Source organism: Dunckerocampus dactyliophorus, chromosome 1, assembly GCF_027744805.1.
Source record: "Dunckerocampus dactyliophorus isolate RoL2022-P2 chromosome 1, RoL_Ddac_1.1, whole genome shotgun sequence".
NCBI lineage: Eukaryota > Metazoa > Chordata > Actinopteri > Syngnathiformes > Syngnathidae > Dunckerocampus > Dunckerocampus dactyliophorus.
Genome location: NC_072819.1, coordinates 12,128,245 through 12,272,423, shown reverse-complemented (window position 1 = coordinate 12,272,423; position 144,179 = coordinate 12,128,245). Strand labels below are relative to the sequence as shown.

The 144,179-nt window shown below is 42.2% G+C and overlaps 3 protein-coding genes and 1 long non-coding RNA gene across 12 annotated transcripts in view; 3 read left to right on the top strand and 1 right to left on the bottom strand.

The window, feature by feature from the left end:
• Positions 1–22,434, top strand: part of LOC129177557 (diacylglycerol kinase zeta-like) — a 174,013-nt gene extending 151,579 nt beyond the window's left edge. For 3 of the 7 annotated variants that reach the window (XM_054768830.1, XM_054768848.1, XM_054768858.1), the window contains 8 exons: positions 1,019–1,090; positions 1,164–1,214; positions 2,290–2,342; positions 14,011–14,051; positions 14,188–14,308; positions 14,390–14,426; positions 15,926–16,025; positions 18,602–22,425. In XM_054768830.1, the coding sequence (XP_054624805.1) occupies positions 1,019–1,090; positions 1,164–1,214; positions 2,290–2,342; positions 14,011–14,051; positions 14,188–14,308; positions 14,390–14,426; positions 15,926–16,025; positions 18,602–18,718 (592 nt within the window). In that variant the 3' untranslated portion in view covers positions 18,719–22,425. The other 4 variants (XM_054768814.1, XM_054768805.1, XM_054768838.1 and 1 more) reach the window with 4 other exon arrangements.
• Positions 22,435–26,518: 4,084 nt separating this feature from the next.
• Positions 26,519–41,211, top strand: LOC129177642 (midkine-B-like). Its single transcript, XM_054768994.1, has 5 exons — positions 26,519–26,609; positions 37,579–37,655; positions 37,841–38,008; positions 38,083–38,244; positions 40,768–41,211. The coding sequence occupies exons 2-5, from the start codon at positions 37,580–37,582 to the stop codon at positions 40,794–40,796; spliced, it is 435 nt and encodes a 144-aa protein (XP_054624969.1). The 5' UTR covers positions 26,519–26,609; position 37,579; the 3' UTR covers positions 40,797–41,211.
• An 18,504-nt stretch (positions 41,212–59,715) lies between these two features.
• On the bottom strand, positions 59,716–135,768 carry chrm4a (cholinergic receptor, muscarinic 4a). Of its 2 annotated transcripts, none has more exons than XM_054773807.1 (8): positions 135,396–135,768; positions 134,038–134,489; positions 75,671–76,269; positions 72,383–72,534; positions 72,093–72,294; positions 70,590–70,673; positions 69,478–69,765; positions 59,716–60,155 (listed from the first exon to the last, which is right to left on the bottom strand). In XM_054773807.1, exons 2-8 carry the CDS (start codon positions 134,090–134,092, stop codon positions 59,910–59,912), a joined length of 1,626 nt encoding a protein of 541 aa, XP_054629782.1. In that variant the 5' UTR covers positions 134,093–134,489; positions 135,396–135,768; the 3' UTR covers positions 59,716–59,909. The 2 variants fall into 2 exon arrangements, with proteins under 2 accessions (XP_054629782.1, XP_054629793.1); XM_054773818.1 differs by having other exon boundaries at positions 69,496–69,765; positions 135,396–135,765.
• Positions 128,869–129,870, top strand: LOC129179947 (uncharacterized). Of its 2 annotated transcripts, none has more exons than XR_008570076.1 (4): positions 128,869–128,940; positions 129,033–129,095; positions 129,207–129,252; positions 129,583–129,870. It is a non-coding gene; the product is annotated as an uncharacterized LOC129179947 (long non-coding RNA). The 2 variants fall into 2 exon arrangements; XR_008570075.1 differs by having other exon boundaries at positions 129,401–129,870.
• Positions 135,769–144,179: the final 8,411 nt, after the last annotated feature.

Here is a 144,179-nt window from a genome sequence, read left to right as displayed (position 1 = left end):
CTGAACACAACAAAACAGACCATGTCTTCTCTTGTCTCTGTAAAATCCTGTGGATATTTGTAGGCTTTGTCAGTGGAGTGATCCTGTTGAGCTTTCATGTGATGTGATGACGTCTTCCGTTGTTCTAATAACGCCTTCATCAGTAATTACTGGAACTATTGTTTTACTGAAGAAAGTGCCAGTGATGAACAAAATACGCATAATACTATAAGTATTACATGTCATCATGAATGTACCTGTTAATACATGGTCACAGCATATAAAACCATAAAACCTTGTTGGAGGTTTTTGTTTTAATGGCGGTCTTTGTAGGCGACATACTGTAGGTGGGTCCCGTTACGAACAGTAAAAGAGAGTTCCAGCTGTCTCTTTGTATCTGTTTTTATATCTTTAGAACAAACAGAAAAGATAAAGACATATGTGTTTATGTCTCAGGTAAGGATTGTGGATGATGGGCAAAATTCCCAAAAAAGTGCAGTTTTCCTTTTACTATCTGCGTCCTGGGACTCCTGGATGGGAGCTTGTCTTGTTTTGGAATGGTTATCAGTTAGCCTGACTTGCTAGCGACAGCCTTACGGCAGTCGTTTCCCAGCTCATGATTTCAAGCTGAGAGTGTCAGCAGGCAATCCTATGAGCATGGTAAAGATCTGTCATTAGAAAAAGTGCCATAATAGTCCCCAACTCCAATAACAGTGTTAGTCATCAACAGGAAGTGATGTCAACTATAGTTAGCTTTGCTGTAGACCAAAGCTAACATGGTCTTCAGTCACACTAGGAAGAAAAAGACCACCCTGGAATTCAGTTGTTCATCTTACAGAGGATTGGTCGGGCATTGATAATTTATAGCATAGGACTAACAACTTCTCATTGAATGGGAAAATAATTAGCAGGAAGGTATTACAGAAACGCTGTTCTTTATTATTTCTTCTATTTTCACTTCCTGTGATGGCCTTGTGTCACAACACCTTATAGTGTATGTAAACCTGGGCTACTTAACCAGTCCGTGTTACCATTGTAGGATGAACAGTGACAGCTCTGCAGCTGAAGCCTTCGGTTTCAGCTCAACACCTGAGGCCCGAAAACTCAGAAGGTTGGTCACAAAATTGCCTATTGTCTATCGCCTTGTTTTTTTCTCATGCTGTTACCACTTTGTGTTTTTTCAGAAAAGGCTGCATCCAGCGCTCTGTCACTGATGAGGTCAAGCCAATCATGAGGTAGTGTACAAATGAAAAAGGGCTTGATTGTTGGTTAAATTGTGAGGATATATATAACCATTTTGTTCTTTCAAAACATAAACTGAATGAGAAAATCAAAGTAAGCATATACTGTAATGTAATGCTGCTCTAGTCTGGAGGGATGGTTTGGGATCCAAGTACTTATCCTCTGAGGTAGAAGCAACCGCAATAATTTCACTCTTTTGGGATGCAAAAGACCACAGTTTTTGTCCACTGAGTTAATGTACGCGGTGAAAGCGTGCACTTCTTTTTTTCTGATTTTAACCCATGTGTTATCCACATGTCTGTATCACTGACTCGGTGCCGTTCTCTCAAAGGAGTTCAGAGCCCTCCTTCCAGCACTCTTTTGAGGATAAAAATATACATATTCTGGACAGAAAAGGCCGATGGTTGGGAAGAAGAGTGAGGGAGGCCATCTACATCAAAGTTGAGGGGGAGATCTGCGGTACCGCTTATCTCCCACATACAATGCTGTCCCTTCCTAAAAAATCCATCATCCATCATCCAACAAATGGCACGACACAGCCACCTTTGGTTTCAGGTGCGTCCATGACCAATATTAAAATGAATGGAATACTAACGAGGGTGATGACACCACACTCCACTGTATCTTAATGACTGTCATTTTGCATCCCAAAGGAGTAAAACCGTTAGGGATTGGTTAGGGGATTGCCTCAACCTTAGAGGATAAATACTTGGCTCTATACCATCCACTCAGACAACAGCTGACCTACTTAGTCTTGAGCATAAACTGATGAAGCTTGCTTGCATGAGAGGCAAAACGTCTTCTAAGATAGCCTGGACAGTCTAGTTGCAATCGATTCAATGCCCTGAGAATACGATGACCTGGATGAATGAGAATATTCACAGACAAAATGGAATTACGAGTTGCATGTTTCTTTTTGACACTCAACTTTCAGTTAATTTCATTCAGCTTTCAGGACCAGTGTTTCATAGTTACAACAAGATCCCTATTGCTTTTAATGCTGCACACATGGAACAAGCAGAAACTGTGACAAAACATGCGTATATGTGTGTGCTGGTCTCCCTCCAGACATGAAAAGGGTCAAAAGGCAAGTGATGCAGGATGTGAAGGAGAAGAAAAAGGTACTGCACACACACTGACTAATACACAATTGTAATTCATTCATGTTGCACATGACACACAACTCTAACTCTTTGGTGAGCTTGTGTGTCTCTGAGCGGCTCAGAAATAATGCAGCTTTTGTGTCGAAACTCTCCTGCCATACAGTATCTCTTCCCCACTCTTGTTTCTCACTTTGCATACAGCTTGCACACAGATTGCCTTGCTGGTGCTTTTTTGTTTCATAATGTTCTGACTGAACTGACACAGTTGCTCAGTCTTAGTGTTCGTTCTATTGGTAGTTAGTCGCTGAACTTGAGCTTGACTTTTGCTGCAATGTGTGTCTATGTAGTGAATGAATAATGTGCTCAGTGTAAAGCGCCAACAGTGCCTAAAGCACTATATACCTGTAAATACAATCCATTATTATTGTTATTATTAATTTCTTTCTAAAACTGTGTCTTACTATTTTATTTTTTAACCTGTCCTGTCCAGTCAATAGGGCAATCAATAGTATTGTTGATCTAGATGCCCTTACATGCTAAACAGATTTCCAAGGTGGGCCCAAAAAATAGGTCATTACTAATAAAATTAGTAATTAATTCACAAGGTGGGGGGGAGTAATTAATTCATTGGGGGGGGAGCGCAACGTGAATTTTTTTTTCATGGGACCCAGAATTCCTGGCTGCACCCCTGCTGCTGGCTATATGACATGGAAAAAGGAACCATAAAATCACCTTAATTTAGACAAAAACATATTTTACTTACTTTTTGAAGACAACTTGCGAAACTCCCAGAGGATGAGATGCCTTCTTAAAGGAGACTTCGGCGAACCCGGTGTCTTCCATTGCTGAGAAAGGCTGCTCTCGTCCCATGAATTCAATTATTTGTTTGGTGATTAGCTTAACTGTCTGACTGTCACACAGATACGGGTGAGTGTTAGCCTTAGCTGCTGTTTGACATGAGCTGCCGTGAGCATCCAAAACTCTCTATACGCTGTCAAGTGTTGTTCTTCAAATGTAGTATGAAAGCTTTTTACAAGATTTTTGTGACATGTGTTAGCAGTTAGGTTCCACACGGCAGACATGATTGCTTTTGTTTTGAAGGCAAGTTGGAGGACGTCGCTGCCCAAGACGTTAGTTATGGCGGGACACTACACTGCACGAAAGGGTCGCTGCAGTCTGCAATAGTGCTCGCCACAGATCGGCTTTTGTGATTGGTGTTCAAAGGCATTTATCGGCATTTGCCGATCACACAATTTTTCACCGAAATCTGTCAGAGCATCCCTAGTATACATGCATATATGTGCGTGCATGTGTGTATCCGTGTATTTGTTGCTGAGAATGTGTGAAAGGTGAAAGAATGCTTCCCACCACCAAGCAAGCCCTGCCCCACACAGCCCGCACAGGCCCCCATCACCAGAGAGCCACCGGCCCCGCGGGGACGAGCAGAGCTAGGACAGGCCACCCAAGAGCCAGCCCGCAAAGCCCCTCACCGGACAGACCAGCAAAGGGCCGCAGAGAGGCAACCCCAGCCAAAGGGCCGGAGGACAACCAGCCCCTGAGACCGGCGAGAGACCACAGCCCACAAGGGCAGATGGGCACCTGGGGCCACATACCAGCGGGCCCAGAGTCACCGCTGCCAATGGGAAGGAAACCCGCTTGCGACCGAGAGGGCCCCCACACCCCCAGGGAGCAGGGCCCGGCTCGGCTCGCCCAGGGCCACCCCACAACCGTCCCCAACACGGGACCACCCAGCACAAGGCCAAAGGAGATATCACTCTGCAAACGCTGAACTAAACATAAACAGCATGCAATAGCGTCACCATTTATCAAGAGATTCAAACTCAGTCAAAATTTTTCTCATTCCAAACACGTTTGGCAATATTATCCTCGTTCTATAAAACTACATTGCAACATTTTTTTTTCTTTGTTAATCAAACCGTAATCAAAACCAGCCAATATATCCCCCAATTAACCATATAATTGCAACGACTAAAAATATATGCACGACTTTGTGAAGTTGGTTTTACTGCTCTACAAGCAACAGTGAAACCCAGCACACCCCGCAACCCTAGTGAGGACAAGTGGTATAGAAAATGGATGGATGGATGGATGGATGAATGTGAAAGCCAAAATAAAGAGGTAAATTAGCCTTTTATTTCTTATCAAAGTTAGTTGTTGGAACTTCTTATCAAAGTTGCACACTTTCACCTAATGCTAATGCTGGACCTAAAGTTATGCCCATGATTTTGGTGCCAGTGTCTCAGCATTCATATTCAATTAAATACAAAGTGAAGAATTTCAGTTCAGCAGAATATTGTTTCCAAGGAACATCTAAAACTGTTGAACTATAAATTAATATTCAGCACATATTGTTTCTCTTCCTTAACCTTCTGTTTGCTAGTTGCTTTGACACACTGACAGATCCCAAAAGGTCAGGCAGGTTGCATCAAACTGAAGGGCTCAGTGGAGCAAGTGACATGTATGTCTTGTGGTGAGTGAGTGTGTGCTTTGACAAGGATCTTTCCTGTTGAAATTGCAGTGTTTCTGAATTAATTTCTGAATGTTATGCCTTTGATGCGCCTTCAATTTTCTTTTCATTTCTATCAGAAAGTTCTCCATAGCTCATCCGCGCTCTTGACACCGATGGTTCTAAGTACTTCTTCTACTGGGTTGAACGGGCAGCATGAAGCTTAGTTTGAGCACTGCTGACACCTAGCTGGAGGCTTGTGTATTGTTCAAGCATGAATACCATGCATGCAGGCCATGCATAAAGACACTAATACCGAACCCCCACCTCCCCCAGGGGTGTGCCCCACTGTTTGAGAAGCACTGATATATTGCATCAGGAAAGAGCTAAACTAAATCTAATCTAATTCATGATGACAAGGTGATTGAATCAAATGTGCTGCTCTTTGTATAAGTTTAATCGAGAGGAGGCCTTAGTTAAATCAGATAATCTCACTATCTCAATGCAAGGTTGTAGTGGGGAAAGTGAAGTGAAAAGTAACTTAATTTTTCTCTTCGATGCACTTACCTAGCCTTCAGTGCACTTACTCACTGGCCGTTCTATCTGATCTGATGAAGCAGAAGAAGCAGTGAAGGTTTTCCCTCCAAGTACAGTATGTTAGTGCTCTAGGAAAGGTCTGAGTATACATTTTCTTCTGTACATTTACTCACTCAGCATGGAAACCAGTTTCGATATGTGCTTGAGTTCATCGTCCTGTAAGAATTCTCCATTGTGTGGATCTGAGGTGAATTTGGAGGTAGCCCTCCTTCTCCATTAGTCCATACTTTTCACAGTGCACAAGAACTTATTTGGCTTGTTTAGTGGATATACTGAAACACTGGTAAACAAAATTTTACATGTGTATTGTAACCGGACAGCGTTCCTTTTTCACAGATAGGTTGCAATTTGACCATGAGTAGAAATTTCAGTAGTCCTTTCATACAAATCCCCACATTATTCATTATCTAAGCACCAGTAGTTAATCTAAGCCAATTGTTCCTCACAACGTTTACATGAAGTTTTGCATGACTTTGGTTTAAACCAGCTTTTTAAAATGCATGTAAATATCAAAATCAGAAATTCAACTTTTTAAATGTTGGTTTAACACACGTCGTGTATTCGACCGGCAACCATATCCCTCTTGCATGCATGTGGGCGACAGTGGCTCAGGACGTAGAGCAGGTTGTTCAGAAACCGGAAGATTGGTGGTTCGATTTCAGCTTCCTCCATCCCAGGCACTGTTGTTGTGTCCCTGGGTAAGATACTTTACTCACCTTGCCTCCAGTGTGCTGCCCACACTGAATGTGATTGGTGATCGGAGAGCCCGTAGGCGCAAATTGGTAGCTATATAAATCAAATCCATTATTATTTTTATTATTATTATTGGACCGGGATTTCTGCTAATGTGAGTCTCCATGGAGGACTAACAACACACAATTCAGAAGAAGATGAAGCTTCGGGACGACATGTTTATGCCAACAGAGGCAGATATTCATGCTACAGAAACAAAAACACTCAATATTTTCAACGTGTTTTAATAAAATAAAAGCCAACCTTCTCATAAGTGGCAGAACATTCTAGAAGAAGCCAGTTTTAATATAAGATTACCATGATGCCTGAGCACATCCCCGTTGGGTAGGAATGTATACCTCTCATTTCCCTAAATACATTTGTTTTAATATTAACATCCACACTGGTCTGCAGATCCCAAGTCCTTCCCAGGCCAGTTGAGAGACATAGTCTCTCCAACGTGTCCTGGGTCTTCCCTGAGGCCTCCTCAGGGAGGTGTGGAAGTGCTGATTCTTATCCCAGCCTCTTCATGCAAACCAATTCTGACACCAGTCATGCAGGGAACAAGCAGCCTGAATTAGGTGGTCCGATAACCCATATGCCTGGAGTACTCCCCACAGTATTCCTCGAGGAACATGGTCGAATGCCTTCTCCAAGTCCACAAAACACATGTACACTGGTTGGGCAAACTCCCATGCACTCTCAAGGACCCTGCCGAGAGTATAGAGCTGATCCTCCACTTCAGAACCCCTGATTATACCTTACCAGGAAGGCTGAGAAGTGTGATCCCACGTCAGTTGGAAAACACCCTCCGGTCCCTCTTCTTAAAAAGCAGGACCACCACCCCGGTCTGCCAATCAATCCAGGGGCTCCTCCCCCGTGATGCTGCACAGTCGTGTCAACCAAGAGAAACCCACAGCATCTAGGTCCTTTAAGAACTCCAGGCAGATCTCATCCACCCCCGGGGCCCTGCCACCGAGGAGCTTGTTGACCAGCTCGGCAACCTCAGCCCCAGAGATAGGAGAACCCACCGTGGAGTCCCCAGGCACTACTTCCCCATTGGAAGAGTGGGACTGAAGTCTTCAAAGTATTCCTTCCATCGGTCCACAACATCTAAAGTCGAGGTCAGCAGCACACCATCCCCACCATACACTGTGTTGACTGTGCACTGCTTCCCCCTCCTGCGGATGGTGGTCCACAATCTCTTTGAAGGCATCCGGACGTCATTCTCCATGGCTTCTCCGAACTCCTCCCAAGTCTGAGTTTTTGCCTCAGTGACCGCCAGAGCTGCAGACCGCTTGGCCTGCCCGTACCCGTCAGCTGCCTCTGGAGTCCCATGGGCCAAAAAGGCCCAATTTCTTTATTTTATTATTTTATTCCATCTGTTGTTCTTGGACAGGTTGATGTTAAGCACATTACATTACACAGTTAAAACAGTTTAAACGTATTGAGACACTATAAACATAATAAAACACATAATAAGAAACCTAAAACTGAATTACATTACACATGACCCTCCCAACACAACACCCAACACAAGACAATTACAGTACACACACCTCCAGTTAAACTGACTGAGGAAAAGTGCTGAAATGCATAGTCCAGAATACATTGGCTGTTGTCATGGACAGTACCCCACACCTGGCCAGTATCATGATAACATACCTGCTTGGACATAAGCCACTTCTTTAATTGATGTTTGAAGGCAGCAAAACTAGAGGAATCTCTTAAGCTAACTGGCAGAGTGTTCCAAAAGTTACTGCCTTTGAAGGAGAGGACATTTTTTCCAAAAGTAGTTTTTTCCTGTGGTACGTGACAATCACGTCTGGATATGGCCCTTGTGGCGCTGCATAGTGAGGACCTGTTTTGATTAACTCAGTGAGTGGGGGAGGAGCCATTTGTAAATCAAGCAGCCATTTCTAAATTTCACAAGATTTTCAAAGCCAAGTAGTTTGTATTTAGACAAGATTTTACAATGATGGTAAGATCTGGGCTTTTTGTCTAATGCTTTCAGGGCTCTCTCATATAGTGACTCCGTCTCTTTCAGCGTTGTAACACCGGCCAAGGACCAGCTAGTCATAGAATACCTTACTGTCTATGTGAAAAAATCATACTGTGGAGAAACATCATAGCAGCTTCGTCAAAGATCTCCTTATTTGCACAAAATTGTGTAGATTATATTTAACAATCTTAGACACCATGTGTCTATATATATATATATATATATATAATGTGTGTGTGTGTGTGTGTGTGTGTGTACCAGTTTCATGTGAAATTCATTGAATTTCTTTGTGTACTGCGTCTTGTTGATGCGTGCATGTGTGTTGTTTTTGATTTGTCTTCCAGCCACAAAAGCTCTTAAAGATTTTTTATGTCTGGTCTCCCTCCCTCCCTCACTCTGAACGCGCCTCCCCCCCAGTGAAGGCTCACATAACTGGATTATAGGTCTCTTCTTTTTAGAGTGAGGGGCGGAGGGAGCAAGAATTGAGGTCAATCTTATAAACATTCATCTCAGGGTCTTACTTCAGTTGTGCACGCTTTGTTTCAAACATGCCACAGTGGACAGTGGGGGGAAATAAGTATTTGAGCACCTGCTGACTTTGTAAAGTTTTTCCCCTAACAAAGAGATGAACAGTCCATTTTTATGGTATGTTTGTTTGAACAGAGAGAATATTAAAAACAGTCCCCATAAAACATTCAAATAGAATAGAATAGAATGCCTTTTATTGTCACGATGCACATGGCAATGAAATTTAAAGCAGCTCTTTGTCCATGCAGACACGTGTGTAAATATATAAAATGTTGAAAAATATATACACAGTACACAAAATGTATGCATTTACAGCATACAATAAAAACAGTTAAAGAAAGATGAAGACTTAAGTAATATGTTAATGAGTGAGTAGAGAAATGATCTTGCACGGTATGCAAATATTGCACAGTATTTCTTTCATATTAATATTGAACATTTGTGGACATAGGGAAATGGGGGGTTGCTAGTTGGGTTTGGTGATGTGCCTCCTGAAGTCAACAACGATCTCCTCATTTCATTCCCAAGTTGTTTAGCTGAACACCAGGCTGCCAACTGCAGCACCGCCTTTGTGTAGGCTCGTCACCCTTTGAGATAAGTGCGAGCACTGTGGGGTTGTCAGCAAACATGACTATGGGGTTGATATCGTGGGTTGGACTGCAGTTGTGGGTATAGAGACAGGAGAGGAGAGAGCTCAGCACAAAGCCCTGTGGAGGAGAGGTAGGGGGAGAGTGTCACAGTCTTGGGGCGGTTGGTGAGGAAGTCCTTTATCAGAACATGTGAAAGGAGGGAGGCCGAGAGTGTCCTGTTTGGTGGCGAGGATATTAAAGATGAGTGTATTAAAGGCTGAGCTGTAATCCAGAAGCAGCATCCGGGCGCAGCTCTGCTGCTGCTTCAAGTGGCTCAACATGGAGTGGATCTGTTTGTGCGGTAAGCGAACTAGTAGAAGTCAAAGTCTAGGGGGACATACCAGAGTGAGGGCCACGGGACAATAATCAGTGAGAATGCAATGATGGTGGCTGATTTTAGGCCGGGATGATTGCCTGGGCGAGAGAGAGGTTGAATATATTGGTGTAGATGAATGCAAGCTGGTGGGCACACGCTTTGAGCGCCTCTAGTGTCCATCGGGTTCAGGGGTTGCCGCCACGACTGGCACTTACCACCTTCCAAACACAGCACCAACCAGCCGCCTCAGCAATGGAGACATGGACCTATTCGGTCTCAATATCCCTGGCCTCCCCAGAGATGCAGGTGAAGCTCTGTCAGGGGTGTGAGTTGAAAACTCGATGAATGGGAGACTCTTCCAAACATTCCCAGCACATCCTCACTATGTGCTTGGGTCTGCCATGTCTGTCCGTCATCCTCCCCCACCATCTAATCCAACTCTGTCTTGTTTTCCATTATTGTTATTTGACTGAAGGAAACTGGGATCATTTCACAAGTGAAATACGGTAGATGTCAAATATACTGTATTTAGCAACTCTAAGCCATGGGACATCCATTTCTCGTGAAGAGAATAAGTACATTTTTCAACAATGGCTTTGATGCCAGAGGCTGTATCGCGGCATGTCAGATCCAGCAAGTATTCCTCCTCTTAGCATACTGAAACTCCATGAGGACATCTCCTCAAGTTCCCTTAATTGAGTGAGATCCTTTTCATGAATTTTAGGGAAACTGTCAAATTTTGTAAATAGGGCACTTTATATTATTTCAGATGAAACATAGGAGTTGTAAAATGTTTCCCATGTATTTCTAATGCAGCTTCTGGCTGTTTTACATGGGTAGAAATCCTGGCAGATTGACAGATACATCATGAGGATTAGGAGGCCTCCTAGTTCCATTTCAATGGTGGTGTGAATCATCACCCTCAGGAGGATCCCCTGTGATGAAGCTTTCACCATATGCATGAGGAACTGGGTAGAGGTAGTGAGAAGGTGTGAGCCAACATGAGATCAGTACAGTTTATTTTGATCCTCCACGTAATCACTTGTGTGCTAACATCCCTTTTTGACACCAGCTTCCTGATACTTGTATATACACTCCTGATCAAAATCTTAAAACCAGTTGAAAAATTGTTAGAATTTGCATTTTGCACATTTGGATCTTAATTAGGTTTTAAGTAGAGCTACAATATGGAAAAACATGAAGGGGGAGTGAGACAAAAAACATTTTGAAAAAGTAATTTATTGAACACAACAATTAAACTGAAATAGGCTGTTTATCAGCTGATCAAAAGTTTAAGACCATCGCTCAAAAAATAACAAAATCTCCAAACCAGAACAAAAACTGTTCTCAGTAGGACTCAGTAATGAGGAGCTCCACCGTTCTTGTTAATCACTTCAAATATTGCTTTGGGCATGCTTGATGGGAGTGTTTCCAGGAGGCGAGTGGGAACATTGCTCCAAGTGGTGAAGATGGCTTCACCAAGGGCATCAACTGTCTGGAACTGATGGCCATTTTTATAAACTTCCCTTGCCATCCATCCCCAAATGTTCTCTATGGGAGTTAAATGAGGGCAACATGCAGGATGGTCCAAAAGAGTGATGTTATTCTCCCTGAAGAAGTCCTTGGTCAAGCCAGCATTGTGAACTGCAGCGTTGTCCTGTTGAAAAACCCAGCTGGTACCACACAGACGAGGGCCCTCAGTCATGAGGGATGCCCGCTGCAACATCTGCACGTAAGCAACCGCCGTTTGACGACCCTGCACCACCTGAAGCTCCAGTGTTTCCCTGAATGAAAAAGCACCCGAGACCATGATGGACCCCCCTCCGCTGTGCCGGGTAGAAAACATCTCAGGTGGGCTCTCCTTGTCATGCCAGTAACGTTGGAAGCCATCTGGACCATCAAGGTTACATTTTTTTCTCATCAAAGAATAAACCTTTTTTCCACCTTTCAATGTCCCATGTTTGATGCTCCCTGGCAAAGTCTATATGGGCAGTTTTGTGGCGTTGAAGGAGACAAGGTCTTTGAATTTGTTTTTGAAACCCTTTTCCACAGATGCCGTCTGATGATTATTGCGCTGCAGTCGGCACCAGTAAAGGCCTTAATTTGGGTGGAAGACCGCCCTGTGTCATGATGGACAGCCAATCGGATCTTCGGGCTCTCAAATTTTTTTGGGTCTACCACTTGACTTTTTTGTTCCATAATGCTCAGGATCTTTCAAAAAATGTAGAATGACTGTCTTACTGCGCACAACCTCAGCAGCAATGCCACGCTGGGAGAGGCCTTGCTTACGCAGCTCGACAATACGACCGTTAAAAAAGAGAAAGCTTCTTAGCTTTAGCCATCAGGAGGGCATGACAGTGTGAATGCCTGACAGAAATGTACAATTTTGAGCAGATTTTGGCTTTTATAGCCTGTGGTTTTAAACTTTTGATCATGTGATAAACAACCTATTAAATTACAATTTCCAAATGTTTTTGTCTCACTCCCCATTCTTGCTTTTGTATATGGTAGCTCTCCTTAAAACCTCATTAAGATCCAAATGTGCAAAATGCAAATTCTAGCAATTTTTCAACTGGTCTTAAGATTTTGATCAGGAATGCATCTGCTTCTTCAGCTTTTTCCAAAGCTTTAACTTTGTTCCAAGTTCCACTTCCAACTAAACTTTTCCTCGTTGAAATTTCACTGCCCTTTGAGCTTGTTCAAGTCTGAGACGTGCTTCCTTCTCAACGAATGCAGAGCATGCTGTTGCAGCTTTAGTGTGGTGCAGCTACAGCTCCACCACTTTCAGATGAGGACAGCTGCACACTGTAAAATTCACTTCTCATACTTGATAATGAAACATTGTTGCTGCATTCCTTTTCCATTTAGATAGTTTTTTGTTGAAATGGCCACACGTGCGTTCATTAGTTCTCGCATCAATTACTGTAATGCCTTGTATGTTGGTATCAACCAGTCTTTACTCTACTCTACTTACTTTAATGTTTGTTTTTAAGGCAATTCATGGTGCTGCACCAACTTACTTATGTGAGCTTTTAAACATTCATCACCCTAGCAGAGCTCTGCGGTCTGCCAACCAACAGCTGCTTGAGGTCCCTCGGTCCAATTACAAACAGTGGGGTCCTTTTCTGTAGCTGGTCCCAGGCTTTGGAACGTCGTACTGTTGAATTGCAGACCATCACAGACTGACATTTGTTTAAGGCAAAACTTAAGATTCATTTGTTCCAAAGTGCATTTGGCACACAAGATCATCGTGACACTTTTATTTTATTTATTTGTAGTCTTTTAATACATTTTATTTATTGTTGGATTATATTGTTCTTGTGTTATTTTTTGCACTGTTGTCCAGCACTTTAGTTCAGCTACTGCTGATGTAAGGGGATATATAAATAAAGTTTGATTGACTGATTGATTTAGTGTGTCACAGATGTACTCCAGATGTACTCCACATAGCCTATGTTTTTCTCGCTCTTTCACTACCTTACCAACTAGCAAGAATTCTGACCCCCACAGACCACTTAAGTGCCCAAGAAGCATACAAATTAGTCCTGTCCCTTCGGCAAGAAGCTTGGTAAGATAGAAATCACCACTGGCGCGGGAATTTGAAAATGGAAGAAATACAAAATCACAGTCAGTCACCCTCCTTCTGCGCTCCTTGCAAAATCTCATCACATGATGAAAGGATGATCCTAAGAAGGGTGAGGGATCAGCCCAGAACTGCATGAGCTCTGCTGGTATTGGGCAGCTGCAGTTCATTAAGGGTAACATGAATTTTGACATTTTGAAGGAGAGCATGATCCCGTCCCTTGGGAAACTCGGTGCTGTTTTCCATGATAAGGACCCCAAACACATCTCTATGCCTAAGAGAATGAATGAAATGCTAGATAACAATGGTGCTCACACAAAATATGTATACTTTGAGCAAAATGTGGACACTAATGTTGCCAGCCATCCATCCATTTTCCATGCTGTTTGTCCTCTTAGGGTCACGGGTATGTTGGAGCCCAACCCAGCTGACTTCTGTCATATTAGTATCACCTCTTGTGATGTGTTTACAGAATGAGCAACACAGTACTAAAAGCAAGGTCATTAAAACATGTTGTGTTTTTTTGTTTTGTTTTCTGGCCTGTCCACTCTTCCAACAGAACTGTTGGAAGAGTGGACAGGCCAAGGGATGTCTAGAAGAAACCCAACATGTCAACCACACCTTAAGCCAACCAACATGTCATAAACCAAAACCATAACTCACATAACCAATTGTATGAGCGATCAAATGATATTCATTGTACGGTAGGTTTCTGAATTACCACTTAGGACAGAATGCAGGAATATCAGTGTTAGCATCTGTGATCATTTTGCATTCAATTTCCAAAGGAATTGAAATTTCTTCTTATGTGATTCTCTGGTGTCTTTTATAGAGCTGCTGATCCAGTGTGTAAAGAATAACAATGTGAAGAAGGTGAATGGATGTTCCAAATTCCACCTCCGGTTAACTTGAATCTCTATTCATTCATACTTTTGTTATTCAACCATTTTTGCACAAATTGTTGCTTTCTATTTTAATGTTGAATTCAATGTTGTTTTGTGGGGAAAAGCTGCAGGAGCTGCATGAGAAGGGGTGTGACCTCACTTGTGTTGACCAATCTGGTTGTAGCCTGCTGCACCATGCCGTCAATGCGGGAAGCAAGGAGATGGTCCGCTTCATTCTTGACAATGGTATGTGTGGTGACACACCTCAGTCACATGTCAATATCATGTATTTGTATAGAATTTCTCATCATCTGTTTAATTTTCCAGCACCAAGTGACATAGTTGATGTGACAGAACACATACAGTGAGTCCATGTTTGCTTTTATTCTTATAAGAACTTGATGTACAGCGGAACCTCAGTTTTCATCATTTATCCATTCCAAAAGGTCAAACAAAAACTTAATACATTTTTCCCATAAGAAATAATGTAAACTCAATAATCCAGACAGCCAAAAATATTACAACAAAACACATTTTACAGACAATAATTATAGTTGTGGCCTAGTGGTTAGCATGTTGGCCACACAGTCGGAAGATCTGGGTTCAAACCCCTGTTGAACATACAGTAGACGCCCCTACAACGTAAATAATCCGTTCCGAGAACCTTTATGTTATAGAGTTTTTATGTTATACGAAGCATAAAATGCATGTAAATAGCCTAATCCGTTCCAAGATCTTCCCAAACTCACCCCTTTGGCCCTTCAAAATATTCAAAGTCCACCAAATATGGTGGGAAAATATAAGAAAACAGCATAAACATAGTAGAGTAACATTCCAATATAACATAAGGTAATAAATAAGATTACTGTAAATGAATAAAACTGAAAAACAAAAACAATCTTACCGTTAACGAGATGTCTTGATCAGGAGCACGCAAGTGGAGGCAGGTAGGAGGACGAGGAGGAGGAGGACTAATCTGAGTCGAAACACGACTCAGAATCTAAGAGTCAGCTGGTCTGACACACAAACGCACACGCACTACACGATAATGCTGTGTGCAAAATTTTAATTTATAACTTAACTTTTACTTTAATTGCTTACCTGAATGTTATTGTAAAGTTCAGCAGCAGGTACAATCATCATTACACTGGCCCGGGTCACTTTCTGTAATGTGTTTCCTTTAACCGTTCTCTTTGCAACCTGTCTCAAAGGTTCCTACTTTTACATTAAAATCGTATTGGAAAAGACGCTACCTTTGTACTTTGCTATGGTGTCTTCCTTGATTTCATTAGTGTTTCTCACTTTTTTATTTTTTTTTATCAAAGTCCTGGCACTCACAACTTTTTTTGCTGCCATACATAATTTTTTAAAAAGCATACATTCCTCTAACACTCAGAAATACGCAGTGCTCTTGAATGCCTCATTAGCCGACACCACACTGTGCTTATTAGAGAAAGGAGGGAGACGGAGTTGTTCATCATTCTGTGTGCGTTCTATGAACAAATAAACCACACACGTCCACACACATAATAAATATAATTAAAGGATTACCTGACCAGAATCTTGTCTATAATGTCCCAACTCTAAAAGAACCACTATCCATTCTTCTCTTTGCGAAAATCAAGACATATTTTTAGCAATAATTTTAATCGAAAGCAGAATCACATGAAAACCGGGGCATATGAAAACCATGGTTCCACTGTATAAATATATCAAATATATGTTCTGTCTGTAGAACCTCTCTGATGTGTTTCTAATTGGCCTGAAACTGTATTATAGCATGCTAAAAATGCATATAGACAAAACACGAAGATAATAGCAGTTGGGTTCTGTGGCTCTCATGCTACCTCTGTTCTGCTACAGCGGGGAAACGGTTCTCCATCAGGCTGCGTCATTGTGTCACAGGACCATCTGCCATTATCTGGTGGAAGCGGGAGCCTCGCTGATGAAAACTGATATGCAGGTTGGTTAAAAATGCAATACCATAATATCTTCTGAACCGATCTTTCACCCTGGCTGCCTGAGCCATCTCTGAAAGTTTGAAGAAGATTGTGATTGGGAGAGCAGTGATTTGGCACATACTCAGCTATGCTGCTCTTCCCACAAATGCATGATCCTGACAAATGGGGCATCATTTTAACAATTAAAATCAAACATATATGACATTTCTTGCATAGAAGAATTGTTACATTCATCCATCTATATTCTATACATTTGCTGTACATACATACTGTATCATTGTCTTTGGGCAAAAGGTGGGGTACACCCTGGACTGTTGGCTCGTCAACCATAGGCCACATGTTTGTTTATCTCTCGTTTATCGTGGTTAATTGCTTGATAAGTGATAAGTGAATTTCCGCAAAGTTGGATTCCTTATTTTTAAATCGGATATTTTTGTAGTTAGAGCAAAGAAAACCTGTTTACAACCTCCTAAATACGGTTTTCAACATGATCAGAATCATTATCTTTGTAGACCATTCACATTCACACCTACAGTTATCCTAACATGCATGTTTTGGGGGTGTGGGCGGAAGCTGGAGTACCTGGAGACAACAGTCAAATAATCTACCAAATAAAAATGACCAAACGTTCATGTTTATGCAAAGTGTTTTTGAGTAAGTAGATGGTGATTTAAGAAAGGAGAGATACGGTAGGGGACATAATTTCACTCAACAAAAATACAAACGCAACACTAATGGCCACGATAACGAGGAGTGGCTCAAGAAGAAACACGTTAAGATGCTGGAGTGGCCCAGCCAACCTCAGGACCTTAATCCCATAGATAATCTGTGGAGTGTGCTTTAGCTTGGCCACAATAAAAGGCCACTCCAAAATGTGCAGTTTAACTGCATTGGAGGTGGTCTCGGGGCTTTGCAAACCAGTCAGTGTCTGGGGTGACTACCAAATACTCGTATACGCCAGTCCAGAGCAGGCACAGGCACACCTGGGCAATCATCATGCTGTCTCATCAGCATCTCGATATGCCACACCTGTGAGGTGCATCGATTATGAATCATCAATGATGAATGCTCATTAGCACAGATTTACTGTAGAAAGATTTGTGAACAATATTTGAGAGAGATAGGCTTTTTGTGTGCATCCAAAAAGTTTTAGATCTTTTCAGTTCAGCTCATGAAAAAAGAGTAAAAAAAAGTATTGCGGTTTTATTTTTCATCTTCTTCCGCTTGTCTGAGGTCGGGTCGCGGGGGTGTAACGGATGCCAGCCTGTGAGGCTGTGCAAGTGTACGTTGGTAAACCTCACTCCCTCTGCCTTAAGAGCTGCGCTGAACACGCGGTCAACAGTCCGGGCTTTTAGCCGTGTGGTCAGCGCTCTCGCCTCCCATTACGAAGGTCCTGTGTCCAAGCCCCGGTGCGGGCAGTGCAAAACAGGGCGGGTTACAGGGGCAGTAGCCTAAGTAGCCCAGACTTCCCTCTCCCCGGATACTTCGTCCAGCGCCTCTCGGCGGATCCTACGGCGTTCCTAGCCTAGTTGAGGCATCCTGAGCAGATGCCTGACCTATGGAGAAAACTAATTTTGGCCGCTTATACCCGCTGTCCATGTTACCTCTTCGGGCTATGGGTGCAGTCCCGGCCATGAGACACTCGCCATCGTGCCCCACCTCCAAGCCTGGCTGCAGAGGGGGGCCCCGGTGATCCACGTCCAGGCGAGGGAAAGTTAGGTCCACTATATTTACTCTTCTACAACCTGTTTGTCATGGGTGACCCTACCAAGGGCATGAAAGCCCCTGACAATTTAGCTCCTAGGATCACTGGGACACACAAACTCCTCCACCACGATAACACACAGTCACATTCCAAAGTCATGAACAGTACAGATTTTTTTTGGTAAATTTATTTACCAATTATTTTGGTAAATTTTTTTAACAAAAAATCCAGGATTAAAAAAAAATCCAAATTGCAAATTAATTTGCATTTGATTGTATGAAATATTTGATCCTCAAGCAAAATGTGACTTCTTACTTACTTGGTGGAAAAGAACAGATGTCAAATATCTTGTTTGTTTCTTGTAGTCACCAGGGTTGCTAAGAAGGAATTATGGCCCACTCCTCTTTTACAGGATATCCTTCAAATCCTGAAGGTTTTGAGGTTATCGCTTGGCAACTCAATGTTTCAAAAAACCTGTTATGCTTTTTTTAAAATTGGACATGGCCTCGAAGCACTCATACGACATGTGTCATGGCCATGTCTCTAAGGGAAAGCCCAGCCACCATATGGAGAAAACTCATTTCCGGAGAGCGGTGCTTTGTTATTGTTCTTCTGTGCTCGTCACAGATTGTCAATAATGAACACAATTTTCAAGCATAAGGGTGTCCACATGTGTACTCGGCACCAGAACACTCTGGGCTGCAGTTCGATGATCAACTTTGTGGTCGTAACGTCAGACTTGTGGCCACAGGTTTTGGACGCTCGGTGGCGCTGTCAACTGATCTGACAGGCAGAACAAAAATTAGAGGTGGAAATAATTATTTCTTTACTGTATAAAAATAAATAAAAATGAAAACGTATGTCTCTCATCAGGGTGACACTCCAAGGAACCGGGCTGAAAAAGCTAAGGACGCTGAGCTGGCAGCCTATCTGGAGAACCGGCAACACTATCAGATGATTCAGAGGGAGGACCAAGAAACAGCTGTCTAAGCATCTTTAGAACCAAATTGCAAGAGGCTGCTAGTTGCGATTTAACCAAAAGTTATGAAGATGACGACTTTAAAATGTCAAGAAAGCAGCTCAGGACATTTTATTTGCTCCAGCCTCAGCAAATATTGCATTAATGTGTGCGTGTGTGTGTCTGCGTGTGTGTGTGAGCATGTGCGTGTACATGCAATCTACTGTATGTTCTCATGAGACGCTCTAGGTCAATAGATGGATTGTCTTAAAAACGCAATTTGTTGTCTCGGGACTGGGGAAAGTCTGAAAACAGATTTCTGATATTATCAACATTCTGTGTGGGGCATTATTTTGCTATGTAAGACATTCACATTCATATTTGATTACAATCTTTAAGCTTGGACCAAAAGTTTCCCCCCATGTGGCAAAGCAGACTTTGACAAACTTCAAACTGCCTTCAGCACGTGTTGCTATTGTAGTATACTGCATTGTATCAGTGCTGAGGGCTTTTGTTGCCTTTTTGACGAAAATGTATATCGCATATTAACGCCCTATCCACCTATGAACTAAGATATTTTCAATATATTCCAATGCGTGCTATAAGTCACACACACACACACACACACACACACACACACACACACACACACACACACACACACGTCTACCACTTCAAGAAATGAAATCAGCACCCGTCAATAACGTCATTACTCATGTTCGGTTGTTAACACATGAGGTAATGTTGCACATTTCTTATAACACAAGCCAAAAAGCTGTTTTACCTGTCCATACACAAACACTGAAACCAGAGTTTTTGAAAATCTTTTCTAAAAAGCTCAGTTTTAAGGACAAAAGCTACATTTGCATGTGGTCGAAAAGGCCATTTCTGAAAGTATGCCTTTTAAAAATATCCGTGTTCGTGTGGACATGGCCTAAGGTTAAGTTGCTTGCACAGCAGCTGGCCAAATATTCCCATAACAAAAGTAAAGCTGTTTTTGTTTTATTTGCAACTTGCATGTGCTTTCCAACAGAAACTGACCAGATACTTTTTTTTTTTTTTTATACCCATTGCCAATTATTCTTTCACTTACTGTAAGTAGATACACTGGTTGTGAAATAATTATTTACAGTAGATAAAATTACTTGTAAAAGCATTTCTTTAATAACATTGTTATTGTGATTAAAAAGCAATTCCTGTGGTTTTAGTTCCAGCTCACATACCTTTCAGAAAGTCCAACACATCACAATTCCCAATAGAACATTTTAACGGCCAGTGCTATATTGTTCTAAACCAAGTACTCACGTTCACGTTCATCTCAGCTTTGTTAAGATGGGCAGCAAGATAAAACGAAACATGAAGCCCACAATCATCAAAACAAAGCACTGATATTTTATTTACACTGAAGTATGCTTAATTTAGTCATCCGATTTTGACCTGCATGTAACAGACTCGGTTTATTAAAAAAAAAATGTCTGTCACTCATCTGTTGAAAACCTTACGATCATTACCCAAGATTGTTTTGATTATTAAGACAAATTGGCTTTTGTCTTCATGATGTTGAGAGAGTCTGGGCTTGTCTTCAAAACAACGTGAATGGCAGACATGCTGTCCTGTGTAGAACTTCGTGATTGACGGGCATTTTTGCCAGCCAATGGAGAAACTTGTTATACGATATGCTTTCATTTGTCAATAAGCTAAAGTCTTCATGGCTTTCGACTGCAAGTTGCTTTTATTTAGAATTACTCGAAAGGGTCGACTGTAATTCTTTTTCCAATTCACTCTCGTAGACTCATTATCAGAGGTGTAGTATTTTTTTTAAATAGTACCGTACAATATGGAGAAGGGGAAGTTGCTTGGCCTCACAAAGCTTCAGCTCCTCCTCTAACTTTGTTATATTATGTGCAATGGGGTTGGAGCATCTCCAACAAGGTCTCTTGCAAGTAGAAATAGTCAGTTAACAAAATGGGGGTCTTAACGATATGGGAATCAAGGCTCATGGTGACATGGCAAAGTCGTTTTTCAGAAATCAGAAGCAATGGAAGTGTAGTTATTATCATGTCTGTGCAGATTACTGTACACATATCACACTTGATAGGGACGTCTAACTGACTTAGTTGAGCTGATCATTTTAATCAGCGACCTACAACAGCTACGAGGATTAGCTTCACTGACAGAATGTCAGACTTCCCCATAGCAGCCTTTCTTGAGTGTCTGGACTTGCTTAACTACTCTGTCTCTGCTGTTTTTGTTAAGTCGCTCCTAATCCCTTTATTGAACTACTTGGTGCCTTGGCTGGGGCGCTATGTGGGGTGTAAGGACAAACGGCCTGGTTTTGCTTTATGGAATAGGGTGTGTCAAATATGACCTCACAGTCTTGTCCATCTAGCCTCTGTCCATTTCCGCTTGTGAACTTTTGCACTGACACCTGGCTGTACTTTCACTCCTGGATCATCAATTCATTTTGAGTGAACAGAGACTTCCACACTTCCATTAAGATCCGCACAGTCTTTCAGTTCAACAGTGACCTGGGTAAAACTGTCTTGGTGGGCCCGTCAGGTGCCTCCCTGTGAGTATTTCTATGCGTGTCGTTTTTCTGTTTCCGTATTCCAAAATAGCCTTTAGGGCTGTTGGGAGGACGCTGACCCAAGTAAGTTGTGTTGAGCGCATGATTTCAGCTATTTTACTTTTCAAAGTTTTGATTAGCTCTTTCCACAACGCCTTGGGATGCTGAATAGTACACGCCTTCATAACAGTGTCTATGCAGCCATTGTTGCCAACTCCTCGGTAAGAAAAGTAGCTATTGGCTGTCCTAGAAGTCGCTAGATGACGTCTTTGGTGAAGTTGCATATTATCTGCATAAGTTGTATGAGATGCTGTAGGAAAAAAGCATGACCTCGTAGGAGAGACAAAAAAGCTATTAAAACCACCTTAATTATGTTTAGAACTACAAATAAATTGATTGTTAGTTTGTTCATTTAAAATTTGTTCAAATAAAATAGTTTTAATATTTTATTTCAGCCAGCGGCTCTCAAAATCTAGATAGTGTAAGAATTATATCCAGACTCCACCTTTTATCTTGCAGTCAGGACTACCGTAAATTCCGGTGTATAATCCACACCCACTAAGAGGAAAAAAACAGATTTGTACTTCTATAAGCCGCACCGGTGAATAAGCCGTAGGTGTGCACATCATAAAAAAAAAAAAACACAGAACGACGTTATACAGAAAGACTTTTTAAAGTTTTAGTAAAATAAATGCTTTTTTCCCCAAACAGTGGTGCAACACTGCTAATTAACAGTGCAGAACAGTACACAGATAGTTAAAAACAACACGACAAAAAGTCGCAAAGTTGGCAACACTGTATATGGCAGAAGTCACATTAGCTGCCATTTCTAAAGGATGAGAAATCTCAAGATTGCTTGGTGTTGAAATCAGTCAAATTCCCAGATTAAACATTAAGTCCCAACCTGAGTGGTTGATCGGACAAGAAGAGACCACTAAAATTAGAATTTAAAGGGTCAACTTTGCTCAAATACTGTATAATGCACTCGTGCTCTTCCACTTGACGCTGCTCTTGCAGCATCAGAACCCGGAGTCTCTGCGGTGGACTGGGCGGCATCTAGAGGCAGCAACAGCAGGGACTTCTGGAGTCCTATACTGTATATACACCCCCAGCATCACATTTCTCCCTTAAAAATAAAGTTTCATTTAAAAAATGAATTTTGTGTTCAGTTGTGTTGTCATTGACATTGATTGTGATTGTCATTTAAATTTGTTTGATGATCCTAAACATTTAAGTATGACAAACATGCAGAAAACTTAAAAAAAATCAGGAAGGGGGCGAACACTTTTTCACACCACTGTATATCTCTCACTAATTGAGTTTGCCTTTCCTTTTTTCCCCATTTTCTTTCTTCCATTTTCTCTCGTGCACGGCACCCATCCCTGACAGGTGTACTTTTTCTACTTTGAATTTTTTTCTTTTTGTTTCATTTATAAACTTCATAAAAACTAATGAAGTTATAAGTTAATAATAATAACTAAGTTATTGTGTCTGAGAGATGCCAAGCCTCTGATCACCTCCTGCTGAGCTTGGATGTACTGTACAATCCTCGATCTTGGCAGTCAAATTCATTCACTCATGGAGTATGGCAGAAAAATATATTTAAAAAATATTTATCACAGTTAATTGGTTCCAAAACTAACCGCGATAAGTGAATTTCCGCAAAGTAGGATTCAATATGTAATATTTTTGTAGTTCGAGCATACAAAACCTGTTGAAATAACACCCCAGTAGTACTTTTACACCCCTGTTATTCTGTGTTTATATCACACTGCGCAGGCTACAGGATCACGACTGGATCACTCCAATTGACTTTTTCTAAACTTAGAAAGTGTTTCAAACGGGGTGGTGAAGAAGGACAAAGTAGCCAAAAACTTGCCACTTCCACACGGAATGAGAGGAGAATTTCTTTCACTCCAATGTAATGTAATCTAACGTCATGTCTCATAACATTACTGATGGCTAGTGACCAGAAGCAGACCATACAGTATAACTTCCATTCCATTCCATTGCATTTTCTCCCGCTTATTCAGGTCCGGGTCGCAAAGGCAGCAGTCTCAGTAGGGAAGCCCAGACTTGGTCCTCGGCCACCTCCTCCAGTGCCAACGGTGGAACACCAAAAGGCGTCCCCAGGCCAGCCGTGAGACATAATCCGTCCAACATGTAGGTCTGCCCCGGGGGCCTCCCAGCTGGGCATGCCCATAACACCTCAGCAGGAGTCCAGGAGGCAGCTGGACTAGATGCCCGAGCCACCTCAATTGGCTCCTCTCGATGTAAAGGAGCAGTGGCTCTACTCTGAGTCCCTCGCAGATAACAGATCTCCTCACCCTGTCTCTTAGGGGGAGTCCAGCCACCCTATGGAGGAAACTCATTTCGGCCGCTTGTTTTGTTCTTTCCATCATGATCATCGGTGAGGGTGGGAACATAGATTGACCTGTACATTGAGAGCTTTGCCTTCTGGCGCAGATCTCTCGTCACCATGATGGTCTGGTACAGTGACCTCAGTACTGGCCTCGGATTTGGAAACCATCCATGCTTGACGGCAGCCCTAACCTCCGATGTCCACCATCGGGTTCAGGGTTTGCCACCACGACTGGCACAGACTACCTTGCAGCCGCAGCTCCAACCAGCCTCAGCAATGGAGGCAAAGAATAAGGCCCATTTGGACTTGATATCCTCATGCTCCCCCAGGATGCAGGCGAAGCTCTGCGGAGGTTACAGTTGAAGACTCGACAAACAGCAGATTCTGCCAGACATTTCCAGCACACCCCCACTACATGTTTGGGTCCCCTAGGTCTGTCCGGCATCCTCCTCCGCCATCTAATCCAACACACCACCAGGCGGTGATCAGTTGAGAGCTCAGCCCCTCTCTTCACCCGGGTGTCCAGAACATGTGGGCCTACATAGAAGTTGTCTTTCAATATGTTCTTACTAATAGGCCGCAGTCAACCATTTATTTTTTGAAAAAAATTGTGAGGGAGCGATAGTCAAACAGCAATACAGTAATCCCTCGCCACTTCACGCTTCACGTTTTGCGGCTTCAGTCCTTCGCAGGTTTTTCCAAAATATTCATAAAAAAAAACAAAAAATAAAAATGAAAAAATACAGCCATATCGGCAGCCATATTGTGGAAAAAGGCGTTGTTTCATGTTGCTGTGTGAGAGAGAAGGTTTCCCTTCGTGCCAAACAAAGAGATGAGTTGACTCAGAGCCTTTGTACATTCCTGTACTGTACTGTACTGTACTGTACTGTACATTCCTGTACTGTACTGTACTGTACTGTACTGTACATGCCTGTACTGTACTGCACTGTACTGTACTATACATGCCTGTACTGTACTGTACTGTACTATACATGCCTGTACTGTACTGTACTGTACTGTACTATACATGCCTGTACTGTACTGTACTGTACTATACATGCCTGTACTGGACTGTACTGTACTGTACTATACATGCCTGTACTGTACTGTACTGTACTATACATGCCTGTACTGCACTGTACTGTACTGTACTATACATGCCTGTAGTGTACTGTACTGTACATGTCACAGGCACTCAGACAAGGTGCGTGATTGGTTTCCGGCGTGACATCGACCAATGAGAGCACAAGTGAGCTAATTGACTGCGTGCCATCACAGCATCACCTAGCATCTTCCCTTGTTGTGTCTCGCCAGTCTCATCCACGCTGTTGACTGTCTAGCATACTGTATCTTGGTGTTGTGTTCACAATAACTTTTTTTGTTTAAGCGATAACTTTTTTGGATTAGTTAGGCCCTTACAATGCCGCCTAAATGCTGTGCCCCTGCGAAAGCTTCCTCCGGGGAGCCCAAGAGGAAGAAGATGATGACCATCAGGGAAAGAGGAAGCAAACATCCGCAAAACTGCTTCAATAACCTTCAATACGGAAGCGAAACGTGTGGTAACTCCGCCTAATAAGAGAATTGTGAAAATGGAAGCTGCATTGGTATTGTGGATTGCTGATTGCAGGAAAAAGACAGGGAGTTTGGACACTACTATGATCAGGACAAAGGCGAAAGCTCTCTACGACCAAATCCTGCCCAATGACGACAATAAAGAGGCTGACAAACCTGGCGAACCTCAAGCCAGTATTAGCGCTGCCAGGAGTGATTCGCCTCCTCGAGTCTCCGAGCGAACCTAATGCCTCTACGAGTAAGGTGAGAGCTTCTCCTCTGCCACCAACACAAGCCTGTTCACCTCTCTCAGAAGGAAATGTTGATTCATGTTAATTACTGTATAAGGTTTTTAGTTAAATATTTAAGTAAATACGTGTATTGTTGTAATCTTTGTCTCAAATATGTAAAGTATAAATACTGTTTACATATTTGAAACATTCTGGTACCCATATACACATACATGAAAATTCCTGGGGGGGGAATCCTACTTCGCGGTTTTTAATCTTTTGCGGGAGGTTCTGGTCTCCATTAACCGCGAAAAACGAGGCATTACTGTATAGCGAAGGACGACTGTATTGCAGTACTCTGTATTACTCTCCAACTGTCCAAAAAAATGCTGCTTTTCATTTCTATAAAGACAGGCACCTTGCAGGTCACACATGCCCCCACTTCAGGATGACCCAAGTACTGCAAGTGCCTCCCATATTTAGTTGTTTATAGTCCAATTAGAAAGAACAAAGACACCCGCTTACATTAAAGACATTACACAAGCGTCACGTCTCATGACACCCCTACAAACTTACAAACTACTACCATTTTGGGGTTTTCTAGCGTCAACACAACGAGTAGACTGCAGACTGGTTCACCGACATTATAAACCATAAGTAATTGATCCATAGTTACCATGGTAACAACAGGGATGCTATTCTCATAAGGCAGTGTGGCATGCAAATTACTTCTAGTCTAAAATGATTCTATGCTGTCGTTTTCATCATGTCATCTTTATGCAGATGGAAATGAAACAATCTTGAACCAAATCAAACATTTGCTAATCACATAAGATGTTCAGAAATCAAATACATTTCCTCAGCCCTTTACATAAAGTCAGTTTAGCAAAAAAATTCTTCTCATTAAAGCCGTGGGACCGACACACACACACACACGCACACACACACCCCAAAAGTAAAGTTGCATTTTATGGCCTCTTGTTGCCTCTGTTGGTCTGTAGAGTAGCACAGGTCTTTGTGTGCTTGTGTGTGGAGTGGGGTGATGGGGATCTGAATTGAGCTAATGCAACCAGAATGAACTGGTTTTGTAGACAAAAGCAAATGGGGGTGCCTCAGGAGGGGGGGGGGGTTAGTGGCTGATGCTCACAGAGAGAAAGTACGCGGAGAGAAAGTTTACATCCTCGACTACCACTCAAGTCCAAACTGCTCCACAAGTAAGTGCTCTTTTAACTTCTATCAAGTTGTTTATTGCCTTTTAAAAGGGGATGTTGCATGAGTAGAAAATGAAAATTCATTTGCTTTAATGCGCTTGGTTTGCGAGGTTTGAGCAAATATTGCAAATAAGAGCCAATAGAGGTAAAGGGAGCTGAGTTGAGATGGATTGTGATTTCTTTGCTGCCATTCTGTGGTGCTAACATCATCAACACAATGGTGGGTATGTCAGGAATGGAGGGGTGTAAGTTAAAATTCAGCCTGTATAACTAAGATGTTATTGGCCCTTAAATTAGATATCTATGACACCAGCAATGCCAAAAAGAAAAAGCAGCTAATAGGTTTAGTTTTCAATAGATCACTTTGTGTTATTATTTTGAAAATGTCCAAACTTCCAATAGTAGCACAATTTTTTCAAGATCTTTTTCAAGTTGAGGCTAGTGGCCAACACCAAAGCAGACCCTGCTGGTTTTTGTAAGTGTATGACACATTATTGTTGACGTCAAAGGCCATGCCACTGCTATATATTCCGTCATCTTCAGACTGTCAGGGACTACAATGGAACCTCGGTTAGCGGTTATTTTGCAGCTGTGATCAATGAGAACAGCAGAGACTCGTAGTAACAAACATAAACCGTGTTAGTTAGCAAAGAACCACAGTCATCTGCTGATGATGTCATAGATGGGCGACGGGCTGGGACAATGACTTGTGCTTCCGGTTTCCATAGTAACGTGGTGCTAACAGGGTGCGTTTTGTGATTCAAATATGTTTCAAACGACTTTGAAACATATTCTAATGTCTCTTCACCAGCAGGATTTATTCTTCCTCTCAGAAAAATAACAACACTTCAGGTATCACGAAACTATGATACCTTCCTAACTTCAGCAATATCCATCCATTTTCTATGCCGGCGCACTTCAGCAACATGAGTTTAACATTCACCAGTCTTAATATCAGTTCACAACATTCATTTGAACCCTGTATTCATTAAACAGTATTACATATAATATCATTTATGATGTAAAGGCATTTTCTTCACGTCAATCTAGTGACAATTTCCACCAGAAAATGTATAATTTTACAACATATCTTTAACACAACAATATCACTAACACAGTTCATTCACCTATTTCAGTTAGCCTGCTTAGTGCTGTTCACCATACACCAAAGCCCGCTAGCATTTGCCACTTCACATGTGCTCAAATGCTCTACAATACATTTTGCAAGAGACCACTTTACATGCAGCTGTTTACTTTTGACTTTCTCCACTCTTTACAGCTGTTTGTGTAAGCTATTTCTACTTTATACTAACCTGTGGTATAGATTACGGAAGTGTTTGTCGCTTCACCAGCATGATTTATTCTTCCTCTGTCGTTATATCACCTACTCGAAACCACCATCGCTACCAGCACCCCCAGTGGACTTGCGGTATTACACACAAACACCAACAATAGAGAGTTGGATTGTTTTCAACACAAACATATTTTTTAAAAAGTGAGGTGTCTGTTTTTCTTAACTGAATTTTATATATCAAACATCTTTATGAATTATTACCACTTTTAACCACTTTAGGCATATTTATGCCTTTTAAACTGTTTTTAACCAAGCTAACTAATTGTATCCTTTTTTCTGAGCCTTACAGTTTCAGTGAATAAAATGGAGCAGTAAAATGGAGACGGAGTAATGAGGGAAAAGTGACTAAAGTAAAAAATAAATAAACTAGACTAAACTAAACAAAAAAAATTGTGTAAATGTAAGAACAATAATGTGCAGAAATAGATGATGTAGTGTTCGCAATATACACATACAGGGAATAAAAACCTGCATTTGAAAACCTGTAAAACAAAAATGTAAACAACACTATATACGTATATATATATATATATATATATATATATATATATATATATATACTGCTCAAAAAAATTAGAGGAACACGTCAAAAACACATCAGATTTAAACTGGGGGAAAAATGATCTTGAATATCTTTCCTGATAATAAGTGGGTGATGTATTAGTAACAAAATGATGATGTCACATAATTTGATAGAAATGAAAATGATCACCCTATAGAGGGGGGAAATCAAAGACACCCCAAAAATGAAAGTGAAAAAATGATGCAGCAGACTGGTTCATTTTGCCAAAATGTCATTGTAGCAACTCAAAATGATTCTCTCTAGTTTGTGTGGCCCCCACGTGCTTGTACGCATGCCTGACAACGTCGGGGCATGCTCCTGATGAGACTACGGATGGTGTCATGGGGGATCTCCTCCCAGATCTGGACCAGGGCATCCATGAGCTCCTGGACAGTCTGAGGAGCAACCTGGCGGCGCCGGATGGACCTAAACATAATGTCCCAGAGGTGTTCTATTGGGTTTAGGTCAGGTGAACGTGGGGGCCAGTCAATGGTATCAATTCCTTCATCCTCCAGGAACTACCTGCATACATTAGCCACATGAAGTTGGGCATTGTCATGGACCAGGAGGAACCCAGGTCCCACTGCACCAGCGTAGGTTCTGACAATGGGTTCAAGGATTTCATCCCGGTACCTAATAGCAGTCAGGGTGCCGTTATCTAACCTGTAGAGGTCTGTGAGTCCTTCCAGGGATATGCCTCCCCAGACCATCACTGACCCACCACCAAACCGGTCATGCTGAATGATGTTGCAGGCAGCATAACGTTCTCCACGGCATCTCCAGACCCTTTCACGTCTGTCGCATGTGCTCAGGTTGAACTTGCTCTCATCAGGGAAGAGCACAGGGCACCAGTGGTGTAGTTGCCAATTCTGGTGGTCTATGGCAAATGCCAATTGAGCTCTACGGTGCTGGGCAGTGAGCACAGGGCCCACTGCAGGACGTCGGGCCCTCAGGCCACCCTCATGGAGCCTGTTTCTGATTGTTTGGTCAGAAACATTCACACCAGTGGCCTGCTGGAGGTCATTTTGTAGGGCTCTGGCAGTGCTCATCCTGTTCCTCCTTGCACAAAGGAGCAGATATCAATCTTGCTAAGGATTGAAGGACCTTCTACAGCCCTGTCCAGCTCTCCTGGAGTAACTACCTGTCTCCTGGAATCTCCTCCATGCGTCCAGGTACCGCAGTGATGCCCTGGTCCAGATCTGGGAGGAGATCCCCCAGGACACCATCCGTAGTCTCATCAGGAGCATGCCCTGACATTGTCAGGCATGCGTACAAGCACGTGGGGGCCACACAAACTACTGAGAATCATTTTGAGTTGCTACAATGACATTTTGGCAAAATGGACCAGTGTGCTGCATCATTTTTTCACTTTCATTTTTGGGGTGTCTTTGATTTCCCCCCTCTATAGGGTGATCATTTTCATTTCTATCAAATTATGTGGCATCATTTGTTACTAATACATCACCCACTTATTATCAGGAAAGATATTCAAGATCATTTTTCCCCCAGTTTAGATCTGATGTGTTTTCGAAGTGTTCCTCTAATTTTTTTGAGCAGTGTATATATACAGTATGATGTAAACACCACTATATACAGTATATATATATATATGCATGTTTGTCAGACTTAAATGTTTCAGATCATCAAACAAAATTAAATATTAGTCAATGACAACATAAAATGCAGTTTTTAAACTTTTTATTACTAAGGGAGAAAAAAAATCCAAACCTACATGGCCCTGTGTGATAAAGTGATTGCCCCCTAAACCTAATAAGTGGTTGGGCCACCCTTAGCAGCAACAACTGCAATCAAGCGTTTGTGATAACTTGCAATGAGTCTCTTACAGCGCTGTGGAGGAATTTTGATCCACTAATCTTAGCAGAATTGTTGTAATTCAGCCACACTGGAGTGTTTTCGAGCACAAACCACCTTTTCAAGGTCATGCCACAGCATCTCAATAGGATTGGACTTGCTGGTGTGTTTTGGACCAAAGTCCTGCTACAGAACCCATGTTCGTTTCAGCTTGAGGTCACGAACAGATGGCCAGACATTCTCCTTCAGGATTTTTTGATATACAGCAGAATTCATGTTTCCATTTGTCACAGCAAGTCTGTGACAAATGTAATGTTTTTTTTTCTGAAATGCGGTGTGACTTTTTATGCCAAATGTAATGGGACACACACCTTCCAAAAACTTTTGTCTCGTCAAACCACTTTGTATTTTCCCAAAGCTCTTAGGGATTATCCAAATGTTTTCTGGCAAAATTGAGATGAGCCTAAATGTTCTTTTTGTTCAACAGTGGTTTTCATCTTGGAACTCTGCCATGCAAGCCGTTTTTGCCCAGTGTCTTTCTTATGGTGGAGTCATGAACACTGACCTTAACTGAGGCAAGCGAGGCCTGTAGTTCTTTGGAAGGTTCATCACTGTTTTCGCCATTTGTGGATAATGGCTCTCACTGTGATTTGCTGGAGTCCCAAAGCTTTAGAAATGGTTTTATAACCTTTTCCAGACTAATAGATCAGACAAGCCCATGTAGGTTTGGATTTTTTCTCCCTTAATAATAAAAAAGTTTCATTTAAAAACTCCATTTTGTGTTCAGTTGTGTTGTCATTGACTAATATTTACATTTGTGATCTGAAACATGTGTGACAAACATGTAAATAAATAAACTAGGAAGAAACTTTCACACCACTGTATGTATGAATGTGGGGACACATGCAGACGTGCGGTCAGGGGAGCAGGTGACACAGAGCTTTTCATAATGAAAAATTTATAAATATTAATATTTGTTAATTGAACTGTGCTATAACTGTATGAATTAAATAATTTAGCATTTTAAGTAAAAATCACTGAATTTGTACATTTTCACAGAAAATATTGAATTAGGGAAAATGTGAGAATTTTTAGAGAAGTCCTAATGCTTCCACGTCCTGAGAGCTGAACATTTTGATGTTGGAATGATTTGAAGCAGTTGAGAAATGTGGGCGTACTGAGCGGACAAAAAAACCCAGCGGAATTTCAAATTTTGGAATGTAAACATGGAGAATGATTGTTGAAATGTATAAACATATTGTACGATTACACAAGGATCGAATCAGCAATGGTGCAAAAGCATGTTTGGAAAAAAAGATTAAATTAAATTAAATTAAATTAAATTAAATTAAATTAAATTAAATTAAATTAAATTAAATTAAATTAAAAAATACACAATGGTCGACTGCCCAATACCCGGAAGCCTCGCTGACAGACGTCCCCCGCTGGGGTCCCAGGGCGCAGCGGAGTAGGGGACACCGGGGTCCCAGACACACAACCCAGAACCCGAGGCACGGAGAATGTGGACCACCAGGGAGCAGGAAGACCCCAGGCCACCCCACCGCAAAGGCATGACGCTACCAGCAATGCAGACAGAGGAGCTGGCGAGGAGAAAAGCCAGGAAATGAGCAAGCGGGCAGGCAAACAGCCGAGCAGCTGGCGAACCACCACACAACGTCAAACGACACCCGCGGGGCAGCAAATCCAGGAGAGTGTGTGGGAGTGCTGCACCCCCAAGCCCCAGGGCACAGGGCAGGGCGATCCGTAGTACCAGCACCGCCCCCAGACTGCTGAATCTGCCCCAAGAGAGCAGAGGTGCCCACGGCCCAGGTCAGTCCAAGGGAAGCACCGCAAGCTGCCCCCCCGGCGCAAGCCCTGGCATCAACAGGCCCCAACGGGCCACCCCAGGGAAGGGCAGGCGAACCAGACAAAAGCATCCCACAAGCCAGGCGAGCCACCGCGCCGCAACGGCCAGTGGACAGGTCCACGGCCACACCCCTGGCCCTGGCAGACAGGCGCCGCGTGATAGGCAGGAGGTACCCCAATCCAGCCTGCTCCTCCCGTGTATGTGATAATGTCTGATTGTGTCTATTATGCAATTAAAAATAGAAATAAATAATAAAAGAGGACAGCTCTGAAGAGCTGGTCTCTGTGTCCCTGAGGGGTGTATCTGTGTGCATGATAGGGGTGTATGTGGACGATAGCTAACGATGCAATTAAAATTGGGGGACTGCCGCACGGTGAGCCCCTTGCCCAGACCCCCAAAACCCTAAGTGTCTACTATTAAAATTGAGGGGCGCACTGACCTGTCGCCGAGGCATGGCAGGGGCAAAGGAGCCTCCGCAAGGCAACTTCAGTCCCCCACCACACCCGACTGTAGTCCACCCCCCAAAGTCCTGTATGTATGTGAGGTGGTGCAGTGGAACAGGAAGGACGAGGGCACCACAAGCCCACACCCCAACACCGCCCAAACCGAGGGGGGGACCAAGGACACATGACCGACAGACCACCCACCACAGCATAGGCTCGGGCAAGCGCCACCCCCAAACCGCCAAACACCACGGACCAGCCACACACCCCAAGGCAGACCCGACCGCCACCAGAGCAGTAGGAACCGCGCCCACGCAGCACACACACACACACACACACACACACACACACAACCATGGCTAGCAAGGGAGCCACACCACAACGACTACAAGAGAAACGGGCCCCACACAGAGCGGAGCACAGCCACACCCATGAAGTACGCAAACCAGAAGCGCCAAGGAGGGACAGAGAAGCAAGCACTGCACAACAGGACCCACAAGAGGAGCGACCCCCCGCCGGGCGCCGAAACACATCGTTAGTCAAACTTCAGCTACAGGAGGTGGCTTTCATCCTGGTCTCCAAAACCTCAGCTACAGGTGGTGGCTTTCATCCTGGTCTCCAACACCGGATCAGCTGTATACTGATCCATACGTACTGTATGTTCCGGAGGGTACATGGGAGCTTGCCCAGTTGGTCTATGTGCTTTCTTGACTTGGAAAAGGCATTCGACCATGTCCCCCGTGGTCTCCAGCGGATGGTGCTTCAGGAGTACGGGGTTGGTGGCACGGTACTACATGCCATTCAGTCCTTGTACAACCGAAGCAGGAGCCTGGTTCGCATTGCCAGAAGTAAGTCGAGCCTAGCAGGGCTGCCTTTTGCCACCGATATTGTTCATAATTTTTTGGACAGAATTTCTTGGCGCATTAAGGGGGTCCAGTTTGCGGGCTTTAGGATCTTGTCTCTGCTATGCAGATGATGTGGTCCTGATGGCCTCGTCAGGCTGTGACCTTCAGCATTTACTGGGGAGTTTTGCAGCTGAGTGTGAAGCTTCTGGATGAGACTCAGTACCTCCAAATATGAGGCCATGCTCGTCAGTCGAAAAAGGGTGTATTGCACCCTTCGGGTTGGGAGTGAGGTCTTGCACCAGGTGGAGGAGTTCAAGTATCTCCGGGTCTTCTTCACAAGTGAGAGAAAGTTGGAGTGTGAGATCAACAGGCGGCTCAGAGCAGCATCTGCAGTAATGCGGTCATTGCACCAGATTGTCATGTTGAATAGAGAGCTGAGCCAGAAAGCAAAGCACAAACATTTACCAGTTCATCTATGTTCCCACCGTCACCAATGGTCATGATCTTTAGATTGTGACCGAAGGAACGAGATTGCAGATTCAAGCGGCCAAAATGAGTTTCCTCCGTAGCGTGACTGGACTCATTCTAAGAGATATGGTAAGGAGCTTGATCATCCAGGAGGAGCTCGAAGTAGAGCCCCTGTGCCTTCAAATCGAGAGGAGCCAGTTGAGGTGGCTCGGGCATCTAGTCCAGCTGCTTCCTGGACGTCTCCCTGGTGCGGTGTTCCGAGCATGCCCAGCCCCACACAGCTGGCCTGGGAACGCTTTAGTGTCCTCTTGGTGGAACTAAAAGAGGTGGCCGGAGACCGGAAAGTATGCACTTCCCCATTGAGACTCCTACGACCCGGCTCCATATAAGTGGAGGAAAATGCATGGATGGGATGACACAGACCTTGTTGAACCTGGCGATGTTATTTATTGGATTATTCATCTCAGGTATTGGCGTGTTGCTTAAAGGGCATGCCTAAGAGGAGCCACCTGGGTATTACCATTGTATGGTAAAAATCATGTATCATTCAGTCTGCCCTGCATGGGACAATCTGCCCTTATGGATTATTTTGTACTATGTGTGTGCACGTGTGCTGGTGAAAAGCCCTCCGACGATGTAATGTCTTGTACGTATTCCAAGTGAAGGACAGTCTGCCTACAAGCGACGAAATGGCAAGGCATTCGGTGACAGAATATAGGACAGAGTATATATTGGATAACATAGGCGACAATAGCTGCTCGGCTATTGTTGGTAATGCGCTGAGTCCTCGTGGCCCCCGACATTGGGGTATGGTTCCCCTGTTTTTGAACATTTCACCTGTGTAACCAGACAAAGATGAGTACAGAAGATGAAAGTAGCGTGCTGCCAATTTTCAGTATGAGAACGGTGCTGCATGCTGCAACTATTAACAGTGCACTTCAGGTAAGAAACTTTACTAAAAAATAAAATAATCATCACATTGTTCAAACTCTTACTTGCACTTACACCTTCCTAAAAAAACACCAGGGGTGTCCAAAGTGCGGCCCTCAGCTTGTTCTTTGCTCTTTCTAATGAGACATACGTATATCACATATATATTAGATCTATTATTATGTAGATATTACATTAATTTACTTTGTCACCTACTGTATAACACAAAGCTTATATACAGTAGTTCATAGTACTGGCTGTACTGTTTTTTAGCATCTTTAATGTACACATCAAAGTTGAATTTTCCTGTATGATATATTAAAATTTAATATTTTTATTTTCAAATTGTATTAGCTAGAGAATTACCTGACAGTAGATTGCAATTTAATGTTCATGCTTCATTTTAAAAACTATTGAATAATAATAATAATAATAATAATAATAATAATCAAAAACAATAAAGAGCCAATTTGGGGATTTAAAATTTGTTCTCTTTAAGCACAAAAACATACCAAAACCGTCCTGAAATCGTAGCCCAAATACCATGAGTTACCCATACCGTTGCACCCCTGATATATACCATACAGTACCATATTTATACCAAGGTTTGGGCTCTGGCTGAGCCATTGCAAAATGTTACTCTTCTTCTGTTGTTGGTTTGGATGCCTGCTTTAGGTTGTTGGTCATGCTGGTGAAATTTCTTTCCTTTCGGGTAGAAGACTGAAGGTTTTGAGCCAAAATTGTTCATAACTCCCCTCTGACTAAGAGCTGAAGAAAAACACCCCCAAAGCATGAGCCTACCAGCACTATGTTTCACTGTGGTGATGTTTCGCGCAGGGTTGATTTTGTGCCAAACATACTTTGGCCAAATAGTTCAACCTTGGTTTCATCAGACCATAAAACAGATTTTTGGTTGAAATGTTTCCTGCAAAAATAGGTAGTTTTTTCCGCTGAAAACACATCTCATTCACCACACGTCTGTAATAATTTATAAATACGTGATAATAAAGGTAAAATCTACAGAATACATGTACCACTTTTAGAGAGCCCACAGTTTTGGTTATTATGCTTTAATAATGTTTTTTTCATCAAGTACTGAGATGTCGCATTATGTTTGGAGGTCCTTGAATGCATTGAACGGATGGTCAGGCTATGACTCCTCCAGTTCCAAACCTTCAGCTGGCGGTGTAAAAGGGGATCCTCGTGATGTGCAACAGCAAACATCCAATCCAGATGTTCACATGCACCCTGGATGGTCGGGCTATGACTCCAGTTCCAAACCTTCAAATGGTTCAAAAGGGGATCCTTGTGATGTGCAACAGCAAACTTCCATTCCAGATATCCACTTGTGTATAGTATAAATAGTTTTGTGCTGTGAAACTCAAAAGTTTGTTTGGCTATGCACTTGCTTTGACAGTCAATCCAGCCTTAAAAAAACTTACGTAAAGACAGTAAAGTGAACACGAGTAATATATGATGGTTAATTGTTACTGGAATTACAACAGGCAAGCAGTGTGGATTATTTAGACGTGGCTTCTGTTCAAAATAAAACTTTGGAGGTAAAACAATTAGCATCACATACAGTATATACTGTATAGTATATAGTGTATACAGTATACCAAACCAAACCATTATATTCAAGTAAATTATATTATTATATATTAAACTGAGTTCTGGTCTGGTCTTCAGCTTGTGACCATGTGCCCACATTGGCCTTTAACCTTGAAGGATCGCTCCCATTCATTTGTCAGTGCTGACTGAACCCAAAGCAATTGACCTCTGACTTCCACCAGCAACTTAATGAGACTCACATGTTTCTGTCTGTGAGGGAGCGAGAAAATGTTCCGTGTTTAATCACAGTGTTGCACTGCAAGAGCTGCAAATGACCAACCGATTCGTGGCAATTGCAGCAATCCTTAATTTTTTTTTTTTCGTCTGTTTCCTGCTCTTGGAATAGACAGCTCTTTTCCTCATGGGAGGCTCCATAGATGCCTTCACCTCCTTCCCTGGACAGCCTATTAGAGCAGCAGAGTTCTAATTGCTGTCCTCCATTCTCCAACTGCTTTGTTTATACCGGAATGGACACAGCTCAGCAAAATATTCACAAGTAAACGACCATATTTTATTGAGAAGCAAGTGCTGAATTATACAGCTTGCAATCAGTAAACAATATCTGCAGGACAAAATAATGTTTTCTTAATTAAGCATATTAAGTGTCAGGGGTCATTTTCGGCTTGCAGCTTGTTTTTTGATTGGCCCTCTGCATATTCTAAAAATATATATATTGTAAATGTTAGTCCTTATCAGACATTTATCAAACTGAATAATATTATTTTATATATTTTCATATTCTATCAGCTTTAAAATGCCATTAATTTAAAGTTCGACCTCTTCTGATTTTGAATATCATATCCAAATTGCTGGTTACAAAAACTATTTATGAGCATCCGCTGAGCTTCCAAAAGTTTCAGTTTTTTTTGCAAGCGGATCAAATGGAAGATCATAGGTTGATGGAAGGTTGGAAGGATGATTTTTATATTATTTACTATTTATTTATTATATTCAGCCACCTCAGTTGGCCGATTCTGGTGGGTTGCACTGAGTGAGCAGAAAAGATAATGTTCTTGAACACATAACACATGCTAGTGTTTTTGTAATGTGGATTTTCTTTACTCTTGTGCACTTCAACAGGATGAAGGCTACGCTGCTGCTGCTCCTAGTCACTCTCATCACAATAAAAATGGTAGCTGGAGGGAAAAACAACAAAGGTGGGAGATGTCCTTCCCACACTTACTGCTCATATACTGTAAATACTCTCTCTGTATTTGCTTAAGAAATTCTCTACTTATGCACAAATACAAATTTAAGTTACGCTTAGGATATTTTGTTGTGTGTTTTTAATTACCACCACATACTGTAGAAGCATGTCTCTAAACCTTTACTAAATCCACAGAGAAAATCAAACCTTCCCATTCCGGGTCAGACTGCACTGACTGGCGCTATGGAAACTGTGTCCCTAGCAACGGCGACTGCGGCACCGGATTTAGGGAGGGGTCATGTGACCAGCAGACAAAGAGAATGAAATGCAAAGTACCCTGCAACTGGAAAAAAAACTTTGGAGGTAACACCCTTCACTAGGACAAACTAGAGATTTGTTTTCCAATTAAAACAAATCCATGTGTTTTTCATGTCTAGCTGACTGTAAGTATCGGTTCGGAAGTTGGAGCGAGTGTGACCCAAGCGCTGGTATCCAGACCAGAAACGGGACACTGAAGAAGGCGCTGTACAATGCTGAATGCCAACAGACTATTTCTGTCTCCAAACCCTGCCTTGGCAAAACAAAGACAAAAAGCAAAGGTTAGACTGACTGCTGTGTAAAACAGCATACATGTTTATTTTATTGTGTTGCCTGCAATAAACAGGCAAAATGTTTTAAAACACAAGCATACCAATCTCATCACACTACACTACTTTTTCCAAACAATTTGTGTATTTCATGTCCAAGCAGTAATTCTAAAAAATAAAAGTCAAATTTTGCCAATCATATCCCAAAGGATTCACATTAGCAGCTGAATCAGCATCTTTAGAAGGATAGGACTGTATGTACACTGCTCAATATTAATAAATAAAGGGAACACATTGAAGGGTACCTAAAAGCCAGGTATACTAACCAGGATATCAAGCTGTCCAGTGTTGAAAGCAATAAAAATCGGGGTGCATTCAAAACTTTAACAAGTTAACATGGACTAGAGTTTGCTTGCTTTGCTAGTACAGTGTGAACATAGTCCAGGACCAAAAGGACCAGACAAAATGGGGACATGTGTTGGTCCGCCTGCCATGGGATTCTAGGCCGAAGTGGGCAAGTGTGAATGAAGACGACACCATGGTGGCACTGTAAACAGGCGATTACAAAGCAACACTCAACAGAAAGCTGAATGAAAACCATCAAAAAATATGAGTTCAACATACTTGGCTCTTTTTAAGAAAATCTGCCATAGAAATTGTTTCGTGTGCATGATGTCATCGATCAATGTGTATGTCACATACGCTGTCCAATTGACGTGCGACTTTATCGTATGCTTTACTGAGGTTCATTCCAGAAGGTCTGACTCTAACCGAAACGGACAGTATTTTTTCCCATTAGAAATAATGTAAATCCAAGTAATCCATTGCAGAAAGTCAAAAATGTTAACACAAAACACATTTTTATAGTCTTACATGCAGAAAACAATTCGAAATGCATGTAAATGCATACAAATGATGACTGAAAGAGATAAATGAAATGAACCGTTTACTTTTACCTTCATTGAAGATGTGATTCTTGATGACTGTTCCCAAAGACACCATGTGGCAGCGAGATCAACCACCACCATATTTCTGTTTTGTTATTTCTTGAATGCAATAGTGTTTGTCACCTAAATAACCCAAAATAGCACCAAAGAAAGTTGCAAGTGCCTGCAACTACTGAATTTAAAAAATAACTTATGGGAAAACATGAAGGTGGTGGTGGTGCTGATCTCGCTGCCACAATGTGTCTTTGGGAACAGCCACGTCTGAGACCTGGCACTGAACCAAGTATCAGTTTGGGGTGGCTGTCTGCCTCAACTGGTCGGGTTGGAACTGAGACAGAAGTGGGAAACAGCATATAGAAAGAGCTAGGAATCAAATGATGGACTATGACTCACTCACTTTTGGGAAAAAAATATCTGGTTAGAGTGGAAACCTCTGGAACAAATTAATGACGCTAACTAAAATCCCACTGTATAAGATATGATAACAGGACTGCTTCAAATTTGATACTTTTTAGCTTTTGACAGACATTACACACACAATAGGCAGAAATGTCATGCATTTTGAACATCTGACAGACCACCCACTAACATTTTGGTCCAGTCTTGTCTCACATGTCTTGTCACGTTTTAGTCATCGAAGAGCCATGTTTAGCTCATCACCGTCACCGTCACCGTCACAAAAAAGAGGCGTCAACGAAATCAATTTACCATCGTCAATCTATCCCACAATTCCTCACTCTGTTGACTTCGGTTTAGCGAAAAAACTGATCACGAAACTATTTAACAAATTAAAAAAAATAAATTAAACAAAAATATTTTAGTTAAATTATTAATTAAAGTAAGCAATATTAAACATAGTTTCCAGTTTTACAGCAAAATTAACCTCAGGCCCTACGCCGGATACCGGAACTACTTAACCAGCCTTCAAAGTAAGAGCCCAGACACGCTTAACTTAAAATTGATGAAATTGTATTCTGCAACAAATGAAGCTAAACGTTTTACAAATTAAAACAAGCGAGCAATTTATGAACAACACAATTAAATCAAAATGTTGGTTAAAAGTATTTTGCTCCGCACAAACTGTTATAGTTTGGAAAAATACTGAAATTCGGCTCACCTTCAAAGTAAGACTCTTCGGGTTCAAAGTTCAAGCGAGCACAAACTGGGGTAATGTTTACTTCAGTAAACACATGGCAATGTGCGTGACGTCATGTTTTGTGCATGCCAGTCGCTTCCTGGACACATTGCGTTCCCATTTACAAGTTTCCTTTTTTTGTGAACGATCACATCAAACAAAAAATCTGAATCGGGCATCGTACCCTGCAGTGTGAACATAGCCAATGTAAAGATAAATGAACTGCATTGAGATGTGTTCCCTTTTGTTTTTGAGCAGTTGCATATTAAATGACACTCGAACATGGGTGTCAGTCAGTCAGTCACCAATCATAATATGTTCTTGAAGCATCATGCTCGCATAAATATTGTAATTTGTATTCTTAACTGTTATTGTGTTGTTGGACACCGTTAACTGTGGTTTTGTTGGTATTCAGCGAAATTACATTCTTCGTATATCATTTTTGGTTTTCAGGAAAGAAGAAAAAAGGCAACAGACAGTAGATACAAGAGAAGACATGGAACAGGGGATCTTTTGAAATGAAATGACCAATTCATCTCTGACATTTGGACAGTAGGGCTGACATTGATAGAATTAAACTAGATGTGATTTCAGAATTCCTCAGACGATGACTTGTAGCAAAATACCCACTGTAAATCTCTCAGAGACAATCTGATGTTGTCAATTTGATGATCTTCAAGAAGTGTTTTGGATCAACCTGCTCTTTACTCATGCATAGAGGTTAGTAATTAGCATTATTATGTCAACTGTCATCAGGTATTATGTGATAACAGCAATTAGCAATAGCCGATGAGAAGTACAAGATGTATAATACTCCTAATAAAATGATGCTGGGGATTTTTAAAACAACTGATACTACTAAAAGACATCTAATAAATAAGATCATGTCCCAACAAACAGGGTTTTATTTTAATCTCATCTACACACAATTATTATTCAGAGTGTCTGCAGGTTTCAACAGATCAAATTTAGCACTTAAAAAAAAAATTTAAAGACCATAATGAATACAATTTAAGACCCATTTCACATCCATACCGGCAAAAAAGGACAAAAGACATGAAGGAAAATTGGAGGCCCATGCACAAACACAGCACACTAGCTGGTTGTGTTGGGTAATTTCTGACTGGACTGCACAGATACTTTCATTCTGTTTTGTAGTTATGTTACAGCATCCTCAAAAATCAAAAGAGTTAAAAGTGTGACTGAAGTTTATGCACTTGTTTAAAATAAAAGCAATGTTAATTCGTTTTTAAGACCTTTCAAAACTGTATTTAGGACATTTTATGAACTTTTAAGACAATTTTAGACATTTTAAGGCCTTAAATTCATTTTATTATTGCATTTTTGGCTTATTAAGACCTTCTAAGACCCCGTGGACACCCTGTTATTATTATCATAACCTGTTTGACTGTGACTGTAAAACAGTATAATCCATTCATCCATTTTCTATGCCGCTTATCCTAATTAGTGTCACGGTGGTATGCTGGAGCCTATCCCAGCTGACTTCGGGCGAGAGGCGGGGTACACCTGGACTGGTCGCCAGCCAATCGCAGGGCATAAAACAATACAATGTACACTTAAACTAATCTTATTCATCATAAGCCAAAACAAGTGTGGGTGGGCTAGTGTTTAGCATTTCGGGCTGAAGGGTTCGAATCTGTGTTGCTGAGAGGAGTTAGCATGTTGTCCTTGTGCTTGTGTGGGTTTTCTCTGGGTAGTACATCTTCCTCTGACATCACTAAAACATGCGGGTTGGGCTAATTGGCAGCTCAAAATTTTCCATAGGTTGTTTGTATAATTGACTGGTGACCTGCCCAGGATGTAACCTGCCTCTCGCCCGAAATCAGCTGGAATTGGTTCTAGGTCACCCATGGCCCTAATGAGCACAAGTGGTATAGACAATGGATGGATGGATAGATGGATGGATGAGGAGTGTGTCACGGAACTCTAACAACGCTGATGAAGTGAAGCATTCACAGTATTTTCCAAAACAGGTAAATAATGTAAAATTTCATAAAGGGATAGTTCGGAATTTTTGACAGAAGTTGTATGACATCCCCATCAGCAGTGTACTACATCAACTGTGACTTACCCCCGCCACACTTCGTCTCGTGAGTCCAGTTCTGGTCGGATTTCCGCGATGAGGAACCTAGTTCCGCTTATTTGCTGGGGTCACTTAAAAAGAGTAAAGAGTGTGGCTTCTCAAAACAATATGCGTTCATAAGAGTAATACATTTGCATCATAAAAATGAAAAACAAAAAACACCGGGCCGAGCCGCGGGAAAATACTGCAAAAACCAAGGGTGCCTCTAGACACGGGAATAGCAGAGAAAAAAATACAACGCACTGCAGCGCTAAGCAGGCGGGGGAGCTAACAAAAAATCACAGCTAACACAGAGCTGGAAAAAGTAGGCAATAGAACAAAAGGAGACACTGCTGAAAACCAAGCAGGTAAGTGAGTAGCTACTGAGTACAAGACCAGAAAATAGGGTAAGGCAACAACACGAGGAAATAATAACAGGAGTCAGGCATGGAGCAGGGGACAATCTGGCAATGAGCTAACACAAAGGCACAGCTAAAGTACTGTAGGCCCCAGTTAATTGGTGTGACCAGGTGCAGAGTCCTCCCAGGGGATGATAGGTGTGATAGGTGTGCTGCAAAACAGAGCAGACAGGTGGCAGCAACACAGAACATGACACTATCAATGATAAGAAAAGCTTTGAGATGATTCACTTGTTAGGATTTTAAGACTTTATCAGGAAATAGGATCATTTTCTCATATTCACACTTGTTAAAAGATTAATATTTCAAATTGTTATAGTACGTTATATAATCGTTATATACTTAAGCTGACAGATAACTGTAACCGCTTTCAAAAGCAGGAAAAAAGTGGCCAAAATTACATACTCACATTTAGTCAAAATTGAAATAAAAATAAAAAAGGTGGATGTGGAAGGAGCTAATGACTAGGTTTTCCTTGGGCCCCCAAATGCTAAATACGCCCATGCTCTTAAATATGCTCGTATGCTTCACTGTTCTCCATTTTGCTGGTTTCAGTTTCAAGTTCAGCTTCTATAGTACAGATAAATAAAAAAATATTATCAGTTTGTCAATAGTATTTTAAATCGGTCGGCGTGAGAAAAATTCTGTTCCCCAGTGGGGGCATGACAGAAAATAATTGAGAACCACTGTTGTAGAGTGAAGTTAGTCATTTTAGTGTTACATAATGATTTTCACAAATCACTACCATTTCATACATGGGCCTTTGCTGGGGATTTAAGTGGTCCAAGACACCTCTTAATAACACCGCTACAGTAGTTCCTCGCATAACGTAAACCTCCTTTTACGTAAATTCCACTGAATGTAAAGAATTTATGTAAATTTTTTGCATCGTATTACAGAAGGAATTCCATATAACGTAAAGTGTCAAGTCCGTGCACGCGACACAGAGACTAACAGAGTACACTTAGTGACGCCTTCTGGCTTCACGCTCTCATCTCATCGCTATCTCAGCACCGATTGGCTGACTTATCCAGCGCGTTCATGTTTGTATGTGTATGTGATGAGGAAGGCCTCATCTTAGTCGCCCTCAAACTAGTTTGCACGCATTGAAATCTCTTTTTAATTTCATTACTTTTCTTTGTTTTAAAATGACCGTAGTCATGGGCCCTAAACCAAGTGTAAGTGGAAAGAAAAAAGGGAAAAGTTGTCGATCGAAACGAAACAGGAAGTTATGCAGAAATTCTGACGCTTCATGCTCTCATTGCCTGATTATCGGAGCACCGCCTACGCTCTCATCTCATTGGCTGACTAATCCAGCACGTCGGTGTGTTTATAAGTGACATGCTGCTCCCTTCCTCATCGTAGTTGCCCTTAAACTAGTTCGCACGCATTGAAATCTCTTTTTAATTTGTTTACTTTTCTTTGTGTTAAAATGACCATAGTCATGGGCCCTAAACCAAGTGTAAGTGAGAAGAAAAAAAGGGAAAAGTTGTCGATCGAAACAAAGCAGGAAATGATCCAGAAGCATTACGGTGGTATGAAATGAAGTGATGTTGCTAGATTATACGGCAGTTCCCCATTGACCATACAAACAATAATCTAACTTATTTATTACCTTATTTTATATTGGAATGTTATATTTTCCCACAATATTTGGTGGACTTTGAATATTTTGAAGGGCCAAAGGTGTGAGTTTGGGAAGATCTTGGAACGGATTAGGCTATTTACATGTATTTTATGCTTCGTATAACATAAAATCCCTATAACATAAAGGTTCTTGGAACGGATTATTTACGTTGTAGGGGCGTCTACTGTATACATCACAATTATACAAACCTGATTAAAAATCATCAAACCAAAACTTTTTTTCTTGCTCATCTTGTTAAAGTTTTTATGATTTAGCACATTTTAATCAGAAAGTTTCTAAAAATCTGTAGACCAGTGTAATACTGTCTGCCATAACACGTCAAAATGTGGTTTCACATAAAATAAAAGAGCATATTGTCTTGAAAGTAATAAAGACTGCTAAGCGTCATTGCTAAGAATATAAACAAGACAGATACCACAAAAATAAACTGGGGAAACTAGATTTTTAAAGCTATAATTTGAGGACAAACTGGGAAGAGCAACAAAGGAACAGGAAATTGAGGCAGGGGAGTAAATCCCACAGATTGCTTGGCACAGTTTACATAACCCACATCACACATTATTTCTCAATGGGACCTTGGCAACAAAGCAAAAAAAATCTGGTTTGGTGGCCTCATTTAACTACAAGAGATGGTCAAAATATGAGAAACAATATTAGAAATAGCTCTCAGTTTTACACCAGAGCAAACTACAGCCATAAACATTGTTAAATTACAGTGATTTCCGGACTATAAGTCACACTTTTTTCATGGTTTGGCTGGTCCCGCAACTTGTACTCGAGCGACTTACATATGTTCTTTCTCACACTGACATGCATCAAGTGGGCGCTCTAGGTTTGGGTTACTCCTGTCACTCCTGTACCAATGAAAATTTACAATGTAAACATGAACTTATAAAGACAAGTGTGAAAGACGGACCATGAATGTCCCCAAAAAGAAAATCATTTTCTACAGATTACAAGCTGCAAGTAGTGAAATATGCAGCCGAAAACGGTAGTGGAGCAGCAGAAAGAAAGTTTGGAGTGAACGAGAAACTGTCAGCCTTTGCCACAGTGTTTTTCGTTAATCCTTAGATCTGCTTCGGCAACCCTGTTGGCTGTCGTCTCCTTTTGTGAACCCTTTTTTCCTCCCTAAGGACTTTTTGTGTCATAAACTCTCACACCTTGTGCCCTGCTCTTCTCTTCATCGTGGGATCCGAAACTTATTTGTTAGCCACGCATGACAAGATGGCCACAGCTAGAGGAAAAAGTTCACACATGGGTGCTTGAACAACGTGCTGCTGGGAGAGGCTTGTCAACAGTGCAGTTACGTCTCCACGCCTAGGTAGTTGCCAAGGCGATGAATATAAATGACTTTGCGGGAGGTGCTACCGCTTCATGCAAAGCAACCGCCTCTCTATCAGAGCACGGACAACGATGTCGCAAAAACTGCCAGCAGACTTCCAAGCCAAAGTGGACAGTTTCCGTGAGCCATGCAGAAGAGAAAGCAACGCCCCCTACTTCTTAAGTTGGCGGAGTTGTTCAGAAGTGACACCGAGGATGAAGAATTAAATGGATTTGGTAGTGATTTGGAGTGAGATCGAGAGTTTGGTAAACGAGTTATGTTGTTTAGGTTAATATGTTACATTCACATACCACCTATCACGCTACGTTTACAGAAGTGTATTCAGCCTGTTGTTCTCCCTTTTATTGTTATTGCTAGAAAGTGCCGTTCAAGATTAAATGTTTGTTCTTGGTCTTTGATTGTATAAAATAAATGTACCCCCCAAAATGCAACTTTATAGTCCAATGTGACTGATCTGATCAAAATCTTAAGACCTGTTAAAAAATTGCTAGAATTTGCATTTTGCACATTTGGATCTTAGTGAGGTTTTAAGTAGAGCTACAATATGCAAAAACAAGAAGGGGGTGTGACACAGAAAGCATTTTGAAAAAGTAATTTATTGAAAACAACAATTAAACTGAAATAGGGGGTTTATCAGCTGATCAAAAGTTTAAGACCATCGCTAAAAAAATAACAAAAAACTCTCCAAACCAGAACAAAAAAATTTAATCCAACTGTGCAAAATGTAAATTCAGGAAATTTTTCAACTGGTCTTAAAATTTTGATTATATGTACAAGGCTCTGGATGTTGCGGGACTGTCTTGGCTGACACGTCTTGGGTGTCCTCCTTGGGAGTTTGCCCAACCGGTCTACATGTGCTTTGTGGACCTGGAAAAGGCATTCGACCGTGTCCCTCGCGGTGTCCTGTGGGGGTGCTCCGGGAGTATGGGATTGGTGGCGTGCTACTACGTGCCATTCAGTCCTTGTACAACCGGAGCAGGAGCCTGGTTCGCATTGCCAGTAGTAAGTCAAGCCTGTTTCCGGTGAACGTTGGCCTCCGCCAAAGCTGCCCTTTGTCACCGATTCTGTTTATAATTTTCATGGACAGAATTTCTAGGCGCAACCAAGGTGTCGAGGGAGTCCAGTTCGGGGGCACTAGGATCTCATCTCTGCTATTTGCAGACGATGTGGTCCTGATGGCCTCAGCGTTTACTGGGACGGTTTGCATCTGAGTGTGAAGCTTCTGGGATGAGACTCAGCACCTCCAAATCCGAGGCCATGGTTCTCAGTCGGAAAAGGGTGGATTGCTCCAGGAGGTCCAGAAGGAGGTCCTGCCCCAGGTGGAGGAGTTCAAGTATCTCGGGGTCTTGTTCACGAGTGAGGGAAGGTTGGAGCGTGAGGTCGATAGGCAGATCGGCGCAGCGTCTGCAGTAATGCGGTCGCTGTACCGGACCGTCGTGGTGAAGAGAGAGCTGAGCCGGAAGGCAAAGTTCTCAATTTACCGTTCAATCTATGTTCCCACCCTCACCTATGGTCATGAGCTTTGGGTCATGACCGAAAGAACGAGATCGCGGATACAAGCGGCTGAAATGAGTTTTCTTCGTAGGGTAGCGGGACTCACCCTAAGAAACAGGGTGAGGAGCTCGGTTATCCGGGAGGAGCTCAGAGTAGAGCCGCTGCTCCTTCACATCGAGAGGAGCCAGCTGAGGTGGCTCGGGCATCTAGTCCGGATGCCGCCCGGACGCCTCCCTGGTGAGGTGTTTCGGGCATGCCCAGCCGGGAGAAGGCCCTGGGGAAGACCTAGGACACGCTGGAGGGATTATGTCTCACAGCTGGCCTGGCCTGGAAAATGGAATGTACATTTTTGGCTGGTGCGATTTATACTCCAGAGCGACTTATCAATCCCACTTTGTAGATCTTGCTTATGCTTATGAAATGCCGCACAGTGGTTAGCATGTTGGCTAGCCAGGACATGTGGAAGATCTGGGTTTGAATCTCTGTTGGATATCTCAGTGTGGAGTTTGCATGTTCACCCCATGCATACGTGGGTTTTCTCCGGGTACTCCAGCTTTTTCCCACACGTCCAAAAACATGCATGTCAGGTTAAATTAAATTATCCATAGGTATGTATGAAAGGTTGTTATCTATATGCGCCCTGCGATTGGCTGGCGATCAGTACTGCCTCTTGCCCAAAGTTAGCCGGGATAGGCTACAGCATACCGTGACCTAGTAGGATTAGCTGGCATAGAAATGAATGAACAAAAAACTGCTGGGAAAAATCAACTATAAATATATACAACTACTGTATATACAATATACAGCTTCACAAACAAGAAGAATGAGGAAAAAAAAACAGGATGGAAAGGAAAACTAAATACAGTCAAACTTGTCTATAGCGGCCACTAGAGGGAGTCTGCAAAAGTGGTCGCTATAGACAGGTGGTCTCTATAGACAGGTTGGCGTCCAGTTTGAATGTTGACCAGTAGAGGAAAAAAAAGGGAAAAAAATAATAATAATAATGTTGACCAGTAGAGGGCACTGCGGACTGCGGATAAAAGTTGTACAGCACTACTAGGCTTGTTATTATCATGGTTCATGGTTTTAATCCTGAACATGCATGAGTCAAACAGTAGCACATCACATAGTACAATTCACAATTTTGCATGTCCAAAAAGGAGTAGGAAGAAGCAAAGCGTATTTAATCCTACCCCTCATCAGTTTCACATCAGTTGCAATACATTTATTCACCTCTTGTTCTTCCAAGTGTACTTTGTCGGTCTACGTGACAATGTAGTGCAATCATAGCCAAGGTTTTTACTTACTAAAAGGAAGCTAGAGGCTTAATAATAACTGATAGAATATATCCACGACCCACAGAACAAAGCTGTGCTAGTAATGTCTTACGCTTGTTTTTAATATTTTACTTTTTATACAGCAGAGTGTCATTACAGCTTTAGTTCATCAGGGGAGTGACGGTGGGCGTCCCGAGCAGAAAAGCTAGGCTCAGTGCTAGCTGTGAGTTTCGAGAGAGTTGGGAAGTGTGTTTATGTTGGCGTGGATGTAAAGTCCTGCAGTGTTTTCCGCTGTTCATAAAGCAATTAAAGTGCATCGGCGACGTGAGTCTCTCCTTCCCCACGACAAGCGGCATTACAGTATTGACACATATTGTGCACATTGTCTCACACCGGGAAATAAACGGTGTCACTTGTTACAGGCATTGGCTGGACAGCTATGTAGTGGGGCTTGTTTAACCTTTGCCTTGTGGGCAAGCAGGAAGGAGAGACGATGCTGAGAGATGTGTGTGTGTTCTGAACTGTCTGGTGGCCGCGTTCAATAAATAAAGTTGGCAGAAGCAACAGGAGAAGTTTCCTTCTTTGCTTCGGAGCTGAATAACACTGACAAGTTAACAGACTAGTAGCGAACGGAAAAGAAGACGGCTTTTTTTGTGTCGAATACAGAAGATGAGGACTTTGATGGATTTGTGGATGAGGATTGATGAAAAATAACGTGAGTACATTCTAAAATACTTCAATTAAGTACAACCAAACTCAGTTTTGCTCCCGCTGCCGCATGCATGCTAGCGTATGTTTCTTTTTTTAATGGAAGCGTCGCTGGGAGCACGTCCTGTTCCCAGCCTACTTTGCGGTAATGTTTTGGTGCAAATGCTCTTAAAGTTACATGTTTGACCAGGAAATAGCAAGCTCAGAAGAAGACGGCTTTTTTATGTGGAACAACTGACAGTTTGTGTGCATCTTGATTGTGACTGAGCTAGGACTCAGTAATTAAAGTCTACACACGATGGCTTCATTGATTGAAAAACGAAACTTTTTCGTGCATGATTACCTGAGTCGGTAATTTGGCCACTATATGTGGTCAGATATTGACCAAGGGAGACAAAATGGGTGGCCGCTGGCCGCGTTGGACAGGTGACTGCTATACAAAGGGTCTATAACATGTAAATTTGCTGCAGGGGGATTTTTCAGTGGCTGCTATAGGCACGTGGCCGTTCTATAAAGGTGGCCGCTAAGACAGGTTTGACTGTACACAAAAGGAAGGATAATTTTTGTTAGTTGAAGTAATAGCTTTACTATTTGCATCACTGCATTGAAAGGTTTTTTTCTAATACAGAAGAGTCATGATTTTTATCATTATTTCAAGACATTTCAAGACTTTTTTTTTTAATGCACCATGGAACATTGTCAGAGATATTATTTTAGGTATAATAAAACATGTTGAGTGCCTTTGGGAAACTGAATTTGGGTCTTGGCCAGTAAAGCAAACCTGTGCATAATCATTGCTGTCTTGTCATCATCTTGATATGCCACACCTGTGAGGTGGATAGATTATCTCGGCAAAGAATAAGTGCTCACGCTATCTCAGATCTCGACATATTTGTGAACAATATTTGAGAGAAATACACCTTTTGTGTAAAAAGTTTTAGCTCTTTGAGTTAAGCTCATGAAAGATGCATTTTTATTTTTGTTGAGTGTGCAAATTCAACTTAACTTGTCTTCACTTGTCTTTCACTCGTATAGCGCTTTTCCACATGCAAGGCACTCAAAGCCCTTGACATTGCTAGCACATTTACCTACTGATGACAGGAGCAACTGGGGGTTCAGTATCTTGCCCAAGGACACAAAGGATCGAACCTGCATCCTTCAGGTCGGGAGATGCCCATTCTGCCACCTGAGCCATGCCGCCGTCTTTGGTTCCGGATAGTATTTTTTTTCTGTCTCTACATAGGAAGCATACTGTACTCAAGTAAATTTACTACTACTACTACTTTAAATATACTCAAGTAAAAGCAAAAAGTAGCTGCGTGGGATTCTCTCCCTCTATGTAAGTCTGTCACTACGCACCTTCATTCAAGGATGGGGCAACCCAAAAATGTAGGCATTTCCTGTCAAATCTGGCCTTACGTGCATTATCCCATGGACGTAAGTACTTTTGCACGAATGCGCTTTTGCAATAAGGCTATGTTGACACCGCAGCCTATGATTTTTTTTTTTTTTTTTTACTTGACTTGTTAATGTGAAAGTCTTTCAATGACGTATAGGTCGGATATATGCAACCTGACTGTTCAGACTGCAGTAGAGCGGATGCATATCGGATTTATTTCTACATACAAATTCTGCTTAAGTCGTATTTGCAAAAATCGGCATTGTAATGTTCACACTGACATGAAAAAAATCAGATGCAGGTCACATACAGTATAGGCAAAAAAATCTGAATTGAACTGCAGTGTGAACATTGCCTATGTCCAGTGCCCCGGGAACGTGAAACATTATATTGCACTTGAAGTTTGGCACATACTAATCTATGTCAATTATATCAAACTGCCACTGTCCCGTTTTGTGTTTGTTTTATTATTTTATGTCTTCCTTATTATAAACCTACAACTAGGCTGTCTTCCACTAAGGATTTTCATAGTCAAATCTGATTCATTACATTTTGTCCACAGTCGACTAATACCTTTTTTTTCAGAGCAATGCTAATGGGGTTCCCTACAAATAAACAGATATCATTTGCGACATTTTCCACCTCAAAGAAAAAGCTAAAACACTCAGATAATCAATTAAAAATGGCTATAAATAGCAAAGTGCTGATAAAGTGCAGATAACTGTAGTTATTTTATTATCATGATGTAGTAAACTAAAGCAGGTACCGATTCCACTCTAGCATGTCTAGTTACCTCTATTTTTGATCATGACAGTTATGAAAGCGTTAGCAATAATTATCAGTAGGTTGCTAGTGCTACTAACATTAGCAGTGCTATCCACTAACTTTTTGGCAAGTTAGTGCAAAGCTTCTTACTATATTAAAACTTTACAGATGAAACCACACAAGTATTATTTAACAAACCACTGCCAGGTTCTCCAGGTTCCATGCTGAGTTTTTATACGCTGCTTTTCGGTCTTTTTGGGCAAACATAAACTTGAAGCAAAACTGGTGTTTCCTTCGAGTTAAGCTTCTGCAGAATTCGATGGAGTTTCATTTTCTGCTGTGTTATCACTGATGACCCATCTGAATTTAGAATAAAATGTCTATTTTAGAATGATCATTTTAAGATGTTTTGTTTTACTTGATATAAATGTAAATGAAAATGTAGCAAAGTACAAAACTTCAAACAGAACATACTTAAGTCAAACTAAAAATACTAATAAAAAAAAATACCAGTGACATGTCTGGTGAGTATGCTGGCCATGCAAGGACTGGGATGTTTCCAGCTTCCAGGAATTGTGTACAGATCCTTTCGGCCGTGCATTATCATGCTGGAATATGGCGTGATGGTCATGGATGAATGGCACAAGGATCTTAGATCTATCTCATTGAAAATGCCATTAATAAAATGCACCCTTGTTCATTGTTCATAACAAACACCTGTACATACCAGACACCACTGCCACCATGGACCATCCCACAACAGTAAACCCCCCACCTACCATACACGTGGTCTGTCATCAGACCTGCACAGGGAAAACCAGGATTTATTTGTGAAAAGAAAACCTCTCCAAAGTGCACCAACAAATTTGAGCATATCTAGCTGGTTGCGACGACAAACTGCTTTCAGCTTGAGACCCCATGAAGATGAGCTTCCCTGAGATGGTTTGTGCAGAAATGCTTTGGTTATGAAAAAGATTGTTGCAGCAGCTGCCAGGGTGGCTGATCTCAGATGATCTTGGAGGTAAAGATGTTGGATGTGGAGGTCCTGGGCCGGAGTGATTACATGTCGTCTGCGGTTGTGGGGTCGGTTGGATGTACTGTCAAATTCCCTGAAACACCTTTGGAGACGATTTATGGTTGAGAAATGAAGATTCAATTGACAGGCAAAAGCTCTAGTGGACATTCCTACAGTCAGCATGGTCCCTCAACACTGCACATTACAGAGTGGCCTTTCATTGTGGCCAGTAAAGCAAACCTGTGCATAATCATTGCTCTCTTGTCATCATCTTGATATGCCACACCTGTGAGGTGGATAGATTATCTCGGCAAAGAATAAGTGCTCACGCTATCTCAGATCTCGACATATTTGTGAACAATATTTGAGAGAAATACACCTTTTGTGTAAAAAGTTTTAGCTCTTTGAGTTAAGCTCATGAAAGATGCGTTTCTACAGGCATTTCTATTTTTGTTGAGTGTGCAAATTCAACTTAACTTGTCTACACAAATTTGAAAGCAGCATCTCTCCTTATGCATACGTTTTCCAACTACCCTATGGGTTGCCCATAGGGTACCCTATCCTATGAAATCTGATTTCAGTTAAAAATGTATTATATTTAATAATTCAATGATTATTAAATAATTTAATTCAATGAATGGGTCATGTAAGAAAATAACGAAACATTTAATAAAATGTGTATACAAGTCGCCCTTTTCGGAATAACTGCAAAACAGAATCTTCAGGGAAAACAAACAGACTTTTACAGGTAATCATCTGCACCGTACTGTGTTCACCTGATTGTGGCTGCATTGAAACAAATAAACTGTAAAGATAGTCTACTGACAATCTTTTATGGAGGAGGGAAGATGGGATTTTTATTTGTTCGAAAATACTGTGTATTTGTATATACTGTATGTATATACGTGTGTGCAAGGTTACACGTGTTGTGTACTTATGTTTGGAAACTTAAGTCTTTGAAAATGTTATTAAAATTACAGTATACAAATTACAGTATACAGTAACTTACAGTATAAATTACAGTATACATGGTACTTCTTAGATGTACCTGTTAACAAATTACTGTTACTGCACATCTACATGTATGCTCTGATTGCACAATATTGACGTATAAATACACAGGTATCAATGATACACATACGTACAGTAATCACTGGTTTATCACGGTTAATTGGTTCCAGACGCGACCGTGATAAGTGAATTGCTGCAAAATGTCCTCATTTATAAAAAATAAATATTATATATATATATATATATATATATATATATATATATATATATATATATTCATAGTTAGAGCATAGAAAACCTGTCTACGGCTTTCTAAATATGGTTTTTAACATTATCAAAGCCCTCTAGACAGGAACTAACACCCATATAGGCACCTTTACACTCGTATTATCCAATATCGTAGACATAACAAGAGTAAATAATTCATTTAAGACATAAATAAGACTCGTGCTTGTGTGTCTTGCGAGAAATGTCTTCCCAAGGGAACCAGAGTGAGTGACAGAAAGTGACGTCGAGGGTTTCAGTTTGCCGGGGGTTATGGCCACAATAGTACCCATGCCCTTATTAGGGATTATATTGCCTGTTGTACATAATTCAAACCTGCAATAAAATCCTGTTGTTTCGGCAATCAGGTCTGGTGCTTGTGTGTCTCCTCAAACATTACAGTAACATCGCTGACACCTCGTGACCAGAGCAGAATACTACGTCAGCATCTTTGAATGTGTCTTTATTTTACTTTATGACTGTATAGGTCTGTAAATGTGGCTGCTGTATTTTCCTGCACAGGAGTATCTATCTATCAAACAGGAGAATCTATTGAACTACTGTATCTATCTAAATTTTAAAAAGCACTATACTTCCAAGAACAAATGAAAAAATCCATCAAAAGAAAGTCGACAGTAATAGCACATTGCCATGTGGCTGCTACCAGTTACTTGCATTGCTTTATAATCTATTCTTATATTTCTATAATAAAGTAATAAATTTAATAAAGTACAATCCTATCCTATCCTTATATTTGTAGTTTACTATGAAGTAAATGTTTCTTCATAGGTACGTACGTATATATATATAGTCCAAAAGTCCAAAAAGCCCATTAGTGCCCAAAAACTGAAATTAGTTTTTGCAAGCCTGCAAGACTTATGTCCATATGGTCATTCTGACTTGCCATCTAGGTCAGCTCTGATCTTCTGATTTCTGTCTGCCTCCTCACTAGAATAAACCCAGTGTAGTGTATCTTATATTAGCCTCACCATGGTTACAGCATGATGATGATAATAAAGCAAAGAAATTCGCCAGATAAAACAGTGTACAGTTGTACAATGAGGGTGTTTATTACCATTGTAAAATGAAGATGTTGTACATACTTATAGCTTGACCACATATTTTGTATTTACAATGTACAGTATGTATTGTGCAAGGTGATGCTTGTTACATAAGTGTTGAAAATACTCTTTACAAAAGAAGTACAAGTACAAGAAGTACAAATGGAACAAAAAACATTACAAACATGTCATCAAAAGTTGTTTTCCCAAAAGCTGCGAAAAAGGGCTTTAAAAAGTAAATCAAGTTCCGTCATAAGACAAATTATTGACCTGCTTAAGGTAACTAAAATAGCTTTGCTAGCTTCTGGCTATGTCTACATTACATAACAAACGTTTCTTTACAGCAAGGGCCTCCAACCTTTTTTGTTGTGAGAGCAACTTTCACTAAATGAAAATGAGAGCTACTCACTTTTGTAACAACTACTTTCTTTGCTTGTTTCAACCCAAACAAACTGAATATGCTTGCCCGTGGGCACCACGTTGACCCCTGCTTTAGAGGGTGCCCTAATGCTCAGACTTGTCTTGTTTAATCAACATATTGGTTGATGATGTTTTGGTTGTACTGTACAACGATGGCAACCTAAGTCGTTTGCATAATGCTAACGACAGTGATTTGACAAAGTTTAGCTACTCACATTAGCTATCATTGAACACAACATCAACATGCCATCATAACGACATGACTGCAAATTGTCGATTGCCACTCTTCGACTCATTTTGTGTATATTGTACACACAAAATGTACGTGAATACCAGCCAGCTGTGAATGACCAATCATCTTATTTCAGCCGAACAACAATTTTTATGCAGTTTAAACTTGTGAACTTGTTCAATCTGTTCTCTTAAACCACTATTTGTAGTAATATATGCTATTCTACCTATATGCTATGCTGCGCTTATATTTTTGCTGAAAACATTTTTGATCTTGATCCGGTTACATACACCGTGTTTAAAAATCTAAAACATCTTATGCCATTTATCGTCAGTTACACTCCATTAATGGTTGATTTACCCTTAAAAGAGTAAGCTTAGCTTTTGGGAACCCAGCTCTGTTCAATTAGGATTTTAAATACAAAGAATTTACATTACATACAGTATGTACATTTCTAAAATAAAACAAACATACATTGTGTTTTTCCACTTCCATTTATCCTAAATACATACACAAATTCAAATACACTTTTAAAATGAAAATCAAAATCACTTGCTCATAACTCTGGATTTTTTTGGTCTTTTTTTGGGTTATTTCTTTCCTTACTGATGTAGTTGGATGTTTATTGTGACAACAATGCCAATTTTCAATGCCAATTTGTGACACATACAAAAAAAGATAAATATTAAGACAATGGATTCACCCTCAGAAAAAAAAACTTTAGTGGCTTGAAAATGATAACCTCTAGCCCTGGAAAAAGTACAAGCGGCTACTATGGAGTCCAACTATTAGCCTTTCGGGGTACAACTACCAAGCTCATGTGAGGATACAACCCATCGAGCAGCAAATTCCTTTATTTAGATTTTAGAGATGGGCTCTAACAAAGTCACCCATAGAGAATATGGACAATAATACACCCTTGGCTGGCATTGCATTTTTTGTTGCAAATCCATATTATCTATCCATATGACTTCCTTCAGGTGGAATGGCCACAAATCCCAATACACTAGGTCCCCAATTTACGAACATCCAACATGCGAACTTTCGGAGATACGAACACAATCCCACTGGTCTAATTTTTCATGTATTTTGCCGATACTGTACTGTAACTCCGTATTTATACTGCTACATGCTTGAACAGTAGAGGGAACTGTGTGCTAATGGGACCAACAGAGAGAGAGAGGAAGGCTAAGTTGAAGTTGGATGATACAACCCGGACAGAGCGTGTGATTAAAGTTTATGAAGAGTTAATAGGCCTGCTTAATTCTACACCACCCACAGAACACTACCTCTTTTAGAAGAGTCTAACGATGACGACCATTTGTCCTTTTTTCAATAACTCCTCCTCCTCCTCCTCTACCACGACTCCTCTTCAAAGGTAAATAACATTTATCATTACGTATTATTATATCATTTTTATTGTTTTTTTTTTCATTAATTATCCTGGTTTAATATTACTACTGCATCCAAACTCATATTTACATACATACACATATACTGTATATGTATACACGTACATGTAGTACCTATATCATTGGTAATATTAAATATTTTTTTTCCACTTAAAACAAATCGACTTGCGAACGGCTGTCTGGAACCAATTGTGTTCGTTGGTTGGGGACTTAGTGTACATGTGTCAGTATGTCCATATGTCAAGTACAGTATGTTTGGTTGAGACATCTGAAAATGACCTAACTTCACTTACAGCCATGGATGGACAGATGCTTAAGGAAAACTACTTTTTAAACATTTTGTAGATCATCCACAGTTCTTATGTAAGACATGAACGCACATAGTTCTCTTTTCTGTGTGCTGTAAATATTGAAAAACTGCTAGTACGAGGCTATGCATCTACTGAGGATTCACCTATTCCGCCTATAAAGCCCTCTATTAAAACCTCCAACAAAATTTTATTGTTTGATATACATGCCACCATGTAATGTCATAATAACATGTTTTAGACTTGAGTGGTATCTTTTAGCTTGATTGACATATTCAGTTCATTTGGAGATGTTAATACAATATATATATATATATATATATATATATATATAATCCTGTCCTATCATTGATCTTTCTCTTCATTAAATACAGTAAAAATTGATATATTTCACACATAGTTGCTATTGGCGATTAATCATGATTAATTAAATTACATTTTGGTTAATCTGATCAATATTTTTAACATTTGACAGCTCTACTTTCAATAGAAGACTTGTGCTCCCAGTTGAGCTGGTAAATTCAGCATGGTCCTGAGGTAAAAAATGCTGAGAGAAAACGAGCATCAAGCTGAGTCTTCCTGTCGTTACATCTTAAGTTGAGAGCCAGTATCCACTGCTTCAGTCTGTCCAGATGTTTAGTTTGTAGCATGTGGAATCTCAAAGTTGAACAACTTTTCAGCTTATTGACACAACCTTCTACTATGCACGTGCGAGGCATGATTTATAACCTAGCATTAACTTTTCCAAACTCGCAGGCGATAGAGCAGCAGCAGCAGCATCTCCAGTAGCTAGCATTGCTACAGTAGTGGCCTGAGATGCTGTGAGTGAGGCACTGTGAGGAAGGTGCTTTGTCACCATGCCAGAAAGGTAGTTCCTCAGTGTTTGCTCCTACAATAACAATGTCGCAGTAGCTTGGTGAATATGTAGGTCATGTTATGTAAATGGAACATTGTTGCCGTTTTTGGAAGGGTTTTTGGGGGGGCTTTATACTGTATACGAAATAGGTGAATAAATAGGTAACACACAGACAAGGGAAAAACGTGTGTATAAGGATTGTGGATGATGGGCAAAATTAAAAAAAAAAAAAAAAAAGTGCAGTTTTCCTGTAAACAATAAGCAAGCGTGTTTGGATCCAGAGTCTTCCAGAGGTTTGCTGTGTTTCACTAAGTACAGTATAAAAGGAGCATGGCACCAAACCTGTATGTTGTAGTAAATAATGTAAAATAATGTCTTCAACGTGCTCTTCATGGATGGTCAAGGGGAATCATGCATCAGCATTCTCTTTGATCTCAAGTAGTCTAAGCAACTTGCAACAATCAAAACCAGTAGAGTTCTTGCATTGACATAGAATAACAATGATGAAAGCCTATTTATTCCCAGTCACTCAGTAACAGACAAAAAAGACAAAAAAAACATCGACAGGATGTGAGGAGAACTCGTCCGTGTTCAGTCAGGTAAAGTTACCACATTTTAAAACTGATTGTTCTACCTTAAAATTTACTGCATTTAAAAATATTTTTTCCTAATAAATTATGGTTTGTGACATAAGTAAATATAAATTTAAAGACTGATGTTATTAATATTAAATATGAATGTTAAAATAGCTTTATTGTACTGTATATACTGTATATATTGCCTTGTTATATAAGACAAACTGTGGAAATGAAAAGCTTATTTCCACCTCTTTTCTTTTTTTCTGTCTCACTCCATGTGAAACAGCAGCTGTAAATGTATATCTATATACTGTATATAGTATATAAGTTATACTTGTATTCTGTTGAGGTGATATCTGTAGACTTGTTTGCATGAATAAAATACAGAGGAATGCTAACCACATGCCATATTAATGTGAATGAATGTGTGATTCTTAATAGAGTGGAGGATGTGCAGTGTTGTGCAGTATACATGTTGCAATAAAAGCTAAGGTTGCAATTTGATATATAACTTGTTACATTACTATATACAGTGGAGGAACTCATTATTTGATCCCCTTTTGATTTTTTAAGTTTACCCTCTTACATGAACAGTTTATATTTTTATGGTTGGGTTATTTTGACAGCGAGAGACAGAATATCAATGAAAAATCCAGAAAAAAAAAATATATTGAAAAAAATGTAAAGTTACTAGTCTCTGACAGTAGATGGAAGTGGGAACCTTCCAAACATCTTTGGTCAGATAGTTTGATTATCTATTTAACATCTTTCCACCCATTCATCCACTATGTCTATCATCTACTCTTTCAATGTTATCATTCATCCATCAACTGTACACAATCTATTCATTCATACACTGACAATTTATCATCCCACTTTCATCCATCCTCACACAAATCATCAATATTCCATCCAGTTTATATAATCCCTATATTAATTCAAGCAATCTGTCCAGAACCAATTTCTCCCTCCGTCACTGGCCATATTTTTTCCTCTCCCCTTATTATTTTACACTGATTCATTAGTATTGTTTTTTTCTATGTATTTATTCATCAGCTAATCAGTATTAATTGTTTCCCTGCATGCGTCCCCCCCACCCCCCACCCCCACAGACACACACACACACACACACACACACACAGCAAATGTGATGAAAGCACTGATTCGCTTTTCATCTATTTGCACCCTGCAAATGTCTTCAGGATCCCTTCTTTGAAATGCCTCCATCCATCATCATCTTCCTACCCTCTCTCCTCCCTTCTTTTCCAGTCTCCATTCTCCCCTCAGCACCCTCTTCCCCTTTTCATCTTGTGCCGATGTTCTTGTATTGGCACAGCAACAAGTTCTTGAAAGTCTTTTTGAATGTGGCGTTGCACAGGGCGTAACAAGCCGGATTGATGGTGGAGTTAACATAGCACAGCCAGTAGCCAATGGCCCACACAGTGTCAGGAACACACGACTGGCAGAAGGTGGAGATCAGCACCATGACGTTATAGGGAGTCCAAGTAATGATGAAAGCCAGTAAGATGGCAAAGATCGTCTTGGTCACCTTTGTGGACAGCAAAGATGAGAAATACAAGAAAATGAAAAGCGTGACAAGAGCAAAGAGGCCTTTTGATCATTTCTACTTGGCTGTTTTTTTTAATTTGATATGCTGGAGGAAAGTATACACGATGCATGTATGTTGATGTAAGTGTACAACAATGATTCTCAACTGGTGGGTCGTGACCACCAGTTTTTTTGCCCAAAAAAATATACAAAAATAACTTTGCACTTCGGCCGCACGGTGGTCTAGTGGTTAGCATGTTGGCCAACACAGTAGCAGTCTGGAGATCGGGAAGACCTGGGTTCGATTCTTCCTCGGGCATTTCTGTGTGGAGTTTGCATGTTCTCCCCGTGCGTGTGTGGGCTTTCTCCGGGTACTCCGGTTTCCTCCCGCATTCCAAAAACATGCATGTTACGTTAATTGGCGACTCTAAATTGTCCATAGGTGTGAATGGTTGTTTGTCTATATGTGCGACCAGTCCAGGGTGTCGCCCAAAGTCAGACCCTAAAGAGGAGAAGCGGTATAGAAAATGGATGGATGGATAACTTTGCACTTCTATTAGGGGTGTCATCGTTTGAATTTTAACGATTCCGGTTCCGATTCTGGTTCCTAGCGACTGGATGAAATGTCTGAACTTCTCGATGAATTGATGTGAACTTTTTATCAACTTACAGGGCTATTTTCAACTAGTATATCAAAGCATTCAACTTGAATATAAATGTTATGAAATTTCTCTTTACAGGAGTGCACTTAAATGTACACAAAATATGTTTACTTTGCTGCCTTTTTATGAAACCCTTATTTTGTGAACACAGGTACACAGGATATAGCTGAAACCGCCCTTATTTTGAAGGCTGGAAGTTTGTTGTGTGAGTTGAGAGACTTACTGTGCAAATGGATTTACTTGCCTAACCGTAGCCGTAGCCCCTGTCCTTTGTTTACACCGAACGTCCACATAACGGCTCCAAAAAATAAAGGGAACATTTAATTAATCATTGTCAATCTGCAAAATCAAACTATCTCAACAATCAAAACACTTAGGAAGCAACACAGATTGACAATCAATTTCACATGCTGTTGTGCAAATGGAATAGAAAACAGGTGGACAGCAAGACACCCCAATAAATAATACTACTACTAATAATAATAATACGGTGTGCCTTATGTATGTGTTAAATACAGAAATAGCATCTAACTGAAACTGCGCCTTTTAATACAGTGCGCCTTATGGTCGTGAAAATACAGTAGTTGTAGGGAAAAGCGTGAATTTTGGGAAAAATTTTGAATTTTGGATCACCCCCAACATTTAATCAGTTCTTCCATATCCCATTTCCAACAATTCCTGAAAATCCTCCAATTCCATCCAAATCCATTCAGAACTTTTCAAGTTTTTTTTTTTAACACAAACAGACAAAAAAAAACATAACCTGCTGAAGTTTGTTACCTTCGCCAAGCACAAGCTTGGCGAAGGTAACAAACTTCAGCAATTAAAGCAATTAAAGAGACTCAACTCAACTTGCTATTGTTGAATGAATGAAAGCCTCGCCACCCTCCCATTCTCTTTCGTTTATACGGCAGCAAACTAGTTTCATTGTACACCTATAGTCATGTCAGAAGTAGCATTTACTGTGCAACTGTGTTCTGGTTGTCAGAAAACAATGGTGATCAGATGGATCATCATCCTTCCCTTGCGACAAGCTCCCCACAAACCCGAAGCCTGCAACGTGTAATCTTTGTTAAAATTTTGATTTTTACATTTTTTCACATTTATACAGGTATTTATATTTTTACCTGCAAATTATTTGCAGTGTCAACGACTATAGTGAATTGTGTGTTTTGATTAAAAAATGGTCAACACTTTCCTGATCGAAGTGAATGACGTAATGACACAGCTCCCCAACAATGGAAAATGAAACTGGTGTCGGAATCAGTTCGCAGGCAACACGGTTCCACCCCAGCCGCAAAATAAATCCAGCCCCACCACCAAAGTTTGCTACAGTGGAAAAGGGGTATTTTGTGCTTGTTTTCAGCCCCTGAACCCTCTTGTTATACAGTCTCTTTCAGGGGAGGCAGGGCCGCTAACCTAGCAGAGAAGAGTGTCTCCTTATAGTCCGGTCAAAAGTTTTAGAACACTCCAATTTCTCTGGAGGAAAAACCTACATTTTTAAGTGTTAAGACGGTCTGTCTCTCTTCCACTGTTAATTCCTTTTTCTTGCCATTTTTGTAACAATAACTTACTTGCAGTGCAGTGCTGTTCAACTGATGTTCATGAGGGTATAGTACCACAGTGTGTTCATGCAGACAGAGGAGGTATTAAGTACATAGATACTCCAGAACACCTGTAAGAATTAGTTGCACCAACTGCCAGGACTTGATCAACCTCCATTTCTGCAGAACAGCTTTAAATTGTTGACCCATTTTGTGTTACCTGAAACAGGCCTTTTTGTATAATTCTGAAATTCACATTATTTTTCAGTTTTGGATTACCGGTACCTTACCTTTTTTTTAAACCTTTGGCACTTCACCTTTGTACCATTTCAAGCTATTCACTGGACTTCGACGACTTGAATTTCAATAAATAACTGAAAAAATTGGGGTGTTTTAAAACTTTTGACCGATGCATATTAGGACCATCAAAATTAATTACAAGTTAATTAATTAACAAGTTAACGGAAAGTCCCTTATTGAAACTTTGCCCATCATCTACAATCCTTATGTGAGACATGAACACACATGTATTTCTCTTTTCTGTGCATTCTAACGATATAAAAGCAGCTAAAATAAGACAGCTCATTACAGCACGTATGGGACTAACTTATTCCGCCTATAAAGTCGTCTGAAAAAGTCTCCAAAAAGTGCCAACAATGCTCCATTTACAGATCGAGCTGTCTCTTTGTTTCTCTGTTTTTATATTGTTAGAGCACACAGAAAAGAGAAAAACATATGTGTCCATATGGATTGTGGCAAAATTCCAAAAAAAGTTTAGTTTTCCTTTAACGCCACTATTTTTTTGGACATGCAATTAACGTGCGCACGTTCTGTTTGACCCTTGGGACCCTAAGGAAGCGCAGCGGTGTGGCAGTTGATGTGGAGCCACAAACGGGAACAAATATTGAGAAGAAAACAAAAGGGTATTTTGAATGGTAAGTTTAGCTTCAAAGCCCTGGCAGATCGCTCTCTTGACACGACCAAAGTAATTTGTATCTACTGTCGCTGTGAGTTGAGTTGTCATGGAATACATCCAGTCTCGAATGCCAGGGAAAAGAGAGAAGGTACTGGAGCACTGCAGGTATTTTTTATTGTCATTTATACAGTGCTACCTTGGCATGCCAGTGTTCCAAATAATGAGTGTTTTTTAGATACGAGCCGTGTCTTGGCTGATTTTTGCTTTGAACTGCAAGCTAAAATTTGGGTTACGAGTTGCTAGTGACTGGAAGGCATAACCGAGGGCAGCTATTTGGGTGCTTGTATCAATGTGACGGAAGGCGGAAGTGAGCGAGCACACACACAGTGCTCAACGAGACGACAGTAAAGGCTGGCAAGGAAGCTTTATTATTTATTATTTACTTACTTATTACTTGTTACTTTATTACCAATTTATTATTAGCAATTTATTAGCATTTGTGCTTTAACTTTTGTCAAAGATCCATCCATCCATCCATATTCTATGCCGCTTATCCTCACTAGGTTCGCGGGTATGCTGGAGCTTACTTCGGCCGGGAATCGGGGTACACCCTGGACTGGTCGCCAGGGCACACAACCGGGGCAGACAACCATTCACACTCACATTCATACCCATGGACAATTTTAGAGTCGCCAATTAATCTAACATGCATGATTTGGAATGTGGGAGGAAACCGGAGTGCCCGGAGAAAACCCACACACGCATGGGGAGAACATGCAAACTCCACACAGAAATGCCCAACGGAGATTCGAACGTTTGTCAAAGATGACAGAATAAAAGTTGCATATGTCATTGAAGTTGCCAAAAAAAAATTGTATATAAAATAGTGTTTGTGTGTGTGTATGTCTCTGTAAAAGAGTGTTTGGAAGTGAAGTGATATGCTATAGCCTGACTGCACGAGCGTATATGGGCGCAGTTCCAGTTCTGTAAACTACTGACTGTTCTTAAGCATCTCTATCTTTTGTAAATGATCAATATTGATTCTGATAACACTCTGTGTTTTTACAAACCTGGAATGTGTGATTATTTGCTTGAAGAGAATGATATTTGAGTGATAGATAGTTTACCTTACCAAAGTCTACTTGTTGTACATTGCGTATGTTTTTTACACATTTGAGGTCCATTTAGTGAGCTGTTTAAAAAAAAAAAACAGAATGTTTATAAAAAGAAATGTGCATAAAGTAAAAACATTATCCAGTCTCATGTTGATAGGTATATTAAAAACTTTAAAATTATTTTTAAAATGTACACTTATTATAGATAAACACATTTTCCTATCTGCGATTAATTGCAAATAATTCTGACTTAACTATGGACAGAATGTGATTAATACCGATTACATATTTTAATCGACTGACAGCCCTATAGTGTAAAATAGTGCATATATATATATTCTACCATTAGTGGTTAATTTGGTCTCAAAATAATGTTGACAATAATATTGTTAATATACTGTAATAACTTGGGGGACAATAAACATTTCAAAATGCATTGTTTTGTGACTCAGTTAAGTTAAAAAATCTGTTTGTCAAGTCATATATTTTTTCACTGTACTTTTCTTAAAAATAATGTTAAAATCTTGTCTCATCCCTTGGGCCCAATCTCGTGTATCGTCTCGTGAGTTGGGTGTCTCGTGACACCCCTAGGACATTTTTCTTCTTATTATTATTGCTTGTACGCATATTTGGGCCTTTGGCGTGCCTTAAGTGTGAAATCACACAACATTTTTTGTGAGCTGCGTATTTCAGAAATTGCTTCTCCAAGCAAGCTGTTCAGATTTTGGTGTTATTGTGGAAGGGGATAGTTTGTGTTTTAGGATACACTGCTGGTCATCATCACCTCTCAACCAGGACATCTGGGCAAAATGGATTTATTTTATTTGATTCTTAGGTTTGGTGTTGGGGCACCAGACCTTGATCGGAAGTGCTGAGAAACCTGAAAGAAATCTGCTACTCCAAGGCTAAGATTTGTAATGTCTTCACTTCAGGGCTAATCCACTTATATTTCCCTCATGTGTAAAAATAAGAGTCGTTTTTTAGAAAATAAGTTTTTTATGTGAAACTTTTAATGCAACTTGCTGTCACACTTCTACACTCGGTCTGTCCTTAAATGGCCCGCACATACAGTATGCTTTAACAACGTGGGCCAATACAGCGTTGGACTGGCAATGACACTGTTTGTAAAAGACAGATCAGTCATGTCATCAGTCACAGTCCATGGCAGTCTGACAGTCTCTGACATGAGTGGTTCCATAAAGTAAAATCTTGCAGGGAACTACAGAAAGAGCGCAATTGAATGTTATGTTGTATTTTTTCCATTATTACACCAACTCTTTCTTACCAAGTTTCTTGCTGATACTGTCACCCTTTCCTGTTGTGTTCAGGTCTACAAACTTGTCTATGAGGTACTTTGCCAAACACTGTGGTCTTGCTCAGGGCTGTTTCTTGCTATAGGCAAAGCTGGCAAATGCCTAGAGCCCCCAATCCAACAGGGAGCCCACCGCTGCATTTTCAGCCTCTTCTGAGGAGAATGAAAATGTCCTGTCTTTATCTGTAGCTATCTCCTGTGTTTACTATGTCCCTTATATGCTTTGTCTTAAGGTGATATAGTTGTCCTGATTTGTGTCCACACACTTATTGTGTGGTGGAGCCACATGCGCACTGCAGCGCATAGCTCACCACTGTCTTGAGTGGTGTGTTCAATTGCACTACAAAGACAGGGGGGCTTAGGGTATCAGACAAGCACTTGAGTGATCTTAATTTTCCCTTTTAATACAAATGAAAAGCCCGTTTGGTGGGTTAGTTTTAATTGTGTGTGTCTGTGTAGGCTCTCAGTCGTACAGGAGTTGTCCATCGAGGAAAAGGCTTCTTGAGACGTCATCTGTACTTCTGTGAAGAAGGTGTCGGACGTTTCGCTCCTCATCCGAAGAGCTTCGTCAGCGAACTAATAAGTGCTGGTAGCTTAGGCCTTAAATACAGTAAGAGTGGGCGGAATTGGTGTGCCAACACCCTCCTCCTATTGGTTCGTTACACTAAGCCCGGGCGGAGTAGTGGTATAATCCTATCCTGTTATTAACACCTCCGATAAAAGGGAAGTGTCGCTCCCTGAATTGGGTATGAACGACTCTGATACTGGCTTGTTAGCATCTATTGTTCTGGCTCGGCCCTGGCTTCACCTCATTTGCAAGACTAAGAGCTGTGGGTTTTGGTCTCAGTCTAATTGTGTGTGTTTATCTGTTAGCTATGTCCTGCTTTGCATTAAATGTTTTTGTACACTCCCCTGCAGGTGTTCCCAAACTTTTGGAGGGGAGTGTATGTTAATTTGTTTACTTCTTTTGCTTTGTTTTGCTTGCTGTGTTCATTTCCCTTTTGTGTGTTTTTATTAATTACTTTATCAACCGCTGTTAGAAAGCCCATCATTTTGCAAATGTCCTTTCTGCATAGGTCCCCCTTTGTTTGGCAGTCAGTGAAACTGAGAAAAACACAGAAGTGAAACTTATGTGACTTACTCTGATGTCACACATGCTTTCCCATTTTTCCTTTCATCTCTTCCTTGTTCCGAAATATTAATGTTGCGCTTGAATGCACAAAGGTGAAGTTTAATAATGTTAAATTCTGTGCTGAGTGAATCTCAACTCAATTAATGTTAGTATTAGGGATGCTCTGATCGATAGGCTCCTGATCAGTATTGGCAGATTTACGTGAAAAAGCACGTGATCGGCATATGCTGATAATTGCCCTTCAACACACCAATTACCTTTCACCTGTGGCTGCACGTAAGGATCGCTATAGGCTGCAATAGTGTCTTGCCCTAGCGTCTTGGGCAGTGTCCTCCTCCCACTTTCCTTCACACTGTGCAGGTGTGCCAAAACAAAACAAACATGTCTGTTGTGTGGAACTTACCTGCCGACACATGCCGTGCATGTTAAAAAGCTTTAATTTAATACTGCATTTGAAGAACCTACACTTGACGATGTATGGAGAGTTTTCGAGGCTCATGGTGTAATCATCAATCTGGTGTGATCAAATGCTGGACAATATTCGCCTGTATGTGCGTGAGTCAAAAGGCTAAGCAAATAACCCCAAAAAATAACTGAATTCATTGGACGAGATGACCAGCCTTTGTCAGTGGTGAAAGACACCCAACTGCTCTCTCACTTGGGGCCTGCCTACAGCAGAAGTCCTGCTAGAGCTCCACCAACGTACTCTCACAGCCAAAGTCTTCTTAAAGAAGGCATCTCATCCTCTAAGTTTCACGAGTGATATATGTTCTCTTGAAAAAGTTTTGCCCAAATTAGGTGATTTTATGGTTCCTTTTATAGCCTATAGCAGGGCTGCAGCCAGGAATTCTGGGCCCCATGAAAAAAGTCACATTGCTAAGGGAGAACCCGCGCATTGTGTTCTGCATCCTGATTGGCTAAGGGACTGTAGACCATTGTCAATCAAACTCCTCCGTGCCGCGTCTCCCACTGTGTTCGCTCGCTAGCAGTGTGACTCTGAACTGCTGTATGTTTGCAAGTTTTCTCCCCGACAAAACCCACAATGTTGACTAAAGGCAGAGGACAAAAGGCAGAGTTAAATGCTAACCATCGCACAAAAAGTTGGACTTCTGGACATGTCGCAGAAGGTAGAAGTTATGCGGCCCATTAGGGCCCCATTACGGAATACAGTAAATGAATCTTTGGTCATTGCATAAAGAAGGAGGAAAATAGCATAAGGACGACAGCAGCAATAAGTTCTACCAAGGATGCAGAAACGCTATAGTGGAGCGGCGCCAGAACAAAGACACACGGTCAGGGGAACTGTGAAATAAGCGTGAGTCACTATTAATAATTTCTTATTCTTATTCTTATTAATAATTTCTTACTAGGATAAGGGATTATCTTGGTCATCCTGGCAAAATTTATCCAGTTGCACAAAAGTGGGATAGTGGAAAGTGAAATATGTTCTGACATAAGTTACCATGGAGATTTATTATGTGGAGGTCCAGGATCTATTTCATCTAATCTTTCAACAGATTCATATTCACAGTGGGACTACGTTTTTGGAGATGTTAATTGTGTTGGTTGCGGATGTGATGTGTACTACATTACCCAGAGGCCGTAGCACTCGAGGGTAAACCACAGTTTACACGCTGTTGAAGCTATGAGTAATGGTGATATGCTAATAAAGCAAAGAGTTCATAGATATCAGTGTACCCCGCTGTTCATGATTTGTTAAACAAGCATTAATTAACTATTTGGGTTTTAATTATGATGGTTTCAGCGGAGCATTAAGTGTGTATTTGTGTAGTACTTATGCACAAAGTATTGTAGATCATCTCTGCAATACTTTGCCAAGTTTTGTCTCTTTGTTTTATGACTGCGGTGGTGTTGAGGATTTCCGCTTACATCGGGGAAAAGTATGCCGCTCTCGTTGCCATGGTGAATCGATGACTCTGTGATTTTTTTTAGACGGCGTCTATTTAAGGAAGCTGCGTATGCGCACTGACCCGGGATTGGTTTCACCTGGCTTGATTAATCAGTGTCTACTCATCCTGGCTTGGGCTTTGTGCAACCCAAGCACAAAGCTTGGGTTGGTTGAGCTCAGCTTCGTCATTTATCCTGGATTTCTGAATCTTAGTTTTGTGCAATAGGCCCCATGTCCATCTACCAACAGCATGTGCCTACCTAAAATAACGGGGCTTATGCCAGGTGTGCTCATTTAGTCTTACCTTCATCTGAGATGAACTAAGACACGTTTATTTATGTGTTACAAGTCTGAATTAAGGCCTGTTCTGTAATTAAAACCCTGTTTGTGAGACCACCCAATAATGAATTAATATCCTCTGTCAGGTTCGTAGTTTTTAACTACTGTTTTTTTGGAATTTTAGAATCTAAACAGTTATGGAAAGCAACATTATTAACAAGTACATTGGTGGCTTGGTATTTAAATGTTGTCACCCACGAGTGAAAATAGTGCATTTCTTATTTGTCTAATCAACATGAATACAATTTTTAACATACAATATTGCTGACCATGTATAAAAGGCCTCCACAGATCAATTACTGGTAATTTAATTGTGGGAGCTGAGGTGCTCTTTGTCGGAGATTGCTTCTCATAGGCTCCCTCATAATTCAAACCCTGCTTGGAAATGACTTACTGCTTGGAAATAACATACTTTCTTTTCTCTGGCGGCCATCTGTCTTTTACGCTTCACTTGGCTCCGAGCGATGCTTGCAAATTTTCTTGCAACTGTCCTGGGACGGCTGATCGGTATGGAATGCCTCTCAGCTCCCTCCACAGGCGGGACGATCTCGATAGCTGTTATGCATTCATCTCCAGCCTGCTTGGTCACAATCTTTATCTTGGACCACCTCGAGGTTGAGTTGATCTTGGACACAGAAGGATTTGAGACACTTGTGCTAACCCGGGTAGAATCGATTGGATTCTGGAATAAAATAGAGAAAGGTTTGTTTTTACTGCTATTGCTGATCGTAGACATTTTAATCTGGCATCAGAATGTGGACGGTGAGGAATTGATTTTGTACCATGGTTACAGGTGTGTTGTATGACATATAAGCCACTGTGGTAAATACAAATGCATCAATGTATATGTGCAACCCCATTATTGAAGCCAATATGTACAGTATGTAGATACATAGCCAACAAGACAATACATTCAACATGTATTTTGCCACATGATTCCAGCAAACCTTGACTAAAAAATTGTTGAAGAGAGTGCTGAAAGGATGACGACCCGAGAGCCTCTAGGACCTGCATCATGGACCTTGACCTTAAGTTCAGAGATGTTACTCAGGTTCAATCAAAGTAACTAGCTTGAAGTTGTCCTCATACATGGGCCTTATGGATCTCAGACAGCAGGTACCAAATGCCACAAACTACAAAAAATTAATAGAAACAGCATAGGCAGTAAAGTTTTGTCACTTTTTATAATGCACATACTCAGTTGTGTTGCTCATCCCACAAATGCATGTTCCATACATATGGGGCTTAATTTAAAAAGATAATAAGCAGGCTTTTGTGTTTTTTTGGGGCTTTTCAATTCTAGCCATCACACAATTAGAACAATACATTGTTACATATTGGTTATTTTCTCCATCCCCCATAGACCACTCAAAAAAGTGAGAGTCATGGCAACAGCAAATAAACTATTTCCTTATCGCAAAATGTTTGACAGTAATTTATGATAGTTAAATCCGCATTAAAAACAACAGCAACACAAATGGCAAAATGCAAAATGTAAACACCAACCTGGGGTATTACTTCATTGCTGGCTTTTGGTTCTGTTGGTTGGATAAATGCTGTAGATGAATCATTAGAGCTCTCCTTTTCCTCCTAGATGAGATAGAAACATTCAACAAAAATATAGATGCAACACTTTAGTTTTTGCTCCCATCTTCATTCAAAGATCTAAAACTTTTTTCATGTACACAAAAGCCATATTTCTCTTGTTCACGAAAGTGTCTAAATCTGTGAGTGAGCACTTCCCTTTTGTCGAGATAAGTTCCAGCAACTTTGCACACCTCGCAGGTGTGGCATAGCAAGATGCTGATAGACAGCATGATTATTGCACAGGTGTAATTTAGACTGGCCACAATAAAAGGCCACTCCAAAATGTGCAGTTTTATCATTCAGCACAATGCCACAGATGTTGCAAGTGTTGAGGGAGCATGCAATAGGCGTGCTGACTGCAGTAATGTCCACCTGAGGTTTTGCTTGTGAAGTGAATGTTCATTTCTCTACCATAAGCCATTTCCATAGGCGTTTCAGATAATTTGGCAGGAAACCACACCAACCCAGGCCCTCCACATCCAGTATGTTCACCTCCAAGATCGTCTGAGAGCAGCCACCCTGTGGCTCGTTTTGCACAAAGAATTTCTGCACAAACCTCCAGAAACCATCTCAGGGAAGCTCATCTGCATGCTCTTCAGACAACCGACGTGAGTGTTCAAATGCTCACATTTGGTGGCGTCTGGCAGTTTGGAGAGGTGTTCTCTTCACGGATGAGTCCTGGTTTTCACTCTACAGAGCAGATGGCAGACAGAATTTATGGCTTTGTGTGGGGGAGTGGTTTGCTGATGTTGTGGATTGAGTGGCCCATGTTGGCGCTGAGATCACGGTATGTGCTGTGTAAACACAGGTGCATTTTAGTGATGGCATTTCAAATGCACAGAGATACCGTGAGGTCCTCAGATCCTTAGGCCCATTCTTGTGCCATTCAACCATGACCATCACCTCAAGCTCTGCTTCTACCTACTTCTTTGTGGATGTGGAACTGTGACTTGTAACATGAAGCATTCGATGTACACTGTATGCATGTTTGAAATAAATTAAACCATAATCATGTTGCAGCATGAGAATGCATGGCCCCAGTTGCAAGGATGAGTACACAATTTCTGGAAGCTGAAAATATCCTCGTTCTTGCATGGCCAGCATACTCACTGGACATGTCACTCATTGAGCATATTTGGGCTGCTGTTCCAGTTCCAGCAACTGTGGAAAGGGAGTGGACCAACATTCCACATGGCACAGTAAATAACCTGATCATCTCTATGCGAAGATGTTGTGTACTGTGTGAGGCAAATTATGGTCACAGTAGCTACTGACGGTTTTCTAGATTTGAGAGAAGAATGTCTTTGTGTACATAGAAAAAGTATTACGTCTTTGAGATCATGAAAGATGGGAGCAAAAACAAAAGTGTTATATTTTTGAGTTGAGTGTTGAAGATAAGACAGACAGACTGAATGATAGTACCTGTGTTGGGAGGCCAGGACTGGGCTGAGCCGAACCCTGTGGTCTATCTGGTTTAGATGCATCCACCCTACCATTCTTCACGGCCTCGTCCGCAATGGTTGTCGAGTCCAAGCTGTGCTTGGGAGTCAGGTGGGGACTGGTCTGAGGACTGGTTTCATTGTTGTTTTGCTTTAGCATGTGGCTCTTAATTATGCTTGTAGTTCTAGGAAAATGATTACAAGTGTGATGAATAAATTCAGACAATTCAGAGAATATTCATATCTTCCGGTCAAATATGAGATAACTTTTACTTTGGGCCCTTTTTCTCCTTGTCCAGTTTATGTTTGGAGACCCTGCTCCTGGATGCCAGGGAGATGTGGATGTACAGCACTGTCATAATAATGACTGGGAGATAGAATGCAGCAATAGCTGTGCCAAACGTCACTGCAGGATTCGACAGGAACTAAATCAAGACAAAGAGACAGATGACAAAAGACATATTTTCACCCAATAAGCTGTGACACTACTTTAAAATGGTATTATCAAGATATTATCAAAGAGCCATGTTTGCACCATCAGTCCATGTTGCAGAAAGAAAGACATAACTGAAAAATACTACAAAGGAGATGCTGAAGCAGATCCTCTTATTAGTTTGTGAACTGTATACTTAAATGGAACAAGACCCTCAACATTAATTTGTATTTGAGAAAAACTTAGAAGTTGGTGGAGAAACCCTTGTTGAGGCACCAAGGTCAGACATTTCCTTTAATTGTTCACCAGGGTTGCACATCTCACGAGGCATTTTGCGCCACTACTCTTTACATATACAATGAAACCTCGGTTCCACAAATTTTGAGGATTAGGTACGGAGACGTTTATCAGCCCGTTGTGTGGTGAAGTCTTCTTGTACCAGCAAAGAACCAGCCCCAATGCAGAATTTTTCCACCTCCTGTGTCTTGAGCATTGGCCCTCGTGGGCACTGCAGGATATCAATCCATTACAACAAAGTGTGTTACTTTTAAGTGTGTTATTTTTTTGGTGATTGTTCTCCCAGTTCCCTTGAGTTCATTAACAACTTCCTCCCATGTAATCCTGAGCTGGTCCTTCACCCTTCTCAGATTGATCCTTACCTCACAAGAAATCTTGCATGGGTCTTCAGAGCAAGAACAATTCACTGTTCTTGCATTTCTTCCAGATGTGAATTATTCCACCAACAGTGGTCTCTTTCTCACCAAGCGTCTTGCTGATGGTCCTGTAGCCCATTCTAGTCTTGTGCAGGTCTACAATCTTGACCCTTTGTCAGCACTTTGGTCTTGCCCATGGTGGTGGACACATTGGAGACTGATTCTTTGACAGGTGCTTTCGACACAAATTGAGATTAGGAGTACTTTCCATAGGAACAGGATTAATTCATGTGCTTCAAGGTCACATAACCTCCGTCCATCCATTTTCTATAGTCCTCATTAGGGTCATGAGTAAACGGGGAGCCTATCCCAGCTGACTTTGGGCGAGAGGTAGGGTGCACCATGCCCTGATCACAGGCCAATTGCAGGGCACATAGACAAACAACCATTCACACTAGGGTTGGGCAATTTGAACCTTAGCATGTATCACGATATTTTGGCCAGCAATTCAGAAATGGATGTAGCCTGGCTAACTTTTCTAATGGGATGTCAGCCTCTGAATACATTGCTACAAAATCTTCAACAAACTGTAATGACTGTGCTTGTGATTAAGGAAGATGTAATCACCGATGCAATTCCAACTGCATATGGAAGACATTTTTTATGACACTCTTATTTTGATTACAAAGTTAGACGGCATGGGGCAAACGGCATCTTATTTTGAAGTGCGGAAGTATGTCCTGTGTGTGTTGAGAATATCTGTAAGACGAGGCGGGTTCAAGAATAAACATGCTTCTCGTCTTTTTTCACCCAGAACTTGCACGTTGTCATCGGGCATTGTAAAACGCTCCTTACATTAAAGCGGTAACACACAACGCGGTGAAAATATACTCATCCAGCCCGAGTCGCACACACACTAGTATGTTAAACTGAGCTAACCCTGCTAGCTTCCATTCACGCTCTGTAAGAGGAAGTTCCACCAACTTTCGTATTTATCGCCAGTTCAATCTGTTCAGTTTCGGGAGGAGGAAGTTTTATGTTTGTAATGATTTTGCCACAATTGAGCGGTCTGCCGAGTAAACGAATGTTCCTTCTCCTCACAATGACAGCATTTAATTCACATTATGTCAATTTCCGCAAGATTCCACGGTAAATTCCATTGTTATTGGCCAATTCCGCGATTCCGTTGAAGCGGAAATCATAGGGCCCTCCATGCTGTGGTAAATTTGAGGCGCCAATACGTCAATACAGTGCGCTGCGGCACACAGTTATCAACTCGACTTGTTTCCATTTATCATTTATACCAGTATGTCATTTTCTTATCATTGGAGGAATTTATACCGATATATGAAAAATTATCACCCAACCCAAATTCACACTCACATTCACACCTATGACAATCTACAGTAGAGCAGTGTTTCTCAACTCGTGGGTCATGGGTCTTTACCAAAGAAAAAAGTAATGACTTGAAGGACATTGAGTGGGGACTTGACATCCCGTCCATCCGACAGCTACAGATATCTGCTGGAGAAGAGCGCTCCATAAAAACAGAGACAGCGTGTGAGAATTCTGCCCAAATGAATACTACCAGGCACAGTATGAGAGGCGTTTCATGCCCAATTTGATCTATTGATCCAGGCAGAGGGGTGGTCTACAGAAGAAATGGTCCTTATATTAGTATCAAACTTACCTGCTGAGTTAATTTCTAAAAAACTGTTCATTTGGTATATTTCAATCTTTTTGAATTGCATACTTTGTTCATCTGAGCAGCTGAATCAGAGAAACTGGACTCCCTTGATTTTCTTAACGATGTTTCACCTCTCATACAGGTCCAAGTTCAGTTGCTCTGATTCAACTCCTCAGATATTCCACGTAGTGAAAACCTTCACCCCATGTTATTTTGTTTGCAACTGGTTTGCAACTGGCTCAAAATAAAAAAAAATAAACCAACAAATATAACACCACCACCACCATCGGCTAGAATGTTATTATTAGTGGTTTAAAAGAACAGATTGAAAAAAAATATATATATTTTTGTTTTTTACACATTTACACAATTGATCAACAGCTGATCAACAAGCCGATTTCACTTGAATGGTTGTTTGCAAAAAATTGCTTACTCAAATTTTTTTTGTCTCACTCCCATTTCTTCTTTTTGCATTTTGAACCTCTACTTTTGAACCTCCTTAAGATCCAACAGTGCAAAATGTAAATTCTTGCCATTTTTCAACTGGTCTTAAAATTTTGATCAGGAATCAAAACAGCAAAGCTGATTTCTGTTCTTGGATTTTGCAAAATATTGTATGAGAGAAGTCAGCTGTTGGGCCTGAGGTCATATGTCAATCCATGGTGAGTATGGGTGAGTATGGGTGAGAGACGGGGTACCAAGTGTGCACAATACATTTGACAAAAATGTACAGGTTTAAATATGAAGATGACATGTCCATATAAAAGACAAACTTTTCTATATAGTACCTGAATGTAACACTCTCCAGGTGGCACTGTTCGCTGCCCAACTATGAACTGCCAAAACAAGATGGCAGGTGCCCAAAGGATGAAGGATAAGATCCATGCTGCTGCAATCATCAACCCCGCCAACTTCGTTGTCCTTCTTGTGGGGTATGTGAGGGGCTTGGTCACACAGAAGTAGCGATCAAAACTAATGATCAACAGGTTCATCACTGAGGCGTTGGAGACCACATAATCTAAAGCGAGCCACAGGTCACAGATCACAGGCCCAAGGGGCCAGTATCCAACAATGATATAGACAGTGTACAAATTCATGCTGAACACGCCAATGATCAGGTCAGCACAGGCCAATGAGAACAAGAAATAGTTATTGACAGTTTGTAAGTGGCGATTGACTTTGATGGACAGCATGACCAAAATGTTCCCTGTTACAGTCACAAGGCTCAGCGATCCAGTGACCAGGGCTATAAAAAACATCTCAACTGCCTTGTATGGACTTGTGGCTCCCACGCTGTCCTCCACTTCCGAGCAGGACGTTGAATCATTTGTGGACACATTGCATGAGGCATTGACAAACAGGTCACTGGACTGGTTGAGTGAGGATCCTGAAGAATTGGACCAAAAGAGAAACAGTATCATTAGTTGAACAGAAGAACCGAAGAACCATAACATAAGGTTTGCAGAAATAGTAAAACAGATGAAACTGGAATGCGCTGAGGACAGTGGAGACCTCAGAAAAGGCACAACAATCCCAATTTCATTCATCACCATGTTGGTAGAGTTTGTTTAATTTTGGTAACTAACAAATAGTGACAATATAAAATATTTGTATTTGATTATTGTTGTTTTATGTACAAGTGATCCTTGAGTTACAACTTTCCCCGGGGGGTTAAGAGTAACAATAACTGTTCCTAATGTTATTGCCAACATTACCATTGTTAGAATAAAAATAACAACATGACAATACCATAGATAAAACACTGAGTTACATGGGGATGTACATATGTACTGTAAGTGTGTATGTATGCACGTCTGCATGTATAAATGGTTGATTCTCCTGAAAGGGGTGCCAGAGAGGGTGCTGTCACTTCAAGGGGCATGACACACAGACTACATTGATTTGAAGCTATAACCATATAAAAATATACTTCAAACACACTGAATAAACAGGGGAAACAGTGTTGAATACATATGATTGGTTTGTTTTAGTTTATTTGAACATGAAGGTTACAATGGAATACATCTCATGAATCATTATCATTATTTTACAGTTCCACATGTCCAAAAGGAGTAGGAAGAAGCAAAGCTTATTTAATCCTACCCCCCATCCATTCTATATCTAGTACAGTACATGATGTTCACTTCCTGCATTCCATGTCATGTTTCTGTGATAGTCAGGATAATACATAATAGATAACGGTAAGACATGCCCTCCCCACCCCACCCCCAAAAAATCTCTATATATACATATACATTAATAATAATAATAATAATAATAATAATAATAAATAAATGTTTAAAATAAATATGAATAAAGAACAGAACTTTTTTTATAAACAACAACAACAAAAATAACAAACCTGACAGAACATCATTGTGATGATCAAGACTCTTCTGCCTTGTATTTAGCAAACATCAACTGCTTGTATTGGTTTTTGAATGAGCTCATCTCTGTACATTGTTTGAGTTCCTTACTCAATCCGTTTCATAATTTAATTCCACACACTGCAATGCTGTGGGTTTTCAGCGTAGTTCTCGCGTATAAATGTTTTAAGTTTAATTTTCCTCTAAGATCGTGTTTCTCCTATCTGATAGAGAAATACTGTTTGAGGTTTTTGGGTAACGAGTTGTTATTAACTTTATACATTATTCTAGCGGTTTGTAAGTTTACTAAATCTGCGAATTTTAATATGTGCGATTTTAAAAATAGAGGGTTTGTATGTTCTCTATACTTGGCATTATGAATTATCCTCACAGATCTTTTTTGCAGTACAGTGAGTGAGAGAAGATTGCTTTTGTAATTATTACCCCATATCGCCACACAATACATTAAATATGGTAATACTAAGGAACAGTACAGAGTGTGGAGTGATTTTTGGTCAAGAACATATTTTGCTTTATTCAATATAGAGATATTTCTCGCCACCTTTTGCTGTATATATTTAATATGAGATTTCCAACTCATTTTTTCATCTATTACAAATCCAAGGAATTTATATTCTTCCACTTTTTCAATATTCACTCCGTTAATTTGTATTTGGTCGTACGTGTCCTTTCTGCTATTTCCAAATAGCATTATTTTAGTTTTACTTAAATTCAGGGATAATCTGTTCCTGTCAAACCAAGATTTTAATATGACCATTTCACCCTTGACCTTTTTAATGAGTTCTTGTGTGCTTTCACCAGAACAGAAAGCGGTGGTATCATCCGTGAATAAGACCCATTTTAAGTCCTTTGTTACTTTACAAAGGTCGTTGATGTACAAATTAAACAGTTTTGGTACCAGTATGGACCCCTGGGGTACTCCACACGTGGTGTATAAGCTCCCAGATTTATATTCTCCTAGCTTTACAAATTGTTTCCTCTTTGCTAGGTAGCTTTTAACCCAATTCAAAACTAATCCTCTAATTCCGTACATTTCTAATTTTGAAATTAAGATATTGTGATTAATTGTATCGAAGGCTTTTGTCAGATCCATGAAAACAGCTGCTGCGCATCTTCTATTGTCTATAGCAGTAGTGATTTCCTCCGTGATTTCGATCAGTGCCATAGAAGTTGAAATGTTGGCTCTGTAACCATATTGACTGCTAGCAAATAATTCATTCTTATTAATAAATTTGTCTAACCTATTATTAAATAGCTTCTCCACAATTTTAGAGATTTGTGGTAACAAGGAAACTGGCCGGTAATTTGTAAATTGGTGTTTGTCTCCTTTTTTGAAAATTGGAACCACCTTGGCTGTTTTCATTTTGCTTGGAAATATTCCTGTCTGAAATGATAATTTACTAATATATGTTAACGGGTCTGCGATCTCATTGATGACCCTTTTAATTGTTTCCATTTCGATTCCATGACAATCAGTTGATGTTTTTGTCTTAAAATGCTTAACAATATCAGTGATCTCCTTTTTGGTTACAACAGTGAGAAACATAGACTTCAGATTCCTATCAATGATATAACTCCCTTCATCAACTGTGTCTTGTTTTGGAATTTCTTCTTCCAGTTTTGGTCCAATATTTACAAAATAATCATTAAACATTTCAACTACTTCATTCATGTCATTCCTGTAAGTGTTTCCAACCATGAAATAGTGAGGGTAGTCTGCTTTCCTAATGTTGTTATTTATAATACTATTTAAGATGCCCCAAGTTGCTCTAATGTTATTTTTGTTCTTATCTAGTAAATGACTATAATATTCCCTCTTACACACTCTCAAGATAGTTATCATCTTATTTTTGTAAGTCTTATACTTTTGTTCTGCTTCTTTGGTCTGTTGAATAATGAATGTCCTGTATAATGTGTTCTTCTTCTTACAGGCGTTTTTTAGTCCTTTTGTCATCCATGGCTGGTTGTTTTTCTTTTGCTTCTTGGACTTTTCTTGCCAGGGACAGTTCTTATCGTAGAGCTCCATATAAGTACCAAGGAAGCTGTCATATGCTTCATCCACATCTGTTGCACTGTAGACACTCTCCCAACTTTTTTCTTCTAGATCTTTCCTGAAGGCACGGATTCTGTCCTCTGTACGGAGTCTTTGAAAAGTCTTTTTTGCCTCCACCTGTCTTTTATTATAATGTACATTGTAAATTGTGAACACTGGAAGATGATCACTGTTGTCACTATTTAGCAGGCCACTGATGGTGTTGTTATCAAAGTCATTGGTGAATATATTATCGATGAGGGTGGCACAGTGGTCTGTTATTCTGCTTGGTCTCATGATTTTAGGATATAAACTCAAACTATACATTGTATCTGTGAAGTCGTCTATTTCCTTGCACTTGTGTGAGTTCAAAAGCTCAATATTGAAGTCTCCACATATAAAAATAGTTTTTTGACCTATGTCTGTAAACGTTGTCTTAATCCAATCCTCAAACATTCCACTCTTTGACTTTGGAGTTCTATACACACAACTTATTAACACAGTTTTGCTTTTTTCTTTACAGATTTCAATTGTTATTCATTCTAAAATGTTATCGATGACAAATGACATATTCTTTACCATTTTGTGGTTCAGATGTTTGTCCACGTATACAGTCACACCTCCTCCATTTGCATTGTTCCTGTTTGCACACGTCATTTCATATCCTTCCAGCTCGAAGTCGATTCCTTTTTTAGCATTGATCCAAGTTTCTGAGATTGCTATTACTTTGAAAGGTTCCTTGAATTGATTCAGATATTGTTTGATATTAGTAAAGTTTGCGTTCAAGCTTGTGCCGTTTATGTGGATGATGGATAACTTGTCGTCGTTGATGAAGCTGTTGTTGTATTGCTCCTCCGTATAATAACGGCAGTCGTTTGTAATGTGAGAAAAAACATTCCGGAGAGAAAAAAAAGTCTGGATCAATATCTTTTTCCATATCCAATTGTTTGTGATCTGTAAAGTGAAAAGTGTCCAGTTGTAGATCTTCTTGTAGCGTATTGAAGCTGTTTTCTTCCATGTTGGGAGACCTCAATATCTCTCTAGGTCCTTGATGTCTTTGACAACAAGAACTCTGGCCTCTGGTCCTCCATTTACTTTGATGAAGATTTTGCAGTTTGCACTCCATGTTCCTTGGATCTTTCCTTGCTTCCTCAGATCACGTGCTTTCTTCGCAATCTCAGCGTTGCGCTTGGTCAGGTGGTCATTCATGTAGACGTTTGTCCTTTTCAGCTTCTTTCCCTGTTTCAGCAGAGCAACCTTGTATTTCCTATTAGTGAATTTGATGATGATGACGGGTGTAGTACAGTTCCTCCCATACAGTGGGATACAAGTATCAATAGATTGGATGTCAACATCCACCTCCTTCGATTGCAAAAAATCAACAACTTGTTGCTCTGTTGAGGCGACATCCATTTCATCTGGGAAAAGGCTTCTTGAGACGTCATCTGTACTTCTGTGAAGAAGGTGTCGGACGTTTCGCTCCTCATCCGAAGAGCTTCGTCAGCGAACTAATAAGTGCTGGTAGCCTAGGCCTTAAATACAGTAAGAGTGGGCGGAATTGGTGTGCCAACACCCTCCTTCTATTGGTTCCTTACACTAAGCCTGGGCGGAGTAGTGGTATAATCCTTTCCTACCTTAACACCTCCGATAAAAGGGAAGTGTCGCTCCCTGAGTTGGGTATGAACGACTCTGATACTGGCTCGTTAGCATCTATTGTTCTGGCTCGGCCCTGGCTTCACCTCATTTGCAAGACTAAGAGCTGTGGGTTTTGGTCTCAGTAACCTGCTGAACACAGGGTCCAAATTAAACCTCAAACCACCATTCCGATTCAATGATGGGTTCTGTTGTTTGACTGTATTTAAGGCCTAGGCTACCAGCACTTATTAGTTCGCTGACGAAGCTCTTCGGATGAGGAGCGAAACGTCCGACACCTTCTTCACAGAAGTACAGATGACGTCTCAAGAAGCCTTTTCCTTGATGGACAACTCCTGTACGACTGAGAGCCTACACAGATCCATTTCATCTGGTTCTTCAGTATTCGCCACTGCTCTGGCATAGAACCTTCGAAGTCCCGTCACGACCACGTCATTCATTCATGTGTTCTGATCCATGTCATCTATGGTGATTTTCAGCTGCTCAATGATTTTATCTTTTTCTTTACCTTCCTTTTTGAGAGTGGCTCCCAGTGCAGCATAACTTTCCTGTAATTCTTTATTCTCCACTCTCAGACCTTGCATTTCCTTCCTTAATATCCCCATATCCTTTTGCAATGCTTCTCTCTGACCTTGAGCTTCCTCTCTCATACCTGGCATTTCTCTTTGCATGACGTTGGAAGACTCTAGCAGACCTTGAATTACACTGTGCATGGAGTTGGAATTCTCCACAAGTTGCTGCAGCTGTTTTCCAAAATCCCCCATGGTTTTCACCATGGTATCCTCACTCTTTTCCATTAAGCTTCTTTCTTGCTTTTTTGCGTGGTGTTTAACCTTCTGTAAGGCTCTCGCTGTTGCTTTATCTATATTTCCACTCAAGTGTGTCATCTGATTAACTGTGTCATCCTTGTCGGGTCTCGGCGGCGGTTGTGGTACTAGGTGAGCACCTCCGGTTGTCTCAGGAATCTGTTCTAGATCGACATCTTCCATATATATGACTGAATCTGGAGTACTTCGACCAGAACTGCTAGAGCCACCGCTTGTTTCGCTTCCTCTCCCTCGAGCCTTTGACATTGTTACGATGATTAAGTTGCTACATTGTGATTACAGGCTGGTGGTTTCTGGTCTACAGTAAATATTTAACGGATAATTAATAATTGTGCACAACATCAATCACATGATGTGATTTCATTTTAAGGTGTATATGATACCACAAAAGAGGCCTTCCTGAAGGTATGGACAGGTGGTTAGAGAAGACAGTTGCCATTTATTATTCAAGTATTATCAACAATACAGTGAAAATGTGAGGAAATTTGAATATTTACGTACTTTGCAAGTATATTTCAGAATGTGCCCCTAAATTTTGGGCTTGCGCTCCTAAAATTATAAGTTAGGGTCCACTGTGCTCCAATAGTTGAAAAAGTTAGTCTGGAGCCCTGAACTTGTATGTAAATGTTGCAATTGAGATTTCAGTAAACAGTGCCCTGCTACCATAAATTATACCAAAATGTGATACTGCCCCTCTCCCGGGCAGATCAGAAAGGACAACCAGCCCCCAAGACCTGCGAGAGAGAACACTCCGCAGAAGGGCAGATGGGCACCGGGGGGTAAACACCAGCGGACCCAGAGTAGCCTCCACCAACCAGAAGAAAACCTGCCCACAATCGGGAGCACAAGACCTCCACACCCCTCCACCTCCAGGGAGCAGGGCCCCCCGCATCCGGCCCTGATACAGGACCACCTGCCCAGCCCAAGGCCAGGAAAGAGAAGATATCACCCCTCGCCCCAAAGAGGCCCGGGCGGCAGAGATGGAACACCAAAAAAAGAGTAAAAAAAATAAATAAATAAAAACACACACGCACACACACCAACACCGCAGCCGATCTCCCCACACCTGGAAGCTGCATTGTAGCACCCAGGGCATGTCCCACCAGGGCATTACGCCAGACCGCCAAAAGGGTATGAAGCCAGACCAGTGAGGCAGCGCATGAGCAAGGCGCCCAAAGGGGGCCGAGCAGGAGACCCTAGGGTTCCAAACCTACAATCCAAATCCCCAGCTGCAGAAAATGCGGACAACTAGAGAGCATGCCGACATCAGGCCAGCACTCTCCCTCCATCACAAAGACAAGATGACCCCATCAAAGCAGACAAAGGAGCAGGTAAGGGGGAAAGCCAGCAAACAAATAAAGAGAGCAGAGGAGCGGACGAGCAAAAAGGCAACCCACCACTAGGTCCGTCACTGCTGGACGATAATCGTCCAACAAATTATTGTTGATCATCTATATTATTGACAATGTTTTTTGAGACCATTTTTTCATTAATTATACTGTATGGCATAACAATGCAAGTATATCATATCAAAATTAATAAACTTTAATTTCCCCACAGTATTTAACATTGTAACTGGATTGTCAAGAGCTTTTAAATAAAATAAATTAAACAAACAACATAATAAATCCAACAAACAAAAAAAAAACAATGAAAATAAAATTGACTCTCAGTCTGAAAAAGCACTAAAATTGCACAAAAAAATCCGCAAAACAGCGAGGGCTCGAAAGGTGAACCGCGATGGAGTGAGGGAACACTGTATCTAGTCTCTGTAACGGAATTTGCACTTGAATAAAAACATCGGGTATTAGTCCTTCACAGGAATGCTTCACATATAGCGAATGACACTGTCTGTGAGCGTGTACCATTTTTTGCTGTTTTGTTTATGTTTACTTTGCCCAACAAATGCCTCAGTAAACGCTGACTGTTTTTTCCCAGTTGTGAAAACTGGACAGGATGGTTGTGTTTTAGGTGGTCATGAAAGTTTGTTGTATAGCTCTTCTTCGTCTACTTTCCAGCAAATGGCATATACCAGGTGGTCGGTGTTCATGTGCTCACCTTGTTAATTCTGTTTAAAACCAAAATATTCCCACACCGGGCTGGTTTAGAAACCAGCGCTTTTGTGCCATTCATATTTGCGTTTGCTTTTTCACACTAACACTAACTTGTGCTAACTCTAACCTGGTGTACTTGAACTGTATTAACCTGCCCTGCCTCCACTTACTGGTACAAAGAGGCTGATTATTACACTTACAGGTTCCACTCGACCATCTCGTGGACTTGAGCTTTGTAGGCCGCCTTCCATCTTGGCTCCTTTGTCAACTGCTTTTCTCAGGAATGTTGCTTCAACTGCTCTCCTGTTGTTTAGCAATGTTGCTGGATCCTCCACCCAAGGGTACTTTGCATGCCAGTGTGGTTTGTCGCTGTGGCGATCTCCACTGATGTAGGTCAGTCCACTCTTTATTTGCTCCAGCTCTCTCTCCTCAGAGATTGTCATCTCCTTCCCTCCAGGTTGGCAATTTCCACATCTGCAGCCGCCACACCTGGGCTCACACGCAGCCCCGATGCTGTCCCACCTCCACCAGTCTATAAAGTCTCGGTTGGCAGCAGACGTGACTGCTTGGGTGAGTTGAAGTGGATGAATTGGGCTCCTGCTAGTGACCTCCTGGTACGCAACAGCTGCTGTGCGCATGGAGCGGGCAAAGTGGGTTCTGGATCCATGGGCTGTGACTTTAACATCTTCCATGAGATCTGGATGAGAGCCACCCACTGCTTTCCCAAGGAGACCATCCCACAGGACAAGGTCACCAACAGAGCACACTTTTTGAGGGATGAGTCGGCCTTCCTTGTGGCTGATGAGGAGGTTGATTTTAGTGGGACGGACCAGTTCATGAAAAGGGACATCCGGGAATATTTTTTGCAGTGTCTTGGGTGGTATGTGGCGATTGACCTCTGCAATGCTGTCCAGTCCGTAACACACAAGCTGGTGAGACCTCCGGGTTCCCTTTGCAGTGATGAGCTGGATTTCAGGAGGTAACGCTTGGTCTCCACTGTCACTTGCATCCCACCGACTCCATGGACTATGAGCGTCACATCCTCACTCCTCAGGCTCAGCTCACCTGCAGCCTCATGAGTGATGTAGTTTGTGTCGGACGCCAAGTCTATCAGGGTCCCAATCCTCTGTCCAGCATTTGCAGTAACTTCCAAGATCATCAATATGACAGGGAACTCTTCAAGTCCACTCTCTGCCAACAAACTCCTCTCAGATACGGCTGAACTGAATGTCTTTTAGACCGAGTTGCAGAATGCATCACGGCACCGCTGGGCCGAGTCAGGGGGCAGGGTTGTCAGGAACTCTTCCTGGGTCTCTGTGTACTTTTTCCATCCCCCTTTTGCTGGGCTTTGGAACTTTGGCTTCCTTGTCCCATCTCCCTTACTTGCAACCTTGGGACAGAGGTAGTAGTGATGACCCGGGCCTTGAGCATAATTACACCCCTCGCTTTTGCACAGAAAGGTGGTCTTGCACTCTGCGTCATCGTCGTGGACCTCCAGGCACCTCCCACAAGCACCAATTTTTTTAACTGCTTCCTTCTCTGCTATTTTGAGAGCTTTGAACTTCTTGCAGTCTCTTTCTATGGCCCCTCTCTCCACAGACAACACATGGTGCTTGGGAGCTTGAGGAGTTGGTGGTTTTTGTTCGGGCATGTTTTTGTGGGACTCTTGACTCCCTCCTGCTGGGGTCATCATCCCTGAGCTCATAAATCTTTTCCTGACTTCTCAGAAACTTAAGGAGCATGTCAAACCCCTCCTCAAGTGATGAGGCTTCCTCTCCTTCTGACACATGGACCAGCCACTCCTTCTTTAAGCCCTCTGGCAGCTTACTCTCCAGGGACTTGGTAACGAGTGGATTTTTCAGGGCCCCAGTGTTTCCCAGTTCACTGAGGTCATACAGGGCCTTTTCCACGACATATTAAATCGACAATCTTCCTGGGTTGATAACTTTTTACTGGTGACAGCGCCTGCAGCTCCTCAATGATTTGCAGGGCAATTGCTGTTTTATTTCCAAACCGATTTCCCAGCACACAAAATATTTCATCCACCGTCCCATATGTTGACAGGCGAAGGTCCCTCACTACTTTGTCCTCCAGGCTGCCTAACAGGTGGATTTTCCTGACCTCCTTGGAACCAGTCGGTTCACCTTGCCTTTGTAGTGCCTCCCACTCTTTCCTCCAGAGGTAGAAGTTCCGCTTGTTGCCGTCGAACTGTGGGAGTGCCATTGGTTTCAGCTTGATGGTAGGTGACTGTTGTGCTGTCTCCTCAGAGGGCCCCTTGCTTTCCAGCTTCACCTGCAGCAGGGTAGTCTTGTCAGAAATTAACTCTTGCAGCGAAGTCTCCACATTCCTGACATGCTGCCGGAAGTCAGGCTGCTCTACTTCTGGGACCCTCCGAGTCCATTGGCGCATGGTCTGTTTTGCCATCTTCACCAGCCCCTCAATGTTGCTGAGCATGACTTCATATACCTCCAGCTTCAGGCTAGGTTTGTTGGCTACCACCCGCTTGCACTCTTTTTCAGCTGCTTCCACTGCAAGGGAGAGTTTGGAGCAGCCAAAGTTTTGCCATAGGACCTTCTGGACAGTGCCCTCCACTTCTTCAGGCCTCTGTTCGCAGTCCTCTGCTGTTTTTCTCACATCTGCATTGATGTCCTCTTTAGCAGCAGGTTCGAGCGCCGCCTCCTCAGTCAAGGTGTCCACCTCTTCATTTGCCTCCAGTACCTTCTCGACCTCAAGTGTGACCTTGCCGAAGGCTTCCACCAGTTCTTCTGTCGACATTTTCTTGCAAGACTTCAACAGTACATTTGCTTGTCGGGTAAACCGCTGTTTGGCAGTCGTTCTCTACCTCTTCAGCTGCTGCAGGGATTTCGACTCGGCCATTTTGGGCTTTGCTGAGAACTTTGGGGCACTGGGCTTGAACGCAACAGTGGGCGGGGCTTGGACTTAGCAGGGGTTGTGAGCTGGCTTGGCAGAGGCGTCGGGTGAACTTTGATGCAGGAGTTTCAGTCTGGTTTGATAGGGGCTTTCCCAACCAGCTGGACCGTTTTTTCACTGTCAAGTATTATAGTTTTTTGCTGTGTTCCCCACACTTGAAGGGGTGTACCAACGCTGAACAATTAAGCAGGACTTCACTCAACAAGACCAGACTGTTTTTCCTTTTTTATTTTTCAGCAGGTGAAAAACCTTAAATGACAAACAGCACATGATTAACATTTTTTAAACCCAAGTACTCACAAATCAAATAATTACCAAAACCCATAATAATTAACAATGAATACAACACAATTAATTATTATCAAACCCTTAAATATTAACCTTGAACCATTACACAAGTAAATAAAAATAGATTAATTCTAAAAACAGATTAAAAAAATAAAACTGATTTTAACTGAATTATTTCAGTGTGAGTGCGTAAAAATACATTTTTAACCACGGGAAACAATGAATTAATGGAACTGGTTAAATCCAACACACAAATTAATAAATACCTAATGAATTAACCACAAATTTTACCCCAGTTTTAGAGGCACATATGTACATATCCAATGTAAAATTATTATCTAGCAGTGAACCAAGTGACCCGTTTCCCCCATAAGCAACCATTTACCCAGCCAACATTACACAAAGCACCTTGCCCCACATTCCAATGCCACAGCAGCGCAACAAGTGCCGCACATCCACAAAGAAAATAAAAAGTGATCTTACCGGCTGTCCGTTCAGCTCTATGTTGATAGTATTCTCACAGCTGTGTGGAGGAACTAAAACCTTTGCTCTGCTCTGCAGTGGCGTCTCTTTAATCGGACTGATTTGACACAGCTGCGTAATTAGCGCGCTCGCGCACCAGCCGATGAGACAGGAGCACTCACTGCTGTAACTTTTCATGAAAGTAAATTGGCTTTGATCATGTGAATTGACTGGCCGAACTAATGCCGAATTATATAAAAACCATCTCTAGTAACCTGGTTGAATACGGGAGTAGATGTGCTCTACCACGTTCTCTCTTAAAGAAAACTGCAATAATCTAAACAGGGTTCTGCCTGTTGCCGAGCGCATCACAGGGCCGCCGTAGTCACGGGCTCGCGCATCAGCTGGCAAAACAGCTGTTCGCCGTAACAGTCATTGTAGCAACTCAAAATGATTCTCAGTAGTTTGTGTGGCCCCCACGTGCTTGTACACATGCCTGACAACGTCGGGGCATGCTCCTAATGAGACTACGGATGGTGTCCTGGAGGATCTCCTCCCAGTTCTGGACCAGGGCATCACTGCGGTACCTGGACGCATGGAGGAGATTCCAGGAGACAGGTAGTTACTCCAGGAGAGCTGGACAGGGCCATAGAAGGTCCTTCAACCCTCAGCTGGATCGGTATCTGCTCCTTTGTGCAAGGAGGAACAGGATGAGCACTGCCAGAGCCCTACAAAATGACCGCCAGCAGGCCACTGGTATGAATGTTTCTGACCAAACAATCAGAAACAGGCTCCATGAGGTTGACCTGAGGGCCCGACGTCCTGTAGTGGGCCCTGTGCTCACTGCCCAGCACCGTAGAGCTCAATTGGCATTTGCCGTAGACCACCAGAATTGGCAACTACACCACTGGTGCCCTGTGCTCTTCCCTGATGAGAGCAAGTTCAACCTGAGCACAGGCGACAGACGTGAAAGGGTCTGGAGATGCCGTGAACGTTATGCTGCCTGCAACATCATTCAGCATGACCGGTTTGGTGGTGGGTCAGTGATGGTCTGGGGAGGCATAACCCTGGAAGGACGCACAGATCTCTACAGGTTAGATAACGGCACCCTGACTGCTATTAGGTATCGGAATAAAATCCTTGGACCCATTGTCAGAACCTACGCTGGTGCAGTGGGACCACCTGGTCCACGACAATGCCCGACCTCATGTGGATAGTGTATGCAGGTAGTTCCTGGAGGATGAAGGAATTGATACCACTGACTGGCCCCCACGTTCACCTGACCTAAACCCAATAGAACACCTCTGGGACATTATGTTTAGGTCCATCCGGCGCCGCCAGGTTGCTCCTCAGACTGTCCAGGAGCTCATTGATGGTCCAGATCTGGGAGGAGATCCCCCAGGACACCATCCGTAGTCTCATTAGGAGCATGCCCCGTACAAGCACGTGGGGGCCACACAAACTACTGAGAATCATTTTGAGTTGCTACAATGACATTTTGGCAAAATGGACCAGTCTGCTGTATCATTTTTTCACTTTCATTTTTGGGGTGTCTTTGATTTTCCCCCTCTATAGGGTGATTATTTTCATTTCTATTAAATTATGTGGCATCATTTTGTTACTAATACATCACCCACTTATTATCAGGAAAGATATTCAAGATCGTTTTTCCCCCAGTTTAGATCTGATGTGTTTTCGAAGTGTTCCTCTAATTTTTTTGAACAGTATATATATTTATATACAGTATATTAACAATACAGATGGTGTCACGCAATGTATTAATAACACAACAAAATGCATGTCATATTGTACACTAACCGGAGAATGCACGCAAACCTGTGCCATAAATTTTTCCCAATAACCAAAAAAAACACTAACTAGGGTCGGACGCTAACCGAGGTTCCAATGTACACAATGTACTTGTATTCTCTTGCCAAGCTGCTGTGTTGCAGGCATTAAACCACAAAGAATCAATTAAAGACATTTTACAAGGGTACCTATTATGGCTGGACATTTCTAACAAACTATTGTTGTCTATGTGGAGAGTGGCTCTTTGTGATAGTATGACACTTTGGCTTTTTATGCTAATCTGTCCACCGCTGCTTTAAGTTATATGTTTTTCAGTTATTGTCTTCTTAATAACATTTTTCTCCTGCACATCTCTTCAACTGTACGGTGTACAGTACTGCTTGAATGACTATCGCCCTATAGCACTCACTCCTATTGTAATGAAGTGCTTTGAAAGGATAGTCATGACCCACATCAAAAAGAACATCCCGGCCACTGTGGACCCTCTACAGTTTGCATATCGCCAGAACCGGTCCACGGATGATGCAGTCAACACTGCCATCCACATAGCCCTTCTCACCTACAAGGCCAGGGCACATATGTCAGAATGCTATTTATAGACTATAGCTCTGCTTTTAATACAGAAACTCACAAACTCACAAATAAGCTCCTCACACTTGGCCTGTCACCCACACTCTGTAACTGGGTGTTTAACTTTCTAACAGGCAGGCCCCAGTCAGTCAGAGTCCACAATCGCACATCCAGCTCAAGAATTGTGAGCACTGGGACCCCACAGGGGTGTGTGCTGAGTCCACTCCTCTACACGCTCTTCACCTATGATTGCGTGGCCTCCCAGAACAACACCAGCATCATTAAATTTGCAGATGACACGACAGTCATCGGCCTGATCACTGGAGGTGTTGAAACATCATACAGAAGAGAGGTGGCAGACCTCATAAGTTGGTGTCATGATAACAATCTCCTTCTCAAAACAGATAAGACTAAAGAGATGATCATCGACCCAAGAACAATGGAAAAGGAGCCGCATAGAGCCCTGTTTATTGATGAGACTGAGGTGGAGAGGGTGAAAACCTTCAAGTTCCTTGGCACACACATCAGCGAGGACCTCATCTGGTCTCACAACACCCAACAAATTATGAAGAAGTCCCAAAGGAGACTGTACTTCCTGAGAAGACTGAGGAACTTTGGCATGTCCACCACAATCCTTAGTTGCTTCTACAGTTGCACTATCGAAAGTGTCCTTACAGCCGCCATCACTGTTTGGCACGGTAACTGTACAACACGTGATAGGAAGGCACTCCAGCGGGTGATCAAGACCTCACAGAACATTGTTGGGGCAGCCCTCACCTCACTGCAAGACATTTATAAATCTAGAGTCCTATGAAGAACACACAACCTCATCAAGGACAGCACACATCCACAACACTCATTATTCACAATCTGACCGTCAGGCAGACGCAACAGGACTTTGAAGTCCAGGACCATAAGGCTGGCAAACAGCTTTTACCCACAGGCCATCAGGCTTCTCAACGAAGCACTCACACACGCCGCACGCAACACACGCACACACTCATAGCACTTTATTTATTTATATTATTTATCTGTATTAATGTCTCTTCTGTTGTTGTTGCTTAATTTATTGGTACATAGGTTTCTTATGTTCTTATTCTTTTTCTTGTGTTTGTCTTTCTTTCTTGGGAGAATGAACAGAATAAAAATTTCATTGCTTTGTATAATCCGTATAAATGTCCGTTTTAAAATGCATATGACAATAAAACTCTTGAATCTTGAATCGTGTACATACGAATATCCCTTATAGTGATGTGTCGGTGAATTAAATGATTAATGTTTTCCTTGTCTTTTTTTTCCTGTGAAAGGTGAATGTCATTGGTCAAGATGTGTGGCGGCGTTTGTGTCCACACTGAGCAGCGGAGGGGCGGGGTTAAACACACACACCACGAGTGTTGCCAACATGGTGACTTTGTCGCTTAAATCTGTCGACATTCCAAACCCTGTTGTCGACATATTTTCTCCAAAGCGACTAGCAACAAATCTAGCAACTCTTTCTGGTGTCGTTGGAAGGTTTTCTGGTATTTGGGGACTTAAAAGTGAAAGCATGTATTTTTCTGAGCTTCTGTTCTTACAGCGGGTGCTGCTCCACTGGTCCACCCCGCTACAAAGAAGTCACAGGGAGTCATTGTACAGTCGGCTCCCGCGGCACACAGAGGATAGTGGAGCTCTATGCATCCATGAATCACGCAACCGGGAGGCGCGATGCCGCCAGGGTGGATTACGGGGCGGAAGACCCTACAGACCTAAAAAATGAATATTTCTTATCTTCATTAAATTACTACACCATTGCACTCAAGCCTCATTCGAACTTGGTCACTTACCTGTTGGTGTGTCAGAACGTTGCACTCCTAACTGCAAAATAAAAGGTGGAGGCTCGAGGCGAGTGTTGTGTTCAAGATAGCACAAGCTGCAACTGTCTGCTCACATGATTTATTTTCATTGTTGATCTCGCAAAAACGAAAGCAACCCTTCATGACCCCACACGTCACATTCCCGCGACTCCACACCAACATAGCATATGGCCATATGCTACAGCGAGTCGGGATGTAATTACAGTGGTGTTTGGCCCCTTTTGCATATTTGCCACACTTAAGTGTTTCAGATCATCAAACAAATTTAGATATTAGTCAACGACAACACAACTGAACACAAAATGCAGTTTTAAAATGACATTTTTTATTATTAAGGGAGAAAAAAAAATCCAAACCTACATGGTCCAGTGTGAAAACGTGATTGTCGCCTAAACTTAATAACTGGTTGGGCCACCTTTGCAGCAGTAACTGCAATCAAGCATTTGTGATAACTTGCAATGAGTCTCTTACAGTGCTATAGAGGAATTTTGGCCCACTCAGACACATTGGAGGGTTTTTGGAGGCATGAACTGCCTTTTTAAGGTCATGCCACAGCATCTCAATAGGATTCAGGTCAGGACTTTGACTAGGCCACCCCAAAGTCTTCATTTTGTTTTTATTCAGCCATTCAGCGGTGGACTTGTGTTTTGAATCATTGTCCTGCTGCAGAATCCAGGTTTGTTTCAGCTTGAGGTCACGAACATATGGCCGGATATTCTCCTTAGGATTTTTTGGTAGACAGCAGGATTCATGGTTCCATTTATCACAGCAAATCTTCCAGGTCCTGAACCAGCAAAACAGCCCCAGACCATCACGCTACCACCACCATGTTTTACTGTTGGTATGCTGTTATTTTTCCAAAATGCAGAGTTACGTTTACGACAGATGTAATGGGACACACACCTTCCAAAAAGTTAAACTTTTGTCTCATTAGACCAGAGAGTATTTTCCCAAAGGTCTTGGGAATAATCATGATCTTTTCCGGCAAAATTGAGACAAGCCTTAATGTTCTTTTTGTTCAGCAGCGGTTTTCATCTTGGAACTCTGCCTTGCAGGTCGTTTTTGCCCAGTGTCTTTCTTATGGTGGAGTCATACTGTTCATAAATACACAGGACTTTATGGAAACTGTCCTTTGTGCCTATAGATAGTAATCACATGAGGCGTGGATGTTGAGTGTGCCGTGGGAACTTTATGTCAGCCATGGGAAAGATGTAAATTTTGGGACACATCATCAGTGGTGTACCTTTGAATCAGTGGGTGTTTCGGCCTTTCAACACTAAACACTCTCATCAAAGGGGCCAACTACAGGGTGATCAAGCCTGAGCCTGTGTCCCATGAACAATCATGAGTACAGGAGTGTCTGGATTGTGGCGGGAGAGGTGGGAGGGAAGGCAGTGAGCTAGGCAGCGAGATACCGACCTGGGACCAAAAAACTGCCCCGCCTCAACGTGTCATCGCTCAGACTACCCGCTTCCCCCACCGTATCCTTGGGTAAGGGCAGGAAGTGGGTGGGGGGTTCTAATCGGGATGAGCGGGTACACCATTATCTGTATCTGTTCACCCATCTAAATTATCTGTATCCGTATCTGTACTCAGAGTGGGCGGGCATAAACTGGAAGTGAGCGTGGTTTAACCACAAATGGGTAGGTCTTAAATCGGTGAATTATTTTAAGTCTGAAATTTACATTTATTATTGTTTATTATTCAGCTATATGTGTACCTTGTATATGTGTAAGTGATCTGTAAGATTTTATTATTCAATTATTTTTAATGATCTGTGTGAATTTGGTGATTCATGCAAACATACACTGATGGCAAACAGGGAAATAATCTGTCAGCCTTGTTCACTGTAGTAAAAAAACACGTTGAATACACAAAACATGTTCAATACCACGAGTACAGTTTTCCAACTGGCTCATATAACCAGCCAAATTAGAAGCAGGCAGACAAAAAAAAAAAAAAAGCCGGCAGTGACCGACGCAACACAAGCTGTTTACAACTCCGTCTCGTCAAATGTACCGTGTACTCCTCTCTCTGGCTGTAGGGAGTCTGTCTAGGGAGGGCCGGTCACTGTGTGTGACCGGCCAATCACAGAGCGTGAAGAATGAATACATAGGTAGTTACCCAATGAGGATTTTCCTTCAACACGATTCCGAGTAATGACGAGCTGTACTCGTTTCATGCTCGTACAGTATATGGCAAAAATGCATTATCTGTAGCCGATACTCATCTAAAATGAGGATTCGGCTCATCCCTAGTTTAAACTTAATTAGGGTCGTCGTTTGGGCACCCTCCTTCATTGGTGTTTCGATGATAGTCCAACTGATAGGCCCATGACTCCTCCAGAGAGCTCATCGGCAAACACCTGGCATCCCAGGTGTGCCTCCTCCTGCTTTGAGCCCAGCAAGGGTCCTTGTGCTTGATCCATAGCCACTGGCCGCTTCTTTCGGCCGCTTCAGAGACTGATCTTATTGTCTGTCTCAGAGTCTGTCCATGTTTCATGAGTCTGATGGCAGAGGAAGGCACAAAATCTCTGCATCCTACTTCAGCTGGATAGACCTTGGCCTTCCATCCTCATTGTTCTGCATCTGTTGCCAGGTCTGTGAAGCGCAGCTTCTTTTGTTCGTAGGCCTCTTCGGTGGAATCCTCCCATGGGACCGTGAGCTCTATGATGTTGACCACCTTTAGTGAAGGGGACCATAGCACCAAGTCTGGCCTGAGGGTGGTTTCAATCCCTGGAGGAAACATTAGTTGCTTGCCAATATCAACTAGCATGTTCCAATCCCGAGCCATGGCTGGCTTTCCAGCTTCTGGTTTGGTAGGAGGGTGTCCCTCTCAAATGAGTGTTGGCACGGAGACAGAATTGGTAGCTCTCAGGGGCAAGGGCTGCTGCCAGACTCTTGAGGACCTGATTGTGCCTCCAGGTGTAGCAGCCTTACAACCGGTCAAGATGTGCTTGAGAGCCGCTGGATTTGGCCAGAGGGCGCAGGTTGGGTCCTCGCCATACCATTGATGAAGGTTTTTGGGGGATGGGAGCACATCATATGTAGCTCTTATGACAAAACTGATGTTGGTTTCTTCCATTTCCTAGAGCTGCCTCCAGGTGAGTTTTCTTTTCTCCATGCCTTCCCACCTCATCTGTAGTCTCACTTTAGAGCACGTGTATTCTTCGGTGAGGCTTGTGATAGGTAATTCAAAGGCTCCTTTACCATAGATGCTGATGTTGGTCAGACAGCGTGGGACCCCAAGCCACTTCTTTACATACGAGGGTTATGGTTTACTCCATCTTCTCCACAGTTGTTATTGGGACCTCGCAGATCATGAGTGGCCACACTACCCTAGGGAGAAGTCCAAATTGTAGGCATCAGAGTTTGAGCTTCCCTGGCAGCAGTGTCTTGTTTATGGCGTCCAGACTGTTGGTGATGTCCTGCCTTAGTACCTGCACCTGGTCTTTGTCCCTGAGGTTTGAATTGTACCATCTGCCCGGGCTTTTGACGGTTTTAACACAATCGATATTGGGTCGTCACCAGTACAGAGCCTCACATTCTTAAGCTCTTGACCCTTGAGATGCTTCGTGACTTATTCAGCTTGATTTTCATCCAGGCCCACCTGATGTTTTCCTGCAGCTTTCCAAGTAGCTGCCTGGTGCATGCTGCAGTAGTGGTCAGCGTGGTCATGTCATCCATGAATGCTCGGATAGGTGGAAGGCAGGTTCCGTTCTTAGTTTGCTTAGTTTTTTCCCAACCACCCATCTAAAGGCCCTGATGATGACTTCCATGGCCATTGTGAATGGCAGGGGTGAGACTGTGCAGCCTGCCATGATGTTCTGTAGTCGGCTGTTGTGAAGCACAGTTGCAGGTCTTCAAAGTAGGTTTTCACTAGAGCAGTGATGGATAATGGAATGTGGAAGAAGTTAAAGTATTCCCAGAGAGAGTGGACTATGTTTTTAGACTTTAATGACCAACCCGGAATGTCGGCTAGTATTCTCTGGGAGACAGCTAAAGTAGTAATGCACGGGAAAACTATTTCTTATTGACCATATAAGAAAGTGAAAGAAAGATTACTAGAATTAGAGTTGGAGAAAAAAATACAACTCCTAGGAACCGCTCATCGTGACTCACAAGATGAGCACACCCTGAGTAACCTAAGAAAACTGAAATTAGACTTAAAAGAAATGACCGATAAGAAAATTCAGTTCAAACTGCAGAGACTGCGTTTGGAGAAGCTTGAGCATGGCAGTAAACCCGGAAAATACTTAGCTAACCAACTAAAACTCCATTACAAACTCAGTAGGTCATATCACTTACCTCCCGGAGGAAATAAATTCTGCCTTTAGGGACTTTTATAAAAATGTATACACACCTCAGATTAAACCATCTCTCCTAGATATTGAAACATTTGTCAGCACCATAGAATTACCCAAAATTAAATGAAAACAGGTGAAAAACTTAGATTTACCCATTTCATTAATAGATCTTTATGATGCTCTACAGCGGATGCCGAATAAGAAAGCACCAGGACCCGACGGGTTCCCTGCTGAATTTGATAAAGCATTCTGGTCATTACTAGCCCCAATATTTCTTAAAAAGGTTTTGGAAATTAAAGACAGTGCATGCCTGCCTCCAAACATTAACTCAGCTACAATCAGTCTCCTGCTGAAACCGGATAAGGACCCAACACTACCTTTCAGTTATCGTCCAATTTCAGTGATTAATGCAGATCTTAAAATAATATGCAAAGTGTTAGCTATAAGACTGGAAAAAGTTACCCCTCATATAATACATCCTGATCAATCAGGAATTATCAATGGGAGACACTCAACTAGCAATGTACGCCGTCCAGTCAATCTGATTGATTACTCATCCGTTATTTGGAAACCACAGTTGTTTCCTTAAATGCCGATAAAGTAAATTGGAAATTTCTCCTTGCAACGCTCAAAAAATTTGGCTTTGGAGATTCATTTAGAACATGGATCAAAATACTATGTAGCACCCTGAAGGCCTCTGTTCGGACAAACAATCAGATCTCTCCAGAATTTACTTTACAAAGAAGTATTAGGCAAGGTTGTCCACTATTTGCTATCTTTATTGAACCTCTTGCAGCCGCAATTCGACAACATATAAATTTTAAAGGGATCAACACAACAAATGTCCATCATAAAATAAGTCTTTATGCTGATGATGTATTACTCTTCCTAGATAATTCACATTCCTCAATTCATGAATCTATCTCACTCATTAACAATTTTAGCACCTTCTCAGATTACTCCATTAACTGGTCTAAATCCACAGTATTGCCCATTAATTTTGGTTTCCAGAGCACCCCCTCTATACCACTGCGTTCAGGGAACATTAAGTATTTGGGTATTAACATTTCCTCCAACCTGTCAGGTGGTGGGCGGTCCCTGCTACTTGCTGGTGTCTGGCTAGTGTCAGTTTCCTGGCAGGCGGCTGTCTGCCTGCCTCCGGGGTGTCCTCCCTTGGCGTGTTGGTGGATGTGCGGGGCGTGGGGTGATGGCTGGTCTGCGGTGCGGTGGGTGGCAAGGCTGGCGGGGGCGTGTGCTTCGGTGTCCGGCGGGGGGTCGCTCCTCTCATGGGCCTGTCATGTGGTGCTTGCTTTTCTGTCCCTCCTTGGCGCTTCTGGCCAGCGTGTGCTTTTCTGGTGCTCGCTATGGTGCGGCTCCCTTGCCAGCCATGATTGTGTGTGTGTGCCGCCTGGGTGCGGTTCCTGCTGCTCTGGTGGCGGTTGGGTCTGCCTTGGGGCGTGTGGCTGGTCCGTGGTGTTTGGCGGTTTGGGGTGGCGCTGTGGACGCTGCCTCCGGTGGGGCTCTGGTGTTGGGGGTGCTGGGGGTACCGTCTCTGGGGGGTTGGGTGGACCGGACTGGGCGTCCTGGCGGGCCGGGTAGGGCCTGTGGTGTGTCCTGCGGCCCATAGCTTGCCCGAGCCTGTGCTGTGGTGAGTGGTCTGTCCGTCATGTGTCCTTGGTCCCCCCCGCTCGGTTTGGGCGGTATTGGGGTGTGAGCATGTGGGGCCCTCGTCCTTCCTGTTCCGCTGCACCAGTTTACATACATATCGGACTTTCGGGGGGTGGTCTACAGTCGGGCGTGGCGGGGGAGTGGAGTTGCCTTGCGGAGGCACCTTTGCCCCTGGCATGCCTCTGACTCTGTCGCCCCTCAATTTTAATCGCACAATAGACACTTAGGGTTTGGGGGGGCTGGGCAGGTGAGGGGCCCACCGTACTTCAGCTGTCCCCCAATTTTAATTACATCGCTAGCGGTCATCCACATACATCCCTATCATATACATGCACACACATACACCCCTCAGGGACACAGAGACCAGCCCTTCAGAGCTGTCCTCTTTTATAAATTTGTATTTTTAATTGCATAATAGACACAATCCCATTTTATCACATACACAGGTGGAGTGGGCTGGATTTAGGGTGCTCGTGCCTATTCCGCGGCGCCTGTCCGCCGGGGTTGACGATGTGGCTATGGACTTGGCCATCGCGGCGCGGTGGCTCGCCTGGGGTGGCCTGGCCTGTGGGGTGTTTTTGTCTGGTTCGCCTGCCCTTTCCTGGGGTGGACTGTTGGGGCCGGTTGATGCCGGGGCGTGCGCCGGGGGGGCGGCTTGCGGTCCCTCCCTTGGACTGACCTGGCCCGTGGGCACCTCTGCGCGCTTGGGGAGGATTCGGCAGTCTCCAGGGGGCAGTGCCGTGCTACCGGTGGCCTGCATACCGCTGTGGCGGCTTGGGGTTGCTGCACCGTGGTGGCTGCTGGGGGGCCGGGCTGTCTGTTTGGGTGGGGCTTGGTCCTACTCATGGGGACCGTGGGCCTGGGTGACGGGCGGGGGGTGGGGAGCGTGCACCCCGTGTGCTCTGCCGGGCAATTGGGCGTTTGTCATTGCTGGTCTTTGTACTCTGCTGGGCCGCTGTCTGCGTCTTTGTCTACCCCAGTCTGTCTGAGGGCTTGTCGGGGGTGGTGCTCCGGTGCGCGCGTGGTGGGCCGTCGGTTGTGGGGGGCGGGTGGGTGGTCTGGGTTCCGGTGGCTGGTGGGGTCTGGCGGCTGGTCTGCTGCTGGTCTCGCCTTCTTGGCTCTGGTGCTCAGCCTCCCTGCGGCTTGGGCGTGCAGCACTCCATCTCCGGGGATTTGCTGCCCCACGGGTGTCGGCTGGCGCTGTGTGGTGGTTTGCCTGCTGCTCGCCCGTTTGCTCATTTGCTGGCTTTTCTCCTTGCCTGCTCCTCTGTCTGCCTTGCTGGTAGCGTCCTGCCGTTGGGATGGGGGGGCCTGGGTTTCCCTTGCTACTACATGGTCCACGTTCTCCACGGCTCGGGATCTGGGTTGTGGGTCGAGGACCCCAGGGTCCCCTACTCCGCTGCATGCTGAGGAGTACGAGGCTTCCGAGTACTGGGCAGTCGACCACAGTGTGTGTGTGTGTGTGTGTGCATGAGTGCGTGAATGTGTGTGTGTGTGCGCGTGCATTTATTTATTTTATTTTTTTGGGGGGGATACACAGGGGTTTGGTCCGTGGGGTCTGGTGCTGGGTGCTACATCTCTGCCGTCCAGGCCTCCGTCAGGTGGGTGCGGGACGATGCCTCCCTTGTCGCTGGGCGGGGTGGTCCTGTATCCGGGGTCGGGCATGGGGTGGCCCGGGCTCCATTCCCTGGGGGTGGGGGATGGCAGAGGGGACTGGCGCTTACGCCGTGGGCGTGCTCCTTTCCGGTTGTGGAGACATGTTTGGGCCAGCTGGTGTGGAGCCCCTGGTGCCCGTCTGCCCTTGTGGAGTGTGTTCTCTTGCCGGTCTCGGGGGTTGGCTGTCCTCCGGCCTGCCGGCGCCCTGTTTCTGGTTGGGATTGCCTCTCTGCGGCCCCTTGCTGGTCTTCCCGGGGGGGAGGGCATTGTGGGCTGGCTGTTGGAGGACTGGTCTTTGTGCTGCCTGCCCCTGTGGACCCGGTGGCTTTCTGGCGGTAGGGACTCGGCCTGGCTATGTGGGTGGAGGGAGGCAGCCCCTCTCCTTTCATGCATTCTCAGTGACAATTACACGCTCACACACTCGCGCACACTTATATACATGAAGACTTGCACACATACAGAGATACCTGTACACACGTACATATGCACACTCACAGTATATACGTACTTCCCCACATTACTCACTGAGTTAACCAGGGTGTTATTATGTTGTTGGTTTTATTACAGTGACGGTGATGTCGGCAATGTGATTATAGTTTTTACAATTGTGTGCATTACAGTTTTTGTCATTCTGATCACTATCATAGCTAATAATTTCATTACTACTATTACTCCTATTATGTGCGACTGTTTCAATGCAGTATTATTATTGTGGTTGTTGATATTATTTTGCCCTTTCCGTTATAGTCTTTATAGCCACCAAGGAGTCCTGTTTGTTTCTGTTGTCTTGTATTTGTTGTCACAATTGTTGTTGCTGTTGTTGTCCGTATCGCTCTCTTTTTTGCCCCCCCCCCCGCACCCTGTCTCTGTTTTCTTTTCTCTTCTTCTCTATCCCCTCCTGCTCCGATCTGGCCGCTCCAAATTTGCATAACAACCATACATCAAAGTCAAATAAATTCTGTATAACAGGGGAAGTGTATCTCACTCTTTCCCCTGGCAGAGCAAATCTGTTGAGGCCGAGAGGGCATTTAGATCAACAATACTATCTGCCCTCATGGGTGGACAGGACAAGAGAAAAAAATAAAATTAAATTAAAAAATAATGTATTCCTAGAGGAAGTTGTGGGGAACTGATCCAAAGGCATTAGTCAAGTCGAGGAAGGTTACATGGAGGTCTCGTTGTCCTTTTTAGCCATTTGGATTTGGTGCCCGATCACACTGGTATGCTCCAAGCAACCAGAGAGCCCTCGAATGCCAGCCTCTCTGTACAGATGTATCAATGTACTTGTTCTTCTGCAGGTAGGTGGACAGTCTCTCTGTTATCACACTGAAAAAGATTTTCCCTTCAATGTTGAGAAGGCAGATTGGCCGGAATTGACTGATGTCTGCTGCATCTTTCTCCTTGGGAATTAGCACGCCTCCACCCCTTTGCCATACTATCCTCATGAGCCTCCAGAGGTAGCGTACAACATCTGGTGCATTCTTATACAGCTTATATAGCACTCCATTTGGCCTGGGGGATGATGCAGATCTTCAGCAACGTACTGTGTTCTCTACTTCCTTCCATTTTGGAGGGTCAGTCTCCAGATGGAATTCAGGAGGTTGAATAGGTGGGTTATCATGTCGGAGGACTAGTGGTCCGTGCCTTTTCGTGTCATGGTGGGCCTTTTCCAGATGTTCTTCCAGCTCTTGCTTTGGAGTTTTCATGATTCCGCTTTTTTCCTTCACAAAGACATCCTTGACAAACAAAGTGTTTTTTTTATAGAACTGTGCTCTTGTGTGTTCCTTTGTCTTTCGCAGTTTCCTCAAGTTCTCTGCTCTTAGTAAGGTCGCCAACCAAGATTTGATGTCTCTCTGGAGTAGTGTGAGACCATCTTTGGCTGCACCAGACGCCTTCTTCCACTGCTTTCTCAGCTGCCTTCTCTCTCTGATCAGGCTTTTGATGTCTTGCTATCTCCTGAGTTTGGCTGGTGTTGGTGTTGCTTTATTACTTTTCCCTATGTTTACTCCAAAGTGTTCTTCTCCATGCTTATAGAGTATGCCTCCCATCTTGTCCAGTTTTTCCTCTGCTGTGCCCCCTTGTTGTTCCAGGATTTTTGTCAGATCATTGTTGACTGTTTCCCACGTGCTCTTTTCAACAGCTTTGGGCCACTTCACACTTGGTCTGCACCCTTTTTAGGTTTCTGTAGCTGGGTGGGTTCCTCCACAGGCATTCTTGTGTTTGTGTTATCCTCCTCAGTGACAGGGGTGCTTTTTTTTTCCCCGTCGCTGTGCTTCAATTGACTAATTTGGTCAGGTCAGGAAGTCCTGGTCAATGCGAGGCCCTTGTCTCTGCCCTCTCAAGCACCCTCTCTTTCCTTGGTGGGTCCTCAACCCCCGAATGATGTCATCTTTGCCTAGCCACAATTGCACACCTGAAGTGAGTGTCCTGCTGGGTCTGTAGCTGTGTTGTCAATTGTCGAGCACCCCCCGTCTTGCAGGCTCTAGGGGTATGTCCCTTTGTTGACTATTCGGAGCAACTGGTGGGTATCTCCAATAAACTGAGAGTGTTGGAGATTGCCATCATGGGTATATTCCCTCCTGTCAGCTGACTCTCCAAGCCGTCACATAGTCTTTCCTATGTTGTCAGCTGTCCTTTCACAGCGGTCACTGGACTAGTCCAGATACTCGAGTTCGTAAATACAGTCAAACCTGTCTATAGCGGCCACTAAAGGGAAACGGCAAAAGTGGCCACTATAGACAGGCGGCCATTTTGAATTTGTTCGTGCACATATTAACATGTCTGTGATTAGAAGCTGTGCTAGTATTGTCCTTTGTTATGTTTTTTTTTTATATTTTGTTTTTGAATTTTTATTTGGTTGGCTGATCTTAAACCTTTTTGAAGAATTTTTTTTTTTTTTTTAAGTTTTAATATAATCTTTACGTTTAAAACATTATTACATGTTTCTTGTTTCAAATGTGAGTTTATTATTTTTTGTGCATGAAGTGTGGATGCGTGTGTGGAGGACCACAGAATGCGGAAGCAAGGTAAGTGAATGGCAGCTCTTTAATTGCTTTTTAGCGTGGAGGTAATCACAGGAGTGAACTGAAGGCGCTGGGGTCCGCAGCTTGTGGAGCTCCAGGGAAAAAGGTTCAAAAACACAAGAGAATTTGCAAAAGGCTAGGTCAAAGGACAACTGGAACACGCAGCTGTGGAGACGCTGAATCTGGAAGTACTTAATTGAAGTATTTTAGAATGTACTCACGTTATTTTGGATCAATCCTGATCCACAAATCCATCAAAGTCCTCATCTTCTGTATTCGACACAAAAAAAAGGCGTCTTCTTTTCCGTTCGCTACTAGTCTGTTAACTTGTCAGTGTTATTCAGCTCCAAACCGTAGTAAAGGCGACCTGACTGAAGCAAAGAAGGAAACTTCTCCTGTTGCTTCTGCCAACTTTATTTATTGAACACAGCCACCACACAGCAGCTCAGAACACACACACACACACACACACACACGTCTCGTCTCTCCTTCCTGCTTGCCCACAAGGCAAAGGTTAAACAAGCCCCACTACATAGCTGTCCAGGAAATGCCTGTAACAAGTGACACCGTTTATTTCCTGGTGTGAGACAATGTGCACTGGTAAACACTGTAATGCCGCTTGCTGTGGGGAAGGAGAGACTCACGTCGCCGATGCACTTTAATCGCTTTATTAACAGCGGAGAACACTGCAGGACTTTACATCCACGCCAACATCACACACATTTCCCAACTCTCTCTACACTGACAGCTAGCACTGAGCCGAGCTCTCCTGCTCAGGACGCCCACCGTCACTTCCCGTCACTTCCTGATGAACTAAAGCTGTAATGACACTCTGCCGTATAAAAAGTAAAATATTAAAAACAAGCGTAAGACATTACTAACACAGCTTTGTTCTGTAGGTGGTGGAGAATAACAAGCCTAGTAGTGCTGTACAACTTTTATCCACAGTCTCACAGTGCCATCTACTGGTCAACATTAATTTCCCCCCCCCCCTTTTTTTTCTTTTTTTTTCCTCTACTGGTCAACATTCAAACTGGACGCCAGCCTGTCTATAGAAGGCACCTGTCTAAAGCGGCCACTTTTGCAGTCTCCCTCTAGTGGCCGCTATAGACAAGTTTGACTGTATATTCTATTTTTTATAGCTGTTCATTGAGGATTTAAATAAAGCCATTTTAACAAAAGATATCATGTATCTTTTACATTAGTCATTCATTATACACAATACACAGCTCTCTAGAGAGAGCTGTAATTTCCATCACTAATTCCTTAGTCTGACACCCCTGGTAGCCTGGCTACAGTGTTTCCACATGAGAAATCACAAATTATCATCCCAGAAGCTGATACTTATTGTATTTTGAGGAAAATTATCATACATACTCATTTTGATGTTGATCAGGACAATGTGGTACATTGTGTGTTATAGCTTACAACGTAGTTTTACCTTTAAACAGAACTGTTGGAAAAAAGATGCCACTGGCAGAACTGCCCCTGAATTGGGTGCAGAATGAGTGGCTGCACTGAAACATTGTCACTTGTGGTACGCTGTGCATTGATTGGCTTGAAAGAGGCACATACTGTATGAAAATGCACAAAATCAAGCGCAATGCGGGATGTATTCTGTTTGCGTATGATAATAGCCGAAAATTGAAGGTTGATAATATTGTTTAGCATCAATTTGTGGGACAAAAAAAATGTCAAAACTCACCTGCATTGTTTTGTGACTCAGTTAAATCAAAAAGTTTAGAGGTCTAATGATATTTTTCATTATACGTCTGGCAATGCTGCCTGGCTACATTCCTAGTAGCTTGGCTAATCTCCGCTTTGAACTTGCATCATGTCTGTCATGCATGTGTTGTGAGGGTGAGTATGTGTTTTTGATTCTGCAGTATTTCTCTGACTGCAGCATTTTTAATTTGCAACATTTTCCTATGTGTGTGTTTTATGCCGCTTGTGAGTTTTTGGTTTTGGATCATTTCTGTGTTCTGTGTGTATTTGGATGTCAAAGGAACTGTGTGTAAATGGGTGAATGAGTGAATCTACATAAATGAAAAGGCTGAGGAATCAGACTAATGAGTATTTAAAGACTGAGAAAATCATACTTCACACATCTGTTGAGTCGGGAGGCGTACTTAACTCGGTATTGTCATAGCAACAGTCCCAATGTAAACGGTAGTACAAAAAGTAGCTTTTGTTGCTGAATTAATAGAGACTCGGCCACCTGCAACAAGCGCTTGAAGGTAATATTGTGCAAGTATAATGTCTTGTAAGTCTCGACAGAGGCAAATAGTCTGACACTCTTTTCTAAACTTTATTACCAACCTGAATATGGCAACAGCTATGCTCAGTTCCAACACTGGACACACATTTTGCCGTAGCACTGTTCACAAGAGCTACAAAACACTTCCTCATTATCCACATACCCGCAGCGACAACTCATCCAAGAGGTCACAAAAGACCTCACAACAACATCCAAAGAACTGCAGGCCTCAATTGCCTCAGTTAACGTCAGTGTTCATGACTCCGCCCTAAGAAAGACACTGGGCAAAAACAGCCTGCAGGTTCCAACACCAAAACAACTGCTGAACAAAACTAACATTAAGGCTCATCTTAATTTTGTCAGAAAACATCTTGATGATCACCAAGACCTTTGGGAAAATACTCTGTGGTCTGATGAGACAAAAGTTTAACTTTTTTGAAAGTGTGTGTCCCATTACATCTGGCATAAAAGTAACGCCGCATTTCAGAAAAAGAACATCATACCAATAGTAAAATATCGTGGTGGTGGCAGTGTGATGGTCTGGGACTGTTTTGCCTGGAAGAGACCTAGATGACTTGCTGTGATAAATAGAACCATGAATTCTGCTGTCAACCAAAAAATCCTGAAGGAGATGGTGACCTCAAGCTGAAACAAACTTGGGTTCTGCAGCAGGACAATAATACAAAACACACCAGCAAGTTCACGTCTGAATGTCTGCAGAAAAACAAAATAAAGACTTTGGAGTGACCAAATCAAAGTCCTGACCTGAATCCTATTGAGATGCTGTGGCATGACCTTAAAAAGGCGGTTCATGCTGGAAAACCCTCCAATGTGGCTGAATTACAACAATTCTGCAAATATGAGTGGGCCAAAATTCCTCCACAGCGCGTTAAGAAACTCAATGCAAGTTATCGCAAACGCGTTATTGTAGCTATTGCTGCAAAGGGGGGCCCAACCACTTATTCGGTTTAGGGGAAAATCACTTTTTCACACAAGGCCTATATTTTTGGATTGTTTTTGTCCCTTAATAAAGAAGTTTCATTTAAAAACTGCATTTTGTGTTAAATTGTGATCACTGAGTAATATTTGTATTTGTTTGATGATCTGAAACATTAAAGTGTGACAAACGTGCAAAAAACAAAAAAAGTAATCACAAAGGGGGCACACACTTTTTCACACCACTGGATATTATTTACTGTATTTATTTAAATTACTATTTTGTTTAACTTGCATGTCACATTGCATTGTTTTTGTCCAAAATCTATATGTTATTCTTTTTAAAAAACTACTGGTTTGGCCAACGTTTAAGCACTGGAACCATTTCAAAAGTACCAATTTGGCACCGGTATTGGATCAAATGGAACCCATCCCTACTGTTGAGGTTGAATCATTTGAGCAATGGCGCTGGTACAATGCAACTACAGTTAAAATAAGATGTATGCAAATAATAAGTAGAAAACAAAACAATGAAGTGCAATAGCATTAGTGCGAATAACTTTTCTCAGCATTTCACATACACGCACAAAAAAATAATTCATTATCATTTTTGTGCACAGCTGCTGGGAAAAACACCAAAGTTCAGCACTGAAATGAAGTACTCATCAATTTGGTCAATGCTACATCAGGCCTCAAACAAAGTGTGAAGCTGTGTTGCAGCAAAAGTGTCTCTGAAGACAATATTTATTTAATAATTAAGAAAAATTATTGTGTTATTTTTCTAAATAAAGAAAACAAAGAACACAATGTGTAAAACAGGTGAAGGTTTTTTTCATCTTATTTGACGTTTAGACATTATTTGCAAGAAGATCAAAGGTGAGATCAAAGAAAAAGTAGGTCATACCATTTGCTAAGCATAAATCTGATGTCATCACTGGGGATTGATTTGCTATTCTGTCATGTACTGTATTACCTCATCCACTGTATTACCCTGCACTACGGTCTGCATTTATTTAATCTGTATTTATTTTGGAATTTCGATAACATGTGAACTCATGGAACATGGAAGTCAAACACAATCCAGCCATAAATGGTCACTCAAAGAATAAAATACCTATCAATGTTGACTAATGGCACTTTACCTTGAAACTTTTTATCAAGTGAAAAGAAGGTCAAGAAATGAAACTGCAAATGAGGTGCTTGTGACTGAGCTGGGGGTGACAAAGGAGATAATGTTTGGTGGGCACAGCAGTGGCTTTTGCTTATATAACATAATTCTTCTTTCAGTGTTCTCAAGGCCCTTTAACAATGTCACCCATTCAGAGAGTGATAATGATTGAAATGTTGCCATAGAAGAGTGCAGTCCCACACTAACACTTTACCAAAATTCCAAATATTGTTGTTGCATTGAATATAAGCACAATGCAAGAAATAAAAGTAAGTAAAAGAAAACAACAACAAAAAAAAAGAGAAATGTATGTCCGTATTGCAGTGGCAGGCACCTTTAGTACCTGGGCCTTCAGTCGGCCAAGAATTGCTTTCGTCAGACACCGTGAAAGCCGTATCAAAAAAAAAAAAAAAAGTAGAAAAGCACTCAGAGAGCGCAGACCTCCGCCAAGCATCATAGTTCCCCCCATATTATGATTTACACCATAAATGTTAGTCCTACATTTATTTTGTCTACATATTTAGATTCCTTGACCATGAGAACATATCATTAGCAACTGGATTCATAATGACATCAATATTAGTTCAGTAGTTATTCACAATAATCGCATTTTCCGTAATGGAGGTTTTCTTCTGGAGTTAGTTCCATAACTTTTGAAGATACAACAAATCCGTTGGAGCACTCCACATTCCACTGTGTCTTGGCTATGTATAATGGTGTGTGTTGCCTGTTTATAGCTTCATTTGTTGTCTTCCTATGATGAAAATTCCAAATGTTCCCTATTTTTTCATATTCTACATCATAGTATCATAGTAATTATTCCTTATCTGGATCAGTATTTTAAATTTTGTAGAACCAGTTGGAAACCTGTTCTGTATTTTTTTTCCAAGTGCTCTGACCATTTTTGGTGGAGTTATATGCACAAAAATGCTCCTATCTCGCAATGTTAAAGAATCCTTTAAAAAAATTCCTAGATCCAGACAGTGATCCGGATCACCCAAAAAATTGTATCAGTTCTTCCATTTCCGGCGATTCCTGAAAATTTCATCCAAATCCATTAAGAACTTTTCAAGTTATTTTGAACACAAACAAACAGATAAACATGGGCAAAACCAAGCTTGCGCTTGGCGGAGGTAATAATGATAGTAATTATTGGCCATGGCTGGGTGTCAAACCATGGTCACCCGTGTAGAGTGATAAACATGTTAGCCCTGCTCCATACAGGCATTTATAGAGAGGATAGAACTTCTCCAACTCATCACACACAGCGCAAAAAACAAGAGAACAGCACAAATCCAGTCTATATCAATATGAATGATATGTTTGTTTTTGATTGCGTGCATAAAAGAAATATTGATATTTTAATAATATCGATATGTAACCCAGCCCTATTGGATATTAACACATATTAAAAAATCCACACGTCACTCGCTGATGCTGATGCTGGTAACACTGAGGTAGGTTGGATGGCAGGGTTTGATGTGTGTGATTGAGTCAATGAGTAAGAATATTCACACATATTTCTGAACATTTTGGGTTTGACACCTTCAAATTGATGCAGGAAATGCAGATTGCCAAAACCATCTCAGGTTTAACGTGAGATCAGAAGCCAAGAAGTGCTAGCCTTCACCGAGCACATTAACTCAGTGAACAAAAACATCAAGTTCTGACATGTGAACTTCATTTTCAAAGACTATTAACTTAGCTTTTTTGGACTGTGGACTGTGATGTCCACATCGGAGACGACAGGGGCCTCCAGGTTGGTGTTTGCAGAAAACCCACACACACTGACCAATATGTGCTTTTTCACTCACCAATGATAATGTTCCCACCAGCCCACAGGCCAAAGAGAAAGCGCTTAAGCACTTGAGAGATGCTCTCAAAACCTGTGGGTACCCCAGCTGGCCATTTGTAAAAAGTGCATCTTGTTCCAGAAAGAACAAAAGCAAGGTGGGGAAGAAAAGAGCAATAGCATTCCTGACTAGACATGTCTTCCTTCAGCAGCAGACTGTTACACCCACGTTGTAAGAAGGAGAGGTTCCGCAGGTCCTTCATACCGACCGCTGTCAGGCTCTACAACACCTGCACCACCTGAACCATGTCGTAGTCACTATGTCACTATGCATTCTTTACTTGCGTATCTTGCTTGCTGCTGTAACAAGTGAATTTCCCTGCTGTGGGATAAATAAAGTACAGTACAATACAATACAAAACATGGCTCCTCCTTTAGAGGAAAAATACATTGGATCTTCTACCAATTTCTCAGACTAGTGCTGTCCCATCTAGTCTGACTAGTGTATGTCCTACGTAGTAATTTAGCACTTACTGATAAAGCCTGCTCAGATGAGACGTGAAACATCTTCTAAGACAACCTAAACAGTCCAGTTGCGATCGATTCAATGCCCTGAGAATACAATGACCTGGATGAATGAGAATATTGACAGGCTGATAACACACAGAAAAGACTGAAGGCCTGGAAACAAAAATTACAAATCAACATTTCAGAGGAGCAGTAGGGTGTATATGTTTAAATATATATTATTTTTTATAATTTCCATCACTTCTTCCGTGTCTGGAGGACAACACAATATTAGTGAATATTATTATTGTTGTGAATACTGTCACTTTCTTTGCGTGCATTCATGGCTGTGTTTGAATGGCTGTGATTTATTAGCAAAACATCACTCGTCTAGCTAGCTCATCTTGCAGTTGATCTGTCAGTTTCAGGAATCCATCCATCCATTTTCTATGCCCCCCATCCTAACCAGGGTCGCAGGGGCATCCCGCCGACTTCGGGCGAGAGGTGGGGTTCATACCTATGGATTATTTAGAGTCGCCAATTAACCTAACATGCAGGGTTTGGAGCACCCAGAGAAAACCCACACACGCACTGGGAGAACATGCAAACTCCACACAGAGATGCCCAGTGGAGATTCGAACCCAGGTCTTTCCGATCTCCTGACTGTGTGGCCAACATGCTAACCACTCAGTTGTTTATTTATCTATGACAGCAGTATGACAAAAATGAGTACTTTTTTTTAATTGTTTTTTCAAACTTTTTTTGGTATCATGAGCACTTTCAATCAATACTTCAAATCTTCCAGCAGTATGGCGCTCCACGCCATACATCGGTCTCTACCAAGAAATTTCTGCAGCAGAAGATCAAAGTTCTCGAAAAGTGGCCCGCACAGTCCCCAGACATGAACATTATTGAGCACGTTTGGGCAAAAATGAAGGAAGACCCCTGGAAGACAAAGCCAAAGAATCTACATGACATGTGGAAGGCATGTGAGGTCTCGTTTATGTCATCCCAGATGCCTTCATCAACCAGTTGAACGAGTCCTTGCCTAGCCGAATGTCAACCGTCATCCAAGCAAAGGGAAGCCACAGCCGATACTGAAATGATAAAATCTCTCATGGTAAAAATGTTGAACGTGCTTGTTGCTATGATGCTTTGATGTTGTTCTGAAACAAAGAAATGTTTGTTGAATAAATTTCAACAAAGTGTAAAACGTGACAACACTTTTGTCCAGCTAATAACCTGTCTATTTGTGACTACTACGTAACTGATTCAAGACGGTTCGAAGACACGTCGTTTCATTTTTACCAGAGAATGCCAAGACTAAAATGATTCATATGAACCATAGTTCTCAACAATAGGAGGATTAGTTAGGGAGTTATGAGGTTTTTACCTCATACTGTCTACCTATGACAAGACTTTTGTCCATGACTGTATGTAACGCTGGGTGAACTTAACAGATATTATATAAACATACCAGACACGTAGAAAATGTATGGAAAATAAAGGTACCCAGTTCCATTGCTGGCAATGTGAGAAAATAAAAATATTTAGGGTCACTGTTGAGATAATTATTTTGAAACTCTTTACAATGAACCATGTGCTGTTCCTGTTGGGTATGTGGGGCCCAGAAAAACATAACACCTCTAAGGGGGAAAGCACATTTATAGTCGTCACAAATCTGTTTAATCTGTGATAGTGAGCACTTCTCCTTTGCTGAGATAATCCATCCCACCTCACAGGTGTGCCATACCAAGATGCTGATTAGACACCATGATTAGTGCACAGGTGTGCCTTAGACTGCCCACAATAAAAAGCTACTCTGAAAAGTGCAGTTTTATTTTATGGGGGGGGTGTGTTGTGATCTGGTGTGACCACCATTTGCCTCATGAGGTGCAACACATCTCCTTCACATAGAGTTGATCAGGTTGTTGATTGTGGCCTGTGGAATGTTGGTCCACTCCTCTTCAATGGCTGTTCGAAGTTGCTGGATATTGGCTGAACTGGTACGCTGTCGTATACGCTGATCCAGAGCATCCCAAACATGCTCAATGGGTGACATGTCCGGCGAGTATGCTGGCCATGCAAGAACTGGGATGTTTTCAGCTTCCAAGAATTGTGTACAGATCCATGCAACATGGCGCCGTGCATTATCCTGCTGCAACATGAGGTGATGTTCTTGGATGTATGGCACAACAATGGGCCTCAGGATCTTGTCACGGTATCTGTGTGCATTTAAAATGCCATCAATAAAATGCACCTGTGTTCTTCATCCATAACAGACACCTGCCCATACCATAACCACACTGCCACCATGGGCCACTTGATCCACAACATTGACATCAGAAAACCGCTCACCCACACGACACCACACACACTGTCTGCCATCTGCCCTAAACAGTGTTTTCATCTGTGAAGAAACACCTCTCCAACGTGCCAGACGTCATTGAATGTGAGCATTTGCCCACTCAAGTCGGTTACGACTACGAACTGGAGTCAGGTCGAGGCCCCGATGAAGACGACAAGCATGCAGATGAGCTTCCCTGAGACGGTTTCTGACAGTTTGTGCAGAAATTGTTTGGTTATGCAGACTGATTGTTTGAGCAGCTGTCCGAGTGGCTGGTCTCAGACAATCTTGGAGGTGAGCATGCTGGATGTGGAGGTCTTGGGCTGGTGTGGTTACACGTGGTCTGCGGTTGTGAGGCTGGCTGGATGTACTGCCAAATTCTCTGAAACGTCTTTGGAGACGGCTTATGGTAGAGAAATGAACATTCAATACACGAGCAACAACTCTGGTTGACATTCCTGCTGTCAGCATGCCAATTGCACGCTCCCTCAAATCTTGCAACATCTGTGGCATTGTGCTGTGTGATAAAACTGCACATTTCAGAGTGGCCTTTTATGGTGGGCAGTCTAAGGCACACCTGTGTACTACTCATGGTGTCTAATCAGCATCTTTATATGGCATACATGTGAGGTGGGATGGATTATCTCAGCAAAGGAGAAGTGTTCACTATAACAGATTTAGAGAGATTTGTGAACAATATTTGAGAGAAATGGTGATATTGTCTATGTGGAAAAAGTTTTAGATCTTTGAGTTCATCTCATAAAAAATGGGTGCAAAAACAAAAGTGTTGCATTTATATTTTTGTTGAGTGTATATCCCGATATTTTTTAAGCAAAGTGAGCTTTGATAACATCAAAGCCAAATATCCGTGTAAAGTTGTTTTATTCAAGTAAATACTTAAGAATACATGAGGATGCTTTTTGAAATTTTAAAGCTTCATGCAAGATGCACCTGAAAACAATCTTATCTAAAAACATCCTCTAAAATAAAGTTAGAACAGAGTTTTAGCTATGCTCAAATTCTCAGCTAATACCAAAAGAACAAAATAAGAAGGACTGCCCGGTTTAAGGGGACATTTTAAAATGTCAGGAACTCAAAAAAAACTTTAAATTAAACAGGAGTATTTTTAGGTCAACATTTTTAGAAGACACATGCATGTCCTTATTTTGTGCCAGGAACACCAACCTGTCAACTGTATCAGGCTTAGCAACTGTCTGTCTGACTTCCTTGTACATTTGTGGTAGAAGCTGTCATGCTAAACAATTATGACTGCAAAGCTCGCTGGACATCGCGAGTCTGTCGTTTTCAGCATGTTTTTAAAGACGTTTTTTCCACTGTTGCAACGAGGACCATAGCTTAGCAATGTGATAGGACACCTCTTTATGATAGCACACCACTTTGCTTTTCCTTTAATGAGGAACGCAGCAGGAGTGCAGCAGACAGCACGCAGCTTCAAACATTCCTCATACTGGAGTTTGTGCTTTTGAGGTAGTGAAAAGGATTTTTTTTATGCTCTGAATTCAAAGTACCTCCACATTACTGACTTACCGCTTATTCCTTGCTGACTAATTATTCGACGGCAGACGCTGTCGCTTCAACTGGAGCCGCCGAGCTTCTGCTCCGCCCCTCCCCCTTCCTCCTGCATGCAGGGATGAGGAAGATACAGCCCAAATCCAGTCTATATCGATATTCAACGATATGGTTGGTTTTGATATCGTGCTTAAAGTAAATACCGATATTTTAAAAATATCAATATATCGTCAGCCCTATCTCAGGGCATTGAATCGATCGCAACTGGACTGTTCAGGTTGTCTTAGAAGACGTTTCACCTCTAATTCAAGCATGTTTCATCATTTCATGCTCAAAGACTAGGTGGGACAAACACTAATCAGACTAGGTAGGACAGCTCTTGTCTGAATAGACTACAAAACAATGACCTGGATGAATGAGAATATTCAAGGACACCATTTATTGTATATGCCAAGACTGTGAATGTAAATCCTGAAGATGAAGATAATTAACAATCGTGTAGCTCCATGTAAAAGAACTGATTATTTTTGCTCTGATCTGCCAAGATTTTGTGAGGTTAATTTTTTTTATATACTGTACTTTTAAAAATGTCACAACCTAAGTTATTATATACTGCTCAAAAAAATTAGAGGAACGCTTGAAAAACACATCAGATTTAAACTGGGGGAAAAATTATCTTGAATATCTTTCCTGATAATAAGTGGATGATGTATTAGTAACAAAATGATGCCACATAATTTGATAGAAATGAAAATGATCACCCTATAGAGGGGGGGAAATCAAAGACACTCCAAAAATGAAAGTGAAAAAATGATGCAGCAGACTGGTCCATTTTGCCAAAATGTCATTGTAGCAACTCAAAATGATTCTCAGTAGTTTGTGTGGCCCCCACGTGCTTGTACGCATGCCTGACAACGTCGGGGCATGCTCCTAATGAGACTACGGATGGTGTCCGGGGGGATCTCCTCCCAGATCTGGACCAGGGCATCAATGAGCTCCTGGACAGTCTGAGGAGCAACCTGGCGGCGCCGGATGGACCTAAACATAATGTCCCAGAGGTGTTCTACTGGTTTAGGTCAAGTGAACATGGGGGCCAGTCAATGGTATCAATTCCTTCATCCTCCAGGAACTACCTGCATACACTAGCCACATGAGGTTGGGCATTGACGTGGACCAGGAGGAAACCAGGTCCCACTGCACCAGGGTAGGTTCTGACAATGGGTCCAAGGATTTCATCCCGATACCTAATAGCAGTCAGGGTGCCGTTATCTAACCTGTAGAGGTCTGTGCGTCCTTCCAGGGATATGCCTCCCCAGACCATCACTGACCCACCACCAAACCGGTCATGCTGAATGATGTTGCAGGCAGCATAACGTTCTCCACGGCATCTCCAGACCCTTTCACGTCTGTCGCATGTGCACAGGTTGAACTTGCTCTCATCAGTGAAGAGCACAGGGCACCAGTGGTGTAGTTGCCAATTCTGGTAGTCTATGGCAAATGCCAATCGAGCTCTACGGTGCTGGGCAGTGAGCACAGGGCCCACTACAGGACGTCGGGCCCTCAGGCCACCCTCATGGAGCCTGTTTCTGATTTTTTGGTCAGAAACATTCACACCAGTGGCCTGCTGGAGATCATTTTGTAGGGCTCTGGCAGTGCTCATCCTGTTCCTCCTTGCACAAAGGAGCAGATACCAATCCTGCTGAGGGTTGAAGGGCCTTCTATGGCCCTGTCCAGCTCTCCTGTCTCCTGGAATCTCCTCCATGCGTCCAGGTACCGCAGTGATGCCCTGGTCCAGATGTGGGAGGAGATCCCCCAGGACACCATCCATAGTCTCATTAGGAGCATGCCCCGACGTTGTCAGGCATGCGTACAAGCACGTGGGGGCCACACAAACTACTGAGAATCATTTTGAGATGCTACAATGACATTTTAGCAAAATGGACCAGTCTGCTGCATCATTTTTTCACTTTCATTTTTGGGGTGTCTTTGATTTCCCCCCTCTATAGGGTGATCATTTTCATTTCTATCAAATTATGTGGCATCATTTTGTTACTAATACATCACCCACTTATTATCAGGAAAGATATTCAAGATCATTTTTCCCCCAGTTTAGATCTGATGTGTTTTCAAAGTGTCCCTCTAATTTTTTCGAGCAGTGTATGTCTGTAGTACGGTTGTACTTGGGCTGTGGGTCGATCAAAGCTTTTGTCTTGACTCAGTGTTACAGCAATGAGAACCAAAAGCACTATTCCCCAGTATGAAATTTGGTCTAACTTCTTTAACACTTGGGGTAGAGAAGTGAATCAGGTATCAAATTAAAGTTCAGGTCATGGAGATCAGATAAAATTAATCACAGATTTGATTTAATTCATCCTGTTAATTCATTCATTGTTAATTCAGCATGAAGTGCACTTGATTCAAATAAAATATGAATGCACTTGCCATTAATTTTTGTTTACTTGTTTGTTTTATATTCATCATTAATTTATATCTGATTCCCTTACGAAAAACAATGGGAAGCTATGAAACCTCATCAGCGACCAGTATTCAGTCAGACTGGTTGAATTTTTGACTAAAAAGTTACTGAATCAATTTAAAGTTACTGAATCGTTTCAGATTGCATCGTTCTAAATAAACCAATATCGTGCTTGAATCCTATCGGCAGCCATGATTGTGATACAAATCGAATCGTTATTAAAACAAATCGTTACAAGTTAGTGGATCGTTAGTGAATACATATGTGCCCAACATATACGCATGCACACATACCATGCAGAAGGATGGGTCTGTGATGAAATATACACTACCGGTCAAAAACTTTATAACACCCCAATTTTTCCAGTTATTTATTGAAATTCAAATCGTTCAAGTCCAATGAATTGCTTTAAATGGTACAAAGATAAGTGGTGAAGTGCCAGAGGCAAAAAAAAAAAAACGGTAAGGTTACCCAAAACTGAAAAATAATGTGTACAGTGTTCCCTCACTACATCGCGGTTCATCTTTCGTGGATTCACTGTTTCTTAGATTTTTTTAAGTGCAATTTTGCTTTTTTTTTGGTTTGGTTTGGTATTTGTTTATTTGAACATGAAGGTTACAATGTAATACATCTCATGAATCATTCTTTGACAGTTTCACATGTCCAAAAGGAGTAGGAAGAAGCAAAGCTTTTAACAGCATATGAACGCGCATTGTGTTTTGCGTTCTTGTGGTGTATAAGAGTGATCTATTGGTGCTCTGTTCTGTGTCTGTTATTGTATTTAGTACTGCTACCAGTAGAGGGTGTTGTATACTCAAGTGAGTGTTCGATGTCTCCCTCCACCTCTTCAGCCGGCTAAATATAGAGCCACAACAGTCCTGATTGTGTTCTGCATTCTGATTGGCTGTAGGCCATTGTCAATCAATCTCCTTCGTGCAGCACTGCCGTGTTTCCTGTTTACTAGCGATCATTGCTATGGCGGCATTATGGAATACTGTAATTGAATCTTCGGTTCATGGAGGGCTACGAGGAGGACTAAAATACTACAACAGGAGCAATATGTTTTAACAAGAATACAAAATACACGTCAGCTGAGTGAATACAGTGAGTCACTTAATTTCTTGTGTCCATGAGATTGATCATTAAAATTCAAACAAAATTTTAACTTTGAGAGTGTTTAACAATAAATAAATGTTAGAAAATGTTAATGCCTGTCTGAGAAAAGTGTATAAAGTGAATTGTGAGGGGTTTTATAGCCTTAAAACATATATAACAATTGCAAACAAGTAAAGTTGTCAACCGTATTTTCATAATAAGGCGCACTTAAAAGTCTTAAATTTTGTCCAAAATGGACGGTGCGCGCGCCGCATTATAAGGCCTGCCTTATGTGTGTACCGAGTTCCAAAATCTGTAAGTGTTGCTGTGTGACTTTGATGAGCGCTCCGCTCGACTGACTGGGAGTGTCTCCTGCTGACACGCTGCTTATATAGAGGAAAGGTGGACGTGACTGAGAACGCGAAAGGCACGCCCCCAGTAGTTATATAGGTATATTTTATGAAACAGCGCCATCTATCCATCCGGGCATGGACTACCATGGCGCAGCAACATCCAGCGGATTACAAGGAAAGCTGGCCATCTTCCGCTCCTACTGCAGTAAAAACATTGCAGACAAACACATCCAGCCCAACTACATCACCAACATGGACGACGTGACTTTCGACATCCTGGTGAACCACACTGTAGAGAAGAAGGGGACCAGCACGGTAGCGATACACACAACGGGGCACGAGAAAATGGCTGAGTGGCTGAGTGACATGTACGGAAAGAGACCGGATGTTTTTTTCCCCACGCGTCACCGTCCCTGTGTATCTGACTATATGCGCGCCGATCTGAACGCTGCAGTGAAAAACCAAGTGCAGCAAATGAACTCGGAGCTTGCAATCATTCCGGGAGTCTCGACGAAGGAACTCCAACCGCTGGACATCGGTGTAAACACGGCGTTTAAAGTGAAGTTGCGAGTGGCGTGGGAGCGATGGATGACAGATGGCAAACACAGCTTCACTAAGACTGGGAGGCAGCGCCGTGCGAGTTACGCCACAATTTGTGAATGGATTGTGGATGCTTGGGCTAACGTGTCGGATGCACAGTTGTTCGAGACTTCGCAAAAGCCAGCATCATTTCTGAGGAGCTGCACGGCAACGAGACTGACACTGACAATGACGACCGGGAACCTGGCGTTTTTGATGTAGAACTTGACCTACTGTACATTTGGGATACAGAAAAGGAATTTGATGAATTCATGAATGAGGATTGATAAATAATAACGTGAGAACATTGTTAAATACTTCCATAAAGTACAACCCAACTCAGTTTTGCTCCCGCTGCCTTTTTAGCAACATACAATAGCATGCATGCTAGCGTATTGTAGCGTCGCTGGGAGCACTTCCTGATCCCCAGCGTGCTTTGCGGTACTGTTTTGGTGCAAATGCTCTTAAAGTTACATGTTTGAGCTACATAGTTGTTAGTCATTGTTTGGCAAAAATAGCCTGTAGTGTCTTGTCTGTTTTTGAATTGCTGTGTGATGTTTTTAGTTGTGCACCATGACTGAGACTGTTGTCTTGAGTGATGACCGTCCTGATTTCAAGTGGGTTTGATAAACTGAATGAGAGTTATGCTCTTAATCTGTCCAAAGAAATAATGCACTGTCGCTTCCTCACTGACTTCTGAGCGACACAAAAACATGCTACGTATGTTTGACCGCGCCCAATAATAAATACAAAAATAGCACCTGCAACTGAGACTTCACCTTTTAATACGGTGCACCTTATGGTTGTGAAAATGCGGTACTTTGCGGATTTCACTTATTGCGGGCTATTTTGGGAACCTATCCCCCGCGATAAATGAGGGAACATTGTATTTCACAGTTATACAAAAAAGTGTATTTCAGGGACTACAAAATGGGTCAACAATTTAAAGCTGTTCTGTAGAAATGGAGGTTAATCAAGCCTTGGCAGTTGGTGCAACAAATTCCTACAGGTGTTCCAAGTTCTGGAGTACTGGACCACCTATGTCTGCATAAAAACAGTGTTCGGAACACACTGTGGTACTATAGCCCCGTGAGCATCAGTTGAACAGCATTGTACTGAAGAAAGCAATTAGTTTCTACAAAAATGGTGAGAAAATTTGTGAATTAACAATGGAAGAAAGACCATAAAAATGTAAGTTTTTCCTCCAGAGAAATTGTAGTGTTCTAAAACTTTTGACCGGTAGTGTATATAACATGTACCGTATGTGCAGTGCTTGAATCATGTAGGTTCACTGTTTTTCGTAAGTGTCTCCAGAGAGTTTCCTTTGGGTGTTATTTCAGTGCACAGCACTGCTGATACATTTTCAGAACGTGATACCTTATAGTGTCACTCTATTGATAGGTTTTATAGTATACTACAGTATAGATAACAATGGATTTCTTCCCAATAAATGGAATATCAGTAAAAAGAGATTTCATTATTTGATTGTGTTGTAATCCATTGACAAATTGCATTTCTGTGAGTCAGAATGATGTTTGAGTCTGAGCAGACGAACTCATACATTAAAAAGAAACCTATCTGTCCAATTATCTATACTGTGCAAAATCAGTAAACTGCATTTCAGCCAGCATCAAAGGATTAATGCTGAATATTATTCTTTTCCTTTGGCCTTCTGTGGCTTTCTGCATCATTTTTCAAATGAATGAAGAGTAGTAAAACACATTTTTGACTCACAGGCTGCATTGGTTTACAAAAATGTCAGGGGAGCCGGGCTGTATATGACAAGTTCTCCGAAACTGTTGACCAAAAACGAGACGGAGTAAAAATTTTAAGTTGACCTGTACTCAAAACTTGCTTATATTTTTGCAATGTTCAATCAAAGATAACGGTGCAATGTTAAGTTCATGAAAAATAGTGGCAAATAAAACTTGTGTACGTGTGCTGTTGTGTGTGTGTCACACAAAAAAACACACTTAGGGCATAATGGTACAGTAACCCACGATACGGTCCATACCTCGGTATTTAAATAAAGGCATGAAAATAAAATTGCAATCTACTGGCAGGTAATAAAATTTTTGAATAAAAAGATAAAAACAACATATTGATATAACATAGCAGCTACAACAGACTTTCTATAGCCTGTGTAATGTCTTCGATGTAAGTGTGATATAATTATTCTTGCTAATCAGACAATAAAATAGATAGAAATGTCATATGTTAGGCACATCCTGAAGGGGTGGCGGCGTGCGTGAGCTAGAAGGTGCTCGTCACTGACATCCTTCCACAGAGGAAAAGCCAGCGTTTTTGTTTTTCTTCTTGCAAGAAAATCTAATTTTAAAAAAAACTATATATTTTTATACCTTGCTGAATTAATGAATTTGACTGCCAAGATGGAGCATTATATACCCACACTCACCAGGAGGTGATCAGACTTTTACCACCAAGTATCAGAACTTTTCCTAGCATTTTCCGGCACTTCCCAAGATACGGGAAAAGCTGTTTTTGTCACCAGACGACCTGCCATTGTCAATGGTGGAAGAAATGGCCTTTCAGCTGGAGTCCGCAGCTCAGTTAGCATTGCGGCTAACCAACTTGACCCCGCGCCCCCACACTTTAACTTGCTGACACAGACGGTGCCCCCAGCTGCTCAGCCATCTGACCCTACGTCTCCTCATGCGGACCTTGAAGTGAACGTCCCAGGACGACAGGGCGCCACAGCACGCCGGCCATGTGAGAATTGTGGCTCTTGCTCCCACCTAACACATGCACCAACCTGCCCAGCCACAGGAAAAAGATGTCAGCACTGTGGCAATTTCAATCACTTTTCTAAGGTGTCGCTCCATTCTCGCCTCCACTGATTCTTGTCCCCGCTCGTCTCACGTGTTGGGACCAGCCACCATCCACTCAGTGGGCTCCTGCACCAAGCCGTTCAAGTTGTGTACTGTGGAGCTGGACAGTGTGTGCTTACCGCTGCTGTTGGACACCGCTGCCTCCAGGTCGCTGCTAAATGAATCCACGGTCAGGCAGCTCTTTCCTCGACACTCCATCAAAGCAGGCGCTGAGGAGCTGTACAGCACCGCTACCTTCTCCGTTCGCTATGGCTCCAGGGCCCTCCCAGCGTTCACCTTTGTTTCTCGCCACGGTGCTAATCTGCTGGGTTTTGACCTGTTCTGCGCCCTGGGTATTATGGACAATACAAGCTCCACCATACTGACTGTGTCCACGCCCTGGCCACATCACTGGCCGTCGCTCTTCACCGGACTGGGCCACATCACTGCCTTCAACCACCAGCCGCTCATCGACCACTGTGTCCCCTGTTATTCAACCTCTGCGCCAGCTTTCCCTCGCTTTGAGTGATGACATCACAGCTGAGCTGCAGAAGCTGCTGGACGCTGGCGTAATCAAGCGTGGCGATGCCTCACCCCGGATTTCCAACCTTGTGGTGGCCTGCATCCCTGTATCGACCTACGGCATGTAAACAGAGCAGTAATCCCGGACAAGTACCCGCTGCCCACCACAGAGGAGATGTCTTCTAAGTTTCACAGCTCTACTGTCTTCACCAAGTTGGACCTCTGCCAAGGCAATCTGCAGGTTCCCCTGCACCCGGACAGCTGTAACCTCACTGCCTTTGTGACCCACACGGGGATCTTTCGCTATACCTGCATGCCCTTTGGCCTCAGCTCCACCCCCAGCTCCAGCACACCCATTCCAGGTGTGGTAATGTACCTAGACCACCTGCCCTACACGATGACAGTCACTCCAGGGTGCTTGAAGCGCTCGCCCACCACAACCTTACTTTAATTGGTGACGAGTGTGTCTTTGCTGCGCCTGTCATAGAGTTTTTGGGGTTCCGTTTGACCGAAGCCGGTCTGAGTCCGCTCCACTCAAATGTCGATGCTGTCCTGCGCCTGCCTGAGCTCAGCACAGCTTTCCTCATTCTTGGGGATGACCGCCTTCTACCTGCAATTACTTCCCTGCTACTCCGAAACCACCACAACGCTGCATGCTCTTCACGCATGATACACCCTGGACCTGGGCACCGGAGTGCTGTGCTGCTGTTCGACCGCTGAAAGGACAACTCACCTCGTCCCCAGTGCTCGCCCACTTTGATCCGCCCCACGTTCGTTACCTGTGATGCCTCCAACTCCGCAGTGGGAGCTGTCCTGTCCCAAATTCAGCAAAAGGCTGAACGTCCAGTAGCGTTTGCATCAAGGGCACTGACAACAACAAAGCAAAAGTACTCTGAGCATCTGAGCCTGTGAGCGGTGGCATAAATACCTCTACGGCCGGCACTTCACTCTGTGAACGGACCACCAGGCCCTCACACATGACCGGCTTGGTCCTGAGCTGGTTCTCATGCTACATGTACCTCTCCAAGCAGCTGTTTCCCTAGAGGAGCTCCAAGCTGCATCAGCTCAGGACCCCGTATTCACTCAGCTACGTGCATTCATCCGGGGGGGCTGGCCCAGAACACATAGCGCCCTTTCATTGCGTCAAGAGTGACCTCTCATGCTGGAATGATGTCTGTGTAGCACGAGGGCTCTGCACTGAAATTCCCAGCGCTTTGAGGGCAATGCCTCCCCGATCTGAACCGGTGTAATGTTATTGGACTCCCGTGCAAACCGCAAACACCATGTTCGAACATAAGGCTGTCCACAAGTGCATATGGCACCAGGACACCCTAGGCCGCAGGTCTATGATCGACTTTGTAGTCATATCATCAGACCTGTATCCGCATGTTCTGGACACACAAGAGAGGGGCTGAGTTGTCAACTGATCACCACCTGGTGATCAGTTGGATTAGATGGCAGGGGAGGATGTTGGACAGAGCTGGGAGACCCAAACATGTAGTGATGGTGTGCTGGGAATGTACGCTCCCCATGCTTCCTCTTTTTTATTTGGGTCTTCCCTATCTACATGGTTGTGCAACTCTAAGGGGGGGAAGCAAGCAGCTGCACACTGTCTTTGTTTTGTCTATGTGTGTGCATCTCTGTGGTGATTATCTTTAATACAGGTGTGGTATAAAGCACATTTCAGCATAGCCTTGAAGGACATAGGTTGGTCTGCGACTGCAGCCTCAGCGTCAAGAGACACAGGGGCGTCATGAGTCGCCACCTTCTCTGTTGCGAGGTCACAGCAGCATTCCTAAAACAAACATTTCTAAAGAGCAAAACACTTTAATACTACTGAGATATATAAGTTATAATTATATTGCTTGCGTCAGTTCGCTGACGAAGCTCTTCGGATGAGGAGCGAAACGTCCGACACCTTCTTCACAGAAGTACAGATGACGTCTCAAGAAGCCTTTTCCTCGATGGACAACTCCTGTACGACTGAGAGCCTACACAGACGCATTGCTACCAACTTTGTGAGAGACATCCTTCTGCTGGTACGTAGCTTAGAAAAGGCCACTCTTAAATTAGCAGATTTAAGGAACCACCTCAGATTCAATCTTAGATGCAGGCAGAGTAGGTTAATCCCCAAATACATGAGGCAAGCGTCCCTTGAGCAAGGACACTTGGCAAGGAAAATGCAACTAAACTACATCAGAAAAATACAGAATTTGAGAATTAGGAGACTTAACATAGAGATAAAAAATAAACAGTCTGAAGTAGAAACCTTCTATCAGAGATTGCAAACTAAGCTTACGCACGAAACCTATCAGGAGGTTTGTGAATTTACTAAATCAGGTTATATGAAGCACCATAGCAAAACCAAAGAAAGGCATAAGGGAAAATTCCAGAAACTTCTATTGGAAAATCGACCACAGCTTGTCGTAAACACTAAGGATGGGGGGAATCAGACCAATACTAAAGAAAATTGGATCCAAAATCTGTCAGACAGAAGACTCTTGGAGACAGAGAAGGCAGTATTAACCAAGGGTCTCAACTTCTCAGTGACTCCTAAAACGATACCCACATTAGACTATATCACAGAAGCTGAATCGGCCATCAGGATCAATAACCTTTCTAGAACAGAGGCAGGGGACCTTCGTCTGAGAATATCGGCCCTTCTCAGTAGTGCTAAACCACCACCATCCAATATCACGGTAGGTGAGAGGAAAGCATTAGCGGCTCTGCAGAAAGATGAGAGCATCACCATCTTACCAGCTGATAAGGGCAGATGCACAGTGGTTCTCAACACATTGAACTATGAAGAAAAAATAACAAGTCTAATTAGTGATGCCAACACATATGAGCAACTTAAAATGGACCCATCCAATAGGTATTAGAAAGAAATCATACACTGTCTCCAAAAGTTAGAGAAGGAAGAACTAATTGACAGACAGATGTATCATAGGTTATACCCTGGGGAGGCTACACCATGTATCTATGGCCTTCCAAAAATTCACAAGGAAGGGTTTCCCCTCAGACCCATTGTGTGTAGCATTGACTCTACCACGTACAATGTAGCGAAATATGTACAAACAGTCTTATCCCCATTGGTAGGCAACACTGATCATCATATAGAGAACACAAAAGGGTTTGTGGCGAGCATCAAAGACCTCAGATTGGAGCCAGAGGAAACTTTGGTGTCTTATGATGTGACTTCACTTTTCACATCTGTCCCCACCTCAGCAGCAGTCTCGGTGGTGAGGAAGAGACTGCTCGAGGACTCAACTCTGCATCGGAGAACAAAACTTAGTGCTGACCACATCTGCCAATTATTGGAAATTTGCCTTAACACTACATAATTTCAGTTTAGAGGGAAATTTTACAGACAAATCCATGGTTGTGCTATGGGCTCACCAGTCTCACCCATAGTGGAGAATCTGTACATGGAAGAGATGGAGAAACAGGCTCTCACATCCTTCTCAGGGACAAAACCAAGGCACTGGTTTAGATACGTGGATGACACCTTTGTCATAATCAAAAAACAAGAAATTCAGTCTTTCACAGATCACATCAATGTGGTGGACACCAATATCAAATTTACTCGCGAGGACACTAAAGAGAACCAACTAGCCTTCTTAGACTGCAAGGTAATTATAGGAGAGGACAGACAGCTACTTACAGAGGTCTTTAGAAAGGCCACACACACTGACCAATACCTGCTTTTTGAATCAAACCATCCACTACAACATAAACTAGGGGTTATTAGGACCCTCCAACATAGAGCGGAACAAATACCAACCAGTGCTGAGGGAAAGAAAAAGGAGACACAACATGTCCAGAGAGCGCTCTCAACCTGTGGGTACCCGCGGTGGGCTTTTAACAAATGTCAAAAGAAGAGAGTAGGGAAAGAAACCCAAAAGCCCACAGAAGCAAAAAGGAGAGGAGTAGTAGTCCCTTACGTAGCGGAGGTCTCCGAAAAACTCCAGAGGATCTTATGGCAATACAAAATTCCTACCTATTTCAAACCAGTAAATACCCTGAGACAAAAATTAGTGCATCCTAAAGACAAGGCTCCAAACCAGAAACAAAGCAATGTGGTCTATTCCATCCACTGTAAAGATGAGGAATGCAAAGAGCACTACATTGGGGAAACTAAGCAAATGCTCCAAAAAAGGCTTTATCAACATCGCAGGGACAATTCTAGTGGTCCTCAATCAGCAGTACATCTACACCTTAAAGCTACCAATCACTCTTTTGAGGACAGCGAGGTAAAGATTTTGGCCAAAGAAAACAGATGGTTTGAAAGAGGAGTAAAGGAAGCTATTTTTGTCAAACAACAGAACCCATCATTTAATCAGAATGGTGGTTTGAGGTTTAATTTGGACCCTGTGTTGAGCAGGTTACTGAGACCAAAACCCACAGCTCTTAGTCTTGCAAATGAGGTGAAGCCAGGGCCGAGCCAGAACAATAGATGCTAACGAACCAGTATCAGAGTCGTTCATACCCAATTCAGGGAGCGACACTTCCCTTTTATCGGAGGTGTTAATAGCAGGATAGGATTATACCACTACTCCGCCCAGGCTTAGTGTAAGGAACCAATAGGAGGAGGGTGTTGGCACACCAATTCCGCCCACTCTTACTGTATTTAAGGCCTAAGCTACCAGCACTTATTAGTTCGCTGACGAAGCTCTTCGGATGAAGATCGAAACGTCCGACACCTTCTTCACAGAAGTACAGATGACGTCTCAAGAAGCCTTTTCCTCAATTATATTGCTTGTTAATTTATGTACAGTTCCAACAAGCGGCTGACAGGTACCGGCACGCTTTTACAAGGTAAAAACTCCGGTGTGGGAGGAATTCAGTGAGACCATAGAGCACGATTTTCAGTTGGCCTCAAAGCAGTTCCGACAAACCATCCAACGCCTCAGACAGGGGAAGCAGTGCCTGGTCCACACTATTCAAAGTGGGGGCGGAAGCCTGCTGACCTCGACTGAGGATATAGTCGGGCAGTGGAAGGAATACTTTGATACTCTGGATCGCATTGCGAGCAGTAAATCAGCCTGTTTCCTGTGAATGTTTACCTCCACCAAGGCTGCCCTTTGTCACAGATTCTGTTCATAATTTTCATGGACGGAATTTCTACGCGCAGCCAAGGCGTTGAGGGAGTCAAATTTGGTGGCCTTAGGATCTTGTTTCTGCTATTCGCAGACGATGTGTTACTGATGGCCTCCTCAGCTGTGAGCTTCAGCGTTTACTGGGGCAGTTTGCAGCTGAGTGAGAAGTAGGTTCCTATGAGTTCCGCGTTAACCGAATCACAGACGGAATCGCAAAATTGGCCAGTAAAAATGAAATTTACTGTTAAAAGCAAAATCTTGCAGAAAGTGACTTTATGTGAATGAAATAATACCATCATGCAGAGAAGGAACAATCGTGTGGGGAAGTATTTCCTCCGCGGGCTGCTCAATCGTGGCGGAAACTCATCACAGACATCAACCAGCCTGAACCTTCTTTCATCATAGACGACTCCATGTCTATGATCGAATCCTGAGTGCTTCGACTTGAACTGTACGAGCCACCATCAGATCCGCTTCTTTTCTCTTTTATCTTTGGCATTATTGTAATTGCTAAGCAACACCGTCTGACCGTGTGTCGATTAGCCTGTTAACTTGCCTTGTGTTAATATTCGTTGTAACGGTGAGGTTGTTTCTCTCACCAGTCAAGATATTTTAAGAGTCTAGCTTGTGAACAGCCGCCAATTCAGTGATAGCTTGCCTATAATGGCTGTCGGTTCCTACTGTTTGTTTGTTTTGGTGAGTTCAGTCCACTCGCTAGTCAGATTTAAGGCAGAGATGTCAGCACAGTCTTCTAGAGTTGTGATCACAACAGGAATATTCCCAAAAAGTTCAAAACTCCAGTAGGAAAAACAGAACTCTTTCCGTGAGCGTCCTTTCCGTACAACAGGAAGTGACGTGACATTTGTATCTCCACTGCTGAGTTTGTTTTGCGTGTGTGTCCCAACTTTATTGTAAGCGCACCATGGTAGGGGCTGCATGATGTCACTGACGTACCCCTTTGTGGCTTACGTTCCAAAGATAGCAGACTCTACATATAAGCACATAAACGCCACCTGTTTAGTATATTGCAACGTGCTGACAGAACATAAACACACAAAGAAATGGTGTCACGTCTCAAGTCAAGACAAGTCGAGTCAAGTCCGAAGTCATAGGCTTGAATTTTTTGAGTCCTTACAAGTCATAAACACTGACTATAGTAATAAATAAAATAAATTAATAAAATGCCATTCTAGCAATGTAACAAATACAATGAATGCATTTTTAATTGTTTTATTTTTTTTATAAAATAAGACAAGTGTGACAAGACTTAATCATACAAAAAGACTGCTGACATAGCACTCATTATTTAGTTAGTGCACAAAGTTAAAGTTAATTAATGCATTTATTGTTCCAGCCTGTGAAAACGACCTAAATGTTGACATTATTACTGCCAGTAAATTTAAATATTTTAAAAACAATTCCTGTGGCGCAGTCTGCCTCCCATCCTGCCCACCACCACAGCTTCAAAAAATCCTGGGGAAACCCTGGTGTTCATTCAAAGTTTTGAGAATCTACAATGTAAATAGTCAAGAAAATAAAGAAAAGACTTTGAATGAGAAGGTGAGTCCAAACTTTTGGCCTGCACTGTAAATAGGCCTGTCACGATAATCAATCAATAAATTAATCGGACGATAAATAAAAATGAACTGGATAATTTTTCTGGCCTCAATAAATTGACATGTGGATGCATGTTTGTTTTCCTCCTCTATCTCTACCAAACAGGCCGGATAACAAGAAGGTTCACTTTTCGCCTCTGTCTCAACATCGGAGCGTGTTGGTTCTATAGTGGAATAAACGCAGTGTAATCCATGAAAAGGGGCGTATTTCGGAGTATGTGGAAAGAGTATACAGCCTGCCCTGCAAGATGCTCCAAGGCACACGAAAACACTGCATTCAGCCATTTTCTGGAGTCAGCCTGAGTTGGTGTGACTTTAGTCTTACGTGTGCTAATCATTGTCAGTGGGGGGCCCTGTTGTTGTTAAATTTACATCTTCTACAAATACTACCCTCATCATTATTATGAAACAAATATTATTGTATTACAAACGTAAGTAAATATTTCTTGCCATAGATTATCACTTTGGTCGACTGAAAATGATTTCCATCCAACTTCTGACTGTCAGCTTGTGACTCAGTATAAGACAGTAAAGGCTGGTTTATGCTTCTGCGAGAATGAGCCGCACAGTAAAGAGCCACGCGGAAATCCGCGCGAGAGACCGTGTTTGACTTTATACTCTGTGCGGTGTCTGCTCCAAAACTGCAGGGTGCAGTGTATCAAAAACACACGTCTACCACAGTACTAAACTGGAACGGAAAAAGTTTGCCATTGTTTACCAGACTTCCAACATGGCGGCACTTGTGCGTCTAGTTCTTGAAGAAAAGGAATTGTGTTGTATTAATTTGCTGCTGTGACAGAAAAGGAAGAGAAGGTGGTCCACTCGACCTTTGAATAGGAGTGCTGCAAAAGCAGCGCAGCTTGTCATTCTTCCCACCACAGGGGCTTGTACCCCGGCAGGAGAATGTGCTAACAAAAGGCATGCTGAACACGGCAAAAGAAAATAAAAAACAAACAACTTGACTTAAAACACAACTTGTTTCAGTGTTTCTTTATGCTTAAACTACTGTGTGTCAGGGTAGGCTGCCTGTATTTCTGTACTTCAGCTGCAAGGATCTCCTGCTCGTCTGCCATTTTTATCCGCATGTCACCATCCGCGTAGTTTGAAAAATTTGGAGGTGCGCGGAGTGAGAATTTTCCGCATGAAAAGGGCCGCTTGAGGGGGCGTGGGTGCGAAAATGACGTCATTTGTCCACACGGAGCCGCACGAACCTCACGGATGCGGAAAGCATAAAATAGGCTTAACAGATAAGCAAGCATTGTCAGCAAATGGCTCAATGACTTGGCTCAATTCATAGTCACATGTAAAAGGGGGCGGGTGGAGATGCAAGATCAGTGGTTGGACCAAAAAGAGTAATTTCATGAGGAGTGGAGAAGGAAACAGTTGCAGTTGGCAGAAAAAAGGGTGAAATGAGGAATAAACTGCAATATTTCAGTACGTACTTATATTGTAAATCTTATATTATCTAAGCAACTTCATTTCATGTTCAAAATATATTTCTTTAAATTTTTTATTTATTTTTACAGGAAGTAGTGAGGAGACTAAACAATGCCTAAGATGACACCATTAACAAATGATACACAAATGGGGTGAGATAACGTTTTTATTTTTGAGTTGTATTGAACTGTAGAAGTCTTCTATACCATGCTAGCTTGCAGGCCCTTTTTCCCGCCTAATCACAGACTTCCTTTGTTCTCCAGTGTATCTTCACCCCACAACACAAAGGTAACAACAAGACCATATTGGGTGAGTTACATTGTCCTTGTCCTGTGCAACCTAAAAGTAACTTGTAAAAGACATGTCTTCCTTATACAGTATCTTGATCTTATTCTTTTCTATTGTTATTTAAGTATTTTTTAATTTTTTATTATTAACTGAACCCTTTCCTTTACAGCCTACTGCAAAACATATTTTGAAAATGTTCGATGTAGTTTCAAGAGCTAGGAGGACAGTCTTGAAGAAAGGAGAGCTCAGGAATAAAGGAAACAAGACACAAAGGAAGAATGTTTTTCTTTACCTCTGCCCTATCTAATGTGTTCAGTGCTCAAACTTCTATTTTTTTCTGTGCTTTTGCAGCTGTACAAAGCCAGGCGTAGTATCCTCTATAGCACTGAAGAGGCTGTATGGAAAAGACCTACAATGGATCTCATGACAGAGGAGGAGAACGCCATCTTGGATAGAAAGCCTGTGTGGGTCGTGCGACCTCCACATCGTAGCAGCGAATTCATTACAGCAACTTGAAGGGGACAAAAAATATGTTGCATGTCCACACCAAGAGTTGCACTAAATGCCTCCAACGGCATGTACATTTCTACATTTTAATAAGCTTTCACTTGTGTAGCGCTTTCTATCTTCCAAGGTACTCAAAGCACTGTTATTTCTGCTTTTATTTATGCATCTTATTATACACTTTTGTATGCACTAGTGATCTGTAAGCAAAAAAATAAATATTTTTGCTGTGATAGTGTGTCACCTTTATTTGTAATGTTAGAAATGACAATTCTAATCATAATGATATATATATAAATAAATTATACGTCTGTGTAGGCTCTCAGTCGTACAGGAGTTGTCCAACGAGGGAAAGGCTTCTTGAGACGTCATCTGTACTTCTGTGAAGAAGGTGTCGGACATTTCGCTCCTCATCCGAAGAGTTTCGTCAGGGAACTAACAAGTGCTGGTAGCCTAGGCCTTAAATACAGTAAGAGTGGGCGGAATTGGTGTGCCAACGCCCTCCTCCTATTGGTTCTTACACTAAGACTGGGAGGAGTAGTGCTCTAATCCTCTCCTGCCATTAGCACCTCCGATCAAAGGGAAGTGTAGCTCCCTGTAGTTGGGTATGAACGACTCTGATACTGGCTCGTTAGCATCTATTGTTCTGGCTCGGCCCTGGCTCCACCTCATTTGCATGACTAAGAGCTGTGGGTTTCGGTCTCAGTAACCTGCTGAAGGGTCCAAATTAAACCTCAAACCACCATTCCGATTCAATGATGGGTTCTGCTGTTTGACAAAAATAGCTTCCTTTACTCCTCTTTCAAACCATCTGTTTTCTTTGGCCAAAATCTTTATCTCGTTGTCCTCAAAAGAGTGATTGGTTGCTTTAAGGTGTAGATGTACTGCTGATTGAGGACCACTAGAATTGTCCCTGCGATGTTGTTAAAGCCTTTTTTGGAGCATTTGCTTAGTTTCCCCAATGTAGTGCTCTTTGCATTCCTCATCTTTACAGTGGATGGAATAGACCACATTGCTCCAAACCAAAAACAGAGCAATGCTTACGTGCAGCGAGCATCCCTCATGACTGAGGGCCCTCGTCGGTGTGGTACCAGCTGGGTTTTTCAACAGGACAACGCTGCAGTTCACAATGCTGGCTTGACCAAGGACTTCTTCAGGGAGAATAACATCACTCTTTTGGACCATCCTGCGTGTTCCCCTCATTTAAATCCCATAGAGAACATTTGGGGATGGATGGCAAGGGAAGTTTATAAAATGGCCATCAGTTCCAGACAGTCAATGCCCTTTGTGAAGCCATCTTCACCACTTGGAGCAATGTTCCCACTAGCCTCCTGGAAACACTCGCATCAAGCATGCCCAAAGCAATTTTTGAAGTGATTAACAAGAACGGTGGAGCTATTCATTACTGAGTCCTACTGAGAAAATGTTTTGTTCTGGTTTAGAGAGCTTTTAGTTATTTTGTGAGCAATGGTCTTAAACTTTTGATCAGCTGATAAACAGCCTCTTTCAGTTTAATTGTTGTTTTCAATAAATTACTTTTTCAAAGTGCTTTTTGTCTCACTCGCCTGTCTTGCTTTTGCATATTGTAGCTCTACTTAAAACCTCATTAAGATCCAAATGTGCAAAATGCAAATTCTAGCAAATTTTTCAACTGGTCTTAAGATATATGTAGTTATTGCAAAATGCTGCAATGTACATACAATAAGTTGTGGCATGCTGGTGATGTACGGTGAGGTTTTTCTAATGTAATATACAGTATGTGCTTTGGGTCAATAATGGGAAAAACTGGTTTACTCTGTGATATTGTTTTACGTCGTTTGATTATTGTGCCCAAATTAAGGTACAATTTGAAGATGATGCAATTGTTTGGCTTTGGTGAAGGTTTTTACTTTGCCACATTTTTTTTACCTTTTCCTAAATAGAGTTAATAAATCATCAGATATGTCAGACAGAATAGCCAGACAAACTGTAACTTCACCTGTGCTTCAACAACACATAAAACATAAATACAACACAAACAAAAAACAAATACAACAGCTTATGAACATATTATGAATGCAGCAAGACAATCATTAGTTTTTAATTAAATTTGCTTTGGGTATAATAATGAATAAAATATCAGCAGTGTCAGCACTATTTCTCCCTCCAAACACATTTCCTCTCCAACTTTACATTCTAGTAGCTGCCATCTTGTGCTCCTACAACATCTGCGGCTGACACATTCACACACAGATACATTAGCGATTACCATACAATGTGCAACATGGCAACAGCGGCAGAAGGCAGAAATTAGGTCACTGCAACAGGAACAGGGTAGAAAATTACGCGATAACAAGTGGCTGTTGGTGACACTGTTGGCTGTGAGCGTGTATATTGTAGTTTGGTTTATTTTCTCACTTTGGGCTACAGTTGTTTCAGAGAGCTTTTTGGCTAGAGCACAACAATGAAGCCTCTGGTGCCATCTTTATCATGGTCATAATAACTGAGGTAACATTGCTATTGGCTACGTTTACATGCCTAGCAATATTTCAACTGAAACGACAACAAAAAGAAACAAAGACACTCCTGTCTTCAGCAATTTATGATTTGAGTCAGAATGAGGTCACACTGGGAGAAAGCAGTAATCATAATAGCAGTTTCATTTAACATTTAAACCCTTTAACAATGATATACTGTAAGTTTCCCCATGACCTTCAACAGGAAAAGGGGTGAAGAAAATAGATGGGTGGATTTGTTTAACTGAGATCCTGAAAGTGTCTCTGTGTCCATAAAATGCACATTTACAGATGAGTGCATAGGTGCTGGAAGCAATGCAGCAGTCCAGTGTCCATTTGTGAAAACAATGACATGAAACTCCATTACACATCGCACCTGTTTAAGGGTTTAAAATATACTCAATATGTCCTTACCAATGCTCTGAAAAGAACAAGAGGAGTTGAATAACAAATGTTGAGAGGAAAAATAGATATGTGCACTTTCATTAGGAAAGTACTGCACTGTAAACCAAAAGAACAAAAGGAGCTTAACAGTAGGATAATCTTAAATGTTTCATCATCAAGGTACTTTGCAATTGCGCAGTAAATGTTATCAAACTAAAGCTCTGCTTCAAAATTACTGTGGATTCAGGAGTGAAGAATAACTAGCTGTTTATTTTTAATTAGCCACATTTTTCTAAATGTACTTCACAAGTGAAAATGTTTAAATAAAATGAGGAAGTTGCAATATCTGCAAATCCCAGACAGATTAATTGCCCCTACAGTGAATGGAGTACTGCAACAAGCCCTGTGTGATAAGCAGGAAAGAAGCTACTGTGTTTTGTGATACTAAAAAATCAACGGTACTGAAGCATCTTTTGTACATTCTAACAGACCAAGTGTAATAGAATAAAGTAACTCTAGTCTACTGCTTCTTGATGAGAAATATGTGTAATGACAAAGAGTGAAAGAAGTCTTGTGGCAATCAGTCCAGCCAACTAAAACACCTGCTACCGAAGACTGACTTTGAGGGGAAGCAAACGTATTGAAAGGCTAACTCTATTAGCCTGATTAACCCTACTGCATTCTCTTTTCGCAAGGCTGTGCCCAAAATTCTCGAGGGAGAATTGCGCCCTCTGCGGGTTGCTGCTAAGTATGAACTCCAATGTGCCGCCATAGCTTGAAGACACTACAGTACACAACATAACTTCGTTGAAACACATGTCAAATCTATTGAATTCTACATAATTTACACAATTACAAACAGATCAACCGACGTATCACGTCCATCCATCCAGCGCAACAATACAAGTAATACAAGTGAGTTGTGTTGTTGAAGGATTAACCACAAAATTTAAGAGCCATCTATCACCTCTCTCATTTTCTTAACCACCTCGGCAGCACTGGGATGTGTTCTGAGTAGAAACATGGAGACAAAGAGGAGGAAGTCAGCACATAAGTTGTTGCTGGAGGGTAGGCGAGAGGAACCTCAGAAAATGGAGAACGTTCTTCATCAACCCCTTTATGTGTATCTAGAATTGTCGTTCCATTTGGAAGGCACTGAGAAACACCAGAACCTCACATCCATTACAGCACAACTGAATACCTGGTGGTCATGATATGGAAGAGTAGCTTTTTTTGTTCACCATACATCATCTCCCCGCACGTTCTCCACACCCTAAGCATTTTACTCCACTTCACTTAGCTGTCAACATGAACGTGTGTGGAAAAATATGTTAATCTCCCCCCCAAAAAACACTGTCACAAGAAAACAGATATATTTATGTTAAATATTGAAGGAGGGAGAACTCGAATGTTTCAGACTCACCCTTGAAGTTCCAGATGGGCAGAAGCCCTCCAACTCCATCACTGATGTTACTCATGTCGCATGGCGCGCAGCACGGGCACGGCGGTTATGTCCTTACCCTTGTCCTTCTTTCTTTATGTTCTTTTTGCGCTACCTAGGTTTTTCCAACCAAACGAGCCACCTTGTTTGTTCCGGCACCAGCTTAATTGCGTGCGCCAGTCTTCAGAAGCAGAACCTGCTCCGCGCACCTATCATGCTCCATATTTATGTACTGGCATTTACGACATTAACTGGTGTTAAACTAATGAAATAATAAATATGTTTTATTCTAATGATAATTCTGAGCATGAGGTAGGCTCCCTCACTGAGTGCTCTCCAAAAGATCCAGCAAGCGCGCAACGCGCGCTCGGGAGGAGTGGGAAAGACGTGTGACGTCACATAACAGCTTCTTCACCTTTTGGATTGGATTTGCTCTGTAGGAAAGAAACAAGCGTGCAGATTTAGCAAGGGATGACTTTAGGAATGCAGGTGCCATAGGCTTCATCAATGAATTCATGATTTAAAGAGCATTTATCAGGACCTGCGAAGATCCTGTGTGCTGTATTCAAGTAAGATGCTTACAAACATGACCATAAATGCATAGAAAATAAAAAATGTGTCACGTAACGTTTTAGAATTCACCTCTTTCTGGCCGCGTGGTGGTGTATTTCGAATATAGCGATTTATTTCAGGCCGTCACTGATATTTGCCTAAGTGACTGAAGACCATTTAATATTGAACAGATAGAGAGATAGATACCAAACGTCTATGTGTCCTGCTATTGTAAAAGAACCATCACATTAATTAGCCCCTAGTAATGTTTTGACATTACAATACTGACATGGTTGTCAGTATTTACTCTCAGTACTTACTCTTTACTCTCAGTGAGGGTTCCTATAACATTCAGCACTTTGATATGTCATTCTCAAGATTTTTTTCCATTTGGCTGTATGCCTCAACCAATCATGTGGCATGTTTACAGGATAATAAAACCAAGCGCTCTTGAAACAAGATGGTACATGATACTGGGTTCACAAGAACAAGACTAGACAGTATTTTTACATTACTTTTACGAAAATTACAATGACAAAATATAGGACTGGACAAACAGACTTTTATATTTAACTGAGTCACAAAACAATGCAGGTATATTTTGAAATGTTTAATAACTTCAGGCCCGTAACCAGATATTTTTCAGCGGGGTGCAAAAATCCGAGTGTACGGACCTTTTAGATAAGTTCATCAGTTTACTGGGCGATGAGCATGCCATGGCTTCAGTGGTGGATGCTATTTACACAGGCCTACAGAATATAAATCACTACAATGTGTTTCAGCCTTACCTATCGCAAATTCAGTGTCATCTTTCTTGGATGTGTCGTGGAAAATATGTCCACCACTTCTCCAGGTTGATAACCTTTTGTAGTGAATGTGGAGAAGTGCCAGCGAGATCAGTCGCTGTTGCGTCATACTGGCCCTCATGTAGTGTTCAGACGCTTCAAGGTACTGGCACTTCGCTCACATTCACACGATGTTACTGGGATGGTCCAGGACAACCGAAGGAGGACCCTGATGTTGGGGAAGTGAACGGGATTGTGTGACGGTCCACAACTTGATGTGGGGGAATGCAGCTCCACAATGCTGTCGCTTGAATCCTTCACATCCAGTCAGGTGGATTATGGACGTCTTTTAATGGCAGTGTGTCCTGTAACAACACTTTTACAGAGGAATGACAGGTGAGCGTCGACTTTGGTCACGGGATAATCATATCTCATTAATAACAGTTCTGAACACTTTCTACAGCAATTTGGATTCCATTTTACAAAACAAAAATTGGTTGTGATGGTATAGTATGTTGGTTGGCTAACCCTTTCTAATTCCCCTTAAAATTATTCTCTTCACATTTTACCATTTGTCTCACAGGTGCACTGATATTCATACAACTAAATATTTTGTAATCCAATTTACAATACAGGACAAGTTAACACATTCAAACTTCTTTTGCATGATGTCCCTGAACACATGTCACGTGGCCAACATGGCCGCTGCGGCACAGCGTGCAATACTAAATGAGGCCCAGCAATTAGCATTAGCAAAGTAGCAACAAGTAGAAACAGCATATTGAAAACAACATAGTCACAATGACATAGAATATTACTTGTAACAACAGTTTTACAGAGGAATGACAACCAAGAAACTGCATTAAAGTCTATAAAACTTCATTCAAAAGTGCAGACTGGCTCAAATCAAATGCACATTACATTGTATAAGACAAAATATAAACACACAGTAAACATTACATCACCAAATATCCCAGACAGTGCAAAAACGCGACTTACCGTGTCTCATTCCCAGTGCTCATTCCTAACAGTTAGCAACTTCCTGCAGCAATGTGCACATGCCACTATTCACCAGCAACAGGCGCTGTTGCAACACTTCTACCATCATTTATCGCAGCACATCTACACTCCGTTACAATTGTACACCTTGATAGCAGCTTTTTTTTTTTTTTTTTTAACCAAGCGGACCTTTGGTCGCCCGGGGGGGTTCGTTGGAATCCCCCGAATCCCCCCTGGTTATGGGCCTGAACTTTGCATTCATAACCTAAGCATGATGCTTTTAACTGGTTGGAAACACTAACAGTGTTAAGGAACGGTGCATGCCCCGGGTTGGATCCCAAGACGCGGGAGTCAACGTTGGGGTTTGGAGAAGAGTTTAATTCCAAACCACGAGGAAAAAAGTACAACACAAGAAAAAGGGTACAACAAAGGGATGTATAACTAAAGGTGACCCGGATGGTACACGGGAAAACGACGAGAAATAAAAGAGCTACCAAAAGGGTAGAGCCAGGAAACACAAAACACTGTTGAACAAATCAAGCAGGAGAAAACTAGCGATGTCCTTACGCTGCCGGAGTAAGCCGGGCAGGGAACAAAAATAGCAAGTACAGCTAGTAGTGGGCAACAGCTAATGAAAACACAAGAGCCTGATTCGTGGGAGAATGGCAACGATCTGGCAGCAGGTGTAGAATGCTTGAGACTGATATAGTCCTGCTGTCAATCATTCACAGGTGTTGCCACTCTGCTCCTCAGGGTGGTGTGAATGGTGTACTGCAACGAGAGCACAGCAGAGGGCAGCAACGCAGCACACAGAACACCACAAACAGCAATGACATGAATGAGGTAGTTGAAATGTTTAATGATTATTTTGTAAATATCGGACCAAAACTGGAAAAAGAAATTCCAAAACAAGACACAATTGACGATTGGAATGATATTATTGATAGGAATCTGAATTCTATGTTTCTCACTTCTGTAACTAAAAAGGAGATCACTGACATTGTCAAACATTTTAAGGCAAAAATATCAACTGATTGTCATGGAATCGAAATGGAAACAATTAAAAGGGTCATCAATGAGATCGTAGACCTGTTAACATATATTACCCACCAAACACCAGACGTCATTTGGACATTCTTTTTTGGGCTAAATCTGGTCAGTCAGTCATTGCCTTAATATAGCCCAAAAATAGACGTTGAAATTTGGGCTGCGTTTAGTCCGTCTGATTTGGTCCATATTTAGCCCAAAAATAGACATTGAAAATTGGGCTGTTAGTCCGTCTGATTTGGTCCATATTTAGCCCAAAAATAGACGTTGAAAATTGGGCTGTTAGTCCATCTGATTTGGTCCATATTTAGCCCAAAAATAGACATTGAAAATTGGGCTGTTAGTCCGTCTGATTTGGTCCATATTTAGCCCAAAAATAGACATTGAAAATTGGGCTGTTAGTCCGTCTGATTTGGTCCATATTTAGCCCAAAAATAGACGTTGAAAATTGGGCTGTTAGTCCATCTGATTTGGTCCATATTTAGCCCAAAAATAGACATTGAAAATTGGGCTGTTAGTCCGTCTGATTTGGTCCATATTTGGCCCAAAAATAGATGTTGAAAATTGGGCTGTTAGTCCGTCTGATTTGGTTCATATTTAGCCCAAAAATAGACGTTGAAAATTGGGCTGCGTTTAGTCCGTCTGATTTGGTCCAAATTTAGCCCAAAAATAGACGTTGAAAATTGGGCTGCGTTTAGTCCATCTGATTTGGTCCAAATTTAGCCCAAAAATAGATGTTGAAAGTTGGACTGCATTTAGTCCGTCTGATTTGGTCCAAATTTAGCCCAAAAATAGACGATGAAAATTGGGCTGTGGTTAGTCCGTCTGATTTGGTCCAAATTTAGCCCAAAAATAGACATTGAAAATTGGGTTGAGTTTAGCCTGTCTGATATGGTCCAAATTTAGCCCAAAAATAGACGTTCAAATTTGGGCTGCGTTTAGTCTGTCTGATTTGGTCCATATTTATCCCCAAAATAGACGTTCAAATTTGGGTAGAGTTTCGTCCGTCTGATTTGTTCCAAATTTAGCCTAAAAATAGACGTTGAAAATTAGGCTGAGTTTAGTCCGTCTGATTTGGTCCATAGTTAGCCCAAAAATAGACGTTGAAAATTGGGTTGAGTTTAGTCCGTCTGATTTGGTCTAAATTAAGTCCAAAAATAAAAATTGGAATTTGGGCTGTGTTGAGTGCGTACATCTGATCTGGACCAAACTGATCTTTTTTGGACCACATATAACCCAATTTGGTTTTGGTGCTCACAACACTTCTTCCTGCTTAACTATGACCTACCTTCCTCATTCATGAACACTTCCTCTACCATTATTGTAACAAAATCAATCAGACCACTTCTCTAATGGGTCCAATGTAGCAATGTATGTAATGGGGGATGTTGCACTTTTTTGGTTCTTAAATAAAATGAATGAGCCAAGGTCAAAATGTCTGAGGTTGGAAAACTTCGGAACGGGGCAGGTAATGACATCAGATTAAAACCATTCTCCCACAGCCCCCAATCCACAGTGAACCAAATAATGGATTAATTAATGATACACTTTTGCTTAATATCTGCAAATGATCTACCCATCCATCCATCTTCTATGCCGCTTATCCTATGCTGGAGCCTATCCCAGCTGACTTCGGGCGAGAGGCAGGGTACACCCTGGACTGGTCGCCAGCCAACCAATCGCAGGGCACATATAGACAAACAACCATTCACACTCACATGCAAATGATTTATTTAACCGCTTGTCCCCAAGGCAGGTGGACTGTTCGGGTTGTCTTAGGGGACGTTTTGCCTTTCATCTGAGCAGGCTTCATGGGTTCATGCTCAAAGACTAGGTGGGACACACACCAGTCAGACTAGATAGGACAGCTCTAGTCCAGTTCATGCTCAAAGACTAGTTGTGACACACACCAGTCAGACTAGATAGGACAGCTCTAGTCCGGTTCATGCTCAAAGACGAGGTGGGACACATCAGTTGCGATCGATTGAATGCACTGAGAATACAATGACCTGGATGACTGAGAATATTCAGAGGTCTATTTTTTGAGGCTTCTGCCCAAAAATGACATGCCCAAATTAAACTTTGTAAATATAAACTCATGTGATCAATCTTGATATCAAAATAAAGGTAACACTTTAATCTGTAATCATCACTGTAGATGTGTCAGAGTAAATGCAGAAAGAGCACAGGAAAATATTTGAAAAAATCCCTTTTATCTATTCTCCTGGAAAATAGGCTGATCAAGCCTAAACACTCACGAAAGTCGTGTAATAACCTTCTAACAATACATGTGCAAAGTTATGCTGCTAAAATAAAGCAGAGCAAAACTACAGCGTAACGGCGTTCCATGGCACATTCAAATGGGGCGTCAATTGAATTTTTTTTTCGGTTCCAATTTATACAACAAATTTCATTTCAATTAAACTTCACTGGGGTTCTAAAAATAAACTGCTTGTGATTTTAAAAATTGTGACGAAATGCCTGTGCGCACTGCACCCTGCTGCGTCATAACAGCCAGCTGTTCAACAGTTGCTCACTCCGGCTCAGAATGGCCGATTCCGGTAATTGACACCTGGAAGCGTCAGGAGCAATAGAATCAAACCTAGGTCATCATTTTGATGTCAGAGAAGCCACCAGCAAATCAAAGGATGTACAACCCACGTGATGACGATCGACAGCGTCTTACGTGCTCGGCTGCGCATGCGTCACTCAAATCTAACTTGGCGTCTGAAGAAGAGGCAAAAGAAGCGGAGTCATATTGGACTTAATTGAAGAACGAGAGCGACGGATACAGGCACATTGTAAGTATCACGTTCTTATAACTTGTAGTATAAAACGTGTGCTTGACTGAATTTTGGGTCTTGCTAACATTAGTGCGCTAATGGCTGCTAATCGAGAATGACTGTTTGAAGTTATCTTTGCAAACTGTCTGTGTATTTTATCTACAGGTTAGCTGCAAGCACAATATTTTAACGCAGTAGTTCACACGGCAGCGAAATGCGACCAGTATCCATATTTCTGCCTACATGCGACCCATAGTGTAGTAGATAAGTGAGATAATTTTTCAAATAGTGAAGCAAGCACCGAAATTGATATGAATACTGGACCATTTTCGAAAAAAGCCCGTTAGCCACTGAAAATTTTAAGATGGCCGCCATTTTCCCAGGTGACCGCCACTTTCCAACATAACAATTTTCGACATCAAATTTGATAGAATTGTCGGATTTGAATGATGTTAGTGCCAAATGAAATGCTTCTGACCACATATATGCTGAATTTTCACTTGCAAAGCTTCCTAGATGCAGCTAGCGACCATTTTCTGCAGAATCTATGAAAAAATGCTTGGGTGCAGTTAGATCAACGGTGTCAAACTTGCGGGCCATTTGTGTCCTGTCGGGTCATATTTTGCAGCCCACGAGTAGACATGGAAGAGTAGTGTAAATGCTATGGACATATTTATTTTTAATTCGCTTCTACTTTATAAAGTTGACCTACTTGAGAGACATGAGATGTGTTTTAAAACTTTTGTTTTTCAGACACCTAAACTAAAATCCTTTTTACACTTATGCACTTTGCACTAAAACAGTGTCCTTTTGCACTATTGCGGCTTGTGTTCTGGTTAAAATATTCCATTCCATTTTCCTCCGCTTATCCGGGTCCGGGTCGCGGGGGCAGCAGTCTCAGTAGGGAAGCCCAGACTTCCCGGTCCCCGACCACCTCCTCCAGCTCCACCGGGAGGACACCAAGGCGTTCCCAGGCCAGCTGTGAGACATAATCCCTCCAGCGTGTCCTAGGTCTTCCCCGAGGCCTTCTCCCAGCTGGGCATGCCTGAAACACCTCACCAGGGAGGCGTCCGAGAGGCATCCGGACTAGATGCCCGTGCCACCTCAGCTGGCTCCTCTCGATGTGAAGGAGCAGCGGCTCTACTCTGAGCTCCTCCCGGATAACTGAGCTCCTCCTCCTCCTCACCTCACGTCTCTTAGGGTGAGTCCCGCTACCCTACGAAGAAAACTCATTTCAGCCGCTTGTATCCGCGATCTCGTTCTTTCGGTCATGACCCAAAGCTCATGACCATAGGTGAGGGTGGGAACATAGATCGCACGGTAAATTGAGAGCTTTGCCTTCCGGCTCAGCTCTCTCTTCACCACGACGGTCCGGTACAGCGACCGCATTACTGCAGACGCTGTGCCGATCCGCCTATCGACCTCACACTTCTACCTTCCCTCACTCGTGAACAAGACCCCGAGATACTTGAACTCCTCCACCTGGGGCAGGACCTCATTCCCAACCCGGAGGGAGCAATCCACCCTTTTCCGACTGAGAACCATGGCCTCGGATTTGGAGGTGCTGAGTCTCATCCCAGAAGCTTCACACTCAAATGCAAACCGTCCCAGTAAACGCTGCAGGTCACAGCCCGATGAGGCCATCAGGACCACATTGTCTGCAAATAGCAGAGATGAGATCCTAGTGCCCCCGAACTGGACTCCCTCGACACCTTGGCTGCGCCTAGAAATTCTGTCCATGAAAGTTATAAACAGAATCGGTGACAAAGGGCAGCCTTGGCGGAGGCCAACGTTCACCGGAAACAGGCTTGACTTACTACTGGCAATGCGAACCAGGCTCCTGCTCCGGTTGACTGAATGGCACATAGTAGCGCGCCACCAATCCCATACTCCCGGAGCACCCCCCACAGGACACCGCGAGGGACACGGTCGAATGCCTTTTCCAGGTCCACAAAGCACATGTAGACCAGTTGGGCAAACTCCCAAGTACCCTCCAGGACCCTTCCAAGGGTGTAGAGCTGGTCCAGTGTTCCACGACCAGGACGAAAACCACATTGCACCTCTTGTAGCCGAGGTTCGATTAACGGTCGTACCCTTCTCTCCAGCACCCTAGAATAGACTTTCCCAGGGAGGCTGAGGAGTGTGATCCCCCTATAGTTGGAACACACCCTCCGGTCACCCTTCTTGAAAAGGGGGACCACCACTCCAGTCTGCCAATCCAGAGGTACCGTTCCCGACTTCCACGCAATGTTGAAGAGACGTGTCAGCCAAGACAGTCCCGCAACATCCAGAGCCTTGAGGAATTCAGGGCGAAACTCATCCACCCAGGAGCTTTGCCACTGGGGAGCATTTTGACTACCCCAGATACCTCAGCCATGGTGATGGAACTGTCCTCCTGGTTAAAATATGCTGCAAAAATTTCAACCATGTTTTAAAACGCTCATTAGGGTTATGGGTAAGGTGTCATCCCAAAAAACTGGATAGAGGAAGAAGGAAATGTTGTGCAATGGCCAAAGAAACGTGTGCATTCAGCCAGTTGTTTTGACATTTGCTGCATCTTAACTTTGGGCATGACTTTTGTAGACAATGACAAAGATTGTGGAGACTATAACTACACTTAATCAGCCCAAACTGACCATAAGGGTTCCACCATCGTGCCAGAAGAAATCAGGAAGAGACGGTAAAGAAGAGGACATATGATTTTGTTGATGGTAAATGTTCTCAACCTAAAATACCTTTTACTGTACTGTATATTGTTTAATTTGCAAAAAGTAGGCTGATTTATGTAGCAATGTTAGGACAAATTCTGTAAAAGAAGATATCTCAGCGGCTAAGAAAAAAACAAGTGAGTAGATATAAATTGCTTGAATCTAGGTCAAATCAGATTTTTCTGTTTTTTTTTCTCCAAGTAATTATTTTATTAGAAAGTTTTGCAAACAGTGATATATGAATTCTGTTTTGACTATTTTATATCTAGATAAGGATACAGGTTTGCATGCATATCCAAAGCCTCCTGAAATCCAGAAGGACGAATTTGCTTCTGCTACCATTGATCAAACCACTCTTAAGGGTAAGTCAAGTGGGCTACCACAATAGACAGATTTCACAGATTAATTTAAAAAAATGTAAATAAATCTGCTTGAGCACAAGGATATATTAGGGGAATAATCCAGTGTATACTCTTAAATCACTTACAGTTCTGCTTACAGACTCTCTCCACTTCCCATATGTTAAGTCTAATTCAAATTTGCTAAAATGAGTCAAAACACACAATAAATATATTTAAAGATGGCGGGCTGCCATTTGAAGAGGCCTGGTGCACATAATCATACTGCATAACATACAGTAAAGTTATATATGACTTGAATTCAAAGCTTGAATACAAATCAGGCCATCTGAATTGATGTGAAATAAGCTTCATACACTGCATTCGATATTTGATTACAGAATCCACCATGGATAATGACGAGTTTACTTGGACTAGACGGCTGCCAAATTCATCCATAGAGGATGCTGAAAGTGAACATGACAGTGGACATGTTAAGATGTGTTATGTAGTAATCATCAGGCTTGTGTCACACACAAATATATCAGTGGCAAATATTCACCTCTAGCCCACCTCCATCCATCCATTTTCTATGCCGCTTCTCCTCATTAGGGTGGCGGGGGCATGCTGGAGCCTATCCCAGCTGACTTGGGGCGACAGGCGGGGTACACCCTGGACTGGTCGCCAGCCAATCGCAGGGCACATATACAAACAACCATTCACACTCACATTCATAGGTATGGACAATTTAGAGTCGCCAATTAACCTAACATGCATGTTTTTGGAATGTGGGAGGAAACCGGAGAAAACCCACCCACGCACGGGGAGAACATATGCCAAGTGAGAATCGAACCCGAGTCTTCCCGATCTCCAGACTGTTACTGTGTGGCCAACATGCTAACCACTAGACCA

Bases quoted from the DNA above. Each gene is read 5' to 3' on its own strand.
- LOC129177642 (XM_054768994.1), top strand. From the start codon at position 37,580: ATGAAGGCTACGCTGCTGCTGCTCCTAGTCACTCTCATCACAATAAAA. The intron at 37,656-37,840 runs GTGGGAGATGTC...CTAAATCCACAG, and splicing joins TGGAGGGAAAAACAACAAAG to AGAAAATCAAACCTTCCCAT. The intron at 38,009-38,082 runs GTAACACCCTTC...TTTCATGTCTAG, and splicing joins CTGGAAAAAAAACTTTGGAG to CTGACTGTAAGTATCGGTTC.
- chrm4a (XM_054773807.1), bottom strand. From the start codon at position 134,092: ATGAGTAACATCAGTGATGGAGTTGGAGGGCTTCTGCCCATCTGGAAC. The intron at 76,270-134,037 runs GTGAGTCTGAAA...CCAATTCTTCAG, and splicing joins GCCCATCTGGAACTTCAAGG to GATCCTCACTCAACCAGTCC. The intron at 69,766-70,589 runs GTTGGTGTTTAC...ATTTTATTCCAG, and splicing joins GCAATGAAGTAATACCCCAG to AATCCAATCGATTCTACCCG.